This window comes from Sphaeramia orbicularis, chromosome 12 (genome assembly GCF_902148855.1).
Source record: "Sphaeramia orbicularis chromosome 12, fSphaOr1.1, whole genome shotgun sequence".
NCBI classification, from domain to species: domain Eukaryota; kingdom Metazoa; phylum Chordata; class Actinopteri; order Kurtiformes; family Apogonidae; genus Sphaeramia; species Sphaeramia orbicularis.
Window position 1 is genome coordinate 44,683,567 of NC_043968.1, and position 115,922 is coordinate 44,799,488.

General features: G+C 38.6%; 3 protein-coding genes across 3 annotated transcripts; 1 reads left to right on the forward strand and 2 right to left on the reverse strand.

Annotated features, from left to right (window-relative positions):
• The first annotated feature begins 12,089 nt into the window (after positions 1–12,089).
• lsm8 (LSM8 homolog, U6 small nuclear RNA associated) lies at positions 12,090–15,028 on the forward strand. Its single transcript, XM_030149795.1, has 4 exons — positions 12,090–12,290; positions 12,528–12,568; positions 13,940–14,067; positions 14,480–15,028. Exons 1-4 carry the CDS (start codon positions 12,260–12,262, stop codon positions 14,568–14,570), a joined length of 291 nt encoding a protein of 96 aa, XP_030005655.1. The 5' UTR covers positions 12,090–12,259; the 3' UTR covers positions 14,571–15,028.
• A 795-nt stretch (positions 15,029–15,823) lies between these two features.
• tymp (thymidine phosphorylase) lies at positions 15,824–25,754 on the reverse strand. The gene is made up of 10 exons (XM_030149793.1): positions 25,637–25,754; positions 25,002–25,125; positions 24,732–24,934; positions 22,205–22,303; positions 21,864–21,993; positions 21,019–21,137; positions 19,448–19,610; positions 19,052–19,279; positions 16,135–16,275; positions 15,824–16,053 (listed from the first exon to the last, which is right to left on the reverse strand). Exons 2-10 carry the CDS (start codon positions 25,117–25,119, stop codon positions 15,908–15,910), a joined length of 1,347 nt encoding a protein of 448 aa, XP_030005653.1. The 5' UTR covers positions 25,120–25,125; positions 25,637–25,754; the 3' UTR covers positions 15,824–15,907.
• A 9,095-nt stretch (positions 25,755–34,849) lies between these two features.
• On the reverse strand, positions 34,850–104,339 carry shank3b (SH3 and multiple ankyrin repeat domains 3b). Its single transcript, XM_030149792.1, is given in 28 exon segments — positions 34,850–40,567; positions 42,339–42,963; positions 42,966–43,637; positions 47,907–48,188; positions 48,362–48,970; positions 51,070–51,163; positions 51,248–51,381; positions 52,753–52,770; positions 52,850–52,930; positions 54,147–54,279; positions 54,391–54,515; positions 58,347–58,429; positions 58,628–58,703; positions 60,150–60,263; positions 60,367–60,542; positions 63,686–63,905; positions 64,038–64,104; positions 64,556–64,633; positions 64,761–64,877; positions 65,008–65,045; positions 65,227–65,356; positions 69,219–69,370; positions 70,158–70,266; positions 70,676–70,747; positions 72,941–73,144; positions 80,628–80,799; positions 96,951–97,340; positions 104,236–104,339. Coding segments are annotated over 26 exon segments (5,172 nt in total). The 5' UTR covers positions 80,796–80,799; positions 96,951–97,340; positions 104,236–104,339; the 3' UTR covers positions 34,850–39,972.
• Between the last annotated feature and the right edge of the window lie 11,583 nt (positions 104,340–115,922).

Below are 115,922 nucleotides of genomic sequence, written 5' to 3' on the forward strand. Positions count from 1 at the left end.
ACATAAATAATTAGAAGCTTTTATTACAGTCTATTGACACTTTCAGTTTGCCAAAAGAAGAAGAAAGTTAGAAGTTGAAAAGTATTTGACTGATAGTTTTCATATCCATAAACACTGTCAATTACAATGTTGGTAATGAAGTTCTGTTTTTCACTAGTTTGTCCATGTTTAAAGCCTGCATCAAACAATGTAACAGAACATACAAGGATGACAGGATCAAAATGCAAACTTTTGACTCTTCAACCTGAACCACCAGATGAAGTCATGTTTGTTGAACTGAGGACTCTGAATAGACCCCTTAATAACACTATTTAGTCTCTTACTTTGGTCTTCATCCATACTGACTGTAAAGTTTTTTGTCTAACAGATTAATCATGTGCGGACCAGAGACTTTGACTGCTGCCTCGTTGTTCCACTGATCGCTGAGTCTCCAAACCACCTGGAGCTTGTCATCAGCAGAAACCCCACCTCCTCCACCTCCCTGATGACCAATCACACCGACGGCACCGCCTCCAGCAGCCACTCCCCTCAGCCAATTGGCAGCGAGCTGGGACCAGTAGAGCTTTGTATTAACCAAGCAGAGGATGGTGGTCCAATCAAGTGGAGCCAACCAGGAGATGTCCTCCTGGGAGCAGCACTTGGCGTGGGGCAGGTTAATAATAATTCCTTATAGCAGAGAACCACTGGATTAAACTGGATGGAAACCAGTTATAATCAAATTTGACTGGAGAGGTCAGTGCGGAGAACAATACAACAAAGTGAAATAAAACTGGTTTAAACCCACCCGAACTGGTTCAGAGTGGACCCACCATGGTGCTACACACACCCTCTGGATGAACTTTGACCGTTGACCACTAAAGTCAGACCTTTGAACTGCTATAGCAGCCTGAAAGCACACTGATGGACCGCAGCAGCTCCTCACCTTTTCACCCAAACCAGTTCTGCACACTGGTCCTCCTGGTGTCACTGGAACCAGAACTATGACTACTGATCCTACTGGAGCCACAGCCAGACCTACCAGTCTAACTGGTCCAACATTAAGGGGTACTGGTTCTACAAACCCAGAACCATGGGTACTAGTTCTATTGAAACCAGAGCCCCAGCCAATGGTCTTACTGGTCCAATATGTGTGGGTTCTGGTCTTAGTGGTAACAAGCCTCCTGGTCCTGCTTAAGCCAGAGCCACAGCCAATGGTCTTACTGGAGCAAGACTTGTGTCTGGATCATGGTCTTATTGGTAACAGAACCATGACTGCAGCTACAGCCACAACCAAGTCCAGAACTTTGTCCACTGATCTCTCTGGTTTTACTGGTTCCAGAACTGTGGTCTCTGGTTCAACTGGCCAAGATCCACAGCAGCACAAAAACGGATGGGTCTTCAGAATCCACAGATTGGTTGCCATGATACAAGGGATGCTCCGATCAGACTCTCTGACGTCCAAGCCGATATTCACCTCAAAAGATACAAGGAGAAGCGTTGTGTTCACACCTGCATGTGGAGAAAATCACTATAGAAGTTATCATCGATGTTGTCGATGTTGAAGTAACATCCATGAGATGTGTATTTAGACAGTAATTTACAAATGTAAATTTAGTTTGTGATGCTCACATTTTGAGATAAATGTGCAAAGAGTAAAATGATCTTATAAAACAATAGTAAATAATATTGACATTATTTCAGTAATAAATAAGCACTTTGTTTGAAGCAGCTTTCTAGTCCTGGTTTTGGATCCCACCAGGGTTATGGGTAAAAGAAGTGTGATGGTGCAGCAGGGTGAATTTATTCATGAGGTTTAGAAGGTTATGTTGAAGTGCAGTTCTCTAGGGCCTAAGGTATAATGTTTAAGAATCAGGTGGATGGAAATAACGTGCAAGTGAACAGCTCAAGACATATGATAACAGAAATAATCCTGCAATTGTGAAAACAATGTGCATTTACAATATAATTCTAAATCCATGCAGTTTCATTTCAATTACCTTGAGGTAAGGTGAAGTGTCCATATTTGCTTTTATTTTTCAGACATTTCTATATAAAAAACTCAAAGTCCTCACGCACACTCTTACCATTTAGAAACTGGTAATTGTTAGACAAAAATGTCTTTCTGTACCTCTTCAAGGCAGAAGAGTACATGTCTGTCTGGTGTCTTCCTGCAAATGCATGTTAATGTTGATGAATCATTAATGGAAAGAGTGATTATAAATAAGGATGTAAGAGGACATTTTATCCTTAACTGTGGTGGGATCCATGAGAACACAACAGCAAAATCAACGTTGTAGCACATGAACACACCAGTTTAAATGCAGGATTTGCATGTTTTCAGGTCTTTAAAGCTGAGGTTCAGAGTACAATCTTGATTTAAGAATCAGATCGATAAGTACGGAGCTACAAAACCATATTGACTCTGACTCTTGTTGTGAAACAAGATGGAGTTCTTAAAGTGCTCCAAAAAACAGACCTACTGATGAAGATAATGTGTGAAAGCTTCAACACACCAACTAAATCCCCAGTAGTGAGACTGTCCTCTTAACAAATCTTTGCAAATTGTAGGTTAGGTTGTCCAAAATATTTATATTTTGGACATAACCAGGGATGGAGAACACCCAGCCAGGATGAATAATGGTCCAAAAAAAAAAAAGAGTGTGCATGTGAAGATTAAAGATTGTCAACTGATTCTCATCGGAGCATCCCAAATGAAAATGGACAAAGAGATGGAGGGTTTATTGTTTGGATTTAAGTTCTGTGCCATGAAAAATCTGCAGACTGGAAGAGTAATAATAATCATGCTGAAAATGATGATGATGATGATGATGACACTGAGCAGATCAATAAGAAACTTTTTCTACTGTTTACACCTGTTGGACTGGCCACACTGTGTGTATGTATGTGTGTGTGTGTCGGTGTGTGTATGTGTGTGTTTTGTGTGTTAAACACAAGGCCAGTTAAGCCCCTCCCACCTCAATCCCTCATCTTGGCTTTGGCCCGCCCACTCCCCCTCCCCTCTTCTTTCCTTGTCCAATAGGCAGCCAGGATGACAGACAGATGGAAATTCTGAGAGATTCAGCTGATTGGCTGGAACCAATCAGAAAACAAAAGCTTCCCTGCCTGTCTGTGATTGGTTTTCTGCTACACACAAATCAACCAATCAGCTCCCAGGAAGAAGCCAAGCATGCCCCCACCCTGACCTTAAACCCCCAACCCCCAGTAACAGTGATCTAATATGCTAATCGATCTGTGTGTTTTTTGATTGACTGTTGTCAGTTTTCTTGTTTGTTTGTTTGTTTCCATGGCGACTGAACCTGAAAAGATGTATAATAGATTAAATAAGGGTTAATCTAGTCGCTGTTCACTTCATACCATCGAACCCCAAAACCTCACATCATAACCACAAAAACAACGATGTTACACAAGGAAAAAAATCCTGTTAAAACAGGAAATCTGTGACAGTGATGTGTGCGTGTGTGTGTGTGTGCGCGCGTGTGCATGCGAGCGAGGGAGCGTGTGTGTTTACTTTTGAGTGATGTCAACATCTTCCTGCTCTCACCTCAGTCTGAACTCACTATTTAAACTGGCCAATCAGAGCCCTCCCTCAGCACCAGTGACAAGTATAAACCCTCCCTGAGCTGAACCGGCCATTAGCTGCTCTGCAATGATTCTGCACTTTGTGTGAGAAAGCTGTGATTGGCTGTTACTGTGTGGATAGTTACGATTGGCAATTGGAATCCATCCCAAATTGCGTTAACTGTGTGTAACAGTCTGAGTCTACAAGCACACTGCTAGCATGTGTTTAGCATGTGGCTAGCAAACATTAAACATAGGACTAACATGCCATAGATTAAAGAGAAGCCTTTACATGACAACTTATTCATGTTGTCACCATGTTGTACAGGGACTTGACTATGCATAGCAAAAGCAGCCTACAAAAGCTTATATAAACAAGCCTTGACACTGTCAGACTAATATCTAATGGGACAATTCAGACTGTATATAAAGATGGATGCAGAAGCACCTTTACCTCTTGCTTTGTTACATTAAAGGCAGATGTCAATCTAATCACAAGGTAGATTTGACGGGTCTATAATTTGAATGCAGATCTACCCCTTGAAATCCACCTAAAAACACAAAAGTCTATTGGGTGTGTAAACCCCTTTGGATAACATGGAGGAGGTGGGATTTCTGATCTAAACAGGGGGAGATGGAGGTGATTTTGCTGTGTCTGTGTTAATACACACTCTATAGGGCATAAGCCAACTGAGAACTTAAAATTGTTAAAAAGGTAAAATCACTGATCCTCATTACAGTATTTTGATCCACCTGATAATATACCCACGTAGAAGGTCATTCTGACTAACTCGGCTTTCTGAGATTGTTTATGTGGCTGTAACCGCTGCACATCCAAGAACTATTCGATTACATTTGTCAATCTAGTCTCTAAGCAAGGTGGCGATGTTCATGTTTAGCACTTTGTAGACTTCGTGCTCTCTTGGCATATGGATAGCACAAAAGGCGTATGGTTATCACACAGCTAACACCTGGTTAAACATCTGGTCAACACTTCACACAGCTGGTATATGGTAGATATAAGTACATCTAGCACAGTACTACACAAGGCTAAAATCTAGCAAAGATTGTTTAGGTTGATAACACAGGGCTTAGACTAACAAATCTTAGTGTGTGGCTAACATAACATTTAGTAATATATGGTTACTCAGTTACTATTTAGATTGCAACAAAGCTGTCACAGCTAACGCCAAGTAAAAGATCATGTTAAATAAGAACAAAGCCATTATTTGGCAGTAGTGTAATGCAGCGGCAACACAGCTTGGTGTTAGCACAGGGCTAAAACAGTATGGATATAATTAGCACATGCCAAGGACAAGGTAGACACAGGGCTAACCTCTTGTGAACATAACTAATATTCAGTTAGCACACAGCTAACACTGCAATGGACTCACCTGGCTTCTGGTCAGCCTAGAAGCTATATGGTCAGCAAATGTCCAGTGCCTTGGGGTAACCACCTGACAACTCATGTTAATCACAGGGCTAACATGGCTTGGCTAGTGTTAGCATAGAACTAGTTAGCTCACCTGGAAGAAAGCCGTCCACACCTAGACTTTGAACGATAACATTGTGAGCGTCCACACTGCTGAATGCTAAAGTTCTGTAAACTTTAAATCCTACATCTGGTGTACATCAAATATAGAGCACAAATTTGTGTCTTACCTTTACCCTGTAAGCTCCCATCAGGTCCTGTTGAAAACAAGGCAAAGGGGGATTTATTAATCAACTCTAAACCTGTCAGACAAAACATGCCTACACCAAATATTGCAGTTTCTTTCAAAAGATCTACAGAAAATTATTCACAAAGTCCAGTATAACCCACAATGGACAGTCTGAAAACTGACCGTCCATCTCACTGCCACTGCCTGCACTGAAATGCTTTTTCACAAGCTTTTTTATTCTTATTTGCTCTGGAGCTGGGTTACCTGCAATACTAACGTAATATGTTCAATGAGGTTCCCCATAAATTCTGCCAGTGTTTTTGTCATTCACTGAATTGCTCTGAATGTGACAGATGTCATTGCTTTGCATGACTCTGCCATTCCCTGGAATGAGAATGATATAAAAAAAAAAGTATAATTGTTGTTCTTGGTGTGGACGGCTATTAACACAGCGAGAGAAAATAAATATGTCGCCAGCACAAGCCTACTACAGGCGAAGCTAACACCTAGTTGACAGAGCTAGCATTAGGTTAACGCTTGTCAAACATTCACCAGCGTGTGGCCAAAAAAACCACAACTCTGCTGATGATGTTGCAACAGTTTGACAACAAAGCGTTGCTACTTGGTAGTATTTGGTAAAAGTTAGAAGACAATGTTATGAAGCTACAGAGCTGAGGGCTGTGGTTTACGGAGGGTTTGACATGTGAGATCTAAAGCCATACACACTGTGTTTGTGCGGATGTGTTCTTGTGTGTATGTGTGTTAGAGTGGGTGTATGTATGTGCGTGTGTGTGTGTAACATTGCAGATATTTGCACTCTAGTGACTCACCTCAACAAGATGACAACCCACACACATACACTGACAAACACACACACACACACACACGCATTGCACTGCCATTTGAAATAGTGGGTCAGATTGTGGGTCCATGTAGCTTCACCAACCAACCAAACTGTATTTTTATTTAAAGGAACAGGGATGTTGTAAAGTATTTTTGTACAAATTTAATACTTTGGTAGCATGACGTTCCTGGTGTTTGTCCTGTTGGGCTCCACTGCTCTCCTCCACCCCCCTACCCCCCCCACCCCACCCCCACCTCCCCTTTGTATGGACGACTACTGAGCAACAATAAAGATGACGACCTGCTGGGAGCTCTGGACTTCATGTGTCCTTTCACATTACCACACAAACACAGAAATTCACCCCAAAACACCAAGTAATAATAATAATAACTAGAAAAGCACTCGGAGAGCGCAGACCTCCGCCAAGGCTGATCAGTGGCCCCCCCCCCGTAGGCCCCCCCCACGCCAAGGAGGTTATGTTTTTGCCAGGGTTTGTTTGTTTGTCTGTCTGTCTGTTTGTCTGTCCGTTAGTGTGCAACATAACTCAAAAAGTTATGGACAGATTTTGATGAAATTTTCTGGTCTGCCCCCCCCCCCCCACCACCACCACCAAAATGTAATCATTTCTTCCTTATCCCATTTCCAACAAACCCTGAAAATTTCATCCAAATCTGTCCATAACTTTTTGAGTTATGTTGCACACTAACGTACAGACAAACAGACAGACAGACAAACAAACAAACAAACAAACAAACCCTGGCAAAAACATAACCTCCTTGGCGGAGGTAATAATAATAATTTATTTGTAAAGCGCTTTCAATCAAAGTGCTGTACAGATATAAAATCAATCACAATAAAACAAAACATAAAAGCTAAAAACATTAACAGTAAAAGCACATCACAACTTATAACACAAAGTGAACAAGTGGGTCTTGAGCTTTGCTTTAAAAACATCCACAGAGCATGCCTGCCTTATGTCCAGAGGAAGACTGTTCCAGAGTGGTGGCGCACGGAAGGAAAAGGCTCGCTCACCGACAGTCTTTTTCCTGACTTTAGGCACAGTCAGGAGGCCAGATCCTTGAGAGCGAAGGGCACGAGAAGGTGCATATAGTCTAACCAGCTCTGTCAAGTAAGAAGGTGCCGCTCCATTTAAAATTTTATAAGTCAACTAGAAGCACTCGGAGAGCGCAGACCTCCGCCAAAGCTGATCAGTGGCCCCCCCTGTGGGCCCCCCCCCACGCCAAGGAGGTTATGTTTTTGCCAGGGTTTGTTTGTTTGTTTGTCTGTCTGTCTGTTTGTCTGTCCATTAGTGTGCAACATAACTCAAAAAGTTATGGACAGATTTTGATGAAATTTTCAGGGTTTGTTGGAAATGGGCCCCCCCGTGGGCCCCCCCACCCCCGATCACCACCAAAATTTAATCATTTCTTCCTTATCCCATTTCCAACAAACCCTGAAAATTTCATCAAAATCTGTCCATAACTTTTTGAGTTATGTTGCACACTAACGGACAGACAAACAAACAGACAGACAGACAAACAAACCCTGGCAAAAACATAACCTCCTTGGCGGAGGTAATAAAAGCACCTTAAAATCAACACGAACCTGACATGGAAGCCAGTGCAGAGAGGCCAGCACTGGGGTAATGTGTTCAAATTTCCCAGCTCCAGTCAGGACCCGAGCTGCAGCATTTTGCACCATCTGCAAGACTCTGAAACTTTTTTTTGGGTAATCCTGAAAGAAGAGCGTTGCAATAGTCCAGCCGAGATGTTACGAAGGCGTGAATGAGGACTTCAGCATCTTTGTCACTTAGAATTTGCCTGATCTTAGCGATCCTTCGAAGATGAAAAAATGATAATCGAGTCACCTCCTTGATATGCTTATCAAAAGCAAGTGACTTGTCAAAAATGACACCAAGGTTTTTCAACTTGTCTCTGCCAAGAACAACACAGTCATCAAAAGATAAAGAAACATTGAATAAATTTGGCAATTTCTGTGGTCTAATGATCATCATTTCAGTCTTTGCAGAGTTCAGGAAAAGGACATTTTCAGAGAGCCAATCCCTAACAGCTGAAAGACAACCCTCGATTTTTGACAGGTTAGGCCTATTTTCACATGTTAAAGTAAAAGAATCACTTCACTTCAAGTGTAGCATGATTCACAGAGTTAAAGGTCTAAAATGGTAAAAGTGCCCTTTAAAGATTCCTGTGTTTATGTCATCACTGAACAAAGATTACAAACTTTAATACTCGTTCCTAAATTATGCCTTTTTGATCCCAATTTTCCACTTTAACAAAAAGATAACTTCCTTACATATTATCGTGCAGCTGTTTTTCATCTCACTTGGATTTTGCAGTCTTAAAACATAAAAAAAGAACTTATTTACTACAGCTGTCTGCATTGATCCAGTTGTGATTTCTTCATAATTATTGAAATATGGTTTAAGAATACGAAATGGTACCAAACATGTTTCAGTACTTATTCACGCTGTAAGTATTGGTCGATTTTATAAAAGTGTTGAAGTTTGGTTTCTGTATTAGACTGGAACATAATCCTGGTCATTGGTGCCTGCAGGTGTACATTCGTATGGCTTGTCCGTACCTCGTGCGTACAAAATGAAATTTGAGAGAGTGGTATGGTACTTACGAAGAACTCCCTCCCCCCACTCTTACAAACGATCCCCCTGCTCTTATGTATCATGTCCCGATGTCCCAGACAATTCATTCTCTCCCCCTTAAGATTCTTAGAGGAATTAGTTACGGTCATGTGGTCTGTGCGTACTCGTGAGGTACAGCACAGAGCACAGACTGCACCCCCCCCGCCCCAGGTCTGCAGGTGCACCTGATCCTGGTGATTTATACAAACTGGTCTTTGACAATGGATGTCCTGCAAATGGCTCAGCAGCCAACCTATATGTCAAAAAAAACTTTTATTTTATACTTTTTAGTTCATACTTATGCGGATTATTTGGTCCAATTATTTCCCCTACATATAAGCAATCATAACAAAATTCTAATTTTTCTTTTCCAGTATGCATGTCAATATATGCATCGGCTAAGTGGGGTGATATACAGGTTGGGAAGTTGCAAAATTAATGTTATTAATAGATAAAATTAAAAAAGGCTTTGCAACAGCTCTTCCTTCAATCTGTCCAATGGCAGCGTGGGGATTTTGGAAGGAGTTGTAATAGGATTAAGAACTGTATGAATTCTGCACTATACTCAGAGGAACTGGGATTTAGTGGGCACCTGTCCCAAGGTGCACATGGTTTTTCATTAACAGAAGTAATACAGAAAGATAGAAGAGGAAATCCTGCAGTCAGAAAACTCGAGGAATCAGAGGACTCACCATATATTTTAAGACTGGGTTTAAAAAATGTATATTTTTTTAATCTTCTTTTGACTAATTTGATGTAAATTAATACAATTCAGAGAGTGATTGAAAAGATAAACTTTATCCCTTGAGCAAAAGATTTTAACTCCATCAGTCAGCTTCACGCATAAAATTCATGTTAAATATTAATATAACTTCTCAAATATTTGTAATATTGCTCCAGGTTTGTGGGTTTCTTAAACAATTTGCAGTGTGACTTTTGTGATGGTTTTTCATTTGATGACAAACTTGGTATTATATTCTACTAGCGGCATTGTACCCATGGTGCCATTGTACAATAGCGGGCTCCTGTGGTGCAACAGCGGCATTGCACCTGTACGCCCTCCCATGTTGCAACATCGGGACATGCATCGGACACGTGTCGGTCAGACACAGAATGTCCATTATAGTAGGATTCACGTTTATTTAAACAGTGCAAATAATAATACATGATTATCTCACAGCACTTCATAAATTCAGATAAAGGCCTTAAAAATACTACATGTAGAGGAAACCCAATAAATCATCCAGGGGTAAAGCCAAGGTGACAGTGGAGAAGGACCTTTGACAGAGCCAGACTCTGGGTCCGTTTGTCTCAACCTGCTGGGCTTAGTGGACAGAGGAGAAAACAAACAGCACAAACACTAGACAGACAACTGGAAAACCCTTTAACTGAACGGGCATGGAATTAAACCAGACTGAAACTGGATCAAATTAGAACCAAAGAATGAATATTAAAAAATCAGTAGTAATACACAGCCTCCATACATGAAAACTGATGGCTCCAGAAGAGTGGGATTCAGTTTTAATATTCCCTTTGTACAAATCTGTACACTGTCAGAGGTTACCTGTGGTCAAACCAGTATTTTCTTCAGATTTAGTTGGATGATTGTCATTCAAGATTCAAAGCGTTTATGCATTACAGTAAAGAAACAGGTTTCCCTGGACAATGAAAATCTTACTTTGCCATCCACACTGAATGCCACAAGAATTTAAGATAAGTATAAGTGTAAAAAAATTGGAATAGAATAATTTAACTAGGAGTTACACAATCAAAACAAAGTGGCATTTAGAAAAGGAGAGAAAAATGCATAAAAATATAAGAAAAAGAGCATACAAATATATATATATATATATATATATATATATATATATATATATACATATATAAACTACTGTTACCAAGAGAAAAATCTATATTTGCATAAATATGCAACATCTGGTAATTGTGTAAATGGTCAGAGTTGAATGGCATACAGCATGTGCAAAACTGCCTGAGGTAGATGAGATATTAATGTGCAAAATTGTCAGAGATAAACTGTATGATATATAAGATGCATAAAGTGTCAGAGAGAATCAGCATGGTGTAAATATATGTATATAAGGTGCATAAACAGTATCACAGTTGAAGTGTCATGTGGATGGTGTGTAGGAACATTATTAACCCTCCAAGTCCTAAACAGTTGCAAGCAAACAATAGCATCTACTGATCTAAACTGTTGATCTACTAAAGGTGTAGCGGATAGCACTGTTGCCTCACAGCAAGAAGGTCCTGGGTTCAATTCCAATCAGGGACCTTTCTGTGTGGAGTTTGCATGTTCTCCCCATATTTGCGTGGGTTCTCTCCGGGTCCTCTGGCTTCCTCCCACCATCCAAAGACATGCACTAATAGGGTAATTAGTTAATGTAAATTTCACATAGGATCGACTGTTTGTCTATATGTCAGCCCTGTGATGAACTGGTGACATGTCCAGGATGTACCCTGCCCTCACCCATAGGTAGGCTCCAGCACCCCTGTGACCCTCTCGAGGATAAAGCAGTTCAGAAGATGACTGACTGATCTACTAATCCTATTGATACGTGTTAATAATTCAGGTAACATGCAGTTTCTCAGCTTTTCATGGTCATCAGATATGACCCATCTGGACATTCAGCGGCTCTGTAGTGAATGAGGAAACATCGTCTTCTACAACACTGATTCACAAGTAAAACCCATGCAGATTGACAAATGACAGTGGTTGTACAATCTTTGTTTTTATGTTTAGCTATTACATATTTTTCTGAAAAAGTCACTTTTTCTTCCGTTTTCTGTTCTGATACAATAACCTTTGAAGTTATACTGCTCTTTAATGAACATCTATGTGATCGGTAAGTTATATATAGGAAAATACATGATTTTCACTGAAAAATACAAAATGGAGAGAATAATATTCAAGTGAATGATGATAAAATGAATTTGGAAAAATATTTGTTGGTCTCTAAAGGTTAATGGGAACAGCTTTATGGGGGAAGTATTATGACATCCACCTATGAGATAAACATGTCAATACAGTGGACATGCATAAGGATGGTGAAATGAACTGATCAGTCTAAACATGGGACATTGTGGACCAGGTCGCTCTCATCACTGTCCACTGCAAAGAAAATTTCATTAAAAAATGAAAAATGTATCATGCTGTTTCCAATCAAGACAACTGTTTAATGTAAAAAAAAAAAAAAAAAGCCAAAACTTATACTTTCCTGGGTCTCATGAGGATATGGACATGTCTGTGACAAAACAATTCTACTATTGTATGTGTAAAAAGGCAAATTTTGCAATGACGCTCCTCACCGGCGGGAGGCAGCAGCGCATCGTACCGTGTTAGTTCTACCTGAATTACACAGTAGAAGAAGAAGATCAATTTCCTGTGTGTTAGCCGTGTTTCTAATCGCAGCTGGTTACTCTCCTTTACGTGTTGTATTCGTTTTACCGTCAGCTAACAGACAGGATTATAAACTAACTCCTCTCCTGCTGGATAATTAAACGGCGAGCCCGGCAGGAAACATGTCCACCGCACTGGAGAGCTACATTAACCGTATCCTGTTAACATGCTCTGACTCCGTCCGAATGAATGAATGAATGGACGTCAGCTAGTTAGCATCCAAGCTAGGAGCGGTGTTTGTGTTGTAATTTGTAAACAGAGCTATGCTCCTTTCTCTAAATCACAGAACAGGTGTGTAGTTAGATTTTGTGCCTTGTTATATGTGAATTATAATGTCAGCAGATTGTCTTTTGCGGTGAAGTATGTTGTTTCTTTAACTCGGTGCTTCAGGTACTGTGGCTATCATAACCTCAGATGGACGGATGATTGTGGTGAGTATAAATAATCCTAAAATACTCAACAATCCATCAATCTATCCGGAAAATACATTGCTGTCCTTAATGATTAATATCTTCAGTGTTGGGAAGCTACTCTGAAAGTATAAACGTACAAGCTACCTGCTACACACACTGGGGGAAACTGAACTAAAACTGAGGGGAAAGTTAGGCTTTAGTTGAATAATTGAGCTGTGAAAATGATTTAAGTATCTTTCCCCTTTTGAAAACTAAACAACCAATCTGAAAGTCTTTTAATCCAAGAAATTGGAGTGATTTTTTTTCTTTTATCACAAGCAGTTAATGCAGATAATGAGATGGAGGTAAATCAGTAACTTATATAACTGTTGGACTTTCCTGTATCATTTTAGGTGCTCCACTGATCTATGTGTTTTTGAAAAATAAAAACTTGGCTCTGATTTTTCTACCACACAAGCCAATTTGCCAAGTTAACAAGAATAGACAGTGTTTCTCTGAGATTAGTTTATTGAAAGTTTTCCAAGGAAAATTGGGAATGTGTGGACGTATTCACTGAGCAGATTTGTTTTGCACTTTCCTTTAGTAAATGTACTGTAGGTGCAAAATTACCACAGCATCTAAACCCAGCAACTGTTGCAGATGTACTGGCCTATTTACTTTTATTTTGCTTAATGCATTTAAAAAAAAAAAAAAAAACTTTTGATCTGTTCTCTTTGCTATTTGATTGTTGCTGTTACACATAAAATGCTTAACAAATTTATTAAGCCACCTTTCCCTAGTTGTGTCAGAGACCATCAACGTCATGAAGTCCTTTAATGCGACTCATTTTCAGTGAGCTCTTGATGTTTTTTCCATTTTCAACAGGAATGAGGAATTTCAACCTAAATTCACCCATTTATTCCCAAATCTGAGCTAATTGGGCTTCTCTGAGAGGTGTGAAAATGATCAAGCATAACATTCAACCACTAAGACAAATTTTCTGTTCAAGAATGCAAGAAAATAACTTTAATCCTGATCAAGAAATAATGTGCTTTTTTATTTTTTCAGGGTTTTTTTTTTTTTTTTTGGTAAATTTGAAAATTTGACAACAATAGTAATACATATATTTTAGCATTACAAATATAATTTCAGTTAACGAGCTTCCACATACTGATGTATTAGCCATTACAGAAACATAAAAAGGATTTTGGAAATGACCAGTGCTGTTGATGTATGCCAGCAGTAGCAAACCTTGCACTGGATGGTGGTCTAATACATTTGTTAAGCTATACACACACACACACACACACACACATATATATATATATATATATATATATATATATATGTTTGTGTATGTGTGTTGTATATTTAAGGTTTGTTTTGTAAGGACAACCTTTGTGTGTTTAGGGCACTCTGAAGGGCTTCGATCAGACCATCAACCTGATCCTGGATGAAAGTCACGAGCGAGTGTTCAGCTCCAGTCAGGGGGTGGAGCAGGTGGTGCTGGGGCTCTACATCGTCAGGGGGGACAATGTGTGAGTGACCTTTCTGTCACTAATAATAACTCCGCACTGGATACGGTTTTCTACTGTGTACATTTTATTCCAGTATGACACAGAGTTTATGTTTATTAAAAGTGTGTGCTTTTTTTCCTTTTTTGTTGGTTCTGTTTTGTTTGTTTTTTGTTTGTTTGTTTTATTTTTGCTACTTATTTTTTGTTTGTTTGTTTTGTTAATTACAAAATTGTTGTATCTGTTCTGTGCTGATTACTTGTCAATATTGGATTTACATTAAGGATTGTCATCTTTTGGGTAGGGTGGGATTGTGGGAGGGACAAAACGAAAAAATGGAAGTCCTTTTTATCACATTGCACTGTCATGCCTGTGAAATTACTTTCAATAAAGAAAGTTAATAAAAAAAATAAATGTGTGTGTTTGGGCTTTGCAGGGCGGTGATTGGGGAGATTGACGAGGAAACAGACTCCACTCTGGATTTGGGAAACATCAGAGCCGAGCCACTCAACTCTGTTGTCCACTGACCTTTGACCTCACTGCCCTGGTCTGATGCAGGATGTAGTCTTAATGGCAACAGTTGTGTGGGCATTTGTAAACTCTCATCAAATTTTCATAAGGACTGATGTTTGAAAAATATCCACACAGTTTTCTTTCTGGATCAGACTCCTGCACTGACCCATGTTGTGTTTGTATTTTTTTTTTTTTTTTATATAAATAAAGAAGTGAATTGTTTGGTAAGCTTTTTGTTTATGCTTCAAGTGTTTTTGTCAAGTTGAGACTGTTTTAATAAAGTTTCTCCTCTCCAAGAAACTGTTTCTATAAAATCGTAGTCGTCCACTGTAAAGTTTCAATCTTTTGATTAAGTTGTACTTATGCTGCAACATAAATCCAACAAAATTTTTTGAAAAAATTCCCAATTATTGGAACTTGTAAGCTGCTGTGTAAATGTATATCCTCCTGGAAATAAATCAACAAACACTGATTGACTTTTTAATCAGTTGATTTATGGACAATTTTTTCTTATTGAAGTAATAAATCTAAGCATTGAGTATGTGATCTTTTGCAGAGGGTTAATTTAATTTTCTTTTTGCTAACAGTGGAAAGTAAAAAGACAGTAAATGGATTTATAACATCAGAAATGTGCACTTTTACACAGAAAAGCTCAACTTCGTTTGACAAAAAGAAAAATTAAATTGGAAAGAATGTAGAGGTGATTAACAGCATTTAAATTACAATGAATATTCAATTATCGATATGCAAAATTGCACTATAACTGCAGAAGATGATAATGTGCCTTTATGAATATATTGTTTATTTGTATATAGTTATTTTACTTTTACAATTTGTATTAAATCTTAACATCTACATCATCTACAACATCTGCATGTGTTTACATACTTGGCAAATAAATATGATTCTGATAACCTTTAGCACCTTGTATTTATACATTTAAAAGATATTTGAAGACTTTTTATGCATGTGAACATGCTGATTATTACAGTGAAAGAGCGTTCACAAAGAAAGGACTCCTCAGTTTCAAGAGTTTAGTGAATCCTGTTGAGATTTAGTGCCCTCTGCTTGTCTTAGAGATTCATTACATGAAAACTGCAATAAACTACACATGTACATAATGGGCAATATGTTTCTCATCAAGGTGCAGATTTCATGCTACAGTAATTATGTTAAAATATTTTCTTAATATTCATGTTAAGTTATACTACCATTCGAAGCAAAATAGGAAAAGCTTCAACTGGCAAAAAAGTTTGTTATTACAAGAAAAAATAAAACATGAAAGTTCATGTTAGTCAATAATTCTATTGATAAGCAATCGAATGTTTTTAAATAAAGGAAGCTATGTGGGCTAATGTGTGATAATTTCTTTCACTAAACTTTGTTGACATGTTTGTGTGTTTGCGTCTGATCCTAAAATCAAACAGTTCTGCAGTCGGTTGATCTGGTCTGGAGTCGGAACAGGACTCTCATAGTGGAGCTGCAACCAGGAGACACCTGAAAACACACACATCAAATGTCATCAAGAGCTCGACTGGGCAGGAGGTATCTCTGAAGTCACTGTCATTGACCTGTTACCTTTGTTCACCCTCTGACCCAGGGACACTAGCAGCTCCGCCCCCACGCTGTGATTGATAGGGGCTCCGGCCTGGGATCGACCCGCCCCCAGTTTATGAAGGATTTGAGCTAGACACAAACCGTCCACATCCATGACAACACCTCAGACAAAGGACAGGTAGAGGTAAGGCTTTAGTGCATTTATGGACCTTTATAGATTTACTGTATTTACTCCACCTATATTCATCTTCCTGAACATAATATGAGAACATTTTCTGAATGCACTGAGTATTAAAATAAGATGCTGAATGGCTCATTGCAGAAAATTAAAAAAAAAAAAAAGTTGACTTCTTTGATATACAGCTACGGAACAACTTATTAGACCATCAAAAGTCATCAAAACTGCAGTTAAAAATGGTTATGCAATCAAGTACTAACTCCTGTGTGTATCATGTGATTAAAACAGACAGAAAAGAAAACATGGAATGCCTAAAAGCACTGTTTTTGGCAGTACAATGACATAGATATTGATGTAAGAACTGAAATGATTTTGGTTATTATCAAGAAAACCATGGAAAATGGCTAGATATCAGCTCTGAAATTAATCTCTTATGAGCTGTTTTTGTTGTTATCATTTTATTTGTCCAAACAAATGTACCTTTAGTTGTACCAGGCATTAAAATGAACAAGAAATTGAAGAAAACAAGGGTGGTCTAATAATTTTTTCCGTGACTGTATATTCACAGAGGTCAGTGTAACCTAGGCCTTTTTGGAGTCTGCGCTTCATCAACGGCATGACAACTAAAGGTACAGTATTGAAAATTTCATGTAAATAAATGTCTGTTAAGTCTTACTCTTTTCAAATGACTTCACATTATGGTGATTCATCTCATGACCCACTGGCAATATAGCATAGACAGAAGTTCTTGCATCAACAGTTTTATGATCTTGGTGTTTATGAAGACGTTCCTGCAGTAAATATTATCATGTGCGAACAGTAGTAAGGTGTTGACCCTATAAGCGCCAAAGTTGCAATATTGTGGAAAGCAACATAACTGAAACAGACAGCTTTTTTGAGATCTTGATATCAAAACTGAATAAAAACAACTCCTAAAGGCTTAACATAAAGTTTGAACATACACAAAGGCAGGCAGTGTGTCCCAGTGTTACACAGATATTTTACATGCTGCTGTAAAATGTAGTTATAATCTATGTACAGCATCAGAAAGTAATCCTGAATGTAATATCAATGTGAGAGAGGGAGAGAGATTTGAAGTTCTGCACTAGCTACAGATTAGCTAGCGATTGGTTTTCAAACATCACCCCCCCCCCCAGTCATGTGTCATATCTAATTCTGTGGAAAACACAGCTTTCTACACTTTTAGAGCTAACAGAGTTGACACACTACCACAGGTAAAGTCTAACTCTATTGGAATCACTGTCATCACTATGGGGGCGTGGCCACAGCAGGTTCCATGTGTCAGCTGACTGATGATGCTAGATGATGTTTAACAGGTGGTCATTCCAGTCTAAGTTCACACTGCAGGTAAAAGTGGCCCATATCTGACTTTTTGCAATGTGACTTCAGTCTTAACAGTCATGTCACATTTCATCTGACTTTTACATAATTGAGATGCAACAAATATCACAATTCTGCGCTGGGGGTGCCGGCAAGATTCATATCTACTTCCATAAACGCAGTGTGCTGTGTCTGACGTCATTTCAAGGCCGTAGACTCCTCACACATGAATCTGATGGCATCGCATTTATATTATAATGTGAACAACCATACAAATTTTAGCAAAAAAATCAGAATTGAGCTTTTAAGACCTGGATTGTGAACGTAGCATTAGAAGCACAGTTTCATAACACACCTGCAATTACCACGGATCATCAATAGGGGCCAGTAAAGAGAATAAAACATAAATCTTTGGAGCCACAGTTCCTTTCTCATCATCAAATCCTGAATAAGGTTATGTTATACGGCTTACTTAAAATTAAAAGTATCAGTGGGTTTTTCTTCAGGATGGTGGAAACAACACAAATTAATTGATGATGATAACTGAAGTCAAAATACAGGGTGACCCAAAAAAACAGGAATTTATGATGTGCGTATTGGCAGACATGAGCAAGTGGCAGCACTGCGAGACAGTGACCTTGAGCAAGTAAACACACCCCCATTTTAGTAACCATGGATCAGTGGAACGGGCAACAGCGTGCGTTAGCCATAAAAATGTTTTATAAAAACGGTGATAGTTTGACAGCTGCGCAGAGGGAGTTCCGACGTTTTTACAACTTAGGACGTCATGGTGCTGTTCCATCAAAACACGCGATAAAATGTTGGATTAATAACTTTGAAGAGACTGGATCTGCCCTAAAGAAGAAACCAACAGGACGACCAAGAAGTGCTCGTACTCCTGGCCCCCTAGATCGCCAGATTTGTCCGTTTGTGATTTTTTCTTGTCGGGCTATCTCAAGAGTAAAGTGTACATGACTCGACCAAGAACTCTGGATGAGTTAAAACAGAGAATTCAGGATGAAATTCACAGTATCCCAGCTGAGATGTTGCAGCGGTCAATGAGGAATCTCAACAGCAGATTTCAAGAATGCATTCGTACAGGAGGACGCCATCTACAGGAAGTAATTTTAAAAAAATGAAAATTCCATCATTGTTTCTTTTTTTTCCTTTTTCTTCTATTATTTTCTTCTCATCATTGTTTCTTAAATGGCATGTTTTAAGGTTTCAATTACTGTGAATAAAATATTTTTCTTCCATCACTCTTGGTTTTATTGGATTGTTAAAAAGTTCCCGTTTTTTTGTGTCAACCTGTATAACTGGAGTGATCAAGTCAAATCACTGTCCTGCTGACCTGTGGTACAAAACCCAATCAAACACACATGAGTTCATCATATTATTATGTCATTATCAGGTCATTACCACTGTCTTGTGTCTTCAGTTCCATCTGATGCTTAGATTTTCTCAGGATGCTGTAGTAGTTTGTGTGGGTGGAGCAGAGCTGCTGGGCCGTCTCTCTGGCCACGCCCTGTGCCTCCATCATGGCCTGGAACTTTGAGAGAGCGGCTCCACTAACGACAGCATCAGAAATCCTCTTTTTTCCCTCTGGTAGTTCAGACACCAAACCAGTCATCCTGAGCAACTCGCCACCTACAGAAAACCAACAAGCAGCTTATTAGTCAGAAGCTAAACAGATCATAAAACTGTATCTAAAGGACAGTTTTACTGGAGCTGTAAAAGTGACATGAATTGGAAAAAGGTGCATGTAAACTAGGTCGTCTATAGATACACATACAGTAGGACTTCATATGTTTTTACCAAGGGTTGTCACCAGCTCCATCAGGTCGTCGGGGCCGTTTCCCTTCAACGTCTCCAGAGATTCAATCACCTCCACGCTGTTGCCCACACATCGACCGATCGTCGTGTCCATGCTGCTGAGTACTGCTGCTGTGCGAATGCCCAGACCGTTCCCTACTTCGACCTGAAAACACACATCATCATCTGTCTGAGAGTTCTGCAAAAATATAGAAAAATGTTCCATATAACCTCAGTACATTAGCTATATATCATCACCCTTTTTTAAGTAAAGGTCATGCTTTAATATTTAAGAGGCACAGCCTTCGAGTTCTTTGTAGATTAATTAATTCACAACATGCACAAAATACATGAGCAGCTTATAAATTATGATACATCACTCATGTAATAAATGTTAATATTTGTTACTTTATGCTGGGGTCAGACTACCTGATATCAGCCTGATTACAGACAGATCCAGCAGGCGTAGAGCTTCAGATCGTGTTGGGAATAATAAATAGATGTGTTAAGTGTCTCACAGTTGACGACAACTGACTGCAGACGTGAAACGCCTCACAATGTCCTGACAGAAGAACTAGAAAGTTAATATCATCAAGGAAAAACAATGATACTAATGTGAGTTACAAATGTGGAATAGAATATTTTTATCTCTTCTCATGAAATGATTGTGACAATGTGATTTATTGTTGATAGATAAAGTATAACTTGGACTAAATATGTAAAAACTGTATCTGGTCAGTGGTGATTACTGATGTGTATAAATAGGAATAAAAATAGGAATGTATCTGAAAACAAAATTACTCTAACTTTATGGGGAACAGTGTACTAAGATGGAAGCTATTTGAACCCATGTTTGTCATTTGTTTTTCACATCTTTATTAACACAATAAACTACTGTTATTTCTATCAATAAATAACTTGTTTCTTATATTTCAACCATAGGAATACTGCTGCCTGATACTGTTCCCCATGTTTGGTAACAAAGGGTTCACAATTCCTTTAAAGTGATACAGGTGACTTGTTTTTTCATTGTTAAGTATTAAAATGAATCTGACAGTTGTATCCTTATTAAATGACTGTGAGGACACATTCTCCCAGTTATAGAAGATGAATGTATATGGACATTTAAAAATACACAAAACTAAGTTTGCATGAAATGTATCACATCCATCAACAGTATCACACCTTAAATTAACCACTTCCATTCCTATCTTTATTAATATACGATCTACACATAGTTGATAACACTTTCTTCCCAGGTACATCATCCAACATGAACTTACTGGTCACGGAGCTAGAACCATGTAGTTGTGATACAGCAACAATTTATGACTCAAATGTCCCATTGTGGTCATAAAACAAACAAAAATACAATAGAATGTAGTCTGAGTGGCATTAAGTAATTTTCACTGTGCCCTGAATTGTATTTACTAGCTTTAATTGACTACCACCCTCTGTTTGTTGGTATTTTATCTGACCCCGTGAAAACAACTGGGAGGTTAATTGACCCTTTGTAGGCTGGTTTGATAGTATTAACGAAACCTACTCCACAAATGATATTTAACAATGCATACCAATGATTGTGCGAGTTCCTTGGCACTGTTCAGGTCTTTGTACAGAGCAGCTCGTCCAAACTTTACATCCAACACCAGAGCAGATAAAGACTCCGCCCCCTTCTTTGAGATGATAGAACCTGAAAAAAGAAAAAACAGTAACATGTGTTATTGTATTTATTACCCCACACCCCCGAAGGGGAGGCAAGGGGTGTTGTTTTTGATTTGGTTTATTTGTTTGTTATTAACACGCTAGCAGCAAAACCATTGGTTGAATCCATACCAAATGGGGTTTATAGATTGAAAGTGACCCAGAATAGATCTGATTACATTTTGGGAAAAGTAGGTCAAAGTTAAAAATTTTTGTGAATTTTTTAAATCTTTTTTTTTGTTTCCCATTTACTTATAATGGACTAAATTTCAAATGTCTGTAGCAGCAAAACTATTGGTTGAATTCACACCAAATTGGGTTCATAGATTGCCAGTGACCCAGAATTGATGTGGTTACATTTTAGGAAAAGTAGGTCAAAGTTCAAATTTTGTATGAATTTTTAAATCTTTTTTTTTTTTCTCCCATTTACAATGGGCGAAATTTCAAAGGTCTATAAAAACATCAGTTTTGTTTCAATTTACTTCAAACTTGGCATATATATAGAGGCAATTGATTTGCTGATATCGCCACATGCATAGACATGATAACATCAGCTGGACTGACGCCAAAATAAGCTACAACACGTGTGAGGGGTGGGGTTTGTTGTGCCTGGCACCACTTGTTTAACATGATGACTAAGCCCAAAGAGGGAGACTCAACACCAAAGTTAGTGTTACCAGGTTAGATTAGTTAGTCGGTGATAGCAGTTCAGTACCAGTAATGAGTGGTAAACTGTCCACGGTGCTGGTGGCATCTCGCAGGGCATAAAGGACTCGGTCTGCAGGAACCAGCATCTCTGTCTGACCCACAATGCAACAGCCCACAGATGCCAGAATCTCCTGAACCTGCATCAACCAGTACATTTATATTTAATGATAGTGTGTAAATAAGAAATGACATCACTGTGTGCATTAACTGTCATAAAATGAATAGTACAGGATCGTCTTTGATTGATTTCAACCAAACTTTTGTAAAGGTTTCACAGTTTAATGTGTCTGCTGGTGTCCAGATAAGGTTGGTGTTTTTTTTTTAACAAGTGGAGGTAGTTTGTTTCACCTGTCCAATTGGTTGGTGGATGTTGAAACCTGGAATCGATTCCAGTTTATCCAGAGTTCCTCCTGTGTGAGCCAGGCCCCGCCCACTTATCATGGGCACCTGAGAGACACACACCTGGTGTTAAAAATCACAAACTAGCACCTGGTTTTCATCAACATGTCTAAAATAATGAGTAAAATTACAACAAATCCAAAGGGACCATCTTTCTGTGGTATTTGTGACATAAATATGTTTTTAAGTGTCCATCTTTTACCTGTGCAGTGTGTAAACTTTACACCATCACTGGACACTGATAATGAAGTGTTGAGAGTGTATGAAAGACCTTGCATCCAATGATTTTACTTTGCTAGCAATTCAATATTTACATTTCACAGAGGGAGGAAAAAATGATATAATCATTTCCAAGGAAATAATTCAACTTTGTTGTTCAAAAACACAATACTAGACACAAATGATTATTTTAAGGATACACAATCCTGAATATCACATCTATTGATGAGCAAAATAAAAATTGAGCAGATAGCCCAGACTGATGTTTCAGTTTGGAATAAGGCTGTTTGCTCATCCTCCAGCAGACACAGGAAACAATCAGTGCTTCTCAGACCACAGACCTGAGGCAAAAAGAAGACAAAGGCTGGAACACACTGACAGTTTCAATATTTTGAATGCTACAAACAGACTTGCATTTCAGCACTGCTATGTCTTTTTCACTCTTCCCTTCCTCGCTTGAAATGTTCTGCACCATTAAAAATATTTAAACTGTCAGTAATGTTTCAGTTTGTTGACCTTATTGTGAATTTCCCCATTGTGGGATCAATAAAGGAATATCTTATCTTATCTTATCTTATCTTATCTTATCTTATCTTATCTTATCTTATCTTATCTTATCTTATTTTTTACACGTGTTTCGTTTCTGACTGCTAATACACTAAAGTCACTGTTTACATCAGTGAAATGAACTACTGTTTGAGGTCCACACTAAACCATCAGAGTTGAATGTAGTTCTACATGAACTGGACAGGTGAACTGGCTGAATAGTGAACTGGACATAGGATTACTGAAACTGAACAGCTGCTGCACATGTCATGGATAACAGATTAACACATATACGTCAGCTACTGCCATAAATACCATTTTTATTTGCTGATATGTTGATGAAAGTTAAAAAGTCAACTATCAGCTACTATCAATGTTCAGCTGATGGATGAGGGAATTCCGAGATTAACCCTCCGGTATCCGGGTGCACCTTTTAGGCACACTTTGCACTTTGTTTTAAAAAACTTCCTATTATTTTTCACAATTTAAATAAGGTTAGAATTCAAAAGTTGTTCATTTTTGCATGATCTTTAAAATTCTGGCCACCAACTAAAATTTGCACATTGTAAACAAAAGAAAATTACAAGACTAGTATCTGTCTCCCAAATGTGCCTAAAATGCACTATTTCTTCCATTTGATATGTATGATTAGGGCTGACCTTGATTTACAAGAATAAAATCAAATTAGAGCAGAAAAATAAATCAATATATAATATTTAATAGTTTGATTTATAGGTGTGCGTTTTATGCACACTTGGTGACAGATGCTAGTATTTTTGAACATTTGACCCAGCGTCAAAAATAATAATGCAAATTAACCAGTGTTGGAGTTAATCATTGACATATGCCAGGCTGCAAAAATCAAATAATATGCGGTCCACTTTTTATGTAGTGTATTGAAAAAAAATTTTTTTTGTTTGTTTTTTGCATCCAAAAAAATGGTTTGTCTACAATACAAACACGGCATTTAAAGGGTTAAAAATGTGACAGTTATTGAGTATTTGGTATTTTTATTTACAGCTCAAGTTGATGAAATAGAAAAAAGTGTAAAAGAATTAAAAACAAACTATGAATTTTTTTTGACATTATTCCACAAGTGTGCGAAAAAGGCACACTTGATGCTTAGTAAGGGCCTCGCTGGATGGGATACCGGAGGGTTAATATAATACATATTTATTTTACCTTAGGACATGAGTGGAAAGGCTTTTTAAAGATCTGTGATTGGTGAAATGAGTTTGGGGGATTTAGTGGGATTTATTAAACTGGATGACATCAAAGTGAGAATATATGTTTTCATACCTTTATACTGATCTGCTTATAGAGGAAGCAGATCACCGTTCATGAAGTTGAGCTGTAATGTTTTTACAGTTGCACTGAACTGCCTTTGTCGGTCATGGTGGCATCCGGTATTAACCTTTATTTAACGTCCCTTGAGAATAAAATCTCTTTTGCCAGGGAGAGGACACACTACTGTCTTTTACTGTATCTGACAGTGGACTGGAGTTAATACTGGCTCAACTGAAAAAAGGCCTGAATGAACAAAATTAACACTGACTCTGATGAGGATCTTCCACTCAACAGGGAAATATGGATGGAGGGGAATTCATCTGGATTAAATACCCTGAACTTTAAAAAAACATATTATAAGGACTCCTTGTCCTGCGGTAGGATGTGATCAGAATACCACTGGTTGTGTGATTAGTGTTTTTACCTTACAGTCACATGCTGCCAGTGCTGGCGCTAACACCAGACTAACTTTATCTCCCACTCCTCCTGTTGAGTGTTTATCAACCACAAGCCCCGCCCACTCATCTGGCCATGACATCACTTCCCCTGATGTCATCATCTCTTTGGTTAGTGTCACGGTCTCCTTGGCAACCATGCCCTTCTGCCAGATAGCCATCAACATGGCCCCTTGAAGAGATGAAAACATGTCAAACACAGTGGGACACCGTACACATGGGAGCTGTGTTTTTCATACCTGTCTGACATTCCTGTATGGTTTTATCAGTAACAGCCTGGATGAAAGTTTTGATCTCTTCATCACTCAGTTTCATTCCATCTCTCTTCTTCTTGATCAGATCAGGGATGGACAACATGTTAGTCTGGAAACTGAAACAGATGATCAGGTCATCAGTTTACACTGTTACATTCATCTGAAAATATTTTTACATATAATAAATATGGTCAAATGATGTTGTATGAACTGTACCGGATTCAACTTACTCATTAATTTTATTACTGGTTTATCTTCTAAATTTAACAATTATGTTGTAAAAATGTCAGAAAGTTGCTACTTTTGTAAAGGAAATTTGATAACACTTTTATACTGATAATACTTATGGATTTACGTTGACTGTTTAATACAGGGATTTAATAAAATGCTTTTACATAGTGGTACTCGTCCTTTTTTATTAATTGAATATTGAAATTCTTTAAAAAAAATTTTTGGCCACTAAAAATATAAAAACACTCATTTAATGTAATGCTTCTGGTGTTGGGATGAAACTATGATGTTATGTGTGAAAAGCAAATGAAAGGTTCCCGTTAAGAAACAAACTTAGGAAGAAATACATTTATTTAGATTAACTAAAATAAATAAATCAGTCGACTAACCTTTTTAAAGAGTTTTCCACTTCTTCCTGAAGAACAAGGTGTTTCCTCTGCAGTTCAACAGCTTATTTGAGGAACTTGCTATGATTGTCTGTCAATGTATGACAATGTGTTTTTGGAAAAAGTTAGTCATGCAAGAAAAGATCAGAATTGCTTAATTTAAAGTTACACATAGTTGTTACATAGTTTCAAATCGTTGTGAAATTATAATCTTAACAAAACTGTTTTGTAGTCCACCCTACTCTACTAAGTACTAACTAACAATCACTAAACTAACAATGATAAATAGTATATAAACACTTGGTATATCACCATATACAATTGTAAGCAGATTCAGCTGCTCCACATGACAATAACATATGTATTCATTTACAGTTGATAAATATTTAAATGCATACTGTTCTGTATTTGGATTCTGAGTATCATTTGTTAATGACAAGTACATGATTATGGCATATGACACAAAGTCAGATATGATAATGTCTGATAATGAGTGAATTTGGGTTGATTCTTTGTATTCAAAATCATGGTAATCTTTCCAGACAAATTATGAACATCCCGAATATTACATCAAGCTGACTCATCATGTAATCATATGCGTTTTGTTAATCTTATAATTAATAAAACTCTTAAAATAAGAGGTAGATAAAGTGTTAACATTTGCCAGTTGAAGGTGTAGGACACATGCACGTGTTGCATACATTCACGATGGCAGAACATGATTTTGGGCTAGAAAAACAACATGGGTACATTTTATAACCAGTTATAAGAAAAACTGTCAGTCAGAATCGGCACAACACGTATCTGCAGGTTTAAACCCGTCTCATTGTAAATATATGAAATGAACAGGATTTTAGTTGTTATTTGAATAAAATCAGAACCAAAACATAGACACAAAGAACAAATTCAACATTTACTTCTTTACCACTGACACTGTATCACAAACATAAGCAGAATTAAAACCACAGAAACTAGGTAAACATCACTTTTTGTCGCTTAGGATGACATTATGTTGGTTTGCATTCATTTTCAGACCTTAACTGAACTCTGAATGTATGAACCCAAATCCAATATGTCTAATCCTTTCATAGCCTTGATTCTCAGGATCAGCTCTTCATGACATTCAGAACCTAATATCGTCTTTCCAGTGTGAGTTATACATATATTAAAACAAACAGAGGAACGTACCTGATCTGGTGCGGACAGTCCATGTGATACTATTGACCCAGCGCCTCATCATAAAACAACCACAGGTCAGGGCCCAACAGCCAATGAGAAAGAAGGGAGGAGGTAAACAGCCACTAAGGCCAATCATTTGTAGTCCCTGGTTTACTTTACAAAAACACACATAGTTGAACTCTTCAGACAAGTTGAAGTTCATGTGCTCCTGCAGCTCTGGGGCACAGTGTGTTTTCACGCTGCACTTCTTGATAATCAACTCATAATTACCTCCGCCAAGGAGGTTATGTTTTTGCCAGGGTTTGTTTGTTTGTTTGTTTGTTTGTTTGTTTGTTTGTCTGTTTGTCTGTTTGTTTATCTGTCCGTTAGTGTGCAACATAACTCAAAAAGTTATGGACAGATTTGGATGAAATTTTCAGGGTTTGTTGGAAATGGGATAAGGAAGAAATGATTAAATTTTGGTGGTGATCAGGGGTGGGGGGGCCCACGGGGGGGGGGGCCACTGATCAGCCTTGGCGGAGGTCTGCGCTCTCCGAGTGCTTCTAGTTAAATAATAATTGTTTTTAGTTTTAGTTTTGATTTAACATATTGTCCCAACTTTGACTGATTTAAGTTTAGTAACCAACCACCAGCGTTGTCTAAACTTCTCCCAAAGCTTTCAGACAAATCTCACAGATGACCCATGATATAAATTAGTGTAGTAACAGAAGGTATTAATTACAAGTCTGAAGAAGTCAATAGACTGAAACAGATTACTAATGAATTAATGATCAATAATACATCATATTAACACTTTCATTACAGTGGGAGTATGAATGCTCATTCACATACGCTTCTCAAGGAGGAACCAACGAGGTGAGTGCCTGTCAGTGTGTCTGTCTGTCTGTCCTTCATATTTGTAGTTAATATTCAGTCAAAGCAGATTCAGTGGTTTAAATATTCGTTTGTGTTTTTGCTGAACAGCAATGGTTGATGAGTGCGGGTCTGAGTGACGATGACAGACTGTTTTCCTGCTCTGTGTGGAGGTAAGTTGTAACTCACACAAACAGACAAATATGAAATATACATATATAAATAAATATTCCAAGTATACAGAGCTGTCTGAAAACTGGACTTCAGCTCAGTGACCCCAATGACTGTCAAGTCATGGATAGTCCATCTGTCTGAACCTGTTTTCTCTTATTGTCTGACTTTAATGAATCCTGACCGTCACAAAAAAGATGAAAAGAGACGTGTAACAAACAGAGTTTCTAATGTCACCACAACACTAGGTCTGACATAATAAGGAGATGTATACAAATGACCTGACACTGATAATGCATATTTATTGTCCTTTTCTGCCAGGCCCCAGGGGAGATCTTACCTGTTTTTCACTCAGTTCAAAGCTGAACTAAAGGGAACCAAAATTGAATATGCCAATGCATATGTAAGTATTAAAAGACACAACATTTTCCCAGTTTTTATAGGGGCTGTTGCCTGTCCTGTTTTGTGGCGTGTATTTATTGTAAACTAAGCTCTATGACTGTGTGCACTTAGTTCACATACAGTACAGCACTAAACAAAGGCAGCACTGCAGCTTTGGAAATCATGATAAGACCTACAGCCTTCGATCATGATCATTTGATACTCTACTGCTGGATTATTAATTGTTTACAAATTATTTTTCTTCAGTCATATAGCTCACGTTATTGTGGAACTGATGTTTGTTGTTAATTTAAATATAGATTATTTCTGTAAGATTAAAGGGGATTTAGGAGAGTCTGCTTGGTGATATGCAAAATAATTGTCCCAATTATGTTTCCATTAGTGTTCAAACCACAGAACAGTGACAATCACTGTGTTTTCTCTAAGTTAAAATGAGTTGTATATATCCATGTTGCTCTGTCATGTTTGGAGACAGTGTAACAGACTTCATCTTCTTCTTTCTGCTTTATATCAGGCTGTATCATTCTTGAGGTGCCTTGTCACGTCCAAGTATGGACTGAAGTTAATAAAGCACTTCGGGTGCCTTGAAAAGCGCCATAGAAATCTAATCCATTATTATTATTATCATTATTACCTCTGCCAAGGAGGTTATGTTTTTGCCAGGGTTTGTTTGTTTGTTTGTCTGTTTGTTTGTTTGTCTGTTTGTTTGTTTGTCTGTCCGTTAGTGTGCAACATAACTCAAAAAGTTATGGACAGATTTGGATGAAATTTTCAGGGTTTGTTGGAAATGGGATAAGGAAGAAATGATTAAATTTTGGTGGTGATCGGGGGTGGGGGGGCCCACGGGGGGGACCACTGATCAGCCTTGGCGGAGGTCTGCGCTCTCCGAGTGCTTCTAGTTTTACATGTGTCTACCTGGTGTACCACAGAATATATGTGCTGTAAATGGTGTGAGCTTGGATCTTGGAAGGGGCTACGTGAAAATTATTAGCTGGTGAGAAGATGAAATGACTGTTGCCCTTTTGTTACTGTTTAATAGAGTAATCCGTATTTTTGGAAGATCAGAGGATTTATTTTCCAACTCAGTATTATAACCACGGACATGAAACACTGAACAATGTGACTGTGGTTCATGGTATGATATTATTTGCTTAGATCTGGGGTGTCAAACTCATTTTAGTTCAGGGGCCATATTCAGCTAAATTTGATCTGAAATGGGCCGAACCAGAAAAATAATAACATAATAGCCTATAAATAATGGCAACTCCCAATTTTTGTCTTTGTTTTAGTGTAAAAAACCTCCATTAAATTATGAAAATACTTACTTTTATAAACTATCAAAAAAAAAAAAAAAACCCTGAAAAAACTGAAATTTAAATTAAAAAATGTAAGAAAGTTTAGTGCAATTTTAACAATATTATTCCTCAACTTATCATTTGTCCATGTGCATTATGGATCAAATCTACAAAGACACTAAACACTGAGGAACAGGCAGAAAATAGTTCAAATTGTGCTGAATTATTCACATTTTATTGTTACAGGATAGTTTGTAAATGTAAATATTTTCATAATTTAATGTTATTTTTTGCACTAAAACAAAGAAAAAAAAATTAAGTTGTTAATTCTAGATTTTTTTGGCTTAATTCAAGATTTTATTACTTAATTGAAGATTTCTTTTTGGCTTAATTCAAACATTTTTTTTATTTAATTGAAGATTTCTTTTTGGTTTAATTCAAGATTTTTTCCTTAATTCAAGCAAATTTTTTTTTTTTGCTTAATTCAATTCAAGACTGTGGAATTTTTGCACTTGGCAAAAACATCCCAGGGGCCGAACTGGACCCTTTGGCATTTGGCCCCCAGGCCGCATGTTTGACACCCCTGGCTTAGATCAACTAAAAAACTAGACTGTGATTTCCTTTTTCCACCAGAGTTTCTAGGTGAATAACACATTTTACTGTGAAAAATCACACAAAACAGTCTTATTGTTCAGTGTTTTACTCTCACTTAGTGTTGAGTCAAAGGAAATTTTTACATCTTGCTGTAATTTATTGCACTGTCACAATATGTTTCATGGTACATCACAAAGAAAGAAACCAACACTAATTTCAACCTTTTCTTCTACTTTTTAGATGCCTCCACTCATCTCTATCGTTGGCTTTGTCTGTCTGTCAGCACTCATTACAAAATAAAACAAGTGGTGCCAGGCATGACAAACTCCGCCCCTCACACGCATTGTAGCTTATTTTGGCATTGATCCTGCTGATGTCATCATGTCTGTGTGTGCTGATGTCAGCATATCAATGTGCCAAGTTTGAAGTAAATTAAAACAAAATTGATGTTTTTATAGACATGTGAAATTTTGCCCATTATAAGTAAATGGGAGAAGAAAAAAGATTTAAAAATTTCATAAAAATGTTTAACTTTGACCAACTTTTCCCAAAATGTGATCACATCTATTCTCAGTCACTGCCAATCTATAAACTCAGTTTAGTATAAATTCAATTTATAGTTTTGCTGCTAGAGTGTTAACAAAGAAAGAAACAAACCGAACCAAAAACAATAACCCTTGCCTCCCTTTTAGGGGGGCAATGGGTAATAAAGTGAAGTATTATAATTAAGATGCTGCTGATGCAAAGATAGTGTGGGTACTGAGTGTCATGTCTGCTCCCAGACTGTGTCTGGATTTTGTCTGTCTTGTCTGTCTTTTCTGTTTTGGCTGTCATTTCCTGTTTTATTTTGTTAAGTTTCCCTCATGTGTCGTGTCTGGTGTTTTTACTTCCCCTCCTTGATTGTTTCACCTGTGCCTGATTACCTGACTCCGCCCTGATGTGTTCCACCTGTGTCTAATTGTCTTCCTGCCCTCTTGTGTATTTAAACCCTGTGTCTTGCTTGTGTTTGTTTGCTACACTTGTGTGCTTACTTACCAGCGTTTCTTGGATCCTGTCGGTCAGTCTGTCCGTTTTGCCTGTCGACCACCGATTCTGCCTGTTCCTGTTTTGCCTGCTCGTCTGTTGTGACCTGGTTCGTTTATCTGACTTCTGATTCTGCCTTACCCCTGTGATACCTCAGCCTCCAACGTTACCTGTGTGTTTTGACCTTCGCCTGGATACTGACTGTGAGTTAAGCCTGCTCCTCATGTCCCGTTGCCTTCTGTTTTGCTTACCTGTGTATGACCTGGTCTGTTCACTGACATCCCTTTGTTTTGCCCTAGTCGGGTTGCTGTCGGGATTACCTCGGCTCGGCTGTGCTGACCCCTGCTCACAGCCCGGACGACGAGTCCAGAAACCCACGCCTTCACAGATGTGTTAATTATTGTGTTGTGCCTTATTCTCTGTGATTGTGTTAAAGAAACACACTCAACCTTACGTCAGTTTGCTGGTCTTGCATTTGGGTTCAGGCTTTGTACTCTGTCCGTTACACTGAGTTAATCCTATCAAAAATATGCCTCTAACTTAAAAATTGAAAGCATCTTTAGGTTAAATTTCAACTGATTCTTCAACTAAGCCAAACATATGACCCTTACTGTTGTGCCAAATTCTACTCCCTGCCAAAAACTGCTTCTGAAATCAGCCATGAGGAGGACAATGTGCACCAAATTCACCCTGTCACAACTTTGTCTCCTTTCTGACTGTAGGGTATGAAATTAACTGAATTATTCAGCCTCTTAACACCATCATAGCTGTGTAGCACTAAAGTAAGGAATAATATTGCGCATATATATTTTAAATCTGGTCAATATTAAAGAATGTACAAAATGTAAGGTATATGAAACTTTCTAAAGTTAAATCTTAGATACACAACACAAAATATATTGCAATGAAAACATCACTCCTGGCTGGGCTGCAGAATTCAGCACCAGATATTGCCGAAAACTGCATCCCCCTACAATAAGCTTACGAAGCTACAGGAGTGAAATGACTTTAGCAGCTCACATTTGGAAGTATTCTGGTGTGACAGGGTGAACTTGGTGCACATTGTCCTCTTCATGGCTGATTTAGGAAGGGGGAGCAGTTTTCGGAAGGGAGCAGAATTCGGCACAACACTTACTCCCACCACTTCCTCCACACATCACTACAGTGAGCTACAGCTACAAACTATTTATCTGTCTGGGTCCTCTGGGTTTTTTCACGTTACATTTTTTATTACTGGATTATATCAGCATTTTATATTTCTATTTTTATATTCTTTAAATTTTATTACTTTACTGTTAACCTGCATTTTAATTACTGCTGAGACACTTGAATTTCTTGAATTGGGAACAATAAAGCCTTATCTTATCTTATGACCATCACATGTTAGGAGCAGCTGAGTGACACATCACAGTTGAACTCTGCAGATGGACTCATAAAGAGTTACACATGATGCGACAAAATACAGGCTCAAACTGAAAGTGAAACCAACTCCCCCTGCACCTCGCATCAGAATAGAATAATGGACTGCCATTTTGGACTGTGCTTACCTTATTTTTTCGAGAAAAAAAAAAAAGGCAGTGATGGTATGTGCTGTCTCAGAATGAGCCAATAGGAGTTACAGGCTGCTGATGCTGCTGGATGCGGATGGGTTCATATTTGTGGACAATGCGCATCCAGGCGACGTCTTTTTCTTTTATGAATACAATGAGCCTCTGTATTCAACTAATACCATACATCTTCTGATGGTTTGAGTGTTTTTAATAAGCAGAAGGGGTCCACGGAGGAAAAAGTTTGAGAACCACCCTTTGAAGCTGACTGTTAATGGATGGAAAACTTACCAGAGTGATGATGGAGAGGCCACATCAGGACTTCTTCCAGTCTTCTACGGAAAAAACACAGGCTTACATACATATATACATACATACATACCTGTTGGATTTACGTCACTGTGGGAGCTGATGAAGGATCCCAGACCTCAGTGCCAGTATCCTAGCCTTACCGGATCACAGAAGTCCAGCTGGAGGGGCTGACACGAGCACCCGCAGTGCGCGCCGACCTCATTGCGCGCAGCTCTGGGTGCGATCAATTAATTGTGTTTTCTGAGACTTCCTACAGGGTTTTGGATAGGGATTGTACCAGACAATAAGAATGTAGTAGAGCGGCTTTTCTCTGCTGCTGGAGACACAGTGCACACAACTTTCCCTTTAACAAACACGCACACCGTCTGCATTTACGCAGAATAACAAATGTAGTCTCAAACAAGAGGAGTATGCTTAAAGTTAATGCCGTTACATTAGAAAAGTAATTACATGATACCAGCTTTTCAGCTGTTAGGACCTTTGAACACTAAGTCTGTGTTTTTCATTCCAGATTATCAGAGGTATGGAATATTAAAAAAGTACCACTTCATGATGCCTGAATCATGTGAATCTTTTTTTTTTTTTTTTTACAATCAAAGTAGGCTTAAACAGCCTCACAGTGTCATTTCATTGGTCACATATATCACTCTGAACAAATATAATAATATTCATGTGGATAATAAAACAGGATGGCCAATCCAGGACACAGCAGGGGATCGAAGTCTAGTCTAACACAAACAGGTGTCTGCATATACTTTAAAGGTACAATGTTCCTTTTCTATTCACCAGACTGGCAAAGAAGTTGTTGACTGATGGACCTTTAAGCAAGGCACTTCATTCTCCCATTTGCTCCCTTGGCATCTGACATGTCAGCTCACTGCTCCTTGTCTGCAGTGTGTTCCTGCGTGTTCAGCCAGTGATGAGTTAAAAGTAGAGCTTCAACTACAGTGTGTGTTGGATGTCCACATGTAAAATATATGCTGACAAATAAAGAGTCTTCTTCTCTCTCTCATGATGATTTTGGACTGAAGTCAGTGTTGTCATTTTTACAAACAGTTCCAAACTGTGTCTCCACATTTCCCTTCTTAGGAGTAGGAATAAAATATCAGATCGGACTAAGGCACTTTGAATATGGCATGGTGGAAAAAAAGTCCTCCCATTTCACATGGACTTTTATTTGCTCCTTCTCTCCCTCTCATTTTTATAGCTCTTCTTATATAAATTGGAAGGCTAAGCATGTAGAGTTTTGTAATGTTGACCGTGTGTATTGAGACCCTGTGTTTGAGGAGATCTCAGACTGGATCCCCAGTGAATCAGTCAAGTATCAAATACCATAGAGAGGTTTGATTACAGACATCTAAAACATTGTTTATGAATGGAATGTGATCTAAATACACTGCCTTTGCAACCTACCAGATGATCATTATTGACACATTGAGCACCCCTGAAGTCGACTGATTTCTATATAGAAAACTCTGGTCAGATTTTTCACAAACGTCCAAAGGATCATGTTTATTGCTTCCAAAAGCCTAATGTAATGTAAACTAACATAAGATACAGTTATCATACAATATAATTGGAATGAAATTCTGCAAGGTCATTAACACTTGGTTCTCAGCACAAAACAGGCACAAATGTTATGTAAACACGCAAGCATGTGCAAAAAATACACCTTGTACTTTTAAATGAAGTTCCATCTTCAATGAATAGAAGCAAATGAGTAAAAATGTGTTAAAACTTGTCAGATATGACTCTAAATACACTTGTGCATCTAAATAATGCTCTGGGTCATGTAGACATGTGTTTTAGAAAGAAGACACATGAATCCAGAGAAGTATGTTTGTAATAAATGACAGTTTATTATAAAGATTACAATCTGTTGCGTTGCAGAGCTTCATCAGATGTCATTGTGTGCTCTTTAGTTTTAGAAAAGGGAAGAAAAAACCTACAAGTACACACACGCCACTCACTCCAGAAGAAACTACAAACATACTGTAAAAAGAGGAAGCTAGAAAGGAGGATAACCATAAAACTTATTATAACCAGGTGAATATCAGGAGAAGGAAAGTTTCATACACAGGTCAGAAAGCCAGAATTCACACCAATCAGCAGGAGGCTGAGGCGTTACCATAGTGAAATCATTGTTTTATCCCATGTTTGCATTAATGCTTTTCACAGCCATTTGTTTAGCCTTATCTGGCCTCTCCTTGTTGCCTTTGTTAACACACATTTTGTTATGAATTTCTTCTAATTGATCACGTCTCTCTCAGTTGATGGAGATTTTCCACATGTAAAACAGCTGATCAATATGTGATATCATTACTTTCACCAACAGGTTTTAAGTTTTCATTACTGTTTGTTTTTCCATCTGCAGGATCACACAAAAACTGAACAAATGCTCAGTCACTGAAAGTGGTGGGAGCCTGGATTTGTAGCCTGTGGGGCCTTGGCAGAGGTATGTGCCCTCTGAAGGCCCTTCCAGTTCTTATCTGTTGCTTGGTTAAAAGATTGAGAATACGCGTCATTTAGGCAAAGATGGCCAGTGGGGAAATGGAGAGCAATGCACCATGCAGTTTGTGTTAATAACAGACTAAATGTCAAATGCTCTGTGCCATTTGACATTCGCAGATTTGTCTCAGATTTGTATGTAAAAATCTAAAGTTGCAAAAATATAACAGGCCTCTCTCTCCTTGTTTTAGGCTCTCAGCTAACTCTTCTGTAGCAGTTAAAGTCACTCCGCCACCTTTATCTGGACCTGATTTTTCCACACAGTGTTCCTGTGAAGAACTAGATGTTCCCCTTATTTTCCTCTATAAGATCACACTTATGGGCCTACAGTTCATACACCCCACCTGCTTACCAAACTAAAAATATATTGTATTAAAACTGCTGTTATCATGAAAAGGCTAAAAGTCACTTAAGACCAAGGACTGTCAAAATAACTGACAATTCTTGGTTGAAGCTAAACTTGGCCATCTACCCAAGTCTATATGGTCCAGCTCAGATTTTCCTCTTTACAAACTGTCTCTGCATCTTTACACTTGAGCAATTGAGTAGATTCTGGAGCATAACTGTAGCAGCTGCTGATATTAAATAATGTACATGGGCAGATATTATGCATGACATTAGATAAACCAGCCTGAATAATATGGTCTTTCAGAAAACTGATGGATCTTTTCAATGGCCTGGTTACAGTTAATAATGTTTAGACAAACTGCAAACAAAAAAATAAAAAGAAAAAATTAATGAGAGGAGGAACATCATGTAGCTTACTTCATTTCCATGTGACTGAAATCCTAGCAGCAGTCTATGATCAGAGTGACTCCAGTTGGGATCAGAGGTCAAAGGTTAAGCCCACATCTCATTCTATGAAGGTCATGAAGTACAGTAGACTACAGTCCTACGATTAATATATTATAATGTGTCATATTTAACTGCATAAAATATGACTTGTTATTTTCTGTAGTAATACTTGAACATTACTTATCCTTCTTTTTGATTATTTATGTACCACAAATTGTCTTTATGATGATAGAAAAAATATAAACATTACTGAAAGGGGAGTGTTGGGTCATCCAGCCTATATTCAAACAAATAACAAATTTCCCCCCTGGCAGAAAACTCATATATTTCTGGGTTGAAACATCAGCATCAGACTCGTAGACCAAACAGTACAGCCTTTATGAGGCAACAGGACTCGTCCACCAGGGGGAGGCACACCACAGTGTGCTGGTGTTAGGAAGTGTCTGCCAGTAAAACATGGCAGACTACCTGTAAGTTGCACACAACGGTGGCATACCATAATTCAGTCTGTCAATAACTATAACTACAGTGAAATCATTATGAAGTGGTGAGAAGTGGTGTAAGGCAGTGATACATGACCTGCCCTGTCTGACCGAGGGCTGTGAATCGACATCACGACTCATAACCTATTAATACAGCCCTAACACAGTCATATCTCATTAATATGATATTCACTCTGTAAACAGCAACACAACAGGCTCTTATTCAGTTAGCTGTGCAAAAAGTGACTTAGCTATTTAGTACACTATTAATACAACTGCACAATGTACAGCTGATCATTACATGAAGGGTCATTTTCTAAAAACACAAATATATAACAAATAAGGGTGTTTATTATCTATAGTCTGTGATAGGGGCCAAAAAATTATATAAACATAGTGACAAATAATTTAGTTAAAATTCTAAACAATTTAAAACTTTAGCTTGAAATGAAATGGAATTATATAGAGGGCAGCTTGAATAAAAAGTTAGATGAAACTGTGAATGATACCCAGTGTTCTCTCAATTAAGTTATATCAGACTTATTCTATGTGGCTGTCTAAGCAAAAACAAAACACAGTAAATGGATAATGGGCTTGATCAGTCTGAAATACTGAAATAAAATGAAATGTATGATAGTAAACATACATTTTGTGGCTCTCTTGCAGAATCACATTGCATTCTTTCAGTCTTTTGATTTTTACATAAATTCTGTGATGAATTAGTGAAAACTGAAGACTTTTCTAGGAGTTTCTCTGTGTTTGGTTTAGTAATAGCTGATGTGTAGCTGTTTACAAAAACAGAATATCACATATTGGGTAAAGACTTAAAAGATACTGATAATCAATGAAATATTACTGTATAAATGTAATGTTTACCACACTTTTATGTTACACTATAGCTACAGTATTTTGCCATAATATAAATTATAGGGACTATATAGTCTATTGTAATGCACTGTACATGGACTTTACACTCTATTCCTCTGTGCTTAACACTCAGTAGGTCCCCATGAAAAGGCATCATTATAAACTCATACAATTTTGGAAATTAGGATTATGTTTGGATACTGACATAGGATAAAATTAGGAAAGTTGTAGTATATTTTTACAGGCACTGAACTGTTTATTGTGCTTCAAAACAGAGACATTATAACCCTGTCAAGTAGATTATGTAGTTGTAGGAAGAGTAGAAACAAATGCTTACCAAATTAGCTATGATTGGAATAAAGTTGCACATTGCAGCAATTTAAGATGTGTTCATCTATTTTGTGCCGCAACGCATAAATGGAAATCTTTCTAAAAATGTAGTGCCAACAAATCTCAGTTGCACTAATGGATTTCTAGTATTAGATTTTCTTATTTACATAGTGTAACATGTTGGAGGAATTGAAAGGTTTGTTTTTACACTGGATGAAACTCGGGAGTGTATCTATTCTTTCAGTGCTTTGTGCTTGTGGCAAAAAACAGGGTTAACAGGAAATAATATGACATATAATCATGAGATCTAAGCATTAATAGCATCTTATGGCACTCTAAAACCAACCTTTCACTATAATTGAAGCTGTAAACAGCCTTCAAATTATCCTTAGACACTAAGAGAACAGCATCCCTTCCTCTATTATCAGGGGTATTTCACGGTGCAGTAATATAAAAATAATACAGTTATATATTTTCCTGAAGTAAGGGTTAATCTGACTCTCAAATTGGTTGAACTTTGAAAAATGTTGGAACAACTTTACACCAACAAGGCAGGCTCAAATTGCAACCACAAGCAAGAACACCCTCTTTTATTAAAATAAATAGGATTATATCAAAGCGTAATTTTGCAATAGAAATCCATATATGGCCTCTAGTAAACTCTAAACTCTATTTATGGCCTTCGACAAATGATCGGCGGAAGCTCCTTATATGGCAGGGAGGAAACTTCAAGTGGCCTGTTCCTGGCAGGTTATGGCAGGTACATCCACGTTTAATGGATTAATTTAGGATTAAACCCCCACAGTTACGGTGGTTTATTTAGGAAATCAATATGTCAATGTGGGGAAGGAGAAAGGTATTGTCTGTACAGATGGCTTTAAACAGATAGCACCATGTACAGTAAGCCCTCGAGAAGCAGGTTAGAAACCAGAGAGGTTTACAGTTGGAGCTCCGCTGCAGCTCTCCCTGAAACACACAACACATCAGCACAAAGTCACACTCATTGACAAATCATTATGAATTCCAAAACATCATTGAAACAGCCTTGAAATTCCACTCATTGTCAAATCATAAGGAACTCAAAATCATCTCCAAACTAGTATAAACTCTATTAAGTCATCACCACCACATTATTATTACTTGTTATTTGTAAATTCTAAATAATTGGCATTAAGATATGAACTCAAAATAAACACAGATTCTTTATGAGTGATACTGGAATTAATGCAAAGTCACAAGAACTTTCTGAAACTGACAGAGAAGTATTCTCAGTTAATCTCCTGTTAACTCACTGAATGTCCAGTTCTGCTGACAAAAGTCCAGGCAAACTTCTCTCAGGAAGCAGATTGGCACGAAGAAAAGAACCCGTCTCATTATATTTATAGGCAATCAGCTCTTTGAACAATTTTCCTTTACTGTGTCAGGACGTATTTGTGCTGTATCCAGCTATAATTCACTTTATCGTGCAGGAATGTTTTTTAAGGGAGATAAAAAAGAGAGATTCCCAGATATGAACTACTGAAAAAAACATAAAAATGGATGTATTTGTAAAATGTAAAAAAATTGTACAAGCTAATGTAGAAAAAAAAATCATCAATGCAGGCATAGGATGCAACTGCTGGTTAACATGATGTGTAGTGTAACCACTCGAACTGGTCAGACTGGTAGATTTAATGTAGTGTAAAGCTGAAATAATGCCTTTTTATTAACAAGGAATAATTGAGTGAAAACTGGAACAAAACCAATCAGGTTTGGGCTTCAAGTTCAGTGAAAGTCTGACTTTACATTATAAATTGATCAAAGAGCTGATGAGCCTGAATATAGAAACACTACTCTGAGAGCTGGGCTCCATGTTGGTAAAAAGGTCTAAAGACTAAGATAACCTAGTAAAAGAGATGTCTGACTAATGTCTGACCACAGAGGTCAAGGGTTATGAGGTCACAGTTCAGGATGTCTAGAGGTTAATGGTCAGAGGTGAGGGGTCAAGTAGAACCATCCAGTAGTTGTCTCAGTGCCCGTTCGATGTTGATGCGGTGGCCCAGTCTGGTGACGCCCAGCTCCACGTAGTCCTCCTTGGTGAGGGCTGGGAGGTGGGAGCCTTCGATCTCGTGATCCTGGAAGCGCTGGCGGTGTTCGGCCAGACCGACACTCTCCAGCCAGTCACCCACATCATATTTATTCCATAGGTTGAGGGGTCGCTGCCTCCACGGCCGAAGGGCCAGCAGGGGCCCACTGAGGACAGGGGATGGGCAGGGGGAGGCATGAGGTGAGGGTGAAGGCGATCGGGAACGGGTTCGTGCACTGGCGCTTCGCATCACAAATCGAACCTCCTTTGGTTCTGAGGGCAGGCTGAGGCTAGATGACTTCAGGATGGTCAACCCACGGCCCGAGCTCAGGTCTGGCCTCTCAGAGCAGGGGGCGGGGGAGGAGGCAAGCCCTATTGACCTATCAGAGGGGGAGGGAGAAGGGGAGGGGCTGCGGCGGGTCACAGGGTAGCGACTTCCTGGTCTGACTGTATAGCTAGCGCCGTATCCTCGCTGGGAGATGGTGTGAAGTTCACCTAGACTGGAAAACAATCTGCAGCACATAAAACACTAAATTAACGACGTCATCATTACTAACTCACAGTTACTACAGTCACTACCTGTGTGTGGATGTAGATTTCCACCACAGAAACAGAAACACCTGGAATTATGAGTTACAACCCCAAATCACAGGTTACAGAGGTATTGAAAGTCAATGTAAAACTATATATCAGTAACTTTTGAAAGTAAATGTTTAATGTTTTATCTGCATACATCCATTCCTGCCATGCAGGGGTGCAACACAATCCAAAAGTTAGGATTAAGGATTGGAGTTGAAACAGTTGATATCAGCAGGTGATTGTAATGACATTATTTGGTACAAAAGGAGTACCCAGGAAAGGTTTAGTCCTTCAGGAGCAAAGATGGAATGAGGATGTCCAAGTTCCCCACAAATGTGAACAAAAAAAATTATTGAAAGCTTAAAAAACTGTGTTTTTAAAGGAAAATATTAAGGGAAGTTGATATTTTCCTTTCTATGCTACAGAACATAATTTAAAGGTTCTAGGAAATTGGAGGAATTTCTGTACATAAAAGATACAAGTTAAAGCTGAATGCCTGTAACCTCTGATCAGCTCAACACCACTGCACACTATCAGTGATATAACCACATTTGGACAAAGCAAGTCTAAAAAGGAAGCATGACTAATTTTACTGAAAGTTATTTTTGAAACTGCTCATGAAGTAAAACTGAAGTCTAAAGGAATTTTCTTTAGAAACACTGTGAGATCTTTTTTTCCCCCCGAATGGTGGAAGACAAATGTAAGACTATTATCATTTTTACAAGAACAGGTTACACAAAATTACAGGTACCAGGTTATTAAGTTCCTGTAGTGGGAAACTGGCTGTGACAGAGACTTAAATTTCAAACAGGTTTTATTCAGAAGATGGATGATATTCATTTGAGATATTTAGTAGTTAGTCATCTGTAAAGAAGACGTTAGTCAGCTGTTAGCTATGAAAATCTTTTCTTAGTTAAAATTATAAATGTTTACCAGAGCATAAATATCTACGATTTATTTTCTCCATTGTCCACACATCTGGAACAACACAAATAACAAACAAAGAAACTGTTATAACACTCACTCACACACTCACAGTACAATTAGTGTTCAGGTCAGTGTTTACAGGAGGGCTAGACAATGTTTGTAGTTTCCCTAGAATAAGTGATTGGATTTCAAGGTTCCCTGTACTTGATCTCATTTGCTGAATGGATTTTAGTTTTGCCATGAGAAAAACAAAAATACGAAATATATGTAGCAGCTTTTTCATATGTGAGGAAATGGAAAATGATTGGTTTCCAGTTTGTATTCTGATGATTTAAAAAAAAAAAACAAACAACAGAAAACAAAAAAACATCTTTTGTCTATTAAGATATATTTAAAAACTGCCAAATCTGCACTGGAGCCCATTAACATAACAGGTTAATGACCACTGGGCTGGTAACTGCTAGTAATTTGGTTTGGACATGTTCTTTGTCAGATTTTGCTTTTTTAAAACCTTTTATCATAATTTATAAAGTTCATCATAAGTACAAAAGAGAAAAGCATTAAATACTAAACTGTAAAATTTGGCTTGTTTGCTCAGAAAATTAAAGATATTTTGAAAACTTGGCTCAACAGAAGATAAACATACATGAAGCTTTCATCAGTTTGTGAATGTGGTTAGTCAATTATCAGTGTTTATTGATAGCAGTTTCCAATACTTTCCAATAAATGATGATTCTGTTATTTATACATTTATATATTAAATGCATTGTATAGTACCTGGCACCTCCGACTGGTGACCTCCGTCCAGGGTCAAGGGGGCTTGGCTCCTCCCCCAGAGAATGACTGTCCTTGTTGAGCAGCTGTAGCCGATTGGCCAGATCAATCCCAGAGCCCGCCCTCCCGCTCAGCTCCAGCGCTGATGCCGACCGGCTGGTTAGATCTACAGCTGACATCGACCCCTGGCCTCCCAGTGCTGCTGGACGGCCCCCTTCATCTGGGCTGAAGCCTCGCCTCTCATCCATCCGGTCATCCCCACCCCCCCAAAGCTTGGACCTCCGCTGGAACAGGTAACGTGGCTGCCGTCCGCTGCCGCTGGTGGGGGAGGAGCAGAGAGGGGAGGATGGTGAGGAGGAGGATGCAGCTGAGGGGAGGAGCTCACTATCTGATGATTGTTTCAGCAGTGGGTCCCGCAGCGATGAGCGCCCACGACCGATGGGAGAGCGAAGGCGGGGCTTAAGGCCTGATGGGGAAGTGGCAGCAGAGGAAGGGGAGGGGTGGGTAGCAGGAGGGGACGAGGGGGAAGATGGAACAGGAGGGGATGCCAAGGTGATAGAGGGAGGCAGTGAGCTGGGTGAGGACGAACTATCAAGAAGTCGCTCGTCAACTCCCTCTTCCTCGTCCCTCGCCTGCCCATGGAGTCGGGACCACCCTCTCCTCCTCCCTCTGCACCTCGACGTGGCAACAGGGTGAGGGAGGATGGGGGAGGAGGGGCAGGAGTAGCTGCAAAAGCAGGGGGCGGAGTCACCAGGCCAATTCTGCGGAGCTCCTCCCTTGTCTCCTCGTCACTGGATGACAACAGCGCTGGTGGGAGAGTCACTGTGTAAGCCCCGCCCTCCTCTTCTGAGCTGCCCACTGTAAGGCTCCTGCGCCTGTCAAGCAGAGCAGAGTGGCCTTCATTGGTCAGAGTGGGCAAAGGGGAGGGTCTCCAGCGCTCTGGAGAGGGACCAGCTGGTGATGTCACTCCCCCCTCTGTTTCTGGACGTTCTACTTGTCCATCAGGGAAAAGAGGCGGGGTTATGCGTTTATGCCTCAGTTCTGGACTAGTTTGTGGAGTGGTGCGCTTGGTTCGCTGCTCAGGGCTGGTCTGAGGGGTGGTGCGTTTGGATCGTGGCTCAGGGCTGCTCTGTGGGGTGGTGATAGGGGTGCGTTTGTGTCTGCCCTCTGGGCTGGCGGCCGGGGTGGGGATGGGTGTGGTGGAGGCAGAGGCATGTTTAGTTCTTGGTTCGGGGCTTGGTGTGCGGGCGGTGAGCGCTCGTTCTCGTGCAGCAAGAGCCAGGGCGAGTGGAGACGAGGGGTCTGAGGACAAAAGAAGAAGAAAAAAATTTAGTGTCCTAATATATAAAAACATAACTTGCACACACTTGAAAACCCTCAGCCTGACTTACCAGGCGCACTACTGCACCCAGTGGCCTGACTTATCAGTACATGACAAAGTTTTTGGACAGACGGACGGACGGGCGACCAACTGATGACAATACCCTGTGACCAGTGTGGCTGAGGTTAAAGAATGAATGTAACCAGTCTGGCATCACCAATGGTTTTTACCCTCACCCCTTCACCACAGGGTACTGTCATCAGATTGTTGTCCATCTGTCTGTCCGTTTGTTCATCCATATGTGCAAAAACTTTGGCATGGACTGAAAGCAGAGGGTTTTCAAGTGCGGGCATGTTATGTTTAAGTGTTGTGTTTGCATTTTGGCTGTCATCTTGGCTTTTTAGAGCCAGAGGCCACTAGAATATTTGGACAGAGACTCAAGTGATTAATCCAAGCTAATGCCAAGTTACTGAAAACATTGACCACAGTGTTAACTAGTCAATCTTATTTGTTATTTGTGTAGACGTTAACACATAAAGTACTCATTACTGTTAGTGTTAATTACTGTGTGCTTGCATGTAATGCAAGGCACAAGGTACTATTATTCGGCATATTTATTACGACTGACTTATTATTACTATCCAAAAACTTTGAAAAAAAAAGTGGCCCACAGAGTTGGAAATAGACCCAAACATATTATTGCAAAAATGCGCAGCCAGGTCTTGAAAGGTCTACTATGACTACTAACAATGCAATGCATGGATTTTGTTAAAGTTGCAAAAAAACGTCCAAATCTGTCCATCCGAAATGAATTGGGCCATTTTCAAGTGGCTACCATTCCTACATGATTGTTTCTAAAGTTATTCTGTAATTCGACAAATGCGCGGCTCGACACAAAGAATATATGTGTGATGCGTTGCAATGACACCATGTACGGTTTTCGCACAAAACCACGATACACCAAACCACATACACACAGGGAACAGAATGCTGACAGCTGATTGGATGAAATCCTCTAACTCTTAGAGTGGAGAGGGTTGGGTTTTATGTTAGAAAATCTAGGAACAGCTCTTCATAACTCTCACATTTCTGGGATTTCAGCAACAATTATGCAGCAAAATGTTAGAAAAACTCTTTTCTTTCAAAGACTATTCACGTTAATCTTAAAATGTTTTGTTTTTGATCTACAGGCCTCTAAGCGTAAAGACTGATGATTTTTCTCTCATTCACTCCCATGTTAAAGTTCTGTCACTAACATGTTTCACTAACTCCACGTTGCCACAATCACTGCTTATTCAGTTCTGACTTTTTTCCCACATTTAATATGTCGATACATTCAGAGGACTCACCACAAGTCTTACCTGCAAGAATTTTTGAGATAGGATGTACGGTTATGGATTGACAGCAGTTTGTTTGAGAGGTGGTTTCTCAGTCAATTTAACATGGACACCCATGTCTCCTCCATAAAGAGGAATGTGTATAAACAGGTTTTCATTGACTGTGCGCAGTGTGGTAGAGAAAACAGAGTGGCGACACTTCCATAGACTCCCATTGTAAAAAAAAATGGTGGACAAAATATGGACCTACTTCCGGGTTATGGAGGCGCCAATAGTTCCAAACACTATTGCAGCATCGGAACACATTTATTTCTATTGCTGCTGATCTAGAAACTCCAGTGCTAAGTTAATAAGATATCCTCATCTTTCAAATTATCAAGTGTATCACATTTATGTTGTAAATTCTGTTTTCTTTGGTATGTCTTAGCATTTGTATAAATGTATATTTTATACAACCGTTATCTTCGATTTTCAGCTGTAGCCCGATAGTTAGTTTGACTTGTCCAGCTGTTGAGATTTAACCACCATAACCAAAAATTATGGATTTTCTAAGGTAAAGTAACGTTAGCACAGATTTGGTTATCACCAGGTTTTAGTTTAATTGTTTTGCTGAACCTGGTGGTGTTTGGTTAAATTTGTCAGCTGAGGTAATGTGCTAATTAGTGTCATTTACGGCGAGTAGATATATGGGTCCACTTTGCCAGTTATTTTAATCTATTTGTAATTTATTAATATTTCATAATGGCATGTGATATTTGTAAGTAGTTTTATTTGTCTTGCACTCGTTTCATAAACCTACTTGCTGTAGTTATGAAGCTAGATGGCTAACTCTATGTCAAGAAGCAGTGAACTTGTGATCAGGTCATGTCAAGGGTTTCAGTGGTGGATTTGAGGTCATGATTAGAGCACGTCACGCTACTCACAAACAAGGGAGGTACCATTTTCAATAGCAACTAGCCCAATGTTTGCTAAATGCAGTACTTTCAGTGGTCTATTCCATACTCAAAAGCATAACTGACACAAACATATATACAGTAGTGCAACAATGGTTGGAAATATATTTTTTGGATATTTTCATTTTATTTTGATATTTACCATGCAATAACGCACTCGCTGCTGTCCCATAGAGGAACATGACAGCGCATGGTTTGTTTGGAACTACTGGATCATTGTAACAGTGACATCAAAGTGTGATGCAACTCTCTCTCTCTATGGCTCTGACTGTGTGTTTTGTCTTTTCTAGAAAATTCCAAAACAACACATGGTAGAGAGGTGGACAAGAGATAGACTTACTGTCAACGATTATTATTTAAATATGTGGATTCATCTTTTTGGTGTCATTTGTTCCAGACACAGATCCCACAGTTGTTTTCTTTCTTGGTTGGATCTTGTCCACAGGTCGTTAGTGATTATCAGGTGCACCTGCCAGGTTTCTCCTCACCTGGCTTTTATTGGTCAGCTGTGGTCTTTAAAAGGAGATTGTCCCTCCCACCTCAGTTTGCCCCACCCCCCATCCTGACCACTGACTCCCATTTTAAATACTGTCTAAGGCCCATCTTTTGTTCTATTTCTGTGACAGACTCAGTGGGTGATTGTCTCCTTTTAGAACCCCTGAAAGAGCCCTTTAAGGGTTTGTTTTTTTACTTTCCCAATTTGCAACCTCTGTCCATGAGTTGTGTTTTTTTTGTGTGTGTTTTTATGAGAAATGTAAAGCATTACATTAACCTTTTCAAAATGGTCCATGGAAATTACAAATTCTGCTCTTAAACTTTTGAGATTTCTCTTTCCTCTTGTGTTATAGCAAACAATTTTTGTAATGAATAACTTGCACATAGAAATGCAATGTAAAACAGCATGACTTTCATCCAAATATATGCAGTACTTTACTTGTAAACAGTCCTTCTTTGGTACCATTTCTTGCTTTTACATTGCACCTAGCCACAAGTCCACAAATACGGCAAGAGGCAAGCACACAAATTACATTTCCTTTAGAAAATGTGCGCATGTCTAGTTTCACTTGCTGTCTAAAACACTACTTTGCAGGCTACTTAGACTATAACACAATACTAAATTATTGCTAACATAGCCATATTGTGCTGGGTGGCCACATATAATTATTAAGTAACACTGAATTTAATGAAGCATTTGTGTAACAACATCCTTTAATCATCTTGTTAGTGTAACTTCTTAACCACAACAACTGTAGAAGTCTCAGGAAGAAATTATTTTATTTAACAAATAAAATCTCAATGTCTGACTCAGCACACAGCAAACTGTCAACCACATCTGTCAATCAAAGCCCACATCACAGAACCAAACCTTCTATTAACTTCAACAGCAAAGCCGAGCAATAATTCACAAAATCCAATACTTACTAGAAGTCAAATAAAGTGAATGACTCCTGTATTTCTAAGTTTTTTGAGCAAGGGGAGTCAACTGGAGCCAAGATTTTTTGAGGCCTGTATATAATGGCATCTTGAGACACATTATTTGACAGTCTTAATCATTCAAAGTAGAAATAAAAGTGAGAGTGAGAGGTCTTAATGCCTAGCGACCAAATCATATCAAAAGGAGAAAAAAAGGAGCAAAGTGTAAGTTTGTGCTATCTGGCTTTTTAATACCCTTATGTCTTACTTATTAAGATATTTATATTTATTAATATACTGTATTTCAAGACCTGCAGATACCATTTGAATAAAATAATAGTCATAATAATATAGAAAATCTATTTATTGTCCAAAACTAAACCATCTAAGTTGATCCTCTTTCTGACTTGCGTGAAAATTAATATATGATTGGAACATGTAGACTTATATTAATCAGTGGCATTTTGGCATAAATCTTTTTGTCCAGAAAAATGATTTAAGTCATGTACTGAACTGTGTAAATCAGTTAAATGAAAGTCAGGCTGACCTAGAGGTTTCCCCGTCAGCGGGTGGAGGAAGGTGTGCGGTGTTGGTGAGGGTGACAGGACCGGTGCTGGAGGAGGAAGCTCGCCAAGGTCATCCATTGAATGGCTCTGAGTCAGGAGGGGCGGGGCCTGGTTTTCTGACCCTGCCCCTTCAACTGACAGGAAAAGGGATGACCGCCGGCCTTGGACCCGAGCACGCTCAGACAGGACTTGCTGCTGGTACAACTCTGCCCTACTGGGGCTGCCCCCGTCTTGTTTGCCATCGTGATCTTTGATTCCAAGTCCTACAAGAAAAGAACAACAGGACTGTTAAAAGGGTTATTTGTGATTTAATAAAAAATGATGTGTTAGAACATTTTCACGTCTTTAACTTCTGAGAAATGCTGGAAAGGTGCTGCTGACATTAGACTGTGACATAGATGGATCTAGTGAGAAAACGAATCAGACCAATCCTAACCCTGCTCCTCAACAGGAAGCTGCTTCAGCAAAGGGGACTTCCTCCTCTGTGGTTTGGTGGGTGGAGCCTGCTGTCCCACATTAGCATAAGGATTTTCTATTGCGCGTCCTCGGCGGCGTGACAGCGGTGAGTGTCCAAGGGCGGGGCTTGTACTGTGCAGAGACAGCGTGGAGGTGTGTGTAGCTGTGTGCAGTGTGTGCGTGGCAGTGTGTGTAGCAGTGTGCAGTGTGTGTGTGGTGGCAGCATGTGCGTCAGGCTGCAGTGGCGGCGGCGTGTCCTGGAGGATGATCATAGACCTAGCCTTCCGCTGTCGCTCTGCATGGGCATGGCTCCTTGTTGGAGAGTCACAAAGCTCCTGCAGCCTTGGCTCCGCCCCCGGCTTGAAGCTGGAGCGTGTTAGCCCATCTCCTCTGGCTGGTGGAGGAGGTGGGAGGAAGGATGGAGGAGGCCCCGAGTCGAGGAGAAAGAGTGAGGAGGCGGAAGAGGCGGAAGGAGGAGGGGGCGGGGCTGTCTGAGGGGGAGGAGGGATGAAGCTGTCTGTCAGGGAGGAGCTCCGTGGAAACCGACTCTCATTAATCAGAGCGCTGATCCGGTCATCCTCAGGTGCACCTGTTGGTATAATAGAAACATCAGTGAAGCACCTCGTAAATGGAAACAATTTCGAAGTTAGAACAATGTATAAAAGTTAAAGGGTCACTTGTTAAATTATCCCTGTAGCAAAATTCGGTCTCTGCATTTTACACAACACTTAGCATTAGCAATTAGCATTAGCACATAATACAATAGGAACAGAGAGCTGCCACTGAAGGCACTTGAGGAACAACTCCAGATCTTCATCAATATCTTTGTCAAAAGCAAGGCAAATGTATTTATATGGCACTATTCATACACACGGCAATTCAAAGTGCTTTACAAAAGCATAAAATTACATTAAAATCAGAGAGAATAAAACATTAAACAAAGGGAAAGCGCAGAAACGATAAAAAATAAAGACAGAAATTAAAACAGGAGTTAGATAAAACAAAAGCAAAAACAGTCTAGACTAAATTAAGAATTTATTGTTAAATCAATCAAGACTACTCTAATTAAAGGCAGCTGTAAACAAATGAGTCTTTATCCTTGATTTAAAAGAACTGAGAGTCTCAGCAGACCTGCAGTTTTCTGGTAGTTTGTTCCAGATGCGTGGAGCATAGAACCTAAAAGCTGCTTCTCCCTATTTGGTTCTGACTCTGGGGACAGAGAGTAAACCTGTGCCAGAGGACCTGAGTGATCTGGATGGTTCACATGCTAAAAGGAGGTCACTGATGGATTTGGGCTCCGAGCCATTCAGAGCTTTATAAACTAACAAAAGTATTTTAAAGTCTATCCACCGAGAGACAGGAAGCCATTGTAAAAACCTCAGAATTGTTGCGATATGGTCAGCTTTTTTGGTGCTAGTGAGGATTCGAGCAGCAGCATTTTGGATCAGCTGCAGGTGTTTGATGAACTTTATAGTCTGACCTGTAAAGACACTTTTACAGTCATCTAACCGACTGAAGATAAATGCATGGACCAGTTTTTCCAGGTCCTGCTGAGACATAACTCCTTTAATCCTAGAGATATTCTTCAGGTGGTAGGAAGCTATCTTTGTAATGGTCTTAATGTGGTTTTGAAAGTTCAGATCTGAGTCCATTACTACACCGAGATTTCTGGCCTGTCAGCTGGTTTTTAGTTGTAATAATTGGAGCTCTGAGCTGACTTTTGATCGCTTGTCTTTTGGTCCAAAATCAATTACCTCTGCTTTGTCACTGTTTAGCTGAAGGAAATTGTGGTACATCCATTCATTTAATTGCTCTATACATTTACACAGGACCTCTATGGGACCATGGTTACCTGACATTGGTTATTTGCATCAATTATTCCATCAAGTTGTTTCTCCAACTTGAATATTTTCTGTAGAGTTGAAATTATGAACAATGAGACAGAAAATGTTTTCTGGTGGAATGTACATCAGCAGTAACTGCAAATGTTTTAACACTGGAGATTCAGGCTCAGGATGGAGTGAGGGTTGCGAGGAAATCATCTTGAGTTGCCTATGAGCTGTGACACTGCCTGTGTAAACACAGCGCTGGAGAGGATCATTAGTGTACTGGTGCACAGTCTCTACACTCCAAAATGCCACAGTGTCTTCCACTGACAAACTGATTCTGACCAAGCATAGTATGAAGTATGTGATTAACTGCAGTATGGCAAAGATACTATGGATACATAAAGATACATACTACAACAACTTCATTTCAAAGCATTATGCCATTTGAGCTATCTGCATGATGTACTGTATCCCATAATGAATTACAGTTATCACAATCTTCTATTGACTACTAATGTCCAAGATGTATTAAATATGGATATATGGCTCAAGAAAGGGCAAAAATGGCTAGGTGCTGCCAGGGAATGATTACAAGTTTGAGTCGGTAAAACTGCTGTAGTACAATGTGCTATGATATGTACATTACACATACAAATGATAATTTGAAACAGAAAATTGAATATTTTTGTTGTTTGAAATGCTGGAATTTCATGCATAGTAGATGTCTAAGTAAAAGTAAAAGTAGAATAAAAGGTGTAAGATAGATTAAACTTTGGTAAATGTCTCTAAACAGCTGTCAGGTTATTTCCAAGGTGACCTTATAAGCATAGTGATTATGGGATGATGTTTTTTGTCTCACCAAAACTCTTGGTCCTGGACATCCCTCTGGGTAAAGCCATTGTGCTCTTCTCTGGGGCTGAGGGGGGGACCAGACCCTGACGCTCAAACAATGACTAAACAGAACAGAGTTTCATCTATAAACAGACACTTTTTCAGGAGGTAAATCAAGTCCAAAGATTAATTAGTGCTCCCCTCACATTAATTTCAGCCTGGGTGATCCGCCGGCTGATTGGTCTCTGTTTCACCGTGGCTGCCCTGAAGTCAGCGTCTGATGGGCGGGGCCTTAAAACAACTTCCTGTGGACTTCCTGCCAACATCTCATCCAGTTTGTCTGGAGGTAAGAGGCACAAAGAAGAGCATCAACAAACAATAAGATAGGCTCCGATCACATGCTGACCACACTACTGACATGGCTGCAAACTCATGCATGACTGTACTCTTACAACAAAACTCGGGCACCACTGGGACATACTACATACTACAGCCTAAGTGTAACATCATGCAGTCTCAGGGTAACATCACACTACAGAAGCTACCAACAACTGGTCTGATTATTAACTAATCTAGTAACTCTTAGTCCCAGGCCATATGTATTACACATGTTACTACACATTTATTGTTTAAATCCAATCATTACACCCCCCCCCCCCCCCCCCCCCCCCAGAAGGGGACGCAAGGGGAATTGTTTTTGGTTTGGTTTGTTTGTTTACACCCTGGCAGCAAAACAATTGGTTGAATTCACACCAAATTGGATTTATAGATTGCCAATGATCCAGAAGAGATGTGATTACATTTTGGGAACAGTAGGTCAAAGTTTCAATTTTTCATGAATTTTTTAAATCTTTTTTTTCCCCATTTACTTACAATGGGCAACATTTCAAATGTCTGTAGCACCAAAACTATTGGTTGAATTCATACCAGATTTTGTTTATAGATTGCCCGTGACCCAGAGTAGAAGTCATTACATTTTGGAAAAAATAGGTCAAAGTTTCAATTTTTCAAGAATTTTTAAAATCTTTTTTCTCCCATTTACTTATGATGGGTGAAATTTCACGTCTATAAAAATTTCAATTTGGTTTCAATTTACTTCAAACCTGGCACATCTATAGAGGCAACTGATATGCTGACATCACCACACGCATAGACATGATGACATCAGCTGGATCGATGCCAAAATAAGCTACAGTATGTGGGAGGGGCGGGGTTTGTTGTGCCTGGGACCACTTGTTTTTGCTAAATTCGCTTAAACAGAATAATGGGCACCTATAGTCTGGTCAGTCTGATATTTAATTAACTCATTGTTGGGTTTTAAAATACTAAAATATGGTGAGAAATTAGCTCAAGTAACACAATCAGTCTTCTTTAGGAACCCAATAACCCCAAACTAAAAATCCTTGATTTACAACAATGTTGAGGACAAAGTAAAACTTAATCAAATCTTTGATTAAAGCTGATTTAACAGTCTGGTTAAAACTAAATCTAAATCAGATTAAAAAAAAAAAAAAAAAGTGAACACTGCCTGGAGCTAACAATTATTTAATGACAATCATTTTTCAATAAACTAATTTGATAAATGTTGCAGCTCTACATAAAAGTGTCAGTACTGAAGGAATACATCACAACATCAAAATGCAGCAGTGAATAAAAACAACAAACAACACAACATGATCAGTGGCTGCAGCATCAGATCCATGTCACTCACCGAATCGTCTCCTCCTGGCTGCAGAAAGAGCAAAGGTCAACAACAAACACTACTACAGTTTGACTTCACTCTGTGAATGTGTGAGTGTTTGTTTTACCTATCTCCTCCAGGTCAGCAGTCATGGACTTGGAGCGGAGGGTCAGCGAGGTGCTGGGGGCTCGTTTAGGAGGGGGTGGAGCTATGAGACGAGAACCAATCAGGTTACAGTTGGAGCAGAGGAAAATTAAGAATGCTCTCAACACCATTTCGTAAATCATCCTGTCATTACACAAAATTGACCATAAAGTTGGAATAAAATATAACTGTGTAAGTTCTCATTTGTCCAGGTCATTGTTCGTTCTTAGTAGTTTTTCAAAGTTCAACAGGACAGGTCTTGTTCTTGAAAATGCTTCGTCTCTCATACAACAGACTTCATCAGTTCTATTTGCTGGTGAGGGAAAGCAGACTTCTAAACCTATAGGGAAGTGGTCTGTAGGTTATTTTTCCCATATGTTGGTGACTCTATGTGTCAGGGTCGTAGGGTTCCAGGCTTTTCAAGAAAGAAAACCAGTCCAGTTGAACCCCAAAAAATACTACAGTTGCAAAAACAAATATTTTAACGTCTTAAATGATTGTGACAATGTGATTTATTCTTGATCGATAAAGTCTAAGTGGAACTCCGTATGTAATTATTGCACCCAGTCAAAGGTGACTACTGATGTTAAAAAAAGAGGAATGTGTCTGAAACCAACATTATTACAAGTTTAAGGGCATACTGTGTATATTAAGTTATAAGCACCTTTGTCATTTTACACTAAGCTAAGCCAGTGCAGGGCTTCCCCAGTGTGGGGTTTGTAAATACAAATGCCAGTGTTCTAGATCTGAGGTGTAACACAGTGGCCTCAGTGTCCAGTGTGATACATAAAATCCATGTCAGAAATATGAGCATAAAAGCGGTACTTTCTAAACAATGATGGCAGGTCCTTTACTCAGAGGGTAAGGGGCTACTGGACCTCACTGTCTCCCCTGTTTACAGATGTATTCAACTGTAGCATCGTTGGTTCCTGAACTGTTCAGAGATTCTCAAATCCCCTCATTGCTGGTTTCACACATAATTTCATCAAAACATCTTCCTCCTGTTCCAAAATGCCAGCTCTCCCTTTTAAACAGACCTCATTCGGTTCTTGCTTATAAATTCCAATAGAATTGTGTCCACGCTCTACACACAAGCCAAATAAGACACAACACTTGGAGATAAACCTCTAATTTACATGTCACAATCATTTTTCGAAAAGATCCACACATGTAACAGCAACAACACTTTCAAAGCGGCAGATATACACTGGTGTATGTCATATAAAACCCTGCTGTCTCTAGGTCTTGGTCTATATCTGGACATGGACAGACAGGTGTACCTTTTTTCCTGATCAGGTTGGATTCAGATTTTCGGGAAACAGAGACGACCTTCATCAGCAGGCGGCTTCCTCCCTGTCTGATCAGAGAGACGACCTGCCGGTGACCCACCTTCACCACGTCAGTTCCATTCACCTGAACACACACACACACACACACACACACACACACACACGCACACACACAGATAGGTGATGACAGTGACATTTTGATGACTCAGTTCAGAGATTAGAGTAGAGTTAATACCTCTATGAGGAAGTCTCCGGTCCGTAGCCCCGCCCTCCAGGCCACACCCCCCTGGTCGACGGACTCCAGGTATTGCAGGGCGGGGAACGCTGGGGTGGGGGCAAACTCTTCGATGGGTGTCTCAGCTTGAATTTGACACGAGAGAGAGGAACTGCTGTTTATCATTTCCTATAAATATGTCAGTGCTCATGCGGTGCGCCATTTGTTTCTGGTGGGAACCATTTCAATGTAACACAAAACAATGGATTATTACTTCCTCCACGGAGGTTATGTTTTTGCCGGCGTTGGTATGTCTGTCTGTCTGTCCGTGTGCAAGATAACTCAAAAAGTTATGGATGGATTTGGATGAAAATTTCAGGAAATGTTGATACTGGCACAAGGAACAAATGACTAAATTTTGGTGGTGATCGGGGGGGGGGCACTGATCTGCCTTGCCGGAGGTCTGTGCTCTACGCATGCTTTTCTAGTTATTATTATTATTATTATTATTAATACTACTACTACTACTACTACTAATTATAATAATAATAATAACAATACATTTTATTTATAGGCGCCTTTCAGGACACTCAAGGTCATCATACAAAATTGTTAAAATAAAACACAATTCAAATTACACACATACATATACATAAAACACATAGGTACATAAAATGGCAGCAGATAAAAGTGAAACTATGGAACTGAGTAAGGCTGTCTGAATAAATAAGTTTTAAGATGGGATTTTAAGGTGGTAACAGAGTCTGAATTTTTTATATGTTCCGAGAGGGCATTCCAGAGGCGGGGGCTGAATGACTGAAGGCTCTGGACCCCATGGTGGTCAAGCGAGCAGGTGGGAAGGGTGAGTTGAATGGATGAAGATGACCTAAGAGTGCAGGTGGGAATGTTTATGTGGAGGTTAGTGAGTTACTGAGGGGCGATGTTGTTTATGGCCTTGAAGGTGAAGAGTAGGATTTTATACTTAATGCGGAATTTAACAGGAAGTCAGTGGAATTGCTGCAGGACAGGTGTTATGTGACTCATGGAGGGGGCTCTGGTGATGATACATGCGGCAGAGTTTTTAACCAGTTGCAATTTATGAATGGATTTGTCCGGTAAACCAAATAATAGGGAGTTGCAGTAGTCAAGACGGGATGTGACCAGCATATGGACCGGAGTTGCAGTATTGATGGGTGAGAGGGATGGACGGAGACAGGAGATATTGCGCAGGTGGAAATAGGCTGAACAGGTAATACTGTTAATATGATATTGGAATGAGAGAGTGTTATCGAGGATGACACCCAGACTCTTAACCTGGGGGGAGGGAGAAACTGGGGAACTGTCAGTCTGAATGGACAAGTTGTTTATTTTTCATAGGGTGGATTTACTGCCAATGAGAAGAATTTCTGTTTTGTTACTGTTAAGTTTGAGGAAGTTGATGGAGAACCAGGTTCTGACTTCCTGTAGACAATCAGAGAGGTATGTGGGTGGAAGGGTGGAATTGGATTTGGTGAACAGGTAGCACTGGGTGTCATCCACATAACAGTGGAAGTGAAAGTTGTACTTATAAAATATCTGACCAAGGGGGATGAGATACATGATAAAGAAAAGGGACCCAAGAACAGAGCCTTGGGGAACACCAGAGGAGAGGGGGGATGGGTGGGATGTAAATGTTTTTAACTGAATGAAGTGAGAGAGACCAGAGAGATATGAAATGAACAAATTGAGAGGTGTGTCTGAGATACCAATACAGGCAAGTCTATGGATGAGAATGGAGTGAAGATTGTGTCAAATGCTGCAGTTAAATAAAGGAGAAAGAGGATTGAAAGGAGTCCAGAGTCAGCTGCCATAAGGAGGTCATTGATGATCTTTAACAGAGCTATTTCTGTGCTGTGTTGTGCAGTAGGTGAAAACCAGAGTGAAATTGTTCATAAAGGTTATTGTCGGAGAGGTGGGCATGCACTGAGATGCAACTGTTTTTTCAAGAACTTTAGAAAGAAAAGGAAGATGGGAGATAGGACAAAGGTTACTGAAGTTGTCTGGGTCTGCACCAGGTTTCTTGAGTATGGGGGTGACTGAAGCTGATTTGAGAGATGACGGGACAAGACCAGAGGTGAGAGAGGAATGAACAAAGGCAGTTATAAGAGGGGTGAGGGAGTTTATGGAAGGGCAAGGTCAAGGGTGTCACAGATGGACAGCCCACTACTTTTTGATTTATAACTTTTAAACCAGACAAGTTTAAGACAAATTTTACACATAATTGGAAAGGTCTACATGCCACCTTAAACATACTCAAAGGGCAAAATTTAGTTTCAAATATTTTTTAAATGAAAAATATCCAAAACTACTGCATCATGGATGGACAAAAAATTGACATCTGTCCTTTGCAAGAATTTCAAAGTTCTCAAAAATGAAGTTCCTATGACATTTTAATCCTAAAATGTATTCAGTGTATACCTTAAACCCTCTATTTTACAACTGAAAAATTGGTTAGAGGAAAAAAAATATTTTAGTTTCAAATTTATTTTGAGTAGATATATGCATTTATTAATTTTAAACACTGTGTGTTTAGAAAATGACATAAATAATATAATAGTCAAATATCAATGTATTTGGAATAAATGTAGTTTATTTCTGAGAGTTTATAAAATGAACCCAGAATAATGGCAGAAAACTTTGTCACTTTCCAAACATTCACACTCATAAAACTCCTCAAATTTTTTTTTCACAAATTTTTTCGCATTTCAAAATACATTTTCCTGAAAATAGAAGTAATTACCTACCCAAAAATATAAGTTTGGTGTATATTATTGTAATCAAATTTTTTTGACCAGATGTTACCCTTCCCTTGACTTCACCCGGAAGCTTTAACAAAACTAGCGGGCAGGGGGTTCTGCTGGCAGGTGGATGGCTTGGCTTTCCTGATGAGATCAGATATATTGGAAAAAGAGGGAAGTTTGAAGCTAGAAAGTATAGAGGAGACAGAAGTTTGGACAGGTGGAAGGGGTGAGATGTGTGTACTGTGGGCTAGCTGTTGGTGAATATTGTCAGTCTTTGTATCAAAAAATGTCATAATTGTGTTCAAGTATTCAGTTGAGTAGAAGTGAGGAGGAAGAGAGTCAGGGGGTGTAGTGTTCTGTTAACCAAAGAAAATAGAACCTGTGTGTTCCCATTGCTTGAATTGAATTGATTTGTAAAGTAAAGTGATTTGACAGTAGAGAGCATGTCCTTGTCCTTGGATTAGCTGATAGCAAAGGCTTCATTCCTTTAAACCAAGTATTGATCAGAAAACGGCAAGACAGGCAAGGTAATTAAGACAACATCTGTGATCATCATTTCATAACGCAATCTTTATTTTTGCTCTTTGTCTTGTTCAGTGAATTTTATCAGTAGAGAAATAATACTTGTACTGTTGGATCTGCTCAGTGTTGCTTCGCGCTGCAAAGTTTGTCACACTGATCTGTTGTTTTATGAAATTATTAATGACATATATTGGTCTTGAACTGTTTTCTTGTTTTAGGTTTTTGCTAATTTCAGTACTTGTTTTGATTGTGTTCTATGTCTGACAACTGGTTTTGTTGAGTTTTTAGCTGACATTCCTCTTTTCACGTGGATGTACAGAATGTGTATACTGCTATAAACATCGTGTAGCATTACCATGGCAACACAGAAGGAACTGTGGCTGCCTCAGGAACCGGGGGCAAATGAGCTTAAGAGGCTGCTCAGGTTTGAAGGGGTAGGTTTTGGGAGTGGGTTTCTTTTTCTATTTCTTTTACCCCTTTTGCTTCAGATTTGACTGGAAGCCTGAGTTGTGGTGTCAGTAAGACACACTGGGCTCTGTAGGTGTTCATGAAACAACACAGCACTATGTTTGAGGCTCTCTGCTCTTTCTCTGAAGACTCCAGTCTGCTTTAAATATCTTTCCAACTCCTCCGAACACCCACCACTCCTCCACCCATCCATCGTGCCGCTTCTACCTTTAGCTCCTCTGAGGACGAAGCCGAAACCCTCGCTCTCTCTCTTTTGCAGCACAGCAGTCTTCTCCTCGATCACATAGTCACTAACACACAACAAATGAAAATGGCACACATTAGAATGTTTCTGCAGGATACATTTACTTTTAATACTAGATAATATACAACTGTAGGAACTTTTTAGGATATAAAGCTGCACTTGGTATTTAAAAGATTCCATATCAATAAAGACTGTCATTTATTATTAATCGTGATTCAGTGAGGGTATTAAAATGATTCTTTACCTGTAGGAGGTGTAGTTGTCATAGGATCCTACAGTATAATGTCTGAATAGTCTCTTTGTGCGGTCTTCTCTTGTCTCTGAAATGAAAATAGCACATAATGAAATGTACTAGACATTACAGACATCATATATTACATTTTTTATTTTTAAACCAGGCAGCTGGTAGTTGTTTAGTGGTTTGGGGCTACAGGCACCGAGAGCATCTGCTCATACACTAAGGAGGTTTTTGTGTATCTTAATACAATAACACTTAAAGAGTAAAAGTGAAAAGTAATTTAGTTGCCACCTCAGATGTTTGGTAAGAATCCATTAAGCTTAGTGATTTAATTAAAGACTGTGGATATCCAGCAGCTACCACTGACATGAACACAGTTGAATTAGCTCCTTTCATTAAGGCACAAGCTAGCTTGAAAACATGTGAATGAAAATAATAAGAATAATGATAGATAAAACTTAAGCAAGTGTTTCAAATATTTATGCATATGTTATTACTGAGCAACAAAGGAATGAAAACAATGGAATTTTTCATTTTCCTGTTCAGACACAGCAGACAGAGCATTTACCAAGGACTTGATTTCCCATCTCACCGTCTTAAAGGAGAAAAAAATATGTACTGTTGGAACACGTATTGTATATTTTATCTATGCTATAAAGTACACTCCTGGTATTACTGATAAAATAAACAGAATTTCTTTCTGTGACTCAGCTGTCACACCTCTGTCATACTCAAAGACACAGACTGTATAAAACAAGTCAAGAACACCATCGATTATGAAGGACTGTTTCAAAGCCTTGAGTTTGAGATTTGGTTGTCACAATTTGAGGTTCATTTCTAGAAATGTCCATATTTTGACCAGAAGGTGGAGTGGGGAAAAGGTGAGCTGTGAAAATCAACAAGCTAATGCTGACTTACTGAAATCACAAACTACACCTGCTACCACTACTGTCGTGGAAAAGATATCTCATAATTCCAGCTAAATGTTAACATAATCATTAATATTTGATAAGAATAATGTTAGCTTTGTATAATATTTAAAAACATAAGCCAGGCTTATTAGCAGTCTAATCTAGTCTTTGTAAAATTTACCCCCTGTGCAGTAGTCATGAATAGTAAAATTAGCTATAGAGGCAAAATAATTTCTTATAATAGACTTAAACATTATAAATAAACGTTATTTCACAAATGAAGCTGGACATTTTATCATGGGGGCTGAATGGGATTGACTAGCTTTTGGAATGAAGTGGATAGTCAAGGACTGGCAGATTTTAATACTTCTACACTGAATCCATTTCACATTTTTGGAGATTACCACTTATGAAAGGAGCACTGCAGTGGATACTCTTCATATGTTCTCATATTCCTAGAAGTTGAATAAAAACTAAATTAATAAGTTTATTAGTGTTGCACTTGCCATTTCTGATGACAAAAAGTGAAAAATGCGAGGGTGCAAGAAAGCCATGGTACAGATCATACTATGCATACAGTATATGTAGTGTATGTGTACAGATATACTAATTTTCACCCAGTCTAGGGTCGTATTGTCTCATTTGGACTTCTTCCACGCAGTCAGCAGGAAACCATCCAGTACGTCCTTTAACGCTACCTTCCCAGAATCCTCCTTCCCCAATAGACAGCACTAAAAATCCACAACAAACTCATCATTAGCGTAGCACATATTCAGAATATATACTATTAATTTGATCTCTGTATTCACTGTAGAAAATGTTGATTTATCTAACCTTTGACCCTCTCCCCTCTGTGCAGCTGGATCTCTCCGGTCCCCTGGGGGACGTGGGACCGAGTCGCAATGAAAGTACGCCCCGGTACAGCACTGTACAGCCTCCTCTTCCTCATCTGGGGGGTCAGGGGAGGAGAAGAGGGCGGGCTGGTCTCCACATGCCCCCCACCACTCGGGCTACACACGGAAACATGTTAGTTTAGCTTAGCTTACTTTTAAAAAATGTTTTCTTGTGTTTTATTTTGTTTGTCTTTTATACTATCTTTATGCATGCACAACTGTTCCTGCATTTTCCTGATGTGGGATCAATCTAATCTAATCTAATCTAATCTAATCTAATCTAATCTAATCTAATCTAATCTAATCTAATCTTCAAGTTAAGTAGCACAGTATAGATCATTTGTTTAATCTGTGCTGTAAATTCGGAGGGCCTATGTGTTGTGTTGGCCAGAGGCTGTATATAAAGATGGACATGGCACACTTGCCAAAGGTGGCTGGCTGCTGGATAGGTCATAAACCCCGCCCACTCTGTGTTAGTGTGACTTGGCACTTACTCTAAATACACATCCAATAATCCAGTCATATCAGTCTGACCAATTGCTGTGTTCATCATGAATCAGACAACCAGATGGACATCTGTGTTTCCTATCTCTACTGCACAGACTCTGGCTGGAGTCCAGTCTCATATTCATATGTACTTATTATAATATAAAATCTAATATTTCTGCTTAAAGGGTAATATGAAATATTGGTATTCCAAACTTTCATCAGTGGTGGGAAGTCTTGTACAAGAACACACTTAACAACTACCAAAACCACCAGTGAATTAATGCTATGTATCCACAGACTGTATCATTCACTGAATAAAGTATAAACTTATTGCTTACAGACATCCGTATTAGGTTTTCTTATTCACGCAAACATTTCACAGTTGTTCAAAAATAATAATACTGGGCCTCATGCAAGAAACCAAATATAAACACTTTTTCTCTTATTTTTACCCATACCTTACATATCTGTTGTTTTGTTAGTACTCATTTCCCATTTGTGAGATTCGCTGATGTTTTCTAATTTTTGATCTAACTCCAGATAAGATAACGTTTTATGAGTGGTTGAATACACTCTTATCAAGACAAGAGTAAAACATCACAGCTCAGGAAATATTTATTCAATGCACTTAAACACGTTCTCAGTTTTAGGAACACAGAAACACATAATACAATCTAATTCAGTTTATTTTATGTTTTAGAAGAGTTTTTGTGATTGAGTATTATATTTGTAGTTGAAAAACATCTAATTTGTCAGTTGAACCAAAGCATCACTGTCAAGTTGAGCATCTGACTGGACACGTTTGTATCACAAATAATAAAAACAAAAATAGATAATTAAACAGAAGGACATCTTTGGGGCACAGTGGAACAGTGGCGATTTCTCACAGACTGCAAGGGAAGCTCAGCTTCCCCCAAAATTACGAAAATTAAATGGTTAAATATGTACGGTTGTGTTGACATTTCATTGACTACAAATGTGTTAGAACACGTTCATCTCAAGGACGAGTTCGTTCAGAATCAGCTTTATCACAAATCAGCGGACTCGATGTTGTTCACTTCTCATACATTCCCGTTGCGCTGTTTTCTCATACGATCTCTGCTCAGTGCATTTGCCTGTAGACGCTCGGTGTCCATGCACTTCAATGGGACTGAGTGGAACAGTTTTTTTTCATTGCCTCAAAATTGGACGGTAATTGGATAAATGCCACGATGTTGTCCCGCCCCCGAATGCTCAGTGTCTCTGGGGGTGAATGGAGCTGTGGACAGAGCTCGGCCGGGCTGGACGCCAGGCTTCCACGTGCTGATTGGAGGATCAGTCGAAAGGCTGAACTGATTGATTGATTGACAGCTATTTTCAGATCTACTCTTTCACTTGACAGAGTTCATTTTAATACCGTCGCGTATTCTGCTGTGAAATTGAGAGAGAAACCACTATGAAATTATTTGCTCATTTCTTCCACTGTAAATAAAACACACTCATTGTACTTCCTTGTTTCAATTTAACATAATTTCAGCGTTTTCTTGTTTACTTGGTACGATAAGGTCACTGACCATTTTCTTAAAAAGGAACGGAGGGCCGAATTTATGTTTAAATAACTTGACCATTTTTTTTTTATGTAAGCCGACAATGAACTTCCCCTGTCTGAAAGACAAGCAGCCACCACTGCAGTGGAAATAAATATTTTTCACTTGAACTTGTTTCCCTCAGATCTGTTTTTGTCATATTTTTGGAAACCCATGGATAAATAAAAAAGGGGGGAACCAATAGGTTTTTTCAGATATTCTTGGAAAGGGAATAAAAACTATGGTAGTGAGCCACTGTAAAATCTAGTCTGACTCTATAGCCTACATACATCATACATACATAGGAAAATGGTCAGCTGTATTCATCAGGCCAATTCTGACCTATTTTCATGTGAGAGACAGCGACACTGTGACCTGTAAACTCAATGGGAAACACGAAACACAACAATGGCTAATTATCATGACTGCCATCTGCTGTCAGAACTAAACACGTTTAGTCAGCTATGTTTATCTACGCTGGTGAGTTGGTGGTGTGGCTTATAAAGGAATAAAATTACTGACAATGTTATTATGTTTGTGTATTTGTGGATGTGGATTGCAGACCAAACTGCGATAGTTCTTATCTTGTTTGGACAATACAAAACAGATGTTTAGTTAAGCTACTGACAACACAAGCTGTGCAGAAAAAAACATACAATTGGAAATGATTTAAGGTTTTACTGTGGCATATCACTTTTTTCAGTGATAGGTCTCATTTTCAGACTAGTTGTTAGTGAGGACTGAAGATTTGAGGGTGTTTTCAGGAACACTACTTCCCTTGCTGTTGTTAGTTGGAGCCATTTCTTACTTTTTTGAGTCTCATCTCCTTTCTTTTTAATTGCCACTTTATCTAAATACTAATTGCAAACAATATCAATAGAGAGAGGAAAGGTTAACTGTATTCATTAGAAGAATAACCTGCATGAGGCGGTGCACTAATGAAATGTACCCTCTGCTTGAGTAGTGGCAACTGTGGAAATACAGCCATACACAAATGTTACAGTGATGCCTCTGTAAATATGAAACATATGATCAATGATGTGAATAACTCAATCTCCTGAAGCAACATAAACTTTTGATGTTATTCTCCATGACATTATGTTGGCTTTCAGAGGTAAGTACAGTATAATCCTACTTCCTTAGTGACAAGCAGGACTAATTATTGACCAGTACATTTCGAAACGACTGATGTTTATATGTTCATACCTGAGTCTTCGTGTGTGTCGTCGCAGTGAGTGTGTGTGAGTGTCATGGTGCGTCTCCAGGCTTTGTAGGGAGGGTCCTGGAGAGGAGGCGGGGCTTTCCAGGGCATTATCACTGGCTGAGCGAATCAGAGAGCGTGGAGATGACAGTCCGTTTCCAGCCGCTGACCTGGTCACACCCGCTCGGCGCCGCTTTGTGTAGGATGGAGTTTCTCTAAAGGGAACTACTTATGCATATATATATACATATACACACACACAACACACACACACACAGTTAACTTCTAACTGCAGCAATATGTGCACATACATGTGCTCACATAGCTTATATGTGTTTACACACTGAGCCAACTCACCAACGTCAGAGGTTTTATGGATCTTGATGATTTCTGCGAGATCAAAGTTTCCAGCAATGATCGCCACCTTCACATAGTAAAATAACATCAGACATTAAAGATACCAATAAAGACAGTGGCCTTACTGGGGAAAATTTTCAGTGATAGATTAATCCACATTTGGTGAGCGTGTGTATATCTGCAGCAGCATCGAGAATGTGGGATTTTAATAGTTTCTGGGCAACAATGGAGCTCTACAGCACAGAAGAACATAGAGTGTAGATACATGGACACAGTGGTTAGTGAGTCCAGTTCTGTGTTAATTCAAAATGCACACGATGGGCTGTGTTTGTTCATTTGTTCGCTTGTTCTATCTATCACACAGAACAAACAAAGTGCAGACTTTAGCACCATTTTTATTGTGGTCTTATATAATTCCAAAGACAGTCTCACTGTTGTAGTTTTGTTCTCCTGTTATTATTTTACATAAAAAACAAGGATCTCAAATCCAGGGCAAAGATGTTAAATTATTGTTTTACCTGAAAAGCTGTCTGATTATTATAGTTTTTGACGTCTTTATTGGCTCCTCTGAAGAGAAGCACTCTGGCACAGCTGTCCTACAAAAACCACAAATGTAAACTTTACATGTAGTTGTAAATCAAAATGGTTTCAGTGACAAAAATGTACATCAAACAAAAAAGTTCAAATGTGAACACCTGTCTCTAAATGTTTTCTGTGTGTTACCTGGTTGTAGAGAGCGCAAAGATGCAGTGCGGTGTTTCCTGATGCATTCTGGGAGCTCATGTCAGCTCCATAGAACAGCAGGTGCTCCAAATGCTGCACGTTACCATAGCGACATGCCTGAACTCACAAACATGCACATGCACGCCCACACAAAAAATCATAATTGTACAGGGGCTGAACTTATCATCAGTTCAAGTAATTTAATTGAATATGTGTTTGTGTGAGTAGGTGTGTGTGCGTGCGTCACCTGGTGGATTTCCTGCCATCCATTCTCATCAGTCATCCCTGTAACCATGACAACAAGAAGTTGCTCAGTGGTGAGGTGTTTTCACAATAAAAAGAACAACAATTAACAAAACATCATACAGTTAATAAATAATGAATTGTAAGGATACTTAAGGGAAACTCAGTGTTATTTCTCTCACACACAGTCCCTTCTTGATTTTTGGCTCTTCTAGGTCTGTACCTATGGTGGCGTGGTCCTGCAGGAGCAGTTCACAGCAGTAGGGGGCGCCACCCACCATGGCAGAGTGATAGAGAGGAGTCAGCCCTCTGCTGTCTTTGTAATCTGGAGACGCTCCGAGGTCCAGCAGGGTCTGAGACACAGAGCAGGAGGAGACACAGAAGTAATTAAAGGAGCCATATGAGGATTTTATACAGAGGGTTAAGAATAATGAGAGCTGACGTTATATCGAGGATGTCTGTGTTGCAGAGATATGCACTGAATTCATTCACAGCCACAGGCTGACGTATCACTGTGAATGTATGTGACCACTGGAGGGAGTAGTGAGTCACTCTGCTGGACTCCTATGACACTGAAAACTAAAGCCAAGGCCAGACTGAGGAGGAAAACTGATGAGGAGCAAAGAAAGTGACACAGCAATAAAAATTGACACATTAACATTGTTTTGCTAACTCTGCTTTTGTTGATCCACAGTTCAGACTTAACTGTAACAGTTCTGAGATTGTTTGTTCAATTCCAAACAGATCTTTAGTGCATCTATGGACAACATAAACCATGTGGAAAACAGAGGTGATGTTCGGTTTTACTGTGGCTGTTTTCAGTCTAAACACAAGGCTAAGCTAACACAACCATAATGTAAACTATCAGCTGACAAAGTATTGCCATTTTTACCAGGTAAGTGTTTGTTTATAGGAGAAAACTTGATGATACCATAATAGAGATGTGTATAAACAATGAATTACAGACTTTATCCAGTGATTATTACAGGTTAGCCCTACAAAGATGGAGCATTAATTTGTTGATGGTTTTGGTGGGTGTGGATGTGGGTGTGTTGTCGCCCCCTGCTGTTGAGAGTGTGGAATATCAACCTTATTCATAACACCTTTAATGTGGCTGGACACAGCAAGTATGTGCTTTCAGATATTTTCCACTGACTACGTGTATCTAAAATGTATAAATGAGTAGTTCTGGCCTTCCAAGAGCTCAGTGGTTTTAATAAATTACCAGTTTGTTATCAGAGACTGGAATTTACCGATGTTTTTCAATTCATTCAACTTCTGCGTTATAATGCATTTATTGCTGAGCTAACTCTAGGTAGAGTCTTTATGAGCTCAGAAAAACTGCCATGTTTTCATCTTCACGACAATGCATTTTCCACTGAGTCTAAGAAGGTTTTAAAAAACTTTAAGAAAATGAAGGAGGAGGATTTTAAATTTAAAGTCAATATAAAGAAACATATCATCCTTCAGTTCATCATGTGCCAATGTAGTCTGTGACCAATCAGTGACTTTTCAGATGGGTTTATCACCTTTATTACATTTACTGTTATAGTTTTTTTTTTTTTTTTACATTATATTATAAATATTGCAAAGGTTAAAATACCAATATGTGCAGTGGCAGCAACAACTGTAATTATTTAACCATGTAAAATCTCTGGTATCTCTGATATAGCTGAAGCAGTTGTGTTTATTTTCCACTTGATGCTCCTTTCATTTATGTAAATCACACTGAATCCCCTTTGTGTATGAAAGGAACTACATAAATATACTGTCTTTGCCTTGGTGTTGTCCTTTATTAACATGTAATACCATTCACGGCCATAGATTCCACCTCAGAAGGACTTGGATTGAGAAAACAGTGACTTCCTTGTTGAAATACCAACTCTATCATGAGTCAGTTGCCACATTCGGATCATGTAACATGTGCAGTCACTGGTGTCGATAATGGTTTACTAATAAGATTTTAGGGCTAAGAGAAGCTTCAGTGTGAGCTGTGTGGGCGATGATTTACAGCTGTGATTGACAACTGATTTCGAGAGCTTTAGTTTATGAAGATGAAATGTTCTGCAGACATAGTTCTGCTGTGGCTGTGGTTAATGTATTAATCAGTTTCACAGGAAATGATCACAGAACACAGTTTAATCCCAAAAACAGCTGCCATGCAAGAATAAAAAACATTATAGATTGAATTGTGAGTGCTGTAAGTATTTAGGATTCAGTACTCCTGTGTTTATGTCTGTAAGTTTAATTTCATTTATTACTATACCTGTTAAACTAAACTAAACCTGGCTAATCTAGGTCAACGTTTCCCAGTAGACAAAAGCACTTAGGAATCTTTGTTTTGTCAGTACAGATGCACACACGTAAACATGTGGCACGCACCGAAATTTGTCTTCTGGCTTTAACTCATCACTACATCATGCATGCATCACACACTGCATACTAGGAGCAGTGAGCTCGCCGTATCAGGCGCCTGGAGAGCAAATGGGAGTTTAAGTGCCTTGCTCAAGGCCACATCATCCAACAACTCTCCGCCAGTCCAGGGAATTGAACCGGTGACCCATCGGTCACAAGCCAACTCTCCAGCTGTCTAGCCGCAGTGGCCCATTTGTTTTCAAGTCAGTAGCGGTATGTAAGAAACACCACGATTGGTAGTATTATGCAAAAGTCTTAGTCCACCTTTTTACTTTATTGCTTTTGTAGGGTTCAAATTAACATCTCAGTCTCATTTTCTTTGTCACATACAACAAGAAAAACAAGGAACATGTGCTCTTAAAAGACACATAAAAAACTGAACTAAATGGGTTCCGAAGGCTAAAGTCACTATTTAGTGTGACCCCTGTCCCCATGACAAGAAGCAGCACAAACAGTTAAAACATCTGAAATGTGAATGAAACCTGGTATCAAACATCACAAAACTTATGCTATTAATCTCATATTGTCTGAACAAAAGGGTTAAAAACATGTTAAATACAAAGGGAGGTCACACTAAATAAGACCACTTTGGTTTGTAGAAGCTGTTTTTTCCCTGACACTTTTGTTTTTCCTGCTGTTCATACTTCACATACATCACACTGGATCTTAATACAGAGAGTGAGAAACGCATACAGTGGTGTGCAAAAATATTAGAACACTTATCAAATCTTAAGAAACTGGTGGTTTATTTGTTCCCAGAGCCCGAACCTCACTTAAAGGTAAGGTAAAGGCAAAGGTACTGAGAATATTTCACCTACAAATTCATCAGTCCAGTCCTTTATTTACATTTTACTCCAATATTCAGTGTGGCCCCCCTTGGCAACAATCACAGCAGCGCATCTTTCTGGCATTGTGTCCATGTATTTTCAGAGAGTTTCAACCCCAATGTCATTCCACGCTCTCAGAAGCTCATTCCAGAGAGTTTCCTTAGAGTTTCCTTAGATTTTTGCCAAGGAGGGCCACACTAAATATTGGAGTAAAATGTAAAAAAAAAAAGGTCTGGACTGATAAATTTATCAGTGAAATATTCTCAGTACCTTTGCCTTTACCTTTTGCAATGGCAAAAAAAGTGAAATTCAGGCTCTGGGAACAAATAAACCACCAGCTCTTAAGATTTGACAAGTGTTCTAATATTTTTGCACACCACTGTATGTGTGGACATTATACCTTTTTAAACTAACAAACCTAATGTTGGCCAAAGACTTTTGCACAGAACTGCAGTTAATTGTTAAGCTGAAGAGGAAGAGATGGAGCCCAATTGAAAACACAGATCTTCAGTAGAGACCCCACCCCATCCCTTCCACTGTGCTCCACGGGACAAAACTTCGGAAGAAATACGGGTCTAAGAAAAGACACAAATCATTTCTCAGTTTGATACTAAATCAGTTTACCACAGACTGTGACTTTCTTGACTTGACTTGAAAATGATCTTTTATACTGACATCATATGTATAAATAAAATTGGAAAATTACATATATTTCAACACTTAGCCTACTTTAATACAGTTCATTTTCTGAAATTATGTTCCATGTGGCACAACCATAAGGGGCAGGACTTCACTTCTCTGTAGCAGGATCTTGAATGTGTCTTTACAACAGTCCCTGGACCTCATTTGTATGGTAATTTTTCCTGCATCTGTGTTACCACCCACGTTTCATACATTTTCAGCTACATTTGAAACACACGTCTGATGTACAGTTCATTGTGTGAGTATATGGAGGATGTTGTGATTTTCTCACCGTGAGAGCAGCGCTGTTCCTGCAGAGGACGGCCCGATGCAGAGCTGTGATGCCGTCTCTGGTCCTGAAGTCCAGATGAGCCCCTCCGCTGCGAAGAACTTTAATCAGCTCACAACTCTCCTCCAACTGGACGGCCAGCGTCAGAGGACACTCTGAGGGATGGAGACACGGGACATGTGACTCCGAATAAAAGCCGAAAAAATGAGCCCAGTTCAACTCAAGTTTTGGGACATTTCACATCTGACATATGGGGACATGAGAATTTGCTTTTTTTATGGCTGAATCTAATAATGTCTAGCAGATAATCTGACACATATTAAAAAGAGACACAGAGGGATTTAGAATATTTAAATTTAGCTTTAGATAATTGTACAGAAAATAGTATTTTTTGTGTATAAACATAGCTGTAGTAGTATTTACAGAAAATCTTTTGTAGCAGAAGCCAAAATCAGAGGAGAAAATGAAAATACGCACTACAAATGATTGAGCATTGCAGCTTTAACCCTCAAAAACCTAAAAGCATTTACTGATCTAAAATATTTAATAACTTTTTAACCACTATTTCTATCAATACATTGAACTAATTCAAGTAAAATGTAATTTCTCATCATGTCATGGTCATCAGATGTGACCCACTGGGATATTTGGAGGCTTTGTAGTGAATATGAAAGCACTGCCATCTTCTGCAACACTGATTCACCAATAAAAGCCATGGAGTTTTGACAAATGAAAGTGTGTGTACATGCTTATTATTTTGCTGAAAAGGTAACTTTTGCTTCAGTTTTCCCATCAATGAGAAATGAAAAATGCAGAGGATGATATTACAATAAATAGTGATAAAATGCTTGGGAAAGATCAAATTTAAAGAAAAATTAATTTTAGGCCTTAAAGGGTTAAACAGCACATTAAAACTTTAAATACACTGAGTGTTGTGCTCACCCCCAGTATCAGAGTCATGGAAGTTGGGGTCCAGGCCTTTTTCCAACCATTTGGAAACTTTCTCCACATTTTTCTGATGAACATGTTCCATAAAACGCTTCAGGTTGGCCTGAAAAACGAAAATGTACACACGAGAAAAGTTTAGTCACAGTGATTTCATAGGTGAAACATATTCTACCACAAATACTGAGATGTTGACATTGGTGGGATGACATGATGCTTTTCGATTTCATCTGTTCTGCAGTAAAAATGAAACCTCTTCTGTAATTTACCGTGTTATAATTATACAGTAAGATCTCATGCTAATGGTTAATCAACTGATTATTATGTGATCAACTGAATTTAGGAACTTAGCCATATTAATAATACATTCACAACTAGTTATTAACACTTTCACTAATATTTTCAGTAACACACAAATGTATTATCATTCTAATAATCAACCCTCATGTCAAAAACTGCCTAAATGTTGTTAATCCACATTACAACCAACAAATGTAGTTTGTTTTTATATATACCTTGGTATGAAGCTTTGCCAGCTGTTTGTCGTCAACGTAGCTCTGAGTATAAACCCTCCTCTTGTAACGAAACTGTAAAACAAAGTGTCAGATTAGTAATACTTCAAGAAAGTAACATAGAAAAGTTACATAGAATAAACAGTTCCTGTAAGTAGTACCATATACTGAATAAAAACAAGGATGAAGAGGTTTGAGTGAATGTGACATGAAGCCCAAACATCTCCCCTTGGTGGTTACCTGCAGTATATGTGAATCCCACTCACTTGCGACCAAAATAAAACTGTATGTTCTGTAAATTGTCCAAAGGCTGTTTCTGAAATTTTTATGAACCTTCATCTTGAAAACTGGTGTTGGATATTTTTCTAATCAAACCAACAAGGTGTCCAACCGGTGACCCCTGCATTTGTGAAATTGGCTTCAGTTTTCCACAGGAACAGAAACAGCCTGGGCTCAATCATCTTTATGAACAGTCTATGAGCACCATTTATTGAATGTGATCCATATTAAAACCAAAACCAACAATAAACTGAACCAGCTACATGTTCTTCCTCTCACTGATGTGCGGTGAGCTTCATGGCTGGTGAGGCACTGACTGTCAGAGTCAGATCTACAAATATATGAACCCAAGACAGTATCCAATCCACCATCTGACTGACAACAGTTAACAGGTTAGGTTTCATATCAGCATTCTTTACACATACATACGTGATGCATATTTCATTTAAGGCCAAAATTTAATTTCAATCAAATTATGTTGGATATATAGCCTATTCTTCCATTTTGACATGAAGGATGAGAATCTTTGCACTTGACCTGCACAGTGAGGACCCTGTGTGCTCAGTAGCGCCCTCTGCCATGCGGCAGGAGTACCTGCTGCCTCACCAGCTGACTTTATGCGGTTTTGTGATTGATCGGCTTGACTGAACAAGTTACACACAATACATTTTATGCATTATCCAGACTATGGAAAGTCAGGGGATATAATCAAAGTGTTTGAAACCATTTTATTGGCAATAAACAGAGAGACAGAAACACATTCTTATTGCATGGAACGATGCACAGTTTGTGGAGGTTTACATGATCAAAGGTGAGGCAGAGCTCCCTGCTGCCACACCACGCATGTCTTCCCTGTATTTGAACGGGAAATGCGGAAATTCCGCAATTTTGAATTGAAAAATAATCAAAACAATTGGAATAGCACAAAAAGTATGATTATAGTACAGATCAGCAGACAAACTTCCACATTTATTTTATCTTTTTTTCTTTTCATAATGACAGGTGAGGCTCTGCCTCCCTGACCACACATCACTGCTTCCTTTGTCTCACTGAGCTCCACTGTCTACAAACTATTAAAAATACAATGAAAAACACACCATCAGTGAGTCACACTGTTTCAGCGGTGACATATTCATTTCCATGAGCACATGCTGTAGTTTATTTTGACTCAGTTCCACATACAATGTCCTGCTACCACAAGTACTCCAAATGTTGATTAATCCACTGCTGAAAATAATCCCAAACAAAGTGTATTTCCTCTGTTTGTGTGATTAAAAGTATAGTAGGCAGGGGTTTTTTTTGCAAATGATTGACCCTTGTTTTCACCTTTTCATGCATGACATTACTACAGTGGACAGTTATTCAGTCTTTAATTACAGCTACATCATTTGCAGTAATGACTCCAACTCTTAATTGTTGTTCCATTGTGTTTTCTAATATTTGTTTAACTCACTTTACTGTAAATGCTTTTTGTGACACTTGAATTTCTCCACTGTGGGATAAATAAAGTCTTGTCTTACCCTGATATATTGTTTAATGAATCCGATACATGCCATTACAAAGAAATTGTCCAATAAGCTACAGCTTAGAGAATAGTTTGCTCACATTTAATCATTATGGTTTCAGTGATTGAAGTGGACAGTGGACAGTTGCATTTTACACTGAAATGATATGTTTTCTTAAATCAGCGATGTACTCTTTGTGGAAAGGGCTTTATGGATGTGTTTATGCTTAAAAAAACATGTTGAAGTCTTGATGTATGGAATCTACTACAATGAATAACAGTGTATTAAGCAAAAGAAATCAGATATTGAAGAAATTTAAGTGGATAAGTGTTTTATATGAAAAAATACCACTAGTTTATTAACAATTCATGCATGAACTAATTTTCTAATTATAATAGTTTTATATTTTTGTGTTGTGTTTTTGTTATCTCATGAACACCAGAAACATGTGTACAGTGTACACAGATCAGGTGTTGTACTGTACCTCTAGGTATGGGATGGGTGTGATGGGAGGCAGAGGATACTCCTTCAGCAGTCGCTCCTCATCCAGAAACTTTCCGGCTCGGCCGTTGAACGCCGGCTGGAAGAGACCATAGTTCAAAACATCCGACAGAGACTGAGTCAACGTCACCAGAACCCTCTGCTTACTGGTCCAAACTGGTAACTCTGGGTCCAACCGCAAACATTTCTGAGAGAGCCAGAGACAGGGAGACAGACAGACAGACAGAGAAAGAGACAGACACAGACAGACACACGGGTTTGTCCTGCTTTTTCATTCAGTGTTGTTTTTACTTTGTCCTGTACTTGGCTAAATATACAGAGACAGTCACATGTTTTATGCTCTTCAAGCTCTGTGCTTCCAAACATCCAATTTGGAGTAAAAGCATGAATAAAATATTTAAGTTACATGTTTCTGTGTTCGTTTGAGGAGGTTATTTCAATGTAGAAACAACTGTGTGTGACATCAGGGTCTTTTAACACTTGGACACTGGTGCTGTTTACCATTTTTTGTCAGTTGTGTGTTTCAGTGTTAGTTCAGAGAAGTTGTGTTCTTAAGGGGCTGACAGTGACTCACAATGCCCCTGTTCGAGGCAGATGGCTGATTTTTCTTCGCTGTCATCACCATGGGCTTGCTCTGGAAGTTTTGTTGGGTTTCTTCTGTTTATAGAATTTTAATAAGGACTTGGCCTTAATTTGTGAAGTGCCTTGAGATACATCTTATGACTGGTGCTACATAAATAAAACTGAATAGAAGTGAAGGGAAAGGTTCAACTGTTTGCAATAGAAGGCAGGGATGAGATTGTTTTTGCAATTGTCTTTTAATTCTGAAGACATGAAACAGTTCACATGTTTTCCCTTGTTTTTACTGGTGCTTGTAGTCAGCCTATGTGGACCATTGTTTACTGGCTCTTTTGTGAGTCTCTGATCCAGGGTGAACAGGTGAAGGATCCAGAACTGGGCTTAATAGCCAATCACAATCCAATTATTTAACACTCATAGGCCTAAACAGACACCACCAACCAAAAGCATCTACTGACCATGAACATTTTACAACTTTTGAACCACAAGTCCTATTAATATATGTAAATAATTCAGGTAAAATGCTGTTTCTCAGGTTTTCATGGTCATCAGATGTGTTTCATTTGGACTTTCAGAGGCACTGTAGTCAATGTGGAAACATTATCATCTTCTGCAACAAGTATTCACCTATAAAACCCATGCAGTTTGACCAATGATATGTGTAGATGCTTGTTTTTATGACCAGTTAAACTATATATTTTGCTGAAGTCACAATTTCTTAATTTTCTCCATTTTGATTTTAGAACATTTACTGTGAGCTTTAATGAAGATCTACATGATCAGTAAATTAAACACAGGAAAATACCAAATTTTCAATTAAAAATGCAAAATGCAGAGGACAATGTGATAATGAATAGTGATAATCACTTAGGAATGGTTAAATGTAGAGAAAAATTCACCTGGAAGTCGCCACAAAAATAGATCCAGGTCATGAAGGTCACTGATGTTAATACTCTTTAACTTTCTACACTAACGCAAAAGTAGGAAGCAGCAAATTCCACCTTTGCTGCTTATTTGTTTTTCAGTGAGACCGTGTTGATATAAATCAGGTGATAAACCTGCTCCGAAGGCCTAGTCTTGTTAAACTCATTTAAGAGACCACAGACTGTCCCCTGTCATCCTTTTCAGCCCTTTAAGCCTCATATATACATAGAGCTGTTAACAATAGTTTACAATTTATTAACATACAGTAGGGTTAGTCCTAAATTAATGAATAGCAACCATTTACTGGCATAAAACACTGGAACATATACCTTAACCCATAAAGACCCAAACAGCCACTGGTGACAAAAAACATCTACTGATCTAAACTGTTTAATACCTGTTGATCCACTAATCCTATCAATACATGTAAATAATTGGTGTAAAATACGGTTTGTCATCTTTTCATGGTCATCAGATATGACCCATTTGAACGTTCAGAGGCTCCGTAGTGAACATGGAAACATGGTCATCTTCTACAACATTGATTCACCAGTAAAACAGGCAGTGGCTGGACACACTTGTTTTTTTGTTCAGTTATTGATATTTTTTGCTGAAAAAGTCACTTTTTCTTCAGTTTTCTCTGTTTCTGATATAAAAACCTTCAACTTTAATCTGAGCTTTTATGAACATCTACATGATTAGCAGAATAAATATAGGAAAATACATGATTTACACACAAAAAAAGCAAAATAAGGAGGATAATATTCCAATAAATGATGATAAATCACTTAAATAAACTTAAATATGGAGAAAAATTCATTTGGGAACTGACGCAAAAATAGCAATGGGTTTTAATAAGTTAAAATATTAAGCTCTTTTGCTTTGTGAACAAAAAATGCAAAGGGTAGGCTTGACATAAAAAATAACTCATACATAAAAAGCCTATTACTGAAATAAGAAACGAATTATAATGACATCATAATGACAAGTTAAGTTAATGAGGAAAAAAAGCAATAAAACAGAGAAATGAAACATTATTATCTAATTGTTTTCAGCTCTAAAGCACAAATACGTTTGGTAACACCTTCATACAGCATTGAGCATGTTTACTACACACTAATAATCCATTTTTATTGCAAATATGACCATATTTTGGATTTAACAGGTGTCATGTAAACAGTATATTTCATTGGGATATTGTGAATGAGGCCTTTTTGTGAATGGAGATGTAGGTGAAGACATGAATGCAGCAGATCTGCACATTTTACTGCAGGTTGCAACACATGGCACCTGGTGATAAAGACCCTCTGTAGTAAAGATGGACACTTCAGAGATAAGTCCTCATTTCTGGTTTAAAGGAGAAAAGCCATGAAAAAGAATATCAACAGGTTTATGGATATGGGTAAATATTGGAAATCTGACCTTTTCCACAAGGTGTTTGAAGATGGTGGAGTTTACACAGTTGAATATCTGCCAGTGGAACAAACTCCAAAAACCATAGTATTTTTTCACTTAAATGAATAAAGCCAAGACCCATGATTCATCTTCTCTGTTGAGGCCACCGAGAGGTATGTGTATGTTTGTGTGTAAGTCAACCCTGCACATTGTCTCGCAGACACACACACCTACAACTAACTAAGAGAAGAGCAGAGACAGGAAGCAGTGATGTAACTAGAATATGTTCCCGCCCACACACCCTACGCAGTGCTGTGATTGGCTGAGGACACACGCTGATCTATAGCCAAAAACGTCCTGAACACAGCAACATAAGAGGAAAATAGAAAATATAGGCAGAAGGTTTCTCTCTGAAAATGCACCACCACACACCTCTAGTGAGTCAGAAGTAATTATTGGGAGGGATCATATTCCTCTTAGTATTTTTTATTTTACTTATTTTAGCTTTAAATATAAAAAAACCCTCTAACTAAAACCTACAGTAGACATTACTGACAATGAGGCATGAAAAACAGTCAAGGCCTTAAAAGTAATTAAAAGACCAGCAGCTGAATCTCAAACAGCAGAAAACAACATAGAATTACTTTTAGTGTGGCATTTCTATTAGTTTCTTCCAGCTGTTTTGATACAGGCAGTTGGAGACAAGCATATAAACTAACTGTGGTTACCTCATGTAGTTTTCATAAAGGTGATTATGTAAGAACTGTGAAAACCCTTCGCATACTACTTACAGCACACTTTCAGTACAGCTGAATTTTCTATAAATCTTAGCTAATTACCATCCACCTTGCCCACCATGGCAGTCTATTCTGAAAAAAGTCTGTATGCCTGTACGTCAAGTCCAGAAGCTCTGCAGAACATAGCTGTTCCTCATTAACAACCAAGAAAAAAACTCACTGACAAAACCTCAGGGGATTCAGCACAAGTTCAAAATGTCAAAAAACACAAAGGCCAGGTTACGGACACCACCCAAAACACAACAAATCAGCAATAAAATGCAATGCTTTTGTTATTTACAGCTGCTAATGGTTTTAATTGGTTATTTAACGGGGTCGTATTTTGCTAAACCCACTTTTATTAGTCTTTGGTACATTTATTTGTGTATTTGGACCCTAATAGTTCATAAAGTTTGAATTTGAACCCTCCAGGTGCTGCAAAGGTATCTTTATATACATTCTGGCAAAAATCTAGTGGATTTTGTGGATATAACCCATTTTAATTCCTTCTTAATTTGTTATGTTTTATAACTAGTCACGTCACAACATTTGCACATATAAGGTCAAGAATTGTTTGTCAGTAGCAGTGGTTGTAGTCCACACTGAAAATATGTCCAAACTTCAAGACTATTACCTAAAATGTTCAGTTGTTGGTTGAAAGGGACAGAGCAGCACAGCCAGCCAACCTGGAGGGGGTGGGGTCACGTGCATTTCAAGGGCCAGCGCTCAAAACTACCTTTCTTGTGTCATTACTCAGAAATAGGGTTGAAGATGGACCTGTGGAGTTGAATTAATGAAGAATTCAAACCCAAGCATAGCATTTACAGTTTATGTAGGCCACAGGGAAATGTTTGAAAATGCATGATTCCATTTTAAAAAAGCAAAATATCACTACTTTAGGGGCAGCACAGGAAATGTGCAGTGGTATCAAGAGTCCAAATGCATTATGGAACATTTAATTCAGCAGGAAAACAGCCCTAAACATACGGCCAGAACCACCAGTTGTCACTGTCAAGTCGGATCTCATGGGGATGTTTGGTGTCTGTGAGTTGAATGATTGTCCACTAAATATTAAACATGCTTTTCGACATATGTACTAGGGCTGCTCGATTATAGGAAAAAAAAAAAATCACGGTTATTTTAGCAATAATTGAATTCACGATTATTAAAAACGATTATTTTTTAACCTTAAAGTTGTTTATTTTTTTCTTGCAAAGCAATGTAAAATATACTCTTTAAACATAAATAAAGCTTTTAACCACTAAAACAAAGTATGTTCACTTTTGTATGAAACAAAAAAATCTTTGAAATCAAATAAGTGTACTGTAAATTCAAGTATGTTTCCTTTTGTAAATAAATAGTGCACTGGAATTAAACTGCTATAGACTTGCCATAGAACTGTAGCAATTAAAAAAAAATAATAAAAAAAACTCACGTAAAGTGCAAATTATAAATTCAAGTATGTTCAATGTAGTATGAAACATAGTAAATTCAGTGGCGTGCCGTGAGGTTTCAGTTCAGGCCTTCTGTATACATCAGCCATCTAGAATACGTACGTTAGGGTTATAAGGGTTAGGTTAATACGGGAGTTGCAGCATAAAGAGATTCGGAGACTGAAGATTGCATTGCGGACGAAGTTGTTTTTATGTGTTGTAGTTTTTCATAAGATTATGATAAAGGTGGCGGTGGTTAAACTTTAGATGGTTACAAAGGTTTGTTGTGTTAGCGGTCGGTGCGGACACAACTACGAAACACTTTTTGCACGTGATGTGTTTTTGCTCTTCATCTTCTTCATCAAACCCAAAGTGATTCCATACAATTGAATTTGACTTGCCTTTTTTGTTTACCAAGCACTTCTGCTGTGATTCTCCTGCTATTTTTCCAGACCGCTAGGTACAACTTTCCTCTTGGGGTGGACCTGCCGGCTAACTGGCAGCTGTAGCTTAGAGGGGGGCGGGGCAGAGCAGCTCATGGTAGCTTGCGTGCGCGTGAATTAAAACAACTCAAAATTAATAATCGTTTTTTCTCGATTACATAATTTTTGTAATCGTTGCGTGTAATAATCGAAATCGTAATTGAATTTCGATTAATTGCACAGCCCTAATATGTACTATCTATGTGTCCAATTATGTTGTTACAGGCCTACATTTCCCAGACAGTTTATTTTACATTTCTTATTAAATTATCCTGAATCATGTGACCACAACGATGATGCAGATTCAGTCCCTTATCTTCTCTTTGCCATGAAATTCATCGAAATTAAATGTTATCAGTGCTGTAACACTTAGCATAACTTCCTTCCAAAGCCTCCCTTGTGGATTAGGTGTTAAAAAAGCCAGACATTTTCGAAGATGGAATCATCATAAAAATACCTTATAGCATTCATGGCAGCTATATGTCTTCCACCATCACCAAGTTATGTATTTTACATCATATCTCCTGAACAGAAATGTAGTGATGAATAAGGATTACAATGATACCATATGCAACACTATGAACTCCTCAAGACCTAAACTATCAAACAATGCATTCTCTTTAAAGCTGTGTTGTTATATTCAATTCTATTCCCATAGTTACTGCAACAGTACTGTCAAGACTTAATCTAGAAGAAAAGAAACTAAATTCAACATATTCTAAATCAAATGCAAGAGGAAATGACACTTCTGCATCTTTCTATATGATTCACATCTAATGATCACTGTAGTGGTTCTGTAAAGACTGACACTATATAAATAAAACTGGATTCAACGGAATTGAATTCCATCACACTCCACAGTTCTGCTCTACTCCATCACTTGTCAAAGAAGCCAGATGGCAGCTCAGACAACCAGGGTATCTTGTCTTCACTTTACCACAGTGACACAATACAGTGTTGTGTCGTCTGTCTTCATATTTAATGTTTTACTTTGGACAGAGACGAGAGAGCAGCAGATGGAAGGTGTGGATTTTAGCATTTTCCTTTTCCCCTGATTTCAGCTCCTGCAAGTTTAGCTTTTAAAACAACACAGCAGCATGTCTCTGTCAATCAGTTTCTTCTACTCACCTATAAAGTTCATGACATTAGATATGGTATCATTGTATTCACTAGCCATCGGTTGTAGCTGACATCAGATATTCTATGTCATAACATAATTTGCTTGGGGCAAAAATGTCTGACATGACTGCAACAAGAAATTTTTGCAATGGCTCCATTTCTGAAAACTGTTCAGGACTCCAATAGACAGTGTATCACATTTTAGAGTGAATGAATGACCTAAAATGTGGCACATGCCACCTAAAATACTGACAGAAACAGTTACTTTGAGTCATTTAGGATTAGACAAAAGGCGTAGGGCAGTAGTTCCCCCTGCTCTCTTTCAACCATGCAATGTTTCCAACATGGATATCTTGAGAATTTGTTGAATGTGTTCTCGTTGAGTCTGCAGTTTTGTTGATCTAAGTATTATCTCTTCAAGAAGAACATCCAAACTAATTGTATCTTGCAGAACTGCAGCCTGAATCTTTTTGTTTAATGTGTCAAAACACCAAATCCACAAATTCACAAACATAAATGATGAAGACAGCATTACCGCAGGGGTAAATTGCTGTTGCCTTTTTAAAAAATAGAGTGTTAAGGCTATAATGGGTGCTCCAGGACTTCAGTTATCTGTTGGAAATACAACATATATTTAAATTGATTCTTTTTTTAGGTGGCTTAAATAGTTTTTTTTCCCTGCCGCATCTGGTTTCAAAAAAAAAAAAAAAAAAAAAAAACCTAAGTGACTGAATAACTGGTCTCTCACAGATCCACATCCCCCTCTCAGCCACTTGCACACTTTGCAGTGGGTGCAATTAAGCTGTGAGCGGGGGTGAAGTTACCCAGCATCCAACAGCGGCATTAGCATCCACTATTGTGTTTGATATTGAATGAAACACAGAACCTGGAGAACAAAAATGTGTCACCGTTCACGTCCGTATGATCTGAGATGAATGTGTGTACGTATGTGTGTGTGTTACCGTCTGCTGCAGGTCCGGGATGCCAATGCGGACGACAATGCTGTTTCCAGGGGGCGTGTCTTCCCCATCGTCGTCCCTGGCAACAGCAGAGCCTGTCGGGTTGCCGTTAGTAACCGCCTGTTGCCTTGGGCGATCATGTTTGGTGTCAGCAGCCGGACTCAGAGGCATGTGGCTGAAACACACACACATACACACACACAGAGCTGTGAAACAAGTGCAGTACAAATAAAAATTAAAGATTATTTCATCGGCAACTTGTCCTAATGTTGTGATTTTATTCAGGCAGTAAGAGCTTTTTCAGTAAGTATTCCCAAACCTCTGATGCTAGAATGTTAGCATGCCACAGTACTACCAGTGTGCACTGTGTTCCCAGCTGTGTGTGCAGATACAAACATACAACATACATACAATGTGACCTCTGGAACCTGGAACAAATCTGAACTCTGGTCAAAGTGGTGCAAAGATAACAGTTGAAGCTCACATTTAAAGTAAATAATGCATTTATATAGCACTTTTCTTGACCAAGGTCACAAAGTGCTTTATTCAATAAGAAATGCAGCTGAATAAAAACAAACTGAATCAGAGAATGAAAAATTAAATTTGAAGAAAAGTGAATAAGATAACATTAGATAAAATAATATTATCTTTCATAAAAGTAAGGAATAATGTAAAGATGTCTGTTTATAGCACAAATATAAATGTATTTAAATTTCAAACACATCAGTAATCACCTTTGACCAGGTATGATTACAGACTGAGTCCGAGTTGCACTTTATCTATCAAGAATAAATCACATCACAATAATTTCATGAGAAGAGAAAAAGTATTTTATTCCAACTTTATGGGCAACAGTTCATATACAAATATATAAAGTAATACTAATAAATAAATAATATTCAAGAGCAGAGTATATACCATGTTTACAAAATGTCTTGTTCCTTCCTGAGACCCATGGTAATAAGAAAACAAAGACAAAGAGGGATCATTAAATTATGTAAAACCCAGGATAATGACAAAAGGACTGGCAGTAAATTCAAACCAAGATGTGGATACACATGAACTATAAAACTCTAATACACAATCATAAACCTATCACAAATAAATTGGAAGCTAAACCCTTAAAGTCAGTGTTTTGTCCGTTCTGGGTTTTTAGGTCTAAGGGATAATAACAGAAAATGCACATGAACATTAAGGTTATATGTGCAAGATATGTGCAAGATTCTGTTGGGTTTCTGTAAATTGGCTTAGAGTCTGGTTTTTAACCAACTCTAGATATAAAGTGTCATGAGATAACTTTTTTTGTGATCTGGCATTATATAAATAAAATTTGATTGATTGAGTGATTTAATTGGTTTTCCCCTGTAAGTCGCTTTGGAAAAAAGCATCTGCCAAATGCAGAGAAGAAAAGAAAGAAAAGAAGAAGAAGATCCGCACATGTTTGTGTGCATGAAGTATTCATGAAGACTGTTGTGTTGGGAAGTGCTCATTTTTTGTAATAGTTGACTCATACTTGGCATTTGTCATAGGATTTTTGTCCTCTATGTTACATTAGTGTACAGGTGCTTTTAAGCAATGATGACAGCTGTTAGCTTAGAAACAGAGCAAGCTAACATCAACAGCTCCGTAGAGTCAACCCATGGCATCGGTGGATAAAAAAAACGACTCATCCTAATGTAATGAAGACACACTGTTTCTTATTTTCAGACAATGGTGCACTAATGATAATTATAATTACGGTCCATTTCTGGCATTTTATACCCCTCAATCATACACATAGTACTTACAAATGGATGTAAAAAAAACAAAAAAAAAACAACAAAAAAAACAAAAACAGCATTTCATCAGATAAAAGAACAAACTGCAGTAACTAAAGTAATGCAAACCCACAGTTAAGTACAGTGCAGCAAAAAATTTAATAAAACAGTATAGGCTATACAATACTTAGGTAAATGTATTGAGCTGCATCTTATTCTGACTGTGTGACACTCGTCTGACCTCCACCTTCTCCACTGCTAATAATGGCCTCGGGATGTTACATCACATCCTGTTATTCAGCCTCAGTCTCTCTCTCTCACACACACACACACACACACACACACACACACACACACACACACACACACACACACTGTATTCTGATTGTCCTCAAGTCAAACTACCAATTTCAACATCAACTTTACAACAGATCCACCACATCACACTACTGACGATGTTATTTCAGACACAAAAAACACGCTATTACATGTGTAATCATTGATGGTATTAATCATCATTGGAGCTAATTACCAGTTGATTACCATTCATGCCAATAAAGCGATCAGGATTGAAGTCAAAACTTAATGACTGCTTCCATTACAGCTGAAGATAAAAGAGACACGGAATGGGAGAGGAGGATGAGTTGTGAGTTGTCATAGAAACTGGAATAGCAGGGAATCCTGTGCTAACCTCACTGTGTCACTCTGTGAATGTGTGTGTATGTGTGTGTTAAAAAAAGCCCCCTGATCTACATGCTCGCTGTTGCCAAGGCAACGCGGTTGAACAATTTTTCGCAGTTCCCGTTTAAAACTACCAACCTACCTGCTGACTCCTCTGTATTGGTGCCTGTCTCTGATACTGTCCTGTACATACTACTAACATGTTTACACCAAGAGCACCTGTTTACTTAATGTGACCGATTATTGACTGATATTGATTTCCAGTGTGAGATCAATATGAACCAAAGCAGATGGCTTTCAGGACAAGTTCAGAGACAGTTCAGATGTCGAGGGTGTCAAAAATGTTTGGAGAGGGGTTTATCTGCAGAGCTGCACAGTACAGGCTCATCTCTACACCAGCAGGACCCACTTATGTTTAAAGGAGCAGTATGACATTTTGGGAAATGTGCTTATTCACTCACTACAAAATCTAAAGAGGGTTGAAATCCTGACATCACTTCCTGTCCACTTCTCAATCCATTGCTCCGCAAGCTTCTGCAACTCAATACAATCTCTCAAAAGGGTGTTTTGTTTTTAAAATATTAAAATATGAAACCGTTTCTTGGATTAATCATCTACAGCAGTGTTTCTCAACTGGAGGGTTGTGACCCAAAACTGTTTTTAGTGGGTTGTGGACTTTTGTCTGGGCAAAAAATAATGTCAAGAAATCAATCGCATGCTGTATTTTTTATGGAGCTGAGTGCTACCCATTCACACTCCCCAACAGTAGGTGGCGGTAATGTGCTGTAATACTAATTAACACCAGACATTTCACAGCATGAAGGAAGACTCAACGTTTGTATTCTAGGTAAATCAGGCAAAACTCAGGTATGACGATGACTACATCAGATATGGTTTTACCTACATGGGACAAAAACCTCAGTATGTTCAATTCTTGAATAAGTGACTGAATGCACTTATAATTTTTTAACTAAGTGCTCATTTTTGGATTTGGTTAAAATATACCCAATTTAGTGTTGAAAGAAATATTTCCATATTTGGCATCCCCACCATCATCGGCCATTTTGGTTTATCATTAAACTTGTCTTCTGCGTTGGCATACTGTGAATATTCTATATGATCTCAGGTTAGATACACACCATCTTTTTAAAAAAAAAAAAAAGTTTATCAATCTGTCAACTTTTATCAGTTCAACTATCATCAATTTGGGTTGTGGCTTGTCATTGAGGGGTGATAGTGGGTCACAAAGCCAGACCAGTTGAGAGCCACTGATCTACAGTACTGTGCAAAAGTCTTAGGCAACCATTAGCTTTGTTATTTTTCCAGGTTGTAATGTGTGTGTGTGTGTGTGTCTTTATTCTAACAAGAAATTTGCAGGAATTATATGCACAATATTGAAACACACACACAAATATAATCAGAACTTGGTATTAGTGTGATTTGAATGCAGTAAATCTTCAACTTTCTTGGGTTGACTGGATGTTTTCTTAATCTTGTGATATATTGCATACATTACACACTATGTTATGTATATTCAACACTACAGCACTTTTTAATGCAAGGCAAAACCTTTGTGATATTAAAAAATATACACAGCCTGGCTAAATAAGTCCTCACCTGGATTTAACTAAACAAACAGGCTGATCCTTCTTTTGGACAGTTACCGGAGTCATGCATATGCTTCAGCCGAAACAAGTTCTTCAGTCTTACTGATGCAGTGAGGAGCTTGTCATCTCTTAAACAACCAGCACTTCACTAGAGAGCATAAAGATTGGATGAAGCCAAGATTCTTCGCCTCATTTGGTTGTCAAAGACTGGTTCAGGGAGCAGGACACTTCATTTTCACACATGGATTGTCCACCTGAGTCCAGACCTGAACTTCACTGATGATTTCTGGGATGTGACGGAGAAGATTTAACGCAGTAGTCCAACTCTCCCATCATCAAAACAAGACCTTGGTGAAAAAAAGTATGGGATATGAAATTAATGTGATATTGATTGTGTCATTGCTTAAATGAATGCAAAATGAATGTTTCCTGTGTTTAAAACTAAAGGCTGTCAGTGAAATAATGTGTGTGGGATGTTTTTTGGTCGTGCATTGCACCACACAACTACAGCTCCCAAAAGGTTTTCTTTTTAAATTTTATAAATCCTGGTCAGTTTTCCTTGTCTGTTCTTCAAAAAGTTTCTTTATATCATCTGTCTTTCCAAACATTAGCTACCTCTGCAGAATGTCTACAGATGTTACAGTTACAGCCATATCTGGATCAGAGACCAATCCAGAAATCCATCTTCATGCTTCACTTTGTCATTGTGTGTATTGTAGATTTTGGACTCACATTCCATTATGGTGGTTCTTTGATACTTGATACATTGCAATCATCTTCATCTATAGTATATCACGATGTCTATGTAAATGAAGAAGAAAAACACTAAAAAGGCTAAATCCAGGAATTATGTATTTTTTCACTGTATTATGGTGTCGGTTTCACAGAAATTGGCAACTGCAATGAAATTAAAAAATAACCTTAGATTAGTTCCTTTTACGGTCATTTTCATGTCTATATGTGTCACTGTTTAAGTAGTGACTTTGGTCAGACATGGGAATCTGTTTAAAACACTGGGATGTTTTAATGAATCTCTCACTGTGTGGAGCATCAATAACATGATATGATATATTGTATGTAATATTGTGTTAAAACACTACAGATGGATCAGCTATAACATTCTTCCCACTGACAGGTGATGTGGTAATAATGATGATTAGTACGAAACAGTGGCACCTTTCATTGGGTGGGATGTATTAGGTAGCAATTGAACATTTAGTTTCTGGTTGTCCTGGTTGATGTATAGGAAACAGGCAAAAAAAAAAAAAAAGGGACACATAAAGACCTTAGAAGCTTTGGCAAGTTCGAAATTGTGCTGGTAAAGTGACCAGGTCAGAGCATCTCCAAAACTGTAGGTCTTGTTGGGTGTTCCCAGTCTGCAGTGGTTGGTACTTTCCAAAAACACAACTGGAGCTTGACCCAGTCAAGCATCTGTGGACACATCACATTGCTACCACCTGACTAACAACATGAAGGCCCCTTTTGCTGCCAAAACAGTTCTGACCCAAGGCTTTGAATGTGTGCTGGGTATCTGGTACCAAGATGTTAGCAGCAAATCCTTTGAGCCATGTAAGTTGTGATGTGAGGCCTCCATGGATCAGATCTGTTTGATCAGCATGCCTGCAGATGCCCCATTGGACTGAGATCTGGTTGTCCATCTGCAGATCACTGCAGACCAGGAACACCCAACGAAACCTGCAGCTGACACAGTCATCACCATTGACTATGGACCTGGTCAAAGTCACTCATGTCCTCACACATGCACATTTTGCTGTTTCAAACACACCAAATTTGAGGACTAAATGTTGACTTGCTGCCTAGCATATCCAACCCAGTGAAAGGTCCCACTGTGAGAAGATAATCACCATTCTGACCGTTTCACCTGTCAGCGATCTTAATGTCATGGCTGATCAGTCTATATTCCCATATTGATATTTTGACCCAGGCTTCATATCAGTGTTGTATAGTAACAAAGTAATAATACTTGACTACTGTACTCAAGTATGTTTTGGGGTAATTTGTCCTTTGCTGAGTATTTTCTATTCTGTTTACTTTCACTTTTAGTTCACTACATCGAAGGGTCCTCCCTTCGATGTGGGGGTCCACCTGTCTGTCGGAGTCGGGGGCCTGGGTGCTGGTCCCCCCGATGGCACGGCCTGCGGCTCCTCCCAGTGTGGACGGCCCCAAAGGTGGCGTTTCCTTGATCCTCAGTGCCATGCCATGTCTCCCTGTTGTGTGCGTGTGCGTGTGTGTGTGTGTGTGTGCGTGTGTGGGCGTGTGTGTGTGTGTGTGTGTGTGTGTGCGTGTCTAGTATGGAGGGTGGGAGGGAGGGGTTTTCTTTGTAACTGTTTTTCTGTTTTTATTGTGTAATTGTTTTTAATTCTGTAAAGCACTTTGTGTTGCATCTGTGCATGAAAAGCACTTTATAAATAAAGGTTGATTTGATTTGATTACATTTCCTGACTCAATTACATACTTCTTCTTTGATACGTTTTCAATGCACAGAATTGTTATTCATTACAAAAAATAAATTAAAGGAAATTTGGTGTTTTCACCACTGAGATTACTGGTGACTGCAACAAAGTCAGGAAGCTGATTTGTCATTTGGCCTAATCGCGTAACATGCAAGTGCAAACGACGGTCCACACTCAACTTGTCCACAATCTGTTGATGTGAGCAGCAGCATAATATTCCAAATTCTGACTACCTTTGGTTGTTATTAACACTTAATTGTACTTTTGCGTTCCTTACTTGAGTACATTTAATTGTAGATTACTTGATATACTTAAGTCCAGTAAATATTAGATACTTAAAGACTTTAACTTGAGTTACACTTCCGCTGATGACTTGAACTTCTATCAAAGTAATTTTTTGGTAGGGTACCTGTACTTCTACTCAAGTGTGACTTTCCAGTACTCATACAACACTGCTTGATATTCTCTGTTCATATCACACTCTGACTTTAGGTTTCAACCCCAGGTGTTTAACAGACTCTCTAGTCTGTTCACATAGGATTTGCCAAGGATCAAATTCAGCACAGAGCTGCCATCTGCATCCAAAAACAAATGATAAAGGTTTTATATTTTATCACAGACTGTACAAAAAATGACAAATCAGTGGTACAACAGCTGGTCCATGCCAAAGTTTTAGCACATACAGACAGACGGATGACAAACTGATGATAATACCCTGCGGTGGGGGCTGAGGGTAAAAAATGAAGCTGACATATGTCATTCAGCCCTGATGGTCAATACGTTTCTGTCTTTTTAGGTAGAATTCATCAGCTAATTTGAGTCCACGCTGTCACCTTTCTGATTTCTGAGTTTATTTTCAATAAACTGATATAAAGATGAATGTTACTTAACATACCAGAAGTCAACCCCTTCATCTTTACTGTAAACCCTCAGTATGATTAAGTGTCAGTTGATGACAGAATGTACACTTTTATTACCAAACTGTTTCAGGTTTATCCTTGACTCGGATCACTAGTCTTATCTCACACAACACCTGCTTCAGGGTTTTTCTTTGACTTTGAGGGAGAAAATAAAGGTGGAACAGTAAAGAAAATTACATTTTAGAAACAGGCAGCTCCTCAGTCTAGCAACTGTGTTATTTGTTGTAAATGCTGGTCTCGAATCTGTGCTGTTGGAACAGCATCCTTGAAAGAACCTGCAGACAGAGTTTTCAAAACAGCCCTGCTTTAACCCATGATTTATTATGTACTTCTACCATTTCAATATCTTACGCACAATTTAGAACTCAGTAAGTCTATTTTCACAGCGTGAGGAAAAGAAATGAAGTCGCAGTGACACAAAAAAGCAAGCCTCTAAAATGAGTAGCTTCCTTTCATTTACTACACTAAAAGGCTCATAATTGCTGTGATATTTGACGTTAACATCTGGTGGAGACCTTGGAACAGAGGACGTCATGTTAGTCTTTGAAATATCAGAGGACAGAGATATTACAGACTTATTCATGCTTTTTTCTTACTCTAACAGCTGAACAGGGTCAGAGCAGCTCATCCCACAGGTCAACTGTATGAAGGTATGATATCCACACATTCTATAGGCTTTATTTCATAGGTTTTTGTTATATCAAAATTTCAGTTGTGCTTTGTTTCATTTAGATTCACTGTTAGGTATGATTGATACAATGTTGCTCTGATCATAAAGTCGGAATATAATATTTTTACTTCTTCTCATGAAATGATGATGACAATGTGATTTATTTTTAATAAAGTGTAGATAATGTGTAAGTGAGACTCATTGTACCTGGTCAAAGGTAAAAAAAGATTACTGATGTGTATAAATAGGAATAAAAAGAGAAATATGTCTGAAAATATTTTTTTCCAAGTTTGTGGGCAACAGTGTATTTCTGTGTTCTAATAAGTCTATAGAATGTAACATTACAATAGAAAGTCCCAAAATGTCTTTTACTGTATGTCAGTGGTTTATCTAGATGCCTTCAGGTGTGTTGAGCCACATTTTGTAATAAACTCCCAATATGTAATAAAAGTTCAAAATGTAAGAAGAATGTCACGTCATCTTGTAATAAAACCGCATTATGTAATAAATTGACGCATTTTGTAATAAACTACCCTAATGCATTATGTAGCAAATTTTTTCACGTTATATAGTAACTTAATACAATTTGAGAAATTAATTTCTTCTAAATTGCTCTGAAATTATATTAATTTGGATTGTTATTACATAATAAACCATGTTATTACTTTTTTTTTTTAAATAAAAATGAGTCAAGTGCATTTTGTAATAAATTTCAAAAAATTGTAATAACTTACTACATAATGTGAAAAAATTTACTATATAGTGTGTTGACGTAGTTTATTACAAAATGTGTCAGCTTATTACATAATGCGGCTTTATTACAAGATGACGTGACATTCTTATTACGTTTTGAACTTTTATTACATAATGGGAATTTATTACATAATGCGGCTCAACAAGGTGGTTAAGGGAACCTCTGCTACATGTCTTCACCTGAAACACTATAAATTATCATTGCAGCAACTTTGTTCATGTAATATTCATCAGCTCTACATGAGTTAGTGGTTTACCATCTCTTTATCTTGATATTTTCTATCAATAAAGTGAGTCCAAACCACAGGTCATGAGTCTGGCAGGTCATAATTTTACTGAAACTGTGATTGCAGAGGTGCCGACTCAGACTCAGTGATGTATAAAAACTGTAATCAGGTCTGAGCTTTTGGGTTTGATTTTCACCTTTCAACTTCAGCAAACACACCACTGATACAGACGGCCAGAAACAAAAACCTTTGCTATTCAGAAAGAGGTGACTTCTGGTAAAACAGAGCAGGAAACACATAAAAAAATCCCTGAGTTATGATAATGTTTACTCTGTCCTTGATTAATCTTTCAGGCAGGTTTGCCCTCCAAACACTCTCCTCTCAGGCTGTTCAACAAGGCAACAAATGTCAGGAAACAAAGCTGAGTGAGCAGATCTGAACAATACCGACTATTTGAAGTTCTCTTCTTCAGGTTGCTTTTAATCTTCACCTTCTCTGAGGTTTTGAACTGAAACACTCTCTTTAGAAACAAAAGAAAGAATAGAATTGGAAAACCTCTAAATTGTTTTTTCAGTTTTAGACTGTTCTCTCCTCAGTGCCTGGAATAAAAGCTCATTAAATTATATCTTTTCACAGTTGTTTGATGGCTTAACCTTCAAAATGATGGTAAAGACCAGAGGCGAGCCAACTCTGTGACAGCTGTTCAAATTGAAATCAGTGCCACACAGTGTTGTCAACAGGCTTACTGATGCAGAAGTTTAAAATGATGACTCGCTCTCAGACTGAATGACTTTCCCTTCTGAAACTGACCTCTCTGCAGCAGCTCCTCCACCAAAAACACACTCTGAAGTAATGTTATTCATTTATGTATTATGGGGGAACTTTTACAAACATTAAAGCAGCGAAATAAACACTTGACTCAATAAATATGTTAATAACTGATCTATTATGCCTGCATAGAATGAAGAAAATCTGTGATGTGTGAGGGCACTTTGATGATCTGACGATGTGTGATAAATAACTTTGCAACAGCCTCCAGCCTGACACCCTCTAATCTAAGGGTGGCTCACTGTCACCCAGGCTTCATATGATGCCAAATGAAGTAAATACATGGCACGTGTATCTCCATCTGATCTGTCAAATGGTCACATCCTGAGTGTGTAAATCAAACGCATACAATTAAAGGCTGTTTTCTTCAATGTGTATATGGTGCATGTTCATATCACAGTGACAATGACAACATGACTATCTGTCAGCACTAATACTGACAGTATACAACAGGTTTTTCCTTATGACCTAAGTAACCATCTGCAGACCACTCAAATATTTAATACACATGATTCAGTTTGGAGTATTTGTAGTGTTGGAAGCTGTTAGTTTTTTAAAATTTTACTTTGTGTGTTTTGTACACTGTTTCAACTGTAAGACAAGAGGAGATAGGCAATGCAGGATAGACAGATAGACAGATGTATCTGGAAAATACAATACAAAGGCTAAGGCTGTTCTTATAGATGGAGGCAAGTGAAAATGTTGTTAGCTGGCATCAATAAACAACTGACTCCCAAACAGACCTTGACAAGCTTCAGACTTCACAGTTTATGAGCACAGGTCTTCCATATTGAACTTTAAAAACAGAATTCTGAGCAAATGAAGTAGTTGGGCTATAGTACACCACTGGAAACGTCATTTTTGTTTTAACTTTGAACAATGCTGTGTGTGATGCAAATGAAACTTATTCTTTTCAAGTTTGTGTTGAATAGAGGTGAAATTAAATGAATAGATCTGTACATTGTCCTTCTGAGTTGGAACAGCATCAGGTCATTCATTCATTTTCTGAAATTCTTCATACTCCAGAGGTGAAGCCTATCCTGACTACCAGGTGGGGTAGACCCTAAACGTGGCACCAGTTCATCTTAGAGCAACAGCATGACTCCTTATTTTTTAATCAATCAAAAACATTTCCAAAAATTCCATCTCCAGTGAATTGCTCTTGGATTAAGTGCTTTCTCTGTTCATGGAAATAATATGTGGATCTCTCTGTCTTCAGAACACTATGGAAGAGGATTAGGGGCACTGGATAAAAAATAAAATAAAATTAGGGTCCAATATATTATTATTATTATTATTATTATTATTATTATTATTATTATTATTATTATTATGATAAAAAAGTCAGAATTCTGACTTTAATCAGTCTGACTTTATAATAATAATAATAATAATAATAATAATAATAATAATAATAATAATAATAATAATAATATACTGGACCTTAATTAAAAAAAAAATTCCCAGTGGCCCTAATCCTCTTCCGAAGAACAAAAACTGGATTCTGACTGGAATCATTTTAGACTGGATTTGAAATACAGGGTGGGGAAGCAAAATTTACTATATTTTGAGGCAGGGATTGAAGACAGTGTATGACCAGTTAGTTGATTGAAAGTCATGAGAATTTATTTGCCACAAGAAAATTTACAAAATAGAAAATGTTTTTATTCTATGTGTCCTCCTTCTTTCTCAATAACTGCCTTCACACGCTTCCTGAAACTTGCGCAAGTGTTCCTCACATTTTCAGGTGACAACTTCTCCCATTCTTCTTTAATAGTATCTTTAAGAAAGTCGACATTGCTGTGTGATGTTCTATTGGTAGCATGTTCTAAAACGCCCCAAATAGCAGAATCCAGAGGGTTTAGATCTGGGCTAGAAGGCGGCCATAAACATGATTCCCAAAAATTGCTCAAGTTGGATTTGTTGCTGTTGTCAACGAGTGTTTTGGTGTTCTTGTGCAAGATTTTAACTTCAAATCATATTTTACTGCATTTCTAACGGTCTTGTTGTCTACCTCAAGTTCAATTGCCATTTTTCTCATGGATTTGGTTGGATCCTTTAGGATTTTGGATTTGAGAGCTTTAATAAAAGCTTTGGTTCGTTTTTTGTTGCTTCCTCCACTTCCAGACTTTCTCGTAATAGATTTGCTCATAGTCATTCTCTTCTTTACATTATAAACAGTTTTTATGGACACTCCAACTATTTTTGAAATCTCCTTTGGTGTGACGAGTGCATTCAGCAAATCACACACTCTTTGACGTTTGCTTTCCTGATTACTCATATGGGCAAAAGTTTCTGAAAAGGTATGGATAATAGTGTTAGGTATGATTATGACATCAATATATGTTTGGTTTCAAAACAATTGATGTAGTGCCTGCTGAGAAAAAACAACCAAATGTTCATTGTAAATTTTGCTTCCCCACCCTGTAGAGGGAACAGTCAAATTGCCATGAGTAACTCACTTCTTACTCTTTCTTGTTCAACTGTATTTTACTGTGATTCATTTGTATTGTGTATTATTGTGACTATGTATTTTGTACAGCCTTTGTGTTTGTTTTATGTACTTTAAAACACCACCTAGGGACTAACATTGCATATTAGCTCAGGCTATAAATGCTTTGTTCTGTGGCAGTAATCTGTGCTATATACTGTCCCTAAAGAAATAAACTCTACATAAAAAAAAATATGAGGATTACAGGATAGAGTGGTTTAATAAGAGAAAGGTACACCTACCCTATCTGTCAAAGGACACCATAATGTGACAACCAACTTCAAATGTGCTCAGACCACACAATAAAAGATGAACGTCAGTAATGTGACATCCTCCTATAATAAAAAACATGACAGGAGCTGTTTTTGTACTTCTGTGACACATTGCACAACCAAAGTCTGGCAGTTTGATCGGTCATTATAGCTGTCAATCACTCTTATGCCATCAAATCATGCAAAAGAATATGTCACCAGAATGATGCTAACTTCAGTATAAATCACGCTGATGATCTACCTAAAAAGACAGAAATCACCTTTGGGTCCTTGTCCTGGTGGCTAACACTGAAGGGTGGAGCTTATGACCGAAACACCAACTAATCACCAGGAACCAATTGGAATATTTTGGCTTCTTTCAGGGAAAACAGCCTCTGACCTGTACAAATAATCAGTTTAATTCTGGTCATTTACTATTGTTGTCATAGAAACACATTTAACTCTACCGCTGACCAGGTTATGACCAGAAATTTCTAATACTACATTTCTGGCCTGTTATGACTGACTTCCTGCTGTGACAACACCTACATTAACCTGTGTCTGCTTTTAGAAATTAGCTCCCAGTTTTTTCTCACTTCAGTCTTATTATTCCCTTTCGATTCAATCAATTCTTTCCATTTCTTTTTGGATTTAATTTTCTGTCATTTCAGACTCTTTCTGCAAATCCTAATTTCACACCTCGCCGAGCAAAACATCTCTGCTCTTAGTAATCACACCACATTTTGTCAGGAAAAAGCGTCTTCTCTTGTAATCTTATTGCTCGATGTTGTAAATGTGAATGGGCCCTTCAGTTAAGTCTCAGTGGGAGGAGAAGCACAGCAGCATTTGTGTTGCTATCAGCAGTTGTTTTCTCCGCATAGTGTTCAGTTACGTAACGTATCCTCAGGTCTGTCTTCAGGTGATCGAATCAGGAAACCCAGCATCCTGTTTGATGCCAGCACTGATCGGACTCTTGAGATCATTGTTTTGCTTTGTCCAAAGGTGAAATTCTTGTTCGTTAGGAGGCTTTGTCCTTAAATAACTCAGGGTCAATATTTTGATCTTTTCCCGTTTTTGTCCTTAGCAGAGCTCCTGTCCTCCCAAATCCTGTACAAGTCAGCCTTATTTGACTGGAAATAAGACTGAACATCAAAATGCTTTGATTTCTAAAAAGCCAAAAGACATACGCCCACATGCCTCTAAAAGAGACTGATTGAAACTGCTAGAGACAAGCTGTTCATCATTTTTCCATATTTGCAAAAACTAAGGTTGATGAAAATGAAAATGGTGATTATGTAGATTAATCAGTTAATCTTCTCTTTGATTAAAATGATGGAAAACTGCAAAAAATGACGGTCAACAATCTCTCTCTCTCTCTCTTTTTTTTTTTTTTACTCAACCCTTAATCAAAAAAAACCCAAATTTAAAAGCTGTCAAAAATTTCTGCAGAGACTAAAATAAAAAGTGAAGGTAGTTCAGTAATTTACTCTTAAGTCATTAGTTAAACTGACTTCTTAACATTTAAAATTGAGAAAAATCCTTTTAACCACACATACATTAAACTCCTTAGTTTCTCTACCAGGAAAGAGCTACAGTATTCAGCCTGAGTGTTGTTGCATAATTCAGAAAGACTTGATGTTCCTTGATAGTGAGAAGAGCGCCTGTGTTACCAGCTGACAATAATCACACTGTCTGTCTGTTGTTAAAAAGGAAAATCAGCTCCACATCCTGAATCCTGTGATTTGTGCACAAAAAGTGACAGAGAGAAAAGCTCTCCCAAGCAGGATGACTGAAAATAAAAGCACTGAAAGAAAAAGGGGAAGTCTAACTAAACTTTTGTGGATCTTGACATTTTATTGACACATTTTTTGTATGAAAAGAAGACCTCTTTATCTTTATCTGTGTGCAATCTGTGTTTACTAAGAATCTTACTTGTGTGAAAACCCGTAGAACAATTGTACATGTTGACTCTAATCTTTTTTGACATTTGTGCTGCTGCCATTTAAAAAACGTCTGATGTTTCAAATATAATAAAAAATATTTAACATGTTCAGAACATCTAAAAAAGAAAAAAAAACACATGTATGACCACAGCATAAGAAGAAACCAGGAGTATCCAGCCACCCTTGTCCAGCCAAACAGTGGAAAAAGCTACATCATCATCATCAAACTCCAATTTCACTTTGCACCTTCAACCTGCAAACCCCCAGAATCACTAATATCACAAAATGGGCTTAAATTTAGTGGGGAAAAAAAATTGTGAATAGAAAACTAAGCTGAAAAAGCTGTTATTTTCATGAAATTCCATTCAAAAACATGTCCTATAAGATAACAGTGTTGTCAGCAATGAAGGGTCTGTATCACAAGTCTGCAGAAAAAAAACCCAATCATGAATTTGTGTGTGTTTTTTTTTTACAGTAAGTATTCTGGTTACTGTAAAAAAAAAAATCTTTCAGGAAAAATCATGACTGGGTGATAAAAATTAGGATCAGTACATGTTAGTGAGTAATCCAGATTTGTCTTTTTTCTTTTTTTAAGATGATAGTCTAAATGGATGGAAATTGTTTGTGAACACAAAATCACAAGCTTTGTGGATCATTCTTTCCATGATAAATCATCACCCTTACAGGTGTGATGGTGCTGAGAAAACATCAATCACCATCTTCATTGGAAAACATTATAATCAGTCCTATATTGGACAACACACATCTTTATCAGGTAACTCTATGTCTTTGCACTTTATCCTGTTGCTGCCTTAACCAGTGAATTTCCCCATTGTGGAATCAATAAAGATTCATGTTATCTGATCTTTCACTGAAAACCCAAATCAAATTTGACTGTAAATTGTAAGATGTATGAAACATCCATTACTTTAGGGTCAAGCTCCCAGTTTGTTTGAGATGAGCACATTTATTCTAATGATTGTTACAATTTCAAGGCCAGATTCATCCTCAGTGGATTCCAAATGCATGGACCACATTTTTCAACATCTGGTGCAGCCTCTGCTGATGTAATGCTTTCATTATGTGACCAGTGTCGACAGGATATAACAGCTATTCAGTGGAAGCAGAAAAGCTAATACACTTTGTCAAAGAATTTAACCGTCAAGGTTTGTTGTTGTGGAGTTTATGTCAGCCAGCTGCTGAAAGACTGAAATATAAAAGGATATAAATATCCTGGAACACAGTAAATGTCTGAGTGAAGAATGGAGCATCCAGCCCTCGTCCTTAATTAGCCATTGAGGGTAAAGATAGATGAGCTTACAGGAATATTTTTATTATATTCTACACCCAAAGGGATCCAGACGTGTTTGTGAACAGTTTTCACACCAACTGGATCCTGATGAACTAGTTAAAAACTAATTCATAACTATTTAGGCCCAGGTCTAATAAAGTGTATCGTTAGTGTCTGACCATTGAACTGCAACAATCTACAAATCCAGCTCAAGGCAACATGGTTATGAAAAACATAATCAGGTCGTTTCAAACCAACCTTTTGACCATTTATCAGCTTCATGTTAAGCAGGTTGAAACACTGATTCAATGGGAAATCAGATGTCTAAGGTTTACTAAAAAACAAACAACTATTCTTGACTAGTCATAAACCAACTTGTCAAGAATATTCTATAGTGGGAAAACCTAATATTTCCAGTCAACTTGGCACTTACCTATCGTCAGCAGTCCCATCAAACTTTTCCGATGGCCTTATTGGTTCTACTGATCTCTTCTGATTTTCTGTGGAGTCTGTCCGGCTTTCTGGTCTGGTACTGAATTGGGCCTGGTTCTGGCTCTGTTTTCAGGTTCCGGTCCAGGCTAAAATGCCAGGTTCTTGTGTCTCAGACAGGTTTGGACTGGATGGACCTCTGGTGAAGAGCTTTCAGAGGAAGTTCTTTTGGATTATTGTAATCCTGAGGTGGAGTGGCTGTGTCTGGAGTAGTGGCTGTCGCTGTTGCCGATGTAGTTTTTGTAGTATAACTGTAGTTGTTGAATACTAATCTGGCAGCTGGGTGAGAGGTCTTAGAGTTTCAGATTGAATTGTGGGAGCTGCCCTGCCCATCCTGTAGAAAAAGAGGAAGAGAGGGAGGAAGAGCGAGAGGAAGATAGGGAGGAGGTGGGTGGGAGGTAAAGTAACGGGAGGCCAGGATATGAAGGAAGGGAAGGAAAAGAGGGAGCAGGGAGAACCAAAAAAATGTCAGGAGAGGACTGGGTGCAGAGACGACGATTCATGCTGTCTTGCAGTTTAAAACAGAAATGGGTCAAACAGTTATCTTTTGCAGAGGCCATTGCAGGTTCAGTCAGTTACACTACTTCACTACGAAGCCGTTTAAGGAATCAGTTTGCATGGTAATGAAAGCCACGACATACCCATCTAAAATGTATTGATTGATTGATTGATTGATTGATTGATGTATTTATTTCAAACATGAATGTCAAACAGAAGAAAATAAATAAACAAAACACTTAAACATAAGACATACAATACATATTCGAAAAGGAGTGAGAAGAAGTACAACTTATAAACTCCCACCCCTTCTCCTTATATAATTAATAACAATAATAACCTTCCTCGTCTAATCATATCTATACACTATGCCATAATATGACTGATACTTACTAGTACATGTACAACATAAATGTGGTGTTATGTAAATTTTTAAATCTTGACTACTGTTTCTTTTTCTATTCTGAGCACAAAAATGGTGAATATGTTGAAGACCAGGAATTCTTCTGGGCTTCGGTTAAATCTTAATCGGTCACTCCTATGATCCTACACTCATTCACAACAATGATGTACATCGGTGGTATCAAATCCGGTAAACTTGCACATTCAGACCTATTGTCCAGTCTTTGTTTTAGTGTCATGGTTGAAGGCAGCCATTTTCACATGACTGTTTTTGATCAGCTGTGAGTGTCAGACCAAGTGTGTATTAATCATCATCCTTTTTTCTCATTATATATTGCTACACAGGTAAAAATGTACAGTGAAACATAAAGTTCTTACAAGATATTTTGGCAACTGGAGAGCAAACAAAAGTGGAGTTGGGAGCATTTCAACACATATTACTTATTTTTCCATTGGTAAGATGCATGACACTACTTGTAACCAAAACATGATAGACAGCGTCCACTAAGTTTCATGAATTTATAGTCATTGATAGTAGTGTCTGTGGTATTATATTTTGTTGTTTTATTTTTTAATTTCACATTTGGCACAAACATGCACTGTAACCCAAAGATGAAGTGATAAGATCTTGATGGCCCTCATGTGAATGTACTACGATATCACCAATGTTTATCTGTGGCAACTTTAAGTGTTTTTATTACCAGCCTTTGCCAAACATCTGTCAGCGTCAAACCAGAGGACAGATCACCAGAACTCTTTCCTGGGTTTCAGTCATCTTGGACAACCTTCAGTCTGCCTCTTATGTGCCTTCTTGGTACCAACAGAGATTTCCTGTGCACTGAAAACACACTTCCTTGAAATGCCTTTAAAGTTCAGGAATACAGTTTTTGCATGGATTGAGTGGTTTGTTTTAACATTTCGGATATTTTTTTTTTTTTCTTTCAGATCTGCTATTTGTGACCACACCCAAGTTTGTTTTCCAACAAAATGCATCTTAGTGTAGTTTGCAATGATGAAACTCTTCCAAATGTCATATCTACGGCCCCCTCCTAAAGATGTGCATTAACTGCTTTTTTTCTGAGGTCAAGACTTGTTTGTTTGCTCTTTGACAGAATGAACTGGATAATGCCACCACATGGCAGTTAGTAACATGTTGTTGGGGTTGAGTAACCTATTATTACTGGCAGCTAATGTATCTCTTGTAGCCTCTTTAACTGACAGCTGTTGTCTACTGTCATGTTAAAACTTTTAACTCTTAGCATGAACAAAATAGTGTTAGTTTACTGGTGAACAGAAGCATATTGTGCTATGTTAATAACCAGCTGGTGACCTTTGGTAGCCTATTATTTCACTGCTAGTCAGCAGTAGCATACTGGTAGCCAGATGGTAGCCTGCTAATAGCTAACAGCATGCTAGCCAGCTGGTGTGTGTGGGTCTATGGAACAAAAATGTTTCCATAGCAACGCAGACAGTAGGAGGACATGTTGTAACGAAGAAAAAAAAATACTTGACAATGATTAGAACTACTTCCTGTGACTCACACTTCCTGTTTCCCGTCTGGGTTGCCAAGGAAACGGATGTTTGGCAGGAAAAGCTGAGAAGCTGGACGGCACTGATAACAAAAACACAATGAAGACAGAGATACAAACACACACTCACACACGTAGTGTGTGTGGTTGATACTGCACAGACCACATTTCTCAACTGAGGATTAATCCATATTGTTTGAAGATCCAGTTAAAGCTTCCATTCAAAACTGTGCTTTGACTGAGTTTGTAATCAGACTTTATTGTAGTCTGTGGTCAGAGGTGGAAAAACAACTTCCACAGTAAGTCATTAACTTGGTTTAGGGGTGAGTTGTGCTTTATGATAAATTAAAACAGTACATAGTGTTTATCACAATAAGTCATACTATGTATTCACTGTTGACATCTACTACAGTTTTCATGATGGCAGTTATTAGTTTCTGTTGTAAAGATGAATAACAAGACTATAAAACCACACAAATGATTCCTTTTCAAATCTCATTTCCTTCAGGCATAGTTTTACCAAATTTATCAAATTAGAAAAGGTGAACGCAAATAAATGTATCTCCATCCTCTGCTGTTACTGTATGCGAATAATGATCAAGATAAATATTTAGTGGCACCACAGTGCAGACAATAATTAACAAATAAGAGGGCCAACATCCATTATGGTCATTAAAGAGCAACAGTTGAAGTTTATGCTTTGGGAACTTTTGTGTCATTTTTCAAATGCAGTAATTCAACAGGAATAAATGGACAGTGGCATTATGATCCAAACCAAACTGCTCCCTCCAGATACTGGAGCATCCATACCAGTTAAACCTCAATGAACAAGGTGATGGAAAACCAGGATGCACAGGGGATAATGGAAACAGAAAATGAAGATTTTGGATGACAACATCTTCTAGTTTTGGAAATCAAAATAACATTGTTATTTAATGTTTTAATCTGCTGTCATTCACATCAAATTCCTCAATCATTGTGTAACTTAAACAGCTGACTTTAGAGATTACAAATCCTAAAAATGCAACTGAGTAAACAGAAAAGATAGTCTTAGATAAGATGATTGAGGGGTGATGTGTTTTGTTCTTGAATGCTTCTTCAATGCAGATCTTCAGATTCATACAGCACACTCAGAGTAGTGTCAGCAGTTCAGTATGTGCCCATATGTGATTTATGTTCACAATCTTCCCTTCTGTTCCAGAGTTACGGCAAGAAAAAAGGCCAGAAAAGTACTAATGAGCTTGACCTTTGACCTTATGGTCACTATATGATCCTGATATACATTTATAAAACTGAGTCTTAATTAATTTATGAATTACTGAGTTAGGGTCCAGCACATGTTGTGTGAGTCACCTTTCACCACCAAAATCCATTCAGTTCACCCTCAGGTCCAAGTGAATATTTGTGCTAAATTCTCTCAAGTTGTTCCTTTGCTCATCATATGTGGACTGGCCTAGTTTATATACTATCAGTGGTCAGATCACATTAAGGTCTGAATAATGTCATAAAATACTCATACATTCAATGAACATTTAAGACTTAAACTGATTTACATTCTATATTAACATAAAACGTTCTGAGTGACCCTGCATGTTAATAACGGATGTAAATGAGGTCTAATTGGACCAGTAAGTAAAATTTTGAATTCAGGACTTTTCCTGTTAACTGACAATAATTTTATTCAAGCAGTTTTTAGCATGCAGAGAGGTTGAGAAAGCATTTGAGAGCATTTGCATTCATCATGTATCTCTGTCCACATTACACTCTCAGCCTTAATTGTATGGTACAACCTTTGCAAGCGCCTGCTAATTCACACATGATTTGATGCTGTCCAGTTGTGGTCAAATCACCCAAGATGCATTTCATTGTTCAGTGTGAAAAGGATGGATAGACGTAGTATGTGTGTGTCTGTGTGTGCCCTGGTAATGTGGCTCCCTTGGCCATTACCATGGTAACCAATGGCAGGAACTGATAATACACACTGTATTCTCTCTCTGACACACACACACACACACACACACACACACACACACACACGCACACACACACACACATTTTATTTTGTCAAGTTTCTCACATCGCTGAAACCTAAAAACTGAGTCAAAGCTGTTCAGTTCTCCTCTCCCCATGTTAAAATATGAAACGAAATCTTAAAAGCCTTTTTTTTTTCTTTTTTTTTTTTTTGCGTCTTTGAGCGTTGAATAGAGTAAAGATTTTGATGATTTGGAGACTCGATTAAACCAAATCCACAGTTCAGCTCTGCTTATGTCATCATCCAAAATAAGACATTTTCACTATAAAACAGCATTTTGAAATAAAATTGGGTGCATCATTGTTTTCAAAATGTTCTATTTTTTTTTTGGGTCCATCCACTATACAACACAACCCTGGAGTTTATGAACTAGTTTCAGCAGCAGTTCCAAAAGTCTTTGTTGTTGTATGGACATACTGGGATAAAGATAGCAAAAGTTAGAAGAATTCTTTAAAACCCCTAAACAGTTCACTCATATTAAAATAGCTCCATAAACAACAATGGATGGCAGCTACAAATATGGGGTGTACCTTTCTCACATCACACAAAATGGAACTTAACAAAAGAAAACATAAATGGAAAAAATAGGAAAATGTGTGTGTAATGAAGGTGAAGGAACACCAGCAGTGATGTTGTAACTGAACTTTAAAGGTCTTTTACTGTATTTTCCAGTAAATTAAAATTAAATCTATAGAGTTAAAATATTGGAAACTAGACATACATAGATATTAGCAGAAAAGACAATCTACTGTTACAACAATCCTATATTCATTTATAGAGTTGCAGTGACCACCAGTAGCATGCACGTGAAAATATTTAGGCCTTATGTACAATTTAATCAATCAGTTAAGTCTTGAAACTTTGACACGTGTTACCAACCAGAAAAAAGTAAGAGAAAGTTACTGGTATATGATGTTAATTAAGTTTCCAACTAGAAGGCAGATCTAAAATGAAGCTATACATTTACATTAGTATTTTACTGGATGTTGTTTTCCCTGAAATGTTAAACTTAGCTCTGATTTCAGAACTTTCTTTTAATAAATTATATAATTGTATCTAGATTAAGAGCCATATATTCAATCTCACACCCCATCACTTACCACAGTTTGTCTTTTGCACTGGACAAATTTCATTACCAGCTGCATAAATGAATTAATCTTACATTTACAATGAAATAACATCCTGACTATGAACACAAATGATGACTCGAAAGGATAGCATTTAAAAGTTATATTTTTACTGAAAATATCAATGGGATTTACTTACTGCTTGATCAAAAATTAGGATGATATAATTTTATTTCAGAATTATTTTTTTTCCCCTTTAGTAGCAACAGTCAGTACATTGTGTTGCAGTTTGAAATATTTTAAGTGTGTTTCTGAGAAATGGAGCATGGGTTTCCAACTACGATATCTAAAAGCGTTGTCATGGTTGTCATGGAGATAAGGTCAGTCATACAGGGGAATCAGAATATATCCTAAAGCTGTGATAGTGTTTTCAGGTTTCTCAGCTGAAATGTAACATGGGATTTGTAGTTTATGTTTCTTCTATTACTGTACATTTCATCCAAGAATCAATAGTTAGGTGTTCTTTACAATGTTCTGATGGTGAAAACAGGCCAGGTGTTTATGAAGTTTGTATGATTATGAAGGTAAACTTTAAAGCCCTTTGAGGTCAATCACTGATTTGTACTTGTTGGTTATGTGAATACAATCAACCTGACTTAAAAACAGAGAACTGTGGCGGCTGTGAACATGAAAAATCAGTTTAATGCTGAATTAAACCAATCAGACAAGCCAGGTGTTAAGAGGCTGCCATCACAACCACGTAATGTTAAAAGTCTCAGTGTTTAAGGTGAAGATCCACTTCCTGTTTTTGAGGGTTTTTTCTTTTTTTGGGGGGGCAGATCATCGCTTTAGATAGACGGTCTGAGACTACAGCCTACACACTCTCTGCTGCACTTACATAACACACACACAGAGGATGGTAAAGTGATGTTGGAAGGAAAACGAAACAGGAAATAAAGCGGACCCCAAGAGAGAGACAGAGAGAGAGTGAGAGAGACAGAGAGCAAGAGAGAGAGAGAGTGAGAGAGAAGAAAGCAGTGAATAAGAAGGAAGGAAGGAAAAAGGAAAGGAAAGGAAAGGGTGCAGAGGAGATGAGAGAAATGAGAAATACAGCAATAATAAAACAAATTATATTAAAACAAATAGAATCAAGGAAATGAAAAAAGTTATAGATTTAGAAAGTTTGAACATATATGACAGATGAAAAAGAAAAATAAAGGAAGCAAATTAGGGAGGAACATGGAAACAGGAGAGCTGTATGAAAGATAAAAAGGGGAAAAGGAACAGAGGATGAGTGGGAAGAAAAAGAATGATGAAATATGTTGAGGTGAAGGATGGATGCAGAAAGATGAAGAAATGAATGGAAAGATATGAAAGGGCTGAAGATAAAAGGAGCAGAGGAAGCAAGGAAAGAAGGCGAAGGAGGAAGGCAGAGGAGACAAGGAAGGGAAATAAGGAGAGGAGGCGATGAGAAAAGGTTAACTTAAAAAAGGTAGAGAGTGAAGTGCATTTTGTCACGACTTTTAAAGTTAGAGATGGGCATCAGGTGACACATACACACACACGCACACACACATTCATATACACAGGTGAAAATATTTAGCAAAGCAATATTAGCATTCCACATATACTGGGCTACATTCCCCTTAACTCATACATAAACACAGTCACAGTCACACTGAGCTGCAAAGAGAGACTCACCCATAAGATCAGCGACTCGTTCTCCATGATGATGAACAGAACACAGAAAAAATGACTGACAAGGAGAAAGAGGGAAAGAGAGGTGGAGGAGAGAGAGAGAGAGATGACTTGATGGAAGATGGAAAGAAGAAAAAAAGAAGAGGAAGAGGAGGAAGAGGAGGTGTATCTGAAGACGGAAGGGAAATGAGAGAGAGAGAGAGGGGGAGAGAGAGAGAGAGAGGGAGAGGGAGAGACAGAGAGGGAGAGAGAGGGAAAGAGATGAAGAGAGAGAGGGGAGAGGCAGGATGAGTGGAAGGCTGGTTGGTTCAGCCCACACACTGCTAGCATGACACACTCTGTGTATGTGTATGTGTATGTGTATGTGTATGTGTGTGTGTGTGTGTGTGTGTGTGCGTGTGTGTGTGCACGTGTGAGTGCGCATGTCGTCTCCCACTCCAATGCGTGGGTTAGAAAACACACCTCTCTCTCTCTCTATCTATCTATCTATCTATTGCTTTGAGAGAGAGGGAGAGGAGTAAGCAGCAGCGTGGGTGTGGAGGAGCGGCCCAGCGTCACCATGGCAACGATGCAATAGGAAAAAAAACGAGCATCTTCATATCAACATCCTCATTGTCATCTTCATTATGTGCTCCCTGGTGCACGATAAGAGGTAAAATGTGTCATTTTATGTCACATAAACCGATTTAACTCCTTTAAACATATCTGTGCCATTGTCAGTTTAAAATGACAAACAGAGAACGACCAATCAGAGCACACGTGGAAGAAGTCACATGACAGCACTGGAGATGAAGGGGGTGTTTTCCACATGTGAACTTGATGTCACCTGTCTGTCAGAAACGATGAAGGTAGAAGGCTGCATATCACTGTTGGAATGTACTTTAGATGTGTATTAGTTTAAACACATCAGTGGAAACACTCAAGTTTACAGTGAGAGAAATGAGTTTTGACTTTAAACTACAGGATGTCTCACTTTGGCTTTATATTAAAAATAGTGTCTGTGAAAAATCTAGATGATTATAGAATTTTTAGAGCTGAGAAGGCCAGTATTAGCTATGGCCAAGATCTGCCAATGCAGAGTTTGTATAACATCCTACTGGCAATGATTAACTGATACATATGTACTTTTAACAGCCCTCCTCATCAGTTTCACACATTAAACGGACATTACTAAGGATAGATAAGTACATTTAGTAACATTGCAATATAATGAAGCTGTAAGAAGATATGTGTATTAAATTAACAAGAACATTACAAGACATTTTCAGCACTATTGCTAAGGGTATTAATGCTCCGTACATATGTAAAAACAAGTGAAGTCCTATATTTTAAAAGGCACTAAATGTGATATAAATACATAGTTGTTTTCAAATACAACATGTAAACATATAATGTCAGCTGGTCGAGATATGGCCAATAGTAGCTACTACTTATTGTAGTATAGTTTGACCTATAAGAATATAACATTTTATGCTCAAATGGGTTCCAAAAGTACACACTTTACTATAAAAAGCAATAAAGAAGTATAAAGCCATTGGAAATGGAATACTCAAATAGAGCACAGATTCTCAAAAACGATACGAAAAAAAAGTTAGAAATATAGTTCTATTTTTTTTTCCTGTAATTCTACTGAAAATCAAGCAGAGCACAATATCTAACAGTAATATTCATGGTTAAAATATAAACAGCCTTTAGCCAGCAGTTGTATTATCCTGTTGCAGACTTACAGCACACTCTGCTGGATTAATGCAGCTTCTGCCCTGAAAACACAAGCTCTGAAGAGCTGCATCAGCTGATTCTGAATCAGAGCAAACATCAGCATTCCATGCTGGCAAAATGTTTTTAAAGCATGAAAGAAAGAGCTGCGCTCACTTGTGGAAAAAGCAGGAGATTAAAGCTACAAACATGTTGTGTTTAATTGTTCTTCATTCTGGGGTTTTTTTTTGTTTTTTTTTATCATTGTTGGATTAAAAATGAAATTCCCACAAGGCTGGTGAGAGATCAGTATTCAAGGATTTACATTTTAATTTCTGCTTCAACAATATGACTGACTGTCTAATTACCATGGCAACCACCCAACACCTGCAGCATGTTAAAAGCTGCTTAATGTGCATTTGAGCTGTGTTCAGGTGTCCACGCTTGGAAATGGCACAACTGGGACGAAGCTCAGACGAGGCCTCTCTGTCTCAGCTCTGTGTCTCGGGGGTTTTATTTAAGATGTTCACTAAATTTCAACGCCCACATAAATGGGTCACAACAGGCTGTGGGGAAGATCACCTTTTTTCAGGTTTATAATCAAAACAATCAATAGACAAAATAATCATCAATAGTGTAAATAGTGTTTAACAAGACAATGCTCAGCTTATTTTAATTTTTGTTTTATATTTAACCTTAATATTCATTAAACTGTAGTTCCAGGACTGTCAACTTTTGGAGTTTTTGTCGCCATCTATGGCCACAATTCATTTCTGCAGCTTGACGACACCCCAGCATAACACATTTCTCTCTAGTTGCCTTAATGCAGAGCTCCACATTTTAACTGACTATAGTTCCTATGAATGATTGACCAGTATGGCTTTATGGGCTGTAAAGACTGAACCTTCTACTTGACAAAGCAAAGAAGTTTTCCATTTAAATCTGATTTTAAAAGAAATCATTTCAAAAGCCAGTCTGAGTTATCTGAACACATAATGCATCCATTTTCTGAACCAGTTATTCCTCATTGGGGTCCCGGAGCCTATCCTTCAGTCGAAGGCTGGGTAAACTATGGACAACCATTCACACTCACATTCACACCTAGGGGTGATTCAGATCGACCAATGACCTACTGAATGCATGTTTTTGTATGGTGGGAGGGAGCTGGAGTACAGGAGAACCCACACAGACCCAGGGAGAACATCCAACCCAGGACCTTCTTGCTGCGAGTCGATTAACCGTTCTCAGCAGATTTTCAACTGTTTGAACCCGTTGGGTGTAAAAGAAGACCAAACCATTTACAATATCTCACATCAAATGAGCTGCAATGGGGAAAATAATTTACACTGCTGCTACTCCTACACCACTGCTTCTATTTCCACTACTTCTCCACATATTTCTCCTGTGAGTTCTATTCCTTCATTTCACCGGTGACTGACACATCACCACCAATGCCATTTACTGCTTATGAATCATCTCCATGTCCTACACTTACATTTAGATGAGGTTCAGAGGCTGCATCAGGTATAGTAGCTCTCACATTCCTTTAAATACCCCTTTCAGAACCCTTTCTGAGTTTTGTTACGAACAAATGCAAAATATTAGTGCATATTTGACACTAAAGAGTTAATATAAACAAAGTCGTCTGTACCATAGTTTTTTCCCTAATCCAATGAGAATCCATATGAGATATTGATAACGGAACAGGAACCGCAGTTCCCAAGTTGGATGGCATTGAGGAGGATCTCACCACATTTGAGCCCCTGCCAATGGCATACTGGTGGAGGATGAGTGGGCAGTGAGGCTGAATCCACACCTGAGAAGGAAGGCCCATGCAGTGATGTGACCATGTAAGACACACTTGATTATAGGAGGGTCCAGGAGGCCATACCTGGTATGAGTTCAACATGGACATGGGTCACAAGGTAATACAACAGTCAATCAGTCATCTTCTGAACCACTTTATCCTTGAGAGGGTCACAGGGGTGCTGGAGCCTATCCCAGCTGCCTGTGGGTGAAGACAGGGTACACCCTGGATGTGTCACCAGTTCATTGCAGGGCTGACATATTGAGACGAACAACCAATCACTCTCACATTCACACCTATGAGCATTTTTTTTTTTTAGCTTAACCAATTAACCTATTAAAACCATACCAATCTGGCATGTTGCACAGCACTTAGTAAACATTTGAAGGAGAACCTAATGAAAGTCCTGCCTGCTTCCCCCTACCTGACCTCTGACGCTTATCTATTAGTTGGAGAAGTTCTCTAGTAATGTGCAGAACTAGCTCTGGTTACTGTATGACCAACACAGTCAAATGCAACCCCGGAGTTGTGTTTGAGAACAGGGTTAATGACAACTTCAAAATAGACACTGAGGCTGCTGCAAGCGCTGATGCTGACACTAACTCTGAAAACACCGTCTATAACGCTACAGATAAATCTAAAGCGATCGCTAATGCTACATGCATGGTTTGTTTTCACTAATAACAGTGAAGTTAATGCTGACGCTAATCAGTGGCGTCATTAGGCCTATTTTAGGGGGGCTACAAGAGGAGATACATGAAGCATGACAGGAGATGCCCACAGCAGCCAGCAGTAAACCACATAGAAACATATATCAAACAGCCAACTAGCAGTAAACCAGATAGAAACATAAATAAATCGGATAGAAACATTTATAAACCGGCCAGCTAGCGGTAAACCATATAGAAACATATAGAAACCAAATAGAAACATATGTAAACCAACCAACCAGCAGTAAACCAGATAGAAACATATATAAACTACATGGAAACATATATAAACCACATAGAAACATGTATAAACCAGTTCAGCAGTAAACCACATACCTTAGCAGATATCTCATATCTTATTCATCTACAGTTCCATTATTAGCCAACTTTGCCTCATTTCAGTTCAGCTAGCTGTTGCTAGTAACATCAAATGTTTTTTAACATTATAAAAGGTTACATCCCTCTATAATTGGATTACTTTTCTGCCTCCTCTTCTCTCCTCTTCTAAACTGTGCAGTTAAGGCCTTGGAAGGCCTTTTCATGGTGATAAACTCTCCATCCTTTACCTGGATGCTTAGTTCTACACCTGTCTGACTGTTATTCAGCTCCACTCTGTCTCTGTCACTCACACACACAGTGAGCACCGGTCTGGGAGAGCTCACCTGAGAAATTACAGGGGGGGTTGTTGTTTTGGTTTTTTTCCTCTCATTTCTTATTTTTAAGACGATTAATGAGAAATTATCATGTTCTCAGTTATCAGCCTATGCCACAAACTGGCCCTGCATGCACGGACACGCATACGCACACACGCATGCAGGCAAACAGACACATGTACAAATGTAAATGTAAATGACACCTTTGATATTCAAATCCGTCTAGCTGATGTGACCCAGGCGGAACAAATGCAAACATGTTGACAACTTACGCTAAGCGGTTGGAGATACATTTGGACTGCCTCCTGTCCTGTCCAACTTTTTTTTTTTTTCCTGTCCTGTCCAACTATCGAGTAACTGTAGCTTTTTCAAGTAGATGGAGTAACAGTGGGGCTGGCCAATCACATGTACAATAGCAAAACCGCAGAGCCAATCGGAGAGTGATAATTAGGTTAGAGGCGGGACTTCTAGCAGAGACCGACTATTAACCCTTTGTGTGCTATAATCATTGACTAAACACTACGGACAGCGGTTAGATTGTTGGGGCCAACACAGTAGTGGCTGGATATTGGTAGGGACGTGTCCCTAGTGTCCCTATGCAATTCTACACCCCTGGCATTAACCAGCGGCACATTTAGAGGATAGCGTGGGGGCTAACTTCGGATGCTAGCATTAGCACGGATGCTAAACTCATTAAAAATTCAACATTAGCAAACTGAAAACTCAACAGAATTACTATAGGATGAGTCAAATATTACAAACAACAAGTTATAGGAGTTTGGCCTTCTTTAACTCATGAATAATAACTTTAATGAACTTTTATTGGCAGAGCTCACCTCTACAACAACTCACCTGGGGAAGGCTTTAACTGGAGCGCAGCTGGACGTGCCTACGTCATCACGCTGGAAGCTGCCACTCATGCTGTGTTGCAGGCTACCCGTAACTTGTGTTTTTCCAACCTTCTACCGGTGAAAATGCACTGGAATGGCAGTCAAACCTGTGACTTCCCACCCGTGAACTCGTACTAGATTGATGTACTCCCAGTTCTGAGTTCTGACGTCATGTAGTAATGGCAGCCCCCATGGATGCACTGTTTATACAGATTGTTTATTAAAACAAGGTATTGCTCTGACATTTGTCTGCAAATGTTGTGTGTAATTAGCAGCTGCTCTAGCGTTAGTTAGTTTTCAGTCCATTGAGTGCAAGAATAAATTAATACCAAATACGTATCCAAATATACAAATGACATAACATAAAAGGTAGAACAGCTTCTCTTGCCTTATGTGCTGTTTTTACTCCTCTGTTTCCCTCAAATAAGCAAAAAACAAACACCTTTAGTGATAGAAATGATTGTAAATGAGCATAACATATGGTCTGAAATGCTGGTTTGTTTACATCTAGCTACCACAATTCCTTGGACTCAGGCAGTTTGGCGTGACTTGCCTGGAATGTTACAAAGTCATGAGTCCTGGTTTGAAGCCATGACTTATGAGCTCAAAAAACGGCCTGGAACGCAGCATCACACACATACACAAGGCTCTACACACACACACACACACACACACACACACACACACACACACACACACACACACACACACACACACACACACACACACACACAGGCAGGAGATAATGGTGAAACTGAGAGTTTTTTAGGTAAAAATGGGGGATGATTTTGTGAAATTCATGGGCTATCAATATTCAACCGTTTCACATGTGAATCACCGTGCCTGTGCCACTACCTGAGCGTCATGTGATCTTCGGCATGATTGGGTGACAGTTGGATCAAGTGGTTTGGTACCCCATTGGTTTTGCCTGGCCAAGATGTCCGTGATATACTGAAATTTTTTAGATTGAATTTGAAATGCATTGTATTTGGGAATTTTGAATTTAAAAACTTTTTTTTTTGAATAATTGAATTCAGATGATGAAATTCTATGTGTAAAAATTCAACTATTCAAAAAACAATTCAACTATAAAAAAATCAAATTGTGAAATACAACCATTCAAAAAAACATTAAACTATAAAAAATTCAAATTATGAAATACAAGTATTCAAAAAAATAATAATAATAATAAAAAAATTGCAAAATACAACCATTCAATATCTGATGGCACCCATTTGCTTCCATACTCCTAGCATCGTACACCCCTGTCCTAGAACAACAGCTACCCCACAGCACCCCTCCCAGAGCAGCAGCCGCTCCAAGACAGCCCCACACAAGAACCACCGTGCTCATTAAGTATGCATCCACACATAATTGAGATCATGAAAGACTGGTTACGTATGATCTAAATGTAAATGTATTGTAAGCAACACAAAATGTATAACTGTCACTAACAGCTGGACAAGACAAATAAGTTTCAAATAAAGAAGTATGCTCCTCAGATGTAGACATCCTTTTCTCTGTAAGGATGCCAGTTGATTTTGTTGCACTGCAGATAGCACAACCCGGAGGTCAACAAGAACATCAGTAATTAACATTATAATACAAGTGGTCCTTTTTGTATCTATATTAGCATTAAAACCTGCTGAACAGGGCCAAAACCTATTAACCCATAAAGACCCAGTGCTAATTTTATGTCAGTTCTCAAATGACATTTTCTCTATATCTAACCTTTCCTAAGTGATTAATCACCATGAATTTATAATATTATCTTCTGTATTTTGTATTTTATCAGTGTAAATCAGGTATTTTCCCATATTTAATTTACTGATCATGTACATGTTCATAAAAGCTCAGATTAAAGTTGATGGTTATTATATCAAAAACAGAGAAAACTGAAGAAAAAGTGACTTTTTCAGTAAAATATATCATTAACTGAAAATAATTCAAGTGTCTCCATCCAGTGTCATGGTTTTACTAGTGAATCAATGTTGTAGAAGATAACGGCGTTTCCACAGTAACTACAGAGCCTCTGAACGTCCAAATATGATCATATCTGATGACCATGAAAGGATGAAGAACTGTATTTTACACCAATTATTGACATGGATTGATAGGATTAATGTATCAACAGTTATTAAACAGTTTAGATCAGTAGATGGTTGCGATCAGTGATGGATGTTTGGGTGTTTATAGGTTAATGAACTAAGAAAAATAGACAAACGGAGGCAAAAATTCCATTCTTTCAGTAGCTGGAATTATGTGACCATATCCAACCTATCAGTTAGTCATTTAATGGTGTACATGGTGTCTTAATTAATGGACCTTTAAGATGACAATGAATTAATTTCATTTTAATTACCAATTTTATGAATGAACTATAGTAACCTTTGAATATAGCATTATCTTTGTACATTTAAAGGGTTTCTATCAGCTTTAAATGCTGTCTAGTATTGACCTAACTTTCCGTTTCTCCACTCTAACTAAGGATGCCTGTTTTTAAATTCCCTCGTCTGACTCTCCACAGGGCTGGTCAGGTCCAGTTCTCATCTACAACACACACACACACACACACACACACACACACACACACACCTACACACACCTACACACACACACACACACACACACACACACATACAGAGCAGCAGCAGCTGTACCTCCTTTATTTCAACCACACCACAAGTTAGCTAGTTTTAGATATAATTCAATGTGCCTATCTCCTGCTGTTACAACAGCGGTTACTGTACGACGTAGCGTCAGTGAACTCCCCTTCCCTACCATCAGGTAAAGCTGCTGTGTGTGGCCTTATTGGATTCTTTAGTAAAGAGAGCGTAGATACAGGAAACAAATGTGTAAAATGCTGTTGCACCAATTCAAGTTGTTGACTTGTGCCCGCCATACACATTCACTGATTCCTTATTAGTTAATGTCGGGTCTGCGTCACCCCTGACAGAAGCCCCTATGGTCCAAAAGTGTCCGCTTCTTAACAGAATGGGCAAATTTATGAACGGGAAAGTGAAAGCATGTCATAAAACCATGCTGACATGTATCTTTGTGCAATTTTCAGTGGTTATACGGAAATTTGGGACCTATTTTAGTGGCTACATGCCGTATACCTGTGTATCACGTAGACTACACCTCTGGTCATAAATAATGAAATGATGCAGACTTTTAAAAAAATACAGTTAACAGTCATTTTTCTGTTGTTAGCAAAGCAATAACTGATCAAGGGCAACCTGATATCATAAAGCATCCATATAGAAATGGGACATTTCACTCACTGGACTGAATTCTTCTGAAAAGACCTATCTTCTGCTAAGGCTGGTGTAGTTGCTTTTACATTTATGGGAACGAGACTGTTGCTAGTTATACACCGTGGTGCACTATACTTCAGTCACTTTAGGTATGATTGTAGCTGTGAACCAAGAGAAGATGTCTTCAGGTGGTGACCTACCTTCATTGGGCGTTTTGACCCTGAACCACGACGCCCTCCAGTAAGTGGGTCGGCAGAGATGGCCAGTCACTGCCCACCTTCTCCTTGCCCCCAGCTCACCTCCTCTCTCTTACTCCAAAGCCAACAAGAGGCTCTCTCTGCTACCTCCCCTCACCGACAGGCTGCCCACTTCCTCTCTCTTCCTGCTACTCCCAATGCTGTGAGTGAGTTCCACACCAACTGTGCTGGGAAGCCCCGGCACCCAACCTCCACTGGAAACAGCCAGGCCTGCCATCCTTTGTCCCTGCATTGTTGGACCAGGTCCTGGTACTCTGTGATCATCCTCTCTGATGCCTCCTCTTTCCATAGGACCGTCAGTTCGATCAAGATGATCTTCTTGGCCTCTTCTGACCACAAGACCAGGTCGGGCCTCAGGGATGTCTGGACAACCTGAGAGAAGTGGAGTCTCCTCCCCAGGTCCACCCTCATCTCCCAAGATGGTGCTGTCAGCAGGAGGCCTTTCCTGGCCTTCTTGGAAGAAGATGATTTCTCCCCCTCCCTGATGATTTGGGTGGCTGGTGTTGGTCCTACATGGGGCTGTCGCTTCTTATGTCTCTCCTAGTCCAAGATGTCTGCCACTGCAGTGAGGACCTTGTTGTGGCTCCAACGGTATCTCCCTTGGCCCAGGACTGTCTTACAACCTGTCAGTATGTGTGCCATTGTTCCTCTCTCCCCACATAACCTGCACTGTGGGTCCTCCCTCAACCCCCACTGGTGCAGGTTCGTTGGTGTCGGAAAGGTATCATACACTGACCGCAGCATGAATGAGATGCGGAACAGCTCCAGCCTCCATAGTTCTGGCCACGTGATTTTGCACTTTGGCGGGTCCCACCTCGTCCATGCTCCTTGCGATCCAAGCCCGACCGCCTTTGCCCTTCTCTCTTCCTCCAGGTGACGGTCTTCGGCTTGGATCATGTCACCCCTCTGCCTCTGGTCCGCTTTCCCCCATTGCTGGAAGTGGCTAGATCCGAGTCCCTGCCTCCCTATGCATGGGTTTCCTGTGATGTCCTTCAGCTTCAGCTGGATCTCTGTTAAGGCCACAGAAGTGGCAGCTACCCACTTGCGAACAGATCTTGTGGTGACTCCAGCGCCTCTGACCTTCTCATCAGCAGAGTCCCTGACTATGGTAAGGTACTGCCTTGTATGCCCTTGTGCACACACCAGCAGCAGAGGGACACAAGACATGTAGGACTTGAAATGTTTTACAATCAAGCTAAGAAAGGCACTAGAATAATGCTATACCACATTCGATTTGTTTGCTCTCCATTATCCATCTTGAAAAAGGTAAAAAAAAATGTTTTTTTTTTTGGACATCATTTGTTTTTGGAAAATAAAGTTTGACATACTTACAAAATAATTTTTTGCACCTTTGACTCATTTTAGCAAGTACAGTTTATAAAAAATAATCTGCTATAAAAAGGAAAAACATGCTTATGGCATGTTGGTTATCAAATATGAGTTTGATTGACACTATTTGCACTAAAAACATCTTGTAAGAACACAAAGACATTAAATATAAGTTTTTTGTGCAGTGAGAAAAAAGTATTGTGTCCTTGTGGCCAAAGCAAGAAGTTTGATTATTGATATATTTATTGAAATACTTCATAGATCTGCTACGAAAGCAGAGACTGCGCCGTGGCCCCAAGAGCGGACAAGACACTAAACGCATTTAAATTAGTGCTCTGTGTTGACAAACAATAACAGAAAGAGGATGTGAGAGAACTTAAAAATATGAATATGTACATGAACTGAAAAAAATACTAGGTGGGTCACAGTGATACCATTTGAACAGGGAGGTGTCTGTTAATAGAGGTGAGAGGACAGCGCTACATCTTCAGTGCACAAATAACATTACAGAACTATAGTAACTGATAGCATCTGGATGCTGCGTTATCACATGTAATGTTGTGTTCTATGATTAGACAAATGGAAAGAACCTGTCCAGCAGAAACTCCATGACCACCTCATTGCTCTTCAGCTCTGGATGAAGCTGTTTTAGCCTCCGCCATCACTCGAAGGCAGACCCAATGTATATGCGTTTGGCCTCTTGCCGCATTGAGTATTCTCTTTTGGGCAGTTTTTACTGCTACAGTCTTTTTGTGCATCCAATTCTCTGTCTGAGCAGCTGGGGGTGGAAGTGGCGGTTCTACAGATCGGCTGCTGATCTAACATTTTTTAGAAGATCGGATCAGATTTAGTCACGAGATCGGGCCGATCCGGACCCGGTTCTGGGGGTGGAGGGGTAAACAAACGTCCTGCCCTCTCAAATTAAAGTTTCCGCAGGTAGGGAAAAGCTGCATAACAGTGGGGGTCTTAGAGGAATTAGTAAAGCATCAATAGGTTTCACTTTCATTTTAAGGTCCAGTAGTGATGCACCAGTGGGTTTTTTCAACCCGGGGCTTTTGAGGAATTATTCCACCAGACCCAACCCAAATAAAC

Excerpts from the sequence above, each read along its gene's own strand:
- tymp (XM_030149793.1), bottom strand. The coding sequence starts at position 25,119 with ATGTTGTCCATCCCTGATCTGATCAAGAAGAAGAGAGATGGAATGAAA. Across the intron at positions 21,138-21,863 it reads CAGTTTACCACTCATTACTG|GTTCTATCATCTCAAAGAAG; the intron begins GTACTGAACTGC and ends TTCTTTTTTCAG. Across the intron at positions 19,280-19,447 it reads GGAGCTGGTGACAACCCTTG|GTGGCGAGTTGCTCAGGATG; the intron begins GTAAAAACATAT and ends GGTTTTCTGTAG.
- lsm8 (XM_030149795.1), top strand. The coding sequence starts at position 12,260 with ATGTCCACCGCACTGGAGAGCTACATTAACC. Across the intron at positions 12,569-13,939 it reads CAGATGGACGGATGATTGTG|GGCACTCTGAAGGGCTTCGA; the intron begins GTGAGTATAAAT and ends TTGTGTGTTTAG. Across the intron at positions 14,068-14,479 it reads ATCGTCAGGGGGGACAATGT|GGCGGTGATTGGGGAGATTG; the intron begins GTGAGTGACCTT and ends TGGGCTTTGCAG.